Source organism: Myotis nattereri (genome assembly GCF_964212035.1).
Source record: "Myotis nattereri genome assembly, chromosome: 9".
In the NCBI taxonomy this organism is placed as follows: domain Eukaryota; kingdom Metazoa; phylum Chordata; class Mammalia; order Chiroptera; family Vespertilionidae; genus Myotis; species Myotis nattereri.
The window spans coordinates 40542404-40686582 of record NC_138084.1 but is presented as its reverse complement, the minus strand read 5'-3'; the positions used below and the strand labels follow the sequence as shown (position 1 = coordinate 40686582).

Genomic DNA, 144179 nt, shown 5'->3' with positions numbered 1-144179 from the left:
CTTTAGAAAAATAAAATAAAATGGTATATAGAGAACAACAACCAAAATAACCATGAATAGAACCCTCAGGTCCAACTTTCCAAGAAGGATCACTAACCATTTGCACAATGACTGAATCCTTTAGAACAATTTTATTAGTTTTGAGCTGTCCTGTATCCATATACTAGCATTCCTCCTATTTTGAAGGAATTCATTACTTAGCACTTAGCTTTTTATTAGTTCTGTCCCACCACAAAAGTTAAAAGATGAGAGTTTTTGCTCTCTCCAGACCCCAAATCCAGAGCACAGTCTTATCCAGACTCTGACATTTAGAGTGTATAACTTGGTTCAAGAATGCTAAAAAAGTAAATTGAAACCTGTAACTTGGTTCAAAAGTGATATTAAAAAATAAGGAATAAGCCCTAGCCAGTTTAGCTCAATGGATAGAGTGTTGGCCTGTGGACTGAAGGGTCCTGGGTTTGATTTCAGTCAAGGGCACATGCACAGGTTGTGGGCTCGATCCCCAGTAGGGGGCATGCAGGAGGCAGTGGATCAATGATTCTCTCTCATCATTGATGTTTCTATCTCTCTCTCCCTCTCCCTTACTCTCTGAATGATTTTTTAAATAAATAAAAAATAAAGAATAAAATGTAAAGTCTGGACGTTGTAACCATGGTGTCCTCAGCTCTAGGTTTTATACCTGTGGTAGAAAATCCCATGTCTTATTTCTGCTAAAAAGAAATTGATGGAAACCTACTATTTGTTCCACGGGAAATGCTTTATTTCCTGACCTTTTGCAAATAATGTTGAATGTCACCCAATTATTCTGACAATAAGTGTCATTTATTAGTCTAAGAGAGTCAGAGTCTCTAACTTGAAAATTCTATTGCTTACAAATATTTCCAATAATACAGCAAATCTTATAAATGATATTTTTCACATTGGTTATTATCTGGATTTTCATTGCTAATGAAAATATATATTAGAATGTACACATAGTATATTATATAGGTTATGATATATATTCTAATAAAACATCCTATAAATACTAGAAGCCTGGTGCACGGATTCATGCACATTGAAAGGAAATTAATTAGAAGAAATATTTTAGAGGCTGGGAAGGGACCATGGGAGATTGGCCAGCCAGGAGGTACTGCAGGAGGGTTCCAGGGTATGCCTAGCCCATCTCTTGCAGTCCTGATTGGCCGGACCCTAGCAGCAAGCTAACCTATGGGTCGGAATGCCTTCCCCCTGATGGTCCGTGCATGCCATAGTGACTGATCAAATGGTCGAATGAATGGTCGGACACTTAGCATATTAGGCTTTTATTATATAGGTTATATTCTATTTTAATACATATATTCTAATACAGGCTTAATATTATATATAATATATATAACATATATATTATATATAATATTAATATTATATATATACACACACATATATATTTAAGTAAACTTTTAGCTTTATGTAATAATTAAAATCTCATCAAACTCTGAAAAAAAAAAAAGAATGTAAAACCCTTCCAATAATGGAAAAGGGCAAAAAATCCTACAGAGCTCAAGATTCTGGAATGAAGGCTCAAACCCTACTGTGCCCAGAAAACAGACGAATGATGCTTCTCTGAATCTGCTTGGTCTTGACACTGTATATAATGGGGTTCATGAATGGAGGAAAGAGGAAGTAGACATAGCTCATAGTAACGTGGACCACATGTGGGGCATGTTTGCCAAACCTGTGGATGAAAGTCAGGCCAATCACAGTGATGTAAAAGACTAGGACACAGCTAATATGGGAGACACAGGTGTTGAGGGCCTTAGCCCGCTCTTCTATAGAAGCAATGCCCAGAACTGTTTTAAGGATTAGGACATAAGAGAAGAGGATAATCATAGCATCTAGGAAGAAAGTCAAAGCAACCAGAATAACTGGGTATATACGATTAAATGTAATATCAGCACAGGCGAGTTTCATAACATCTTGGTGGAGGCAAAAGGCATGGGAAAGAACATGGGAACGGCAATATGGGAACCAATAGAGTGGCAGAATTGGGGGTACAATGGACACAAAGCCCCTCATCAGTACCCCAAGTCCTATCTTCATCACCCGGGAATTGATGAGAATGGAGTTGTAACTCAGAGGATATCGGATAGCAATGAAACGATCATATGCCATAACAAGCAAGACACCTGATTCTACAATGGCCAGGGAATGAATGAAATAGGATTGTGTAAAACAGGAATGCTGAGCAATTTCCCTCCGGTCCAACAACAGGACACTCAGGACTGTGGGCATTGTAGTTAGTGTCATCCCAAGGTCTGTACTTGCCAGCATAGCCAGGAAGTAGTACATGGGCTCATGAAGATTGTGGTCACTCTGAATAAGGACAAGAAGTACGCCATTGCCAAAAAGAATGGAGAGGTAAATGATAAAGAAAGGGATAGAGATCCAGTGGTGAATTGCCTCTGAGCCCAGGAAGCCAGTCAGCAGGAAGGGAGCAGCACTGTTGTTGGACCACATGGTAGGTTTTACAAGTGGAGAAGAGCTTTTTCAGGGGATCTGACCTTTAAATACTTAGCATAACTTTTTACTCTCCATCTTCTTGTAGCACATTGTCAGGTGATATTTCCCTTCCAAATGTACAAGATTTTGTGAATTATTTCACTCTTAATTATGTCTGTATTCACGAAGTCTTTGCCTGGAATAAGGAACAACAGTAATATTAATCACAGGAATGAATGTTAACAACTTACTCTTCAGCATCCAACCTTTATTCTGTCATTCACATGATTTACATCTGTTTCTAGTCTCTACTTCTAGTCCCCAAAATAATTCCTTTGGCTCTATGTCACTGTCTTCAGTATCTTATTCCTTTTCTTATTATCTTTCCTATAGACAGTTGATGTATTTCTTTCCAATTTGAACCAATTTCTATTTTCTTTCTTGAAATCAATCAGATATTTGTTTCACTAAGGATAAGAATTAATCAACCGAAATGAGTCCATCTCTATAAAAATGTTTAAGAAATATTGTTATTGGTATGCCATCTCAAATGACTTTTGAGATTCCAGAGAAATCAGAACAAGTGGGCAGAGTTGATAAATTGATTTTAGAAGGGTGTGATTACTCAGTGGAATTGGGACTCAGGGTGTGAGACCTGCAGGACCAGAGGCAAAGTTTAAAACAGGAAAAGACAGGAGTTGAAAGCTCCTAAAACAAACAAACAAACAAAAAAGCCATTAAAATGAAGACAGACTCCTGAACAAAAGTCTCCTCAGATGCCAGAAGCTTGAGATTTTAAGAAAAATGTATGATATCTGAAAGGCTAAAGCAATATCAGAATTTAATGATTGAATGCATATACTTTACACAAGCAGCTCTGGCAAGAAGATTAAGACTCAGATGTAAAACTACATTGCTGATGGAGACAATCATATGGGTATTCTAATATTCATGAATCTAGAAAGTCTTATTTATTTATTTATTTATTGTTTTATTGCTTAAAGTATTACAAAGAGTATTACATATGCCTCCTTTTTTTCCCGACTTTGACATATATTTATAAACTTAAATTTGACTTTTATAGGGAACTTTAAAGTAGGACTTATTTGTAATTATGATCTTATCAAATCAAATGAGCATTATTTGCATATAACCAACAATTTTTGGCAAGTTGATTATGATAACAATTAAAAAGAAGCAGCCTGGTCCACCCACACGTGCCTTGCCGCACACGCAGCCCAGCCCACCTGAGTGCACCTTGCTGTGTACGCAGCCTCTGGTCGTTATGGGGTGATGGTGTTAGGGCCAAGGGGTTTTTATAATAGAGACTATTGACTATATTCCCTATGCTGTACTTTCCATTCCTGGGACTATAGGTCAGATAGAGAAAGACAAATGCCACATGATGTCACTTATATGTGGAATCTAAAAATCAAAATAAGTGAACAAACAAAATAGAAACAGACTCATAGATACAGAGATACAGAGTAGCCCTCTTCTACCTCTTTAGGAACACTGAAGATGGTCATGTCATTTCCCAACCCACTGTGTGCCCAGCAAGCCTATGAGTCGGTTTCTATTTTGTTTGTTCATTTCTTTTGATTTTTAGGTTCCACATATAAGTGAAATCATGTGGGTTGGGGAGTTAGGTGAAAAAGGTGAAGGGGCCGAAACCAGTTTGGCTCAGTGGATAGAGTGTCGGCCTGCGGACTGAGAGGTCCCAGGTTCGATTCCGGTCAAGGGCATGTACCTGGGTTGCGGGCATATCCCCAGTAGGAGATGTGCAGGAGGCAGCTGATCGATGATTCTCTCTCATCGATGTTTCTAACTCTCTATCTCTCTCCCTTCCTCTCTGTAAAGAATCAATAAAATATATTTTTAAAAAAAAAGAAAAAGGTGAAGGGATTAAGAACTACAAAGTGTTAGTCAAAATAGTTTTTACTTAAAGAGCTTTGACCAATTCATTGGGGTGTCTTCCATCAAATTTAATGTGGCAAAAGAGGCAGCCCACACCTAAAAGTTAACTATCAGAATGAGATACAGTATCACAGTAATGGGCGGCCACCGCAGGAGTGATAGGTTTCCCATAGCTTCTACGCTTCAAACGTGACCTGCAAAGTCAGTCGTTCCCAGCCCTAAGAATCTCTGCACCAAGCTTATCACATGAAATGGGAATAATCTGGGGTGAAATGTTCTGTTAAGATGCTTAGATGTGTTACAGGCCTCCTGGGCTAAGTATGAAAGGCAGAGGAAGATTTGGTAGGATACCAGATTTTAGGATTTGGGTTTACATTCTGTATCAATGGCTTTAGTATTTTACTCTGGGGTATATTTTCCCCCTTATTCCAGATGAATTTTTGGAGAGTTCGTTCTAGATCTCTGAAGTATGCCGTTGGTATTTTAATGGGAAGTGCGTTGAATTTATAGATTGCTTTGGGTAGTATGGACATTTTAATGATGTTGATTCTACCAATCCAAGAACATGGTATGTTCTTCCATCTCTTTATGTCTTCCTCTATCTCTTTTTTCAACGTCCTGTAGTTTTCTGAGTAGAGGTCTTTTACCTCTTTAGTTAAGTTTATTCCTAGGTAGCTTAATTTTTTTGGTGTGATGGTAAATGGGATTGCTATTTTAGTCTCTCTTTCTGCACATTCACTATTGGTGTATAGAAATGCCATAGATTTCTTGGCATTAATTTTGTATCCTGCTACATTGCCGAATTCTTTTATTAAGTCTAATAGTTTATTGATGGAGTCTTTAGAGTGTTTTAAGTATAATATCATGTCATCTGCAAATAAGGACAGTTTTACTTCTTCTTTTCCAATTTGGATGCCTTTTATTTCTTCTTCTTGTCTAATTGCAATGGCTAATACTTCCAGTACTATGTCGAACAGGAGTGGTGAGAGTGGGCACCCCTGTCTTGTTCCTGTTCTTAGGGCAAATGGTGTTAGTTTTTATCCATTGAGTATGATGTTGGCTGTGGGTTTGTCATATATGGCTTTTATTATATTGAGGTATGATCCTTCAATTCCCACCTTGCTGAGAGTTTTTATCAAAAATGGGTGTTGAATTTTGTCAAACGCTTTTTCTGCATATATAGCCTTTGTTTTAAACTTTATTTGGTCTGGTATAAGTATTGTTACCCTATCCTTTTTATTTATTTCTATTTTAATGAAATACATTTTGCTATCCTTTTACTTTCACATCTGTGTGTGTCTATGGATCTGCAGTGAGTCTCTTGTAGATAGCATATGTAAGGGTCTTGTTTTGTTATCCATTCAGCTTCCATATGTCATTTGATTGGATCATTTAATTTATTTACATTTAAAGCAATTGTTGATAGATATGTATTTATAGTCATTTATTATTCATATTTTATCTTTTTGTACATTATTATTAAAGATACCCTTTAGCATATCTTGTAATACAGGTCTGGTGATGATAAACTTCTTTTGCTTTTTCTTGTCTGAGAAGCTCTTATCTGTCCTTCAACTCTAAATGATAGCTTTGTTGGGTAGAGTAATCTTGGTTGTAGGTCCTTGCATTTTATCACTTTGAATATTTGGTGTCAATCCCTTTCTAGCCCTCAAAGTTTCTGTTGAGAAATCAGCTAATATTCTTATGGATGCTCTAAGTAACTAACTACTTTTCTCCTGCTGCTTTTAAAACTCTCTCTTTGTCTTTAACCATTGCTGTACTTTACATCCCCATGATGTGCCTTAGGTGGGCCTCTTGGGCTCATCTTGTTTGGAACTCTTGGACTTGTATGCTTATTTTCTTCACCAGATTAGGAAACTTTTCCATCATTATTTTTTTCAAATAGATTATCAATTCCTTGCTCTCTTTTTTTCTCCTTCCTGCACCCCTGTGATGCAAATATTGTATGTTTGCTTCATGTTGTCCCAGAGGCTCCTTATACTATCCTCATTTTTTAAAAAATCTTTTTTTGTTCTCACTCTTCTGATTGGATGTTTTCTGCTTTCTTATCTTCCAAATCTCTTATTCGATCCTCTGTTTCATCTACTCTAATGTTAATTCTTTATAATGTATTCTTCATTTTAGTTAATATATTCTTAATTTCTGATTGCTTTTTTGTTTTCTATAGTCATTTAAAAATAAATATATACATAATTGATTTCAGAGAGGAAAGGAGAGGGAGAGAGAGAGAGAAACATCTCAGTCCACAGGCCAATGCTCTATCTACCAAGCCAAACTGGCTAGCGCTCTATATTTCTTTTTATGTTTCCTTTGTTTTTGTTAAAGTTCTCAGTAAGTCATCTATTCTTCCCCTAAATTTTTTGACTATTCTTGTAACCAGTATTTTGAACTCTGCATCTGATAGATTTCTTGTCATGAGCCTCTGGGACAACATGAAACAAACATACCAATATTTGCATCACAGGGGTGCAGGAAGGAGAAAAAAGAGAGCAAGGAATTGATAATCTATTTGTCTGATAGATTTCACTTAGTTCTATTTCTGGAATTTTTTCTGTCCTTTCATTTGGGATGTTTTTATTTCCTCCTCATTTAGCAGCCTCCCTGGGTATGTTTTTATGTATTAGGCAGAGCTGCTATGTAACCTGGACTTGGTAGAGTAAACTTATGTAGTAGGTGTCCTGTAGGGTCAGGTGGTTATGAATGATGGTTATTCTATAGTTTAGTTATAATTTTGAGGTGTTTGTGGGAGAATTTGAGTGCCTTATTTACCTTTGCTGCCATCTTGATCAGAACCCTACATTTCATTAATTTTATTTTAAATATATCTCTTAAGTATTCACTAAATTCATTTTCACTTTAATAATTTTAGCTATGGGTATCTCTTTATGGAATTGCTACACTCTCTCTTTATTTTCTTGTTCTTTGCTTGTGTCACTTAAATCCACATGATATGTGAACTTATAATTGGCCAGTATCACTGAAATCATGTTACTCCTTTGCTTAGAACTATTCAATAGCTTCCCATGACTCTAGAATAGACATGTAGACTCCAGCAATGGCAAGTAGAAAGTTATTGATTTAAACACCCTTTTTCACCTCAACCTCTCCTTACAACTATCAGCCACATTTTAAAAAAGTTCGATGATTCAGTCCTCCTACAGCCTCCTCTCATATTACCTCTGCTATAACATCATTATGTCTATTTTCACCAATTAATTTCTAATCTACCCCCATATCTCAGTTCAAGGCACACTCTTCAGGGAACTTTTCTTTAATCAGTCTCAATGTGATTCTTTTTGAGACCCACATCCTCAAAGCAGTTTATTTTAATATTTTTATTGCTAGTCATGGGGATTATTTTAAATTTAGATTTATTTGAAATTTGATTCTCCAGTGGACTGTGATCTGCATAGACAATATTTTATATCTGTTTGCTTGCAGTTATAACATTTTTGTTTAGTGTTATTCCTGTCTCATACCTTAAAATAATGGCCAAATGAATAGTGATACTACCTTGAGGACTGATTTCCTTTCCTCCAAATATTAAGCTAACATAAAATAAAATATGTAAAATGTTGTTCAAAATATAAAACAATATGAAGTAAACATGAAATTAAGGAAGCCTTTATCAAATGGCCCCCAAATCTTAATAACACAAATATTGATAAAGTTATTTACACATAAAATTTAAAAATATATATATGTATAGTGGACATTTTTCAATATCAATGACTCATGGGGTTTATTTATCATAATACACTCCCACAAATAAATTAAGAAAGCATGAACACCCTAATAGGAAAATAAGCAAGAGATATGAGCAAAGAAGTTCAAAGACAGACATGTAAATTGATACATCAAACTGAAAAACTACTAAAATCTATGGTTTATAGCAATGATATTAATTAAATATTACAAAAACAGATTATACTTAATCTTCCAGATGTATCAGAAATATTTATTTTCTCTGCTTAACATTTAGAGACAAGAACACAGGATAATGACAAACAAATCAATCCTTGAACCTAACAAATGCCAAATCTGTGAAGTCAAGAGCAGACCCCTGATGAGCCTAATAGATGTCATTGTATCATTTAAAGAAGTGGAGGCTGCTACAGAAAGTTTTGAGACCTTGTGAATTTCTTTTCTCTCAATTCAGAGAAATCTCTGATCCCCACCTTCTTTCCTGGGCAGTCACCCACATCAGAGTTTAACTTTCAATTGTATGTTTAGTTAAAAGGCGGCGAATGCCATATTGAATTTGCTTGGTCTTGATGCTGTAAATGATAGGATTCATTAAAGGAGGAAAGAGAAAGTATACATAGCTCATTATAATGAGGACCACTTGTGGCACATTTTCCCCAAACCTATGAATAAATGACAGACCGATAACAGTGATATAGAAGATGAGGACACAACCGATGTGGGAGATACAGGTATTGAGGGCCTTGGCTCTCTCTTTACCAGAGGCTATGCCCATGACTGTCTTGAGAATTAGGATATAGGAGAAAAGGATGATCAAAGAGTCTAAGAAGATTGTTAAAGAAATCAGAATTACAGGGTACAGTCTATTGAAAGTTATGTCAGCACAGGCCAGTTTCATGATTTCTTGGTGAAGACAGAAAGCATGAGAGAGAACGTGAGAGTGACAATATGGAAATGAAAAAAGACGCACAATTACAGGCACAATGAATATAAAACCCCTCATAAAAGCTCCCATCCCTAACTTTACCACTCGAGTATTGGTGAGAATGGAAGTATATTTCAAGGGACTGCGAATGGCAATAAAACGGTCATAGGCCATGGCAAGCAAGATACCTGATTCTACAATGGAAAGAGAGTGAATACAGTAGGCCTGCAGGAAACAGGCTCCGTGGCTCATCTCCCGATGATTCAGCCATAATACACCCATTACAGTTGGCATCGTGGTCAATGTTACCATCAGATCTGTCCCCGCCAGCATGGCAAGGAAATAGTACATGGGTTCATGGAGAGTGTGGTCATTCTTGATTAGGTAGAGGAGAGTGCCATTGCCAAAAAGCACAGAGACATAGACTGCAAAGAAGGGGATGGAGATCCAGTGATGAGCTGTTTCCAGGCCTGGGAGGCCAGTCAGCAGAAAGGGGGCAGCACTAATATTGGGCCACATAATATGTCTACAAGTGAGGAGCAGCTTTCTAGAAATCTTTATTGCAGGAAACCAGATTTTTCAGTAGTAATGTATCATGGCAGTATCAGTCACTGTCTTTGAACTTTGGAATAATTAAAATAACTCTGCAACTATTTCCCTTCAGGAGAGTAGAGACTTGCAGGTGTTACTGGAGATGAGGAATGTTGGTCTTTCCCTAATTAGAACAAAATGTTAGGTTAATGGTTAACATATTCTCAAATTAAAAAAAAATTATTATTCTTAAAACATCAGTTCTTACTAGTATGTGTATCTTTAAATTTTTTTCAGCAACAGTGATAACAATAACAAACAAGATAAATAAATACAAATGAGTAATAATCAAACTTAGCTGCTTTCTTGCTCTGATTGCTAACTTTTAATACAACTTAATTATGATGTTGATTTTTTTCACAATCATGAAAAACACATACACATATTATTTTTTTCAAACACTTCTTTGTTTTTGAAATTGAATGTCAGTGTTTTGGGAACAAAACAAGCATCACTACCCCTTCCAATTGCTTTGTTGCTCCAACAATTACCCCTTTCTTGAGACTGGCTACCAGAACTATGGTCCACCAACCAGCGACAGCTAATGAGTGTGTGGATGTGTTAGACATGATGCCTTGACCTCCACTTCCAACTTCATGAATAAAAATTTGCATTTTATCACAATTCCCAGGTGATTTGAGTGCACAGTAATATCTGAGAAGCATTGCTCCAAACATATCCTATTTATTCCACCTTTGGAGATAGATGCTTTTTTATTTTTCTACCTGGTTGATTATCTCATTCCTTCTAAGTATTCTCATGCAATTGTTTTTATTGTTCCTTCACCATTCAATGGTTCTTGTTTCCAAAATCATTTCACATAATCATGTGTTCAGATTATTTCTCTATGTTTTCACTTAGCCCTATCTCCTTTTCCTCTAACACTTAACTCCTGAGGAGTTGTTGCTTATGTGACTGGTCACATTGTAATGCTCCCACACCTTAAATATATCAGTCATCTCCACTATGTCCATATTCTTGGTTGCCACAATCAAAAATTGAAGACATATTACCTTTTATGCTGCAGACTTATTTCATCAAACATTTGGAAGCTTCAAGGCATGTCTCCATACTCAGCAGGAAAATGCTTTCCTCCTTCATAAGATGTCCTTAACAGCAGAAGTAGGCCAGAATCAGGACAAATCAACTCTTGTGTTACAAAATACTCTGAAGTTACAGCTGCATTGACATGGTACTCACTGAGATAGAAATCACCAACACTGGGAGATTCCTAAAATCAAAGTACATTTAAGTCATCTAGAAATTTAAGTTATAATTGTGCAAATGTTGTTCTGTCCGTGAAAGATTCTTTAGGCTTAAAAAGATGGACCTTAAAATAAAATATTGAATTGTGCATCCATCTCAAATTCCAAATAAATAAGTGGCCAGAGAAGATAGTGTGATACCTCTCCCCTCCACCCTTGTCTGCTCTTTATATACACTCCACCCTTCCTGAGTGGAATAGAGGAATGGCTCCCATAGGCACCAGGGTGATGGGCCAGAGCCAGCATCTCAGGATTTATCCTTGAGCCTCACTGATCATTACCAATGTCCTTTATAAAAAAGCAGTTCCTTAAGTAAACACAGTTTTCTGTTAGGATCTAATAAAAACTATAATTCTCTAACCAGACAAATTAATAAGAGCACATAATGTCACATTTAATTTAGGGCATTCACAGTTATCCTACTGCCAATCTAAAGGTCCAGATTAGAAAGTACAAATCCAATACAGTTTCTTTAATACACTTATTGGAAAGAAAGAAAAAAATCTGGCTGTGGTGTTGTCCATATCAGCTGGGATCTTCGCTCTATGCAAACCTCTGGAAAAACTTTTAGAATTGTTTTCCTTGATTGCATCTAACTTTAGAGGGGAAAGGAGTGAATTCATATTTCTGTCCCTCACATTCATCAATTCAGGTTTTATTGTTGGAACAGGTTCCCATTGCTGAACTATTTGAAGATTCAGTCCAGATGATTTCTTTGTGTAGCCTCCTCAAGAGGTCTCATTAGCAAGCTATGTATGTAGAAATCACCTCTCCAGAGTTCCATCTTTATAGCCACTCAAGAGATTCTTTTATTTATCTTCCTTCTCTCTTCTCTCTAAACAAAGTGTTTCCCAAAAGATGTGTAAAGATAACTGAAAACTCAAAGGCCAGCAGACATAGAAATGTCAGGACTAGGTTATGTGACATCTTCCCTACACCAAGAATCCTAGGCATTGGGATTTAAGAAATCAATGAATGTCCTTTTTGTTGTGTCCTTCAAATGTCAAACATGACTTAGTTTATCCTAGGGATCACTTGTACCATCTTTGTTCCTAGAACTTATAATTTCAATTGCATTTTTGTTTTTTCTGCTTCTTTGGGGGAAAATAAGTTCTGATACAGAAGAACATCAATAAATTCCTTAGTAGCCATGTGCATGACAGTCAATTTTTTCTCTTAAAATTATTTAATTTTTACATAATTGATCAGTTTGTGCAAGGTTCACAATGAACAATGTGGTCTTTTTTTTTCCACAGAATATAACACAATAGTGAGTATTAGAAAGAAAATATCGTAAGTTTTCATAGCACTGTTACTGCACAGATGGTAGCATGCTAAGGAGAGCACATAAAAAATATTTTTTGGGATTGGGGAAAACTTCCCAGGGACATTCATCTTCTCAAATTAAAAATGTAAAAAGCCTTGGGCTAATTATTGATTGAATATATTGGCATTTCATTTGCCAACATATTTTCTATAATTTTGCTTAATGTGCAAAATTCTTTCTAACCCTTCTTATCTCTTGATGAAATAATAACACATAGCCTTTCTTCATATACTGACAGATGTTGATCATGTTGACTTCTATCCTATCTAATAATAGACAAAAAGGGTAATTGACCATACCTTCGCTACACCTCCCATTGGCGAATCAGCACAATATGCAAATTAACCACCAACAAAGATGGTGGCTAATTTGCATACTGAAGGCAGGGCCAGCAGCGCAGGACGCTGCCAGGGGGACCCGGGACCTGGACCCCTGACCCGGAGAGGCGGGGCCGGCAGCGCTCGAGGCTGCCCATGGGACCAGGGACCCAGATCCGTGACCCAGGGAGGCAGGCAGCAGCGCGCGAGGCTTCCCACGGGACCCGGGACCCAGATCTGTGACCCGGCAAGGCGGGACAGCAGTGCCCACAGGGGCAGAGCAGCCGGGTTTGGGCAGGACAGGATGCCTGGCTTCCACCCAGCCCCAGTCACTCCGGGCAGGTGAGCAGCTCGCAGAGAGCCTCTGGACAGGGGATGCAGGGCAGCCTGTACTCCCCACATGGCTGCGGTGGCAGCCTTGAGCGCGACAAGCGAAGCCTGCAGGCCGAGCTGAAGTAGTGCCTGCAGGCTATCAGCACCCAGGAGTGGCTGCGCAAGTCCCACCTCCTGGCCCAGAAGGTGCAGGATTGCAGGGACAGCCACTGTGGCGGGCCAGGTTGACGTCCTCCTGGCTGCACCATGGGGTTTTGCAGATCTGCAAAGCCACAGGCCTCCGGTGTGCACATCCTCTCCTCCCCCACTTGCCTGAGAACATCCCCCAGCACACTGTCACCCTTGCATGCCTGCAACAGTCGCAGATCAATGTGTGCACAAGTTCCCCCCCGCCTTTCCGCCACACTTCCATCAACCCCAGCATGCCTAACACCCCCACAGGATGTGCACATGTCCCCTTCTACATGCTTACTTCCTTTGGCGAGTGTCTGGGTGTTCTGGGTGCTGAGGGTGGGCGCCTGTGAGATGACAGTGAGAGGGCAGAGTGGTGACGCCCTGTTCCTGCAGGAGGCTAGATCACCTCTGTGGGGCTAATGCAGGTGCTGAGGCAGGAGCAGGTGCAGACAGACACACCTGGCAGGCGCAGGCGGCCCTCGCTGAGGTGCCTTCGGTCAGCGTTCAAGATCAAGAACCCAGAGGGGGAGAGGAATTCCGTCCTCTCAGTGAAACAGTGGGATAGTTGGGGCGACTGCAGAGAAGGAATGTGCACTTTGGGTGCCAGCACCTATGAGCGAAGGCTGCCCTAACTGTGCCTCGCTTGCTTGGGGCCTACTGCACTCCTACCAGGCAGCTGGTGACAGGACATGCTTTTCTGAATTAATGAGGGAAAAGCTGCCCATGAAGGTGGAAAGTGAAGTGGGGAGTCATGTGGGGAGTGAGCGAGGTTCCCTGTCTATGGGTTCCAAATCTGCTGTTGGTTTCTTTCACCGCTGACTAGAGATATACAGGGTGTCTCTCCAAAGACAAAGGTATTCACACACTTTGAATACCTACTAATTCCAATGGTTTTAAGCATGAGAAGAAAGAAACAACAATGGAGCTGTTATCTGTTAAAAGTGTGGGCACAAACAGGACATTCCCTGAGGGGTCTCAGATTGGAGACGGTACAGGCCAGACTGAGGGGCCCCTTTCCCCACCCCTACCCCAGTGCATGAATTTCGTGCTCCAGGCTACTAGTAAGGAATAAAATGCATGGAAGGCCCTACATTAACTTTGTGTTTCAAAACTATAAAATTATAATATTTCTTGAAGGCAGTTTATTACCAACCTCTCATTCCAGAAAAAAAAAAGATGCTATTATTAGAATGTTTCCATTATTTGTATCTCTTTTTCATATGTAGAAATTATGAATTGCAGAACACAAAACAAAACCTTAGGTGTTCAGGAAATGGAATTTTATTTTATTATACTAGTAGGTAATTTGCAGTCCTCAGCTCATTAGTTGGAAGACATCAGATATTATCAACTAAAGGTCTTCTCACAATTCTTTGTGGGCTGCTAACCACATTGGCATCTGCTGAAATCCTTCTTGTTTGGCTTCTGATTGTTATAACATCAAGACCTCTCTTGGTCTGAATACCTTACCCTCATCTATTTCTGATCTACTCTAATGCCATGCAATACCGGTGGGGTGTGGGTGGGGGTGTGGGTTCTAAAACCAAAGGCACAGAGGAAATATCTGAACTGTTTTTTCCACACAGTGCTGGAAACTCTATCAAGTTATCTCATCCTCCTTTCTTTGTGTAGGCCCTGCAATCATTTCAAGTGTCATTGACCTCAAAACCATTAAGACTAATGATTCTTCCAGCATAGAAAATTAAAGAAAATAGCAAACCAATCTACCAAGCAGTGCAACAGAACTAAAGCCAATGTCATTAGTGATGTGATGGGGCAAGGAGCTGATAATAAGAGCAATGGGTCTATGTCTTTTAAATGACAGGAATTCCAATGCTTTTAATTCTAAGGCACATTGGCATCATATAGTTCATTCTGCCGAGAAACTCATCTTTCAATGGGGAGCATCCCCTAAGTAAGTAAATCAAGCTCAATTTCCATGGAAAGAGAGAAGGCGATTGATACCATTCTGAATCTGCTTGGTCTTAATACTATAGATTATTGGATTCATAAATGGGGGGAAGAGAAAGTAGATATAACTCATGATGATATGAACAACATGTGGCACATATTTCCCAAATCGATGAATGAGGGTCAGCCCAGTCACAGTGACATAGAAAACCAGGACACAGCTAATATGGGAAACACAGGTGTTTAGAGCTTTCGTCTGCTCCTTACCTGAAGCAATGCCCATAACAGTCTTAAGGATGAGGATATAAGAGATAAGGATAAGCATAGAGTCCAAGAAGCCAGTTAATGAGACCAGGGCTATAGGATAGAGTCTATTGAAAGTGATGTCAGCACAGGCCAGTTTGATCACATCTTGGTGCAAGCAGAAGGCATGGGAGAGGACATGGGACCTGCAGTAGGGGAATTCAGAGAGGGTGATGATTATGGGCATAATAAGTATAAATCCTCTCATTAGAACCCCTAGACCTATCTTCACCACCTTAGCATTGGTGAGAATGGAGGTGTATCTCAAGGGGTTGCAGATGGCAATAAAACGATCATAGGCCATAACAAGCAAGACTCCAGACTCCACAATTGAGAGTGAATGGATTAGATAGGCCTGGAAGTAGCAAGCTCCGTGGCTAATCTCCCTGTGATCCAGCCACAGAACACCAAGCACAGTGGGCATGGTTGTAAAAGTCACTCCTAGATCTGTGGCTGACAAGATAGCCAGAAAGTAGTACATAGGCTCATGAAGAGTGTGGTCTTCTCTGATAAGGAAGAGGAGAGTGCCATTGCCGAGGAGGATGGAGATATAGATGACAAAGAAGGCGATGGAAATCCAAGGATGAAATGTCTCCAGACCTGGGAAGCCAGTCAGTAGGAAAGGGGCAGCACTAGTGTTGGACCACATGGTGGACCCCTGCATTGAAACAAACAAATAAAAATAAAGTCTCTCTAAATTAGTCTTGTCCAGTAGAAATGTAATTTAAGTTACATATGTGATTTTAAATTTTCTAATAGGCATATTAAAAAGATTTCAAAAAGGGAAGACTGACAAATAGTTTCAATAATGTATTTTACTTAATTTGCTATATTCCAAATATTATCATTTCAAATATAAGCAGTATAAAATTCATGGATGAAATATTTTATATTTTATTGTACTAATGCTTCAAAATCCAATATTTAGTTTACACTTCCAGGAAATACTAACTCAAGCTAAGCACAGCCTACAGTATTGGATAGTACACCTTTAGACTATAAAATTAAATTTGTCCTATCATTAAAATAAGAAATCACAGTCTTTGTATAGAATTCTGCTAACCTTGTATCCCACCTTTATAAATTTCTCATTCCAGTTCTCTAATTCCAATATTTTCTAACCTTTTATTATCTAGGTCAGAATCCTCAGCTAATGCTTATCCAAATGTCTACTTGATCTCAACTGAAACCCAAGGTCCTTTGTCCAATCCTAGAAGACAGAAGTTTTCTAGTTTATTCTCATCTCTATTGTAAGCATATTTTACATTACAGGAAAGAATTTGATAGTTTCATTTTGGATTCACCATTCATTCATGTTATGTGTTCATTGATTTAATAAATAGGAATTGATGGTAACTACAAAAATGAACATTAAGGGCAAAAACTTCATGATTTTGTGAGAAAAAAAAAGCTTTCTCTTGCGATCTTTACTTGAATTGACTCACAATTTTTTGTGGCTAATTTATTATGCAAATCTACAGGACCACTGCATTTAGGGAGCCCCAAAGAAGGGTTCCTGAAGTCTTTTCAGGTATTATCTGAGTTCATGGGATTTTTATATTACTAAATTTTATAGAGTTTTACAATTTTCTGCTTCAAGGAAGTATTGTATTTGGCTTCAGAAGATAGAATGTGGAAACTGCCCCCCCCCCCAGCCCCCCAATTCCTAATGTTTAATTAAAGGCAAAATTAAAGGCAATCAGATTTGTCTATATTATTCAGTCATCTGATATTTCTTGCTTCTTTAAATCTCATAGTTTTGTGCTCAATGCAGGGCATATAGTGGTTAAAAAAAAAAAAAAGCAGATGTTTATACATTTAATAAAGTGGCCATAATCTGTATATTGACAACTACCAAATACTGGCAAGGATATGAAACAACAAGAATTCTGATCCATTGCAGATGGGAATACAAAATAATACAATCATTTGGAAATCAGTTTGGCAGCTACATACAAAACAAAACCTACTTTTACATAAAAGGTAATCATTGCACATCTTGGTATTTACCCAAAGGAGTTAAAAATTTATGTCTACACATATTCTAAGAGGGAAGGTTGGGCTGAGTGGGTGGGAAGAAATCAACCAAAGAAATTGACCATATATGCATAACTCATGGACACAGATAATAGGGTGGTGAAGGCCTGAGATGGGGGTTGGGGTGGGCTGGAAGGGGTTAATGGAGGAAAAAGGGGACATATATATTACTTTCAACAACAAATATTTTTTTAAAAGCAACAACAACAAAACAAACAAACAAACAAAAACTTGGAAGCAAACAAGATGTCCTTCATTAGATCAGTGGATAAATTAACTGTGGTACATCCAAACAATGGAACATTATTCAGCACTGAAAGGAAATAAATCAACGGTTCTCAACCTGTGGGTCGTGACCCCTTTGGGGGCCAAACGACTTTTTCACAGGGGTCGCCTAAGACCATCGGAAAACACATATATAATTACATATTGTTTTTGTGATTAATCACTATGCTTTAATTATATTCAATTTGTAAAAATGAAATTGGGGGTCACCACAACATGAGGAATTGTATTAAAGGGTCGCGGCATTAGGAAGGTTGAGAACCACTGAAATAAATTATCACACTATAAAAAAGCATGAAGTAAACTTTTGTGCATCTTACTAAGTAAAAAAAGCCAATGTGAAAACACTCCATATTGTATGATTTTATGACATTCTAGAAAAGGCAGGCACCTGAGACTTTTAGTACCACAAGAAACTGAATTCTGCCAACCATATGAATGAATTAGGAAATGGAATCTTCTCTAGACCCTTCAAGTAAGTGTCTGACACACTTGAATTTTGTCCTTAAGTTTCCTTAACGAGAGAACCCAGTCAAGCCTGCTAAACTTCTGACCTACAGAACTGTGCTATAATAAATGAGTGTTGATTTAAACAGCACAGTTCGGGGCAATTTATTCCAAGCAATAGAAAACTAAGGCAGTAGGGATTGCTATTATTTGTATCTTATCTATTAGTAAAAAGCAATATTTAGTTTAAGTTAATTATTATGTCAATTAGCTATTGACACATGGAAATGCCCTATACAACATTCACATTTGTTTTTCATTTATATGCATAGTTCATCTAATTTTGGGTGACCCTGGCAGGTGCCTGATGGTTTCTGTCTGTTTTGATCATGCACCTAAGTTTTAACTGGATGTCATCTCCATCCTGTCATTCTCCTGCTTCTTCCTTTTTATATCCATTACACTCTTTTTGGTTTTATTACAATCTTATCCTTCCCTTTGCCCCTCTTCCTCTAAGTTCCAGATGTCTTTCTTGTATCACCCAGGCTTCAGCACAAAACTTAACACAACATGTTTTGTCTTTCACATTTCTACTACCAGCCCCTCAGACCTAGTGTCCCTAATTAAATCATTCTAATTAAAACATGGATGTACTTCCTTGGCCAGTGTGACTCAGTTGGCTATGTGTTGTCTTGTGCACTGAAAGGTGGCCAGTTCGATTCCAGGATAGGACACAGGGCACATATCTAGGTTTTGGGTGCAATCCCCAGTTGGGCACATATGGGAAGCAACTGATGTTTCTTTCTCACATTCTCTCACAAATGTTTCTCTCTCTCTCTCTCTCTCTCTCAAAACATCAATAAAAACATATTTAAAACATGGGTGCACTCCCAATCCAATACTAGCATTGTTTAATATTACTAACTGCTATATTAAACATCAATTCTCCTGGAAGAAATGACAGACTTTGGTCTGCTGATCATGAAATGATTTCTAAAATTTTAATTATATTATTATTAACATTATGCACTGCCTAGCTGGTATGCTGATGGTTAAAATGATTTATGTAATGGCACTGACTTTCAAATAATACTGATACCATAATTGGCTAATGTGTAAGTTGTCTAATCCATACATTGTCTTTTCACAAATGTCCAAATAAGAGATACCAATAACTCACCAACTACTTATATATGTGATACCATCAGGCCCTCCAGACTTTAATTTTCCCCCATTTGTTGGCATGATTGATTGATCAGTTCTGACTTGGTCTCAACCACTAGAGTTCTTATGCAATATTTATTTCTAATCCTTAATGGGACAGCAACTCTTTTTTTTTTTAAATATATTTTATTGATTTTTTACAGAGAGGAAGGGAGAGAGAGATAGAGAGTTAGAAACATCGATGGGAGAGAAACATCGATCAGCCGCCTCCTGCACATCTCCTACTGGGGATGTGCCCGCAACCCAGGTACATGCCCTTGACCGGAATCGAACCTGGGACCCTTCAGTCCGCAGACCGACGCTCTATCCACTGAGCCAAAACGGTTTTGGCAGGGACAGCAACTCTTAAAGACAGGAATTGTTTTGTTCTATAACTGAGAATTAGTCAAATCACTGAAGGCAAAAGGCACAAAGTAGAGGAAAGAGATAGCAGAAATGTCACAGAGAAAGATATGAGAGAAAGAATACTGAACACAGAGAACAGAACCTAGAGGAAGAGAAGATGCAGCATAGTCCTACATGTGTCATGATGATCCCGCTCTGCACATTCACTCTCAATATCAGTCTCTCTTCCCCTTCTTGCCTCTAAAAAAATACTGTCTTCTGTAGGAAAAATATTCTTGATAGCTCTAGGCTAATAATCCATTTCACTGGACAGGTCAATAGAGACAAATAATAGCTTTCCTCGGTTTTCTATTTACCTTCTTGCAACACCTACATGAAGGAAGGGTGGTCCAAGAAGAGCAGTTATCTTTATTTCCCTTTCTGTTATCTCCATTCTGTTCTTCCATGACAATCAGAGCCTTACCCGGGGCACCAGGAATTAATGGGAGAAGGAATTGCTGGATCTTGACATAGAACGTGGTACACATGTTACTTTGAAGACTGCTAACATTAATTGGTGAAGTTATCTGTACAGAAAAATGGTCCCCCAGGGTCCCTGCAGCTGTAGATAATTAGGCTTCTAGGATATCTTTTCCTGGCCTCTTTGGGAGAAAGAGTTAGGCCCCCAGAGCTGTGTCCTGCATTCTCACATTTTCATTGCAGAAAGTAAACAAAATTGTAGCTTCATCTAAGAGATGAAAGTCTTGCTGTCAGATCATTGTGGTCCCTTCATATTCTCACCTCAAAAAAGAGTAGATGCCATCAAAACTCCATTGGACTTTGTTATTTCTAAATCCTGGAGCAAGTAAACTCACTAAATTAAGATGAAGCTTGATCATTTCTTGACACATTTCCTTGGTTTAAAATGAGATTACTTATTATAGTACTGGACATATGCACTCCTGAAGTTATATTTCCTCATATATGAGTGCAATTGCTAATAAATTCAAACAGTGAGCTTTTTATTTATCTTTTAGTCTTACCCAGAGGTCATAGTTCTTGTTGCTAGATCAATGCAAGTCAAGTAAAAAATCTTTCACTTTAAGTATCTTGTAGTAAGGTGATGCCATGGACATTGATGAAGGTGTTCTTACCATCTTTGAGTTTCTGTAATACTTTGTAATTGAGTAGAAAGGGCATATTCATATTCTGGCAGAGATACAGATCTGAGGAACTCTATTGTCTTGTCTGAGCCTTGTCTTCTAAATTTATCCTGAATTCTCGCCCAACTGTGAGACTTTAAAATGAGGGTGTATGCAAGGTATTCAACCAAGGAGGTCACATTTTGGCATTTGACATTTCAGATTCAGTTAAATTCTTCCTGAACGCTCCTGTGCTCATAAGCCTTTGTGAAACTTGGTTGGATTTGGAAAGTTATGATTAAGAGACAGTCTCTGGAAATGTCTAAAATGTCCCTATGCCTGAAAACTATTTGTATCGAGTACAAATTTAGGGGTGATGATATAGGATAGCCATAATTTGAACTCAAAATGAGATGAAAGTAGTGAGCACCCGAGGTAATCCACATAATGTCCAAGCTGTCCTCTCACATATCGAAGATACATTTACCCTCTCATCTATATAACTCTCCTACCCCTATGTACACCATTCCTGGCAACACACTTTCTCTAGAACAAATGGAAAGTCATTTGAGGCAAGATGCTGCAAGTTTAGGATAACTTTCTAGTGAGGCAGAGGACAAATCTCTGGAGAACAGAAACACCTCAAAACCACCAGGTTAAGGGGCCTGGGAGGAAGTGAGCAAAGCACCAGTGTCTATCTTTTTGTTAAGCAGCTATTCCTGAACAGCTCTGTTATGCATGTTCCCCAAACCATTTTCATTTCCTACATATTCCCTGCTGTACTGCCTGTAAAATACAGAATCACTGCAGCATAACCTCTCAGATTTGGAAGGACTTCTCATCTCATGAAATGAAAGCCTTTGATGTAGTGTTTCCTGATCAGAGTCATCAGTTAATGCCCATCTCTTTTTGGGCCACAGAGCTCAATTTTAATAAGACAATATGTCTTAAATATCCAGGTAGTCACATTATTTAAAATATCCTACCTTTTTGAGTTTAAATATTTTCCCCAGGACTTACCATTCCTTAGCTCTGAATCTGGCTGTGGGGCCACACAGCTTAGGTCCCATTCCTGTTTCATATCACTTATGACATAGATGAAGGTTACAAAAAGGCATCTAAATACCTTCACTAATGACTCAGGGAAGTCTTTACCTTAGACAGTTTGCAATTTGTGGAGCAAGCCAGTGTTGACATTTAACAGCCTCCTTTTTTTTTTTTTTTTTTTTAGGGAGTTTGATTTTATTATGTCAGCCTTCAGCATTTCACATTAGTCTGTGCAGATGCAATCATTTAATTTATTCCCCTGGACGGATTCTTCACTATTCACTGCCACTACTACCTATCAGCTTGGTGACACACATTAGTGTCTAAGGACATAAACTCCTAAATAGCCTATAAAAATTTTATGAGCTTATTCATAATAATGATCCTGTCTGAGGATTTAGGCTACAAAATAAAAATTGATTTACATTCTATAATTGCATAGAGAGATCCCTGGCCCTTTAAATATTCTTAATCTAATACTCATAATGTTTAATAAGTATCATTAAGATATCACCTTTAATTTACTCTATAAAAGTTTGTACTCCTAAGAAGGAACCCAACAATTATTTATTAACTAGCTGAATAAAACTCATCTGCCCTTCACTTAGCGTGATTTCATTTTGTATTTGAAGGAGAAATAACCTGCTGACTTGTTAGGTGATATATGGATTTTCAGTGTATCTCTAATATTTCTCACTCTCTGATCTTTTTTATAGTTTTTTTTTTTTAATTCACAGAAATGCACACTCAGTATTTTATTTCCTAACTCAAACTTAATATCCTTATGGAAATTATATTTTTAAATCCATGCTATATAATTATAATATTCTTTAGAAGAGAGAGGCTGATACTGAAAAACATTTTTCTAGTATAAATTCTTATATACAATAGATCTCCTGTACTAAATGCTGTTTATTACCTCAATAGGCCACCAGTGAATTTATTAATCACTTCTCCATACAAGTGTTTGTTTGGGCTTCTGTTTTTGTCTTCAATGATTATAAGCTAAACTAGAGGCCTGGTGTACAAAACTTGTACACTGATGGCGGGGAGGGAATGTCCCTCAGTCCAGCCTGCACGCTCACCAATCTGAGACTCCTCGGGGGATGTCTGACTACTGGTTTAGGCCCGATCCCACCAACAGTTGGACATTCCTCTAACAATCTGGTACTGCTGGTTCCCAATTGCTCGCCTGCCTGCCTGCCTGATTACCCCTAACTGCTTCTGCCTGCCAGCCTGATCACCCCCTAACCACTCCCCTACCAGCCTGATCGATGCCTAACTGCTCCCCTGCCATCCCAATTGCCCCCAACTGCCCTCCCCTGCTGGCCCAGTCCCCCCAACTGCCCTCCCCTGCTGGCCCAGTCCCCCCCAACTGCCCTCTCCTGCTGACCTGGTCACCCCTAACTACCCTCCCCTGTCAGCCTGGTTGCCGCTAACTTCCCTCCCCTGCAGGCCTGGTCCCCACCAACTGCCCTCCCCTGCTGGCCTGATTGCCCACAACTGCCCTCCCCTGCCGGTCATCTTGTGGCTTTGGGTGCCACCATCTTTGATGGCAAAGCAGCCAATTAGCATATTCCCTCCTTATTGGCTGTGGGCACCACTATCTTTTGTGATGGTGTGAGGGTCAATTAGCATATTCTCTCTTTATTAGATAGGATTATTAGATAAGATTAATAGATTGCTCTGCATGAGGGAGATTCACTGATGTGTTGGTATGTTGGTCTAGTGCAGTGGTCGGCAAACTGCAGCTCGCAAGCCACATGCAGGTCTTTGGACCCTTGAGTGTGGCTCTTCCACAAAATACCATGTGAGGGCACACATGTACAGTGTGATTGAAATTTCATGGCCCATGTGCAGAAGTTGGTTTTCGGCCTGGGCGAGTCTATTTTGAAGAAGTGGCGTTAGAAGAAGTGGGGGGTGTTGGTCGGTCGAGCGACGGGAGACGAGGCACAGGCGGGCCACGGGACACTCAGCGAGGGGTAGGTACATTGTTTTGAGGTACATTTGCTGAGGTTGACCCCTCCCAACTCTCCCATCCACACTCGTCTACCTGAAACAAGTATACAAGACGAGTGTGGATGGGAGAGTTGGAAGAGGTCAACCTCAGCGAATGTACATCAATCAGATTGAGGACGTTTTTAGCAAAGGCAAGCTTAGGAGTACCCTAATTAAGTTAATAACAATGAACCTACCTATATAGTTTAAGTTTAAAAAATTTGGCTCTCAAAAGAAATTTCAATTGTTGTACTGTTGATATTTGGCTCTGTTGACTAATGAGTTTACCGACCACTGGTCTAGTGGACCACTCTGAAATCTATCCTGCTTACATATATAAAACCTATTTGTAGTTTTTCTTGGGAGACACTTTTGCAAAATGATTGTTAATAATATCTAGCATTTTACCACAGTAAGACTTATAGATAATTGAAAACAGGACATAATTTACCATCATACTCACACTCACATTTGATATGTGGTATTCAGACAGTGTTACTTGGATGTCATAGAGGATAAATGGATTAAAATGAGTAAAATAATAGTTATTCTCTTTTTATAACCTTAGCCTTTTCACAATTACATTTATTGATGAAATGGCAAAAGAAATGAGAGTTGTAGGTTTCTTATATTGCAATCCCTATAAGCAAAGCCTGAGACAGGAATTTGGATGCATGCAATTAATTAATGAATGCCCTCAGGAGACAGGAAATGTTGAAAAGCAGAGGATACAGGGAAGGAGATAAATAAGAACATACAAACTCCAATCTGGAGTTGAACTTCAGAAGGCAAGATGGTCAGTATATGTCCACAGCCTTCTTCCTTGGCACCAGGGGCCATAATCTTGGTGAGGCAATTTTAATTGGGTTGAGAGTAAATAACTTGAAGAAAGCTGTAATGTAGACAATGAGAAGCCAACAATCACAGGAGTAAGGAGTAGGTGTACAGTTTTGCAAAGCGATCTGGACAAAGGACCAATGATGTCAATAATATCTTCTATCTAATTCCATTTCCTGGCTCACTCGGTTCTCTTCCTGCTCTGATTTAGATGTAATGAAGACATAAACTACACTTTTTGAGGATATTTTAACTTGGGTCGCAGGTCCTTTACTAACTCTTCTAAATTTTTGATCAAATAAAAATAATATTTTAGCCCTGACTAGTTTGGCTCAGTGGATAAAGCGTCGGCCTACAGACTGAGGGGTCCCAGGTTTGATTCCAGTTGAGGGCAAGTACCTTGGTTGGGGGCACATCCCCAGTGAGGGGTGTGCAGGAGGTAGCTGATCAATGTTTCTCTGTCATTGATGCTTCTAACTCTATCCCTCTCCCTTCTTCTCTGTAAAAAAATCAATGAAATATATTTAAATAATAATAATAATATTTTATTTCTTGGGACATTCACACTTGATAAAATAAAGTCAGGATACATCTAGAAAGTGACTATTTTTCCCCAAAGATATGAAAACCTATTCCCTCAGTCCCTTAGGCCTTATTCATAGCAAAAGGAGAAATAAGGGAATTGCCTCTTCTACTCAGACTAGTTAGTCTCTGGTAAGTGTTCTGGAGATGGTACCAACATCAGAGCTAAAGATTGACATAGTAGGATAGTAATGAGGACAAAGATAGAAAGTACAAGGACTAGGTCTATTTCTTCCCATTTATTCATGGTTTCTTTTGTCATTTGATGGAGGGGGAAGGAACCAATCAGGTAGTTGATATGACAATTATAACACTATTTAAGAAAGAATTCATACTTTTTTCTCAGGGAAATTCTGGGCTTCAGTGACCAAGCATATAGGTCCCTATAGTTTGTATGGATATCTGTGGGGGAATTTGTGGGAGTTTGAGGTTGAATTGGGTATTAATATACAAAACTTTACTTTATTTCACCCAAACCAACTCATAATTTTATAACTCTGTTCCTACTGGCCACCATTGTAACTCCAAAGAAATACATGATAGTTACATTATAGACACAACTATAAACACCTAAATTAGTATTATTACAAGAATTGAGTGTCAAACAGAGATATTTAGTATACAGTTCTTTTATTATTATTATTGCACAGACTACATTAGGTCTAAGACCTGAGCTTAAAGAGTTATCTTAGAATAATTTGTAGCTCTACTTTGATAATTATTTTACCAAGAAATATGATCATGGGTGGTTGATATGAAACTTCTTTGTTCCCATGTCACAAATCAGAGTTCTCAAATGAAGGGCTGTAATGGTCAGAGATCAGGGTCTAACTTTATGGGTAGTAAAAAGATGAAGAATACCACTCTGGATCTGCTTGGTCTTGACACTATAGATTACAGGATTCACTAGTGGAGGAAACAGAAAATAGACATAGCTCATAATGAGGTGGACAATATGTGGAACCTCCTTCCCAAACCGATGAATTAGAGACAATCCAATCACTGTGATGTAGAAAACCAGGACACAGCAGATATGGGAGACACAGGTGTTGAGGGCCTTGGCCCGCTCATCTCTGGAGGCAATGCTCAGGACACTCTTGAGTATCAACACATAGGAGATGAGGATAATCAGAGAATCCAGTACAAATATAAGGACTACAAGCACAACTGGATACAGCCGATTGAAGGTGGTATCAGCACAGGCCAGTTTAATGACATCCTGATGAAGGCAGAATGCATGGGAAAGGACATGGGAATGGCAATATGGGAAAAAGTAGAGGGGTGAAATTGGAGGAACAACAGATACAAAGCCCCTCATCAGTACTACCAGCCCAATTTTCACTACTCGAGTATTAGTGAGTATAGAGGTATATCTAAGGGGGTTGCAGATGGCAATAAACCGATCATAGGCCATAGCCAGCAAAACACCAGACTCTACAAAAGAAAGTGAATGTATAAAGTAGGCTTGAGAAAAACAGGCTACATTTCCAATCTCCCTATGGTCCAACCAGAGGACACCCAGCACCGTGGGCATTGTGGTTAAGGTCAGCCCCAGGTCTGTGGCTGCCAGCATGGCCAGGAAATAGTACATAGGCTCATGAAGATTGTGATCTTCCTTAATGAGAAGGATGAGGGTGCCATTGCCAAAAAGGACTGAGATGTAGACAAAAAAGAAGGGTATAGAAATCCAGTGGTGAGCTGCCTCCAAGCCTGGAAAACCAGTCAACAGGAAGGAACTGAAGCTGCTGTTGGGCCACATGTTGGGTTTATCCAGAAGAAATGTTCTTTTTTTTCCTCAGTTATTCAGCTACCACAGAAATGTAGCTCTATGTTCAAGGTAGTACTCCAGATACGTCGTCCCAGAATTCTTACTTAAAGGTAATAATAACATCAGTATAATCCATTGTTTCTCAAAACATATTCTTAGAACAATCTTGTGTTCTTAACTCATATTCCAGGGACCATAATATTCTTGGAGTTTTATAGGATTATCTGCATTTTAACAAGCTCCCCAGGAAAGTTTGATGTTACAACTTATAAACCATTCCCATCAACTACGCAGACTTCACAGAAGAATCTATACATGAGGGATTTCAAGGAACCGAACCCTTACCTTACTCCATTCTACTACCCGAAGCTATGACTGACTTCACAGTAGTGATTCCTAACCCACATTATCCTGCATATGCATGATTCCTTTGGATTCTCAACAAAAGATCCAGAAGTCTATGAGAAAAGTGGGGGAAGAGAAGCTGTGTCACTAGCCCTTTTGTTAAGGAGAAGATAGATATGAAAAAGAAATATTTTGCTTCCCAATTCCATAGATTAGTGATGGAAAGACAAAACAAAAATGTTTCCATTGTGTTTGTTAGCTTATTCCTGGACATGGCAGAACTACTTAGTCCTTACTACAATAGCCCAGAGTAATTGGAAGTTAGATGGTCATAGCCACTTGAGCTGAAATAAATGATTAGGTCAGACAAGGATAGCACTCATAATAGTTTCTCCTTCAATTTGAAAAAATTATCTTTTTTCTGTAGAGCTTCTTTCTCTCCCCCCATTATTTTTCTGTGGTCCACTACAGTATATTCCCAGAACCTGATTTCTTCCTTTATAATTCTCCATTTGTATTTAAGCAACCACTGTCCTGATGTCCTTCCTTTTATATCCAGCCATAGCTTTCTGAACCTGTCATATCCAATACTAAATGAGATCTCTGTTGCTACTAACAGAAAGTTGTTAGTAGAGGAAAGAATTTAAGAAGGTTTAACACCTCTTTTGCCACTAGGTTATGAGTTTCTTTCATATAGAAACCACATTTTATTTGCCTTGTTCAATGCCTAGCAAAGTATCTAACATATGATACTATATATATATATATATATACATATTACATATACATATCTATTATGCATATATACATGTGCATATATACCTAGATAAACACATGCAGACACACACACACACACACACACACACACATGTGTATATATAAGTACACATATATACATTACTTTACCCAATATTTTTTGAGCACCCACTGTGTAGGCATGACATTTTAAGCAGTGGAATTAAATTATAAGACAAAGTTTCTGATTTTGTCAAGCATAAATTAAATTAGAAAATAAATTTTAAAAATTTAGATAAATATAAGTGCGATTATAAAATAGCACTATTTAATGGAGATTGATTGGGGTGGTATTGCATATGCTTAGTATAATAATTTGGATGATCTGGGACTGCATCTCTGAGGATTTGACTTTTGACTTGAAACCTGAATAACAAAGAAGGGCTGGCCATATGAAGACCTAGAGAAGAGTATTTCATTGAGAGGGGGAAATAAGCATGTTTGGAGCTGGTGAGCAGACTGTAGAAGGGCAATAGGTAATGTCAGAGAACCGGGCAGTGCTCTCATAGGCCTAATAGATAACACCAGGAACTTTGTTTTTCCTATAAATGTGATGAGAAGATATTAAAAAGTTTAAAATCACAATGGAGGAGAGAATGATGACATTCCGATTTGCATTTTTAAGTTGTCACTTGGACTGCTATGTAGAGTAGATAATTAAACAAGATAAAAGCAAGGGAAGTAGTTGGAAAGTTATTGCAATACTTCACCTGAGGAATGGTCCTGATTTGACTAGGAGAGAAGCAGTGGAGATGAAGACAATGTAAACAGAAAATAATGCATTTGTGGTAGTTCCAAGGCTTGCTGATACATTGGAAGTAGGAATGAGAGAATTACTAAATGAGATTGAGTCTAGATTTCTGGTTTGAGCAAATTAGAGAATGGTTAAGTCGTTTACTCAATAGGGGAAGTCTGAGAGAAATATATTTACTTGGGAGAAAATTGTCATCAGTCAATACTGCTGAATTAGAGCAAATGCATGTCCTATTATTTTTTTTTTGGTCACATACCAGAAGAGTCTCCTAAGCTGTCCCCCCCCCCAAATTAAAGACTTTCAAATATTCAAATATAATTTTTGAAGTTATCTGTACCTGTAGAGATGGGATCCAGCTGCAAGTTTTCAACAGTGCTGAGGTGCCAGACATCTGGGCATGGGGCAATGATTCAGCACTTTTAGACTGACCCTAAGGGATAAAAAAATTGACAGAATCACTTCTAATTTTTCATATTCTATTCCTAGGAGTGAGAGACATAAACCAAAGTTTAGTGCTTATTGAAAATATGAATGAAGTTTGTTCTTTAATCACTAGATGCAAAGATAATCCCAGATAGCTGCTCCTCTTCCTATGTTCATCAAGTACTACTTCACTCTCCTTACTACTCTGACATGTCAGCAATGATCTTTAATCTAAACTCTTACTGCAATTTTGTGAACATTTTTCTCTAGTAAAAGAATGTGTAGCACAAGCAGTAAATTACTGCAGAAAAAGCTACCCAAAGTGGAAGGGACCAATTCCGTTTTGCCAATAACCTTCAACTCAGAATTCTCTTTACTATTCCCAAGAATTCCATGCAAATTTACCTGTCTTTCATGCTCTGGGAAATTCACATGTCTTCAACTAGCAGCTTCTCTTGGTTTTTAAGAAGAAGCTTTACAGAGGAGAAAATAATCTGAGAAAATACCGTAAGAAAAGAAAGAGGTTATTGTGAATATATAGTTGAATATGTAAAAATTCAAGTAACTTTCTAACATTTACAGTTATAACCTCTCTCTGCCTCATTTAAATGTTTTATAGAATAGGAGCTGCCTCTGTATTTATCCTCTAAAAAGCATAGGAGGCATATGGGAGGACCAACCATATTCATACCACAAGGCATGGCAGATCTTCTGTATTCATGCCCAAATCTCTTCCCAAGTGTTCCTAACTTCAGACTGAGATCTGTTCACTCATTGAGAGCTATAAACTATAGAGATCCTTCCCTTTTTCTTCTCCTATCTTCTCTCTCTAGACAGTTTGTATAAAAGTCTCCTAATCATACTTTCTGTATTTCTGGATGTTTTCTCATACTCACATGCGACAGAGCTTGGTTTTTAGGCATGAGGAGCAAAGATCTTGGCTCTGAAAAATCAGATCATATGGCTTTTTCTCAAAGTCAGTGAGGTTATTAAATGAAGAAAGCCAATTGAAGTCTTGAGTATTTTCTCCATCTGAAGCCCTCCTGTGAAGAAAATGGAACACTAAATTAATCTTCCCCAAGGTATTAAAGCATCTTCTCCAAGTAAGGTATGGAGCTAATAGAGCCTCAGATGGCAGCTTTGTGTGTGAGGACTCAGAGCTCTTGTCTTTATGGCCCCAGGAGACCCTGGTGAACCTATGGGAGGCCATTTATTCTCCACATTTCCTTCAAAGGTCAATGATTTCCAGTTGCTCTCATGAGGATATTTAAACATCTTTTTGTAAGAAGTCATTTGAATTCTATTTTCTCCCAGGCTTATCTCAAAGTTAGTTGATGAGTGGGAAGTGAAATGACCTAGAGTCGATATAGTAAATGCATGTCCTCCTCCCCCAAGTACCACACATGAACCCACAATCTGCAGCCCACACTATTTCTTTTTGAGTTCATCTCACCAGGATCTTTCCTTTTTTTCTTGAAGTGCAATCAACATACTGATAGCACAGTGCTTGAGGTAATCACACCACATCTCTTTAGTGCCAGGCATGATAATATCTATAGTTTTCTCTCCACTCCTGATAGGAACTACACTGCCTTTAACCAGTTTTAGGTGACTGAGGAGAGGTTTCAATATTCTGGCCATTTCAATCTCAACATGGAGTAAGACTTTTGAGTATACTTTCTGCACAGCTCTGGTAACTTAGATGAGGCTTTGTCAGCCTGTATCTCAGTCTGATTTCTTCCTCCGCCAAATTATGCTTTCTTCTTTTTTTTCAAAGGTTTTAACCTCAAATAAAAACCTTTCACCCTAAATTCGGTCTCAGCACCTGATTCTGGAGAACCAGCCTATGACAAGAGCATAGTCATTAGGTAGCTTGAAAACATATATAAAAGCTTAAATTGCCTTGCTTGTCATTCCACTGGTGATATTATGACTGTTTCTGATAACAAGATGATGTTGGAACTATATGAAAGGGTGCAAGAGGGTGCATCTGACCATGGTTATAATCTCCAGGGTCCTTACTCAATCAGAATATAATGTAGGCTAATCAAAGACACAAAGTTAATCTGGACACAAAAATGATTCTTGATATCAACATCATACCATGGACGAAATTAAATTTGTGGTAGTTATTAAAAGCATAAAGTTATTGTAATATAACACAGGGATTTTTATTCATTGTTTTTATATTTAATATCTCTTAAATATTTTACAAAAACCAAAACCATAAATAAGTTTGCATTAAACATAACTTATTGCCATGAAAAAATAATTAAGAAAATAAGGAAGACAACTATAGAGTAATAAAGATATTTTTCTTATATATATATCTGACCCAAGACTCAAATAAGTAACTTATAAATAATATCTAAAAATCAATAAGAAAATATCAGACAACCTACTTTTTTAATGGGCAAAAGACAAGAAAAGGTTCTTCCAGAGAAGAGGTAAGTAACTAAATCTTATATAATAAAAGGCTAATATGCAAATCGACTGCAAGGCAGAATGACCAGTCACTATCAGACTTAAGCCAGCAGTTGGATATCCCCTGAGGGGTCCCGGACTGTGAGAGGGTACAGACTGAGCTGAGGGATTCCCCCTCCCAAGTGCATGAATGTCTTGCACCAGCCCTCTAGTAAATATATAAAAATATATACAACAACATTATTACTCATAAGGGAAATGCAATTCAAAATGACAAGATACTACTACATACTCAGCTTTTTTTAAAAAAAGCTGCAAATACCTAGTGTTGTCAAGGATGTGAACCAACTGAGCTTTATGAATTACTAGAGGTCCGGTGCACGAATTTGTGCACTGGTGGGGTCCCTTGGCCTGGCTGGCAGAGATCGGGCCAAAACCAGCTCTCTGACATCCCCCAAGGGATCCCGGATTGTGAGAGGGCACAGGCCAGGCCAAGTGACCCCACCAATGCATGGTCAGGGCCAAGGAGGGACTGTGGGAAGGTTCCAGTGCATGTCCGTCCTTTCTCACCCAGTCCCAATTGGCCGGAACCCAGCAGCAAGCTAACCTACCAGTCGGAGCGTCTGCTCCCTGGTGGTCAGTGCATGTCATAGCAACTGGTCAAAAGATCGAACAAATGGTTGGACACTTAGCATATTAAGCTTTTATTATATAGGATTATTAAAGTATAAAATTGTGTAATCACTTTAGAAAATATTTGTCAGTATCTACTATAAATAAATATGTACCTATCCAAGGAATTATATTCCTATGCTTAGGCCCAACAGAAATTCATAATTACATATACAAAACAAACAGTAAAATAAATATGTACCTTAATGATGAGCAGCACTTTTGCAATAGTTGCAACTATTACTATCAAGAATCAAAAAAATAAATATAGGGTATACTTATACAATGGGATACTGTACAGAAATGAAAATGAACAAACTACTGCTACATGCAAACACATGGATATTTCTCACAAACTTAATGATGAATATTGATGCCAGACAAAAAAGAACACATAAAGTATGATTCTACTTTATAAAGGTTACAACTATGTAAAACCCATCTTGGAGGTAGACTGGATAGTGCCACAAAGGGGATTTTGCTGAGCTGATAAAATTCTATTTCTTGTTTATAGTGGTTGGTACAATAGAGAACTTATTTTTGCAACAAATTCATTGAGCTAAACCTTTATAATTCGTTCACATGTCCTTATGTAAATTTATAAATTTTTTACTAAAGAAATGCTCACTTGCAGCCATTTCTGATTGTCAGTTCAGGTTTACTTAAATACATTTTCTGAATATTGTTTTCATCCTCATTTTGTCAATAATTAATTAATTTAATTTAATTTAATTTAATTCATAGTTAAGTTGAATCTCATCATTTCCTTCATGAATAAAGAAATATATCTGAGTGTTTATCTGTTATTCTCTATACATATTTCTATGACTAATATCTAATGTAGTAGACTTTTAAAAAATTTTTGCTAAGTAGAATGGTGCTCATGAGTTTGTGACTTTAATACAACAATGAAAATTGCTCTCCATCAATCAGAGACATATCATTAATTGCCTGTGAAATCATCTACCTCCAGTAGTAGAAGTTAGAGACCCTTACATTGATTCTATAGTTTAATCATTTAGATATCTACGTGCCATAAAATTGTAAAAAATGGAGTCTATTTCTCAAATAGTTGAATGTTGAATGGGGAAAGACACTCCAAAATACAAAATACAAATACAAATCATTAAAAAAGTGTCATTCATATGCCGAAGCAATTTCTTCACTGATACAGCTCCTAGGGCACTTCAAACTAAAGAGAAAATGAACAAATGGGACTACATCAAAATTAAAAGCTTCTGCACAGCAAAAGAAACCATCAACAAAACAACGAGAAAACCCACTGTGTGGGAAACCATATTTGCCAATGTCATATCTGATAAGGGCCTAATCTCCAAAATTTATAGGGAACTCATACAACTTAACAAAAGGAAGATAAACAATCCAATCAAAAAATGGGCAAAGGACCTAAATAGACACCTTTCAAAAGAGGACATTCAGAAAGCCAAGAGACATATGAAAACATGCTCAAAGTCACTAATCATCCGAGAGATGCAAATCAAAACAACAATGAGGTACCATCTCACACCTGTCAGACTGGCTATCATCAACAAATCAACAAACGACAAGTGCTGGAGAGGATGTGGAGAAAAAGGAACACTTGTACACTGCTGGTGGGAATGCAGACTGGTGCAGCCACTATGGAAGACAGTATGGAATTTCCTCAAAAAAACTGAAAATGGAACTCCCATTTGACCCTGTGGTCCCACTTCTAGGAATATATCCCAAGAAACCAGAAACACCAATCAGAAAGGATATATGCACCCCTATGTTCATAGCAGCACAATTCACCATAGCTAAGATCTGGAAACAGCCTAAGTGCCCATCAGTAGATGAATGGATTAGAAAACTGTGGTACATCTACACGATGGAATACTATGCTGCTCTAAAAAGGAAGGAACTCTTACCATTTGCAACGTCATGGATGGAACTGGAGAACATTATGCTAAGTGAAATAAGCCAGTCAATGAAGGAAAAATACCACATGATCTCACTCATTCATGGATAATAGAGACCATTATAAACTTTTGAACAATAATAGATACAGAGGCAGAGCTGCCTCAAACAGATTGTCAAACTGCAGTGGGAAGGCCGGGGAGGGTTGGGGGGCAGGAGGTAGGGGGGGTAAGAGATCAACCAAAGGACTTGTATGCATGCATATAAGCATAACCAATGGACATAAGACACTGGGGGTTAGGGGTGGCTAGGGGACTGTCTAGGGCCGGGGGGGGGGGGGAATGGACACATATGTAATACCCTTTTTATTACTTTAAACAATAAAAAAAAATTGCAAAAAAAAAGTGTCATTGATTGTAACAGAATAATAGCTAACGTTAACTAACTGCTTATTACATGCCACCAAGGAGGGAGAAAAACCTCCATCTTGTTCTGTCTTTTTAGGAAATGGAGGATGTAGAGAGACAAATCAGGGGAAATCAGCCACTGGAAAGGTATTCTCTCTTTTTCATGAAGCAAGGCTCTCAGCTCCAGTGGCTGCAGCCAGAAATCAAAACTATGGGAAAAAAAGGTGGATGGGAAGAAATTTTTTAATCCCCACCAGAGGATATGTTTTTATTGATTTGTTTAGAGAGAGAGGAAGAGAGAGAAAGAAAAACAACAACAACATCAACATGAGAGAGAACATCCACCAATTATTTCCTGTATGGACCACAACATGGGATCGAACCCACAACCTAGGTATGTTCCCTAAACACTTTTGGTGTACTGGGATGATGCTCCAACCAGCTGAGCCACCTAGCCAAGGTAGAGGAATTCTTTTACTTCACCAAAACGAATGCCTTGCTCTACATTTCCTTCCATATACTGATGGATATAATTTATCACTCTCTTAATAATAGGGCTTAAGGAAAAGCTGGGACACAGATGGAGACCTTGGGGACTGCTGTTCAAAGCCCCAGATCTCCAAAGCCAAAGCTGTAAATAAGAATGAAAAAGATTGCAAGGCAGGAGGCATCAAGGGAGGGAGGACAGAGGGAGGGGCAATGAGTGGCCTAAATTAGGAATGGACCCTGGAGAGGTGATCCTAAAATAAATGTTCCTACCAGCCAGAAATTTGTGCAGGTTATGAAAAAGATGGTATTATGACTAGATCTTTGATAAGGCTAAGGAGTCCAGACTCAAGATGATGGAACTGAAGAAGGAAAAGAACCAAAATTCAGGTCAGTGGGGGTATCTAATGAATCTTCTCTCTCAGATCTCACTGAAGGCACCAGGATAGAGAGGGCAAGATAGGGAACTGGCTTCTCAACAAAAGAAAAACGATAGTATTATCTGTCAAGAGCATGTGCAGAAAAGGCACAGGTCCTTAAGATTCTCCAGCACCTCTAAAATTGGTTGTATTTAAAGATTACATATTAAGATGTAGAAAATAAGGTCACAGATAAATTCTGGAACCTTGAAGCAAAGAAGAGTTGTGGGAGTAAACCAGATGATGGGTATAGACTCAGTGATAAAATATGTTTCTACTTCTTGTTCTCTTTGTGTCCAAACTTTCCACCTCTCTGGCCTCCTTCTAACCTTGTGATTTTCTGTGACTTCCCCTAGAAGTCCAGATGAGCACTAAGGATAGAGTCTCTTCTAAAACTATAAGAAGAGGCAGCTCTGTAATCATCAGAGGTTCAGACAGTTTCTGGGGAGAAGTCACTATCTGACCATCATCCAAGATAATAAGTCAAGTCAAAATTAACCTTGGATGGAGCCTGGGCTGCAGGGGCCTTTAGATCAGGAATGGAGATTTGCATAGCTGTGCATCTTTACCACTTGGAAAAACACACAGAACACAATGGGCATTCAATAATACTCCCTGTAACTGCTCAAAATCAGGCCCTTAAGAGGCTCAAGAGTCAATTTGTTTGTGTAGGTGAAACAACCATTCAGTGGCTAAAAATGAACACAAATATGGAGCTAGGCATTGTGTGAAGAGTTAAATATTGAGAATGAAGCCATGGAAAGCCCTGCAGATAGAATAAACACCAGAATGAATTATAAATGTGAACTATACAAAAAGGAATGATAGGGATAAAAGTTAGAAGATAAAACAAAGGAATAGACCAGGGATAGAAGAAGCAAGTATTTGAGATAGGAAAAGAAGTGTCAGAAAAAATGAAGGAAAGAGCCCAAGGGGAAACGGAGGGAACATGAGAAAGGAAAGTCTAAGCAGCTGTATTTGCATGGGCCCACAGTTTATGTTTGAGAGTTTGATTAGCTTCTCATCAATGAAAAACCAAGTCCACCCTAAGAAAGAGACTGGGAATGACGAATGGCTTCAGGGAAAAGGAAAAGCCTAGGATTTTTAACCACTCCAAAACTCACAAATAACCTCATGTACCACAAAGACAATTCCCAGTAAATCAAATACAAATGTTCAGTTTTAACATTAAGTCTAATGCTCTTATTGATTTTTCACATATGATTTTATTATGTGTGAGTAGTTTCCTTTATTTTTATTTTGTTGAGTGTTTTTATTATGAAAGGCTTTGAACTTTGTCAAAGCTCTTTCTGCATCCATTGAGATGATCATGTGGCTATTTTTCAACTCATTTTGCTGAGGTGGTGTATTATGTTGATCAGTTTTGCATTGATGTTGATAAAAAATGTAGTCTATAGTTTTCTTTATTTTTTATTTAAAATTTTTATTAAAGTATAATTGGAATACAATATTATATTCATTTCAAGAGTAAAACAAAGTGGTTTGACATTTATATACCTTATAATATGACCACCTTGATAATCTAGTTAACTATCAGAGGTGTAAACTCCCAGTTATAAAATACTTAATGGGAAAAGACTGGTAGCTTTTCCAGTGTAATAACTGATCTCTCTATAGGACAACAGCTGAATATAATGGGTGAGATTTATAAAGTCTAGCAAGTCTTTAAAAAAAAGGAACATGTGCAAAAGACAAGAGCAATGGTAGGAAAAATCTGTTAACTCATGAAGAATTGAGGGAGTTTATGAATGTCTTACCAAGCTGCTAAGCTAGCAACTTCTAAAAGTTATATGTAAAATAAATAACAGCATGTAAGCTAGATTGATTTTTAATAATAAATATCAAGAATGCCAAGATACATCAATTCTATTATTGTAACATAACAATGATGATCAAATCACTTTTATCTTTAAAAAAAAGTTGTTTTTCAATATGGAAACAGAAAAGAGAAAAATCAAGTTTGGTTGTCCTTTTTTTTTTTTTTAATATATTTTATTGATTTTTTACAGAGAAGAAAGGAGAGGGATAGAGAGCCAGAAACATCAATGAGAGAGAAACATTGATCAGCTGCCTCCTGCACACCTCCTGCTGGGGATGTGCCTGCAACCAAAGTACATGCCCTTGACCGGAATCGAACCTGGAACCTTTCAGTCTGCAGGCCAACGCTCTATCCACTGAGCCAAACCAGTTAGGGTGTTCCTTCTTAACATTACAAAGATTTCACCCTTTCCTGAAGTTTTTCTAAGCCACAGTGCATAAAAAGGACTCTGTCATTTGATTAATGTATCTAAGACCCTGGATGAGTAAGTAGTATGATTCTATGGAATGGAGGAAATAGGCTATTGTAACATTTCTACAAAAATAATGAGCCACAGGTAATGTTCTAGTGTCATGACATATAATGGAACTGAACAATCATTTGTTTCTCACATTTGTTTTTTAAAAAATATATTTTTATTGATTTCAGAGAGGAAAGGAGAGGGAGAGATAGAAATGATGAGAGAATAACTGATTGGCTACCTCCTGCGTGCCCCGCACTGGAGATTGAGCCTGCAACTGGACATGTGCCCTGACCAAGAATTGAACCTCAACCTCCTGGGTCATAGGTTGAGGCTCAACCACTAGCCATTTGCTTTTCAGTTCTATCTGTCTCACTGGTGCCCCCCACTCCTGCTTCTTTATCCTGAATAAGCTGAGTATTTTCTTAGCCTTTTACTTTCAGGAGGACTCAGTTATTCCTCCTCTTTTTACCTCTCTTAACAGAGAGTGGTTTTCCCCTCAATCTGCTCCAGGCCCAGTACTCCGCTCTTGATGACATCAGTAGCTACCATCAGAAGTTCCTACACTCACCATTCCCCTTCTCCGCTTTCCATTTCTGCTCAAACATATCATCTTTTATCCAGTGTTCAGATGGTTTCTAGTTTAATTCTTTTATTTACAGTCAAATCTAGCCTCCTCAAAACTCCATTATCTTATATCTGTTCCCCAGGCTTCTTAATAAATTTGACACATCTCAGGATCAATGACTAATCCTGCTACATACCCACTAGATAGGGAATGGGGAGGCTCTTCTAAGAAATAACAACCAAATTTCAAAAGTGAAGAATAGTTTTCTTCCCAAAGCACTTCCCCATTTGCAATTCTATTCCATCCTTATACCCTGGGTCAAGAGCATGACTGGGCAAAAATTGCTAGTACCATTTCCAGATAATGAAACCAAAGCTTAAGTTTGAGTGACTTTCTCAATATCATTATTGTTACACGGTAGCAGAACTAGAACTTCAGCCAGAGTATTCTGAAGTAAAAGCCCGTTAATCTTGCAGACATTTTTCCATGGACAAAAAGGGGTTCGGGAGTCATGCATTCAATGTACACCAAGATGTTTCTTTTCAGTCCATACTAACCATAATAGAAGGTGGCTCCGTTTTTCTACAGCTGATGCCAGAGGCACCAATTCATGTTCTTTTTACTCTCAGAGATTGGCTGTCTGCCCCAGAGGATACCTTAAAATTTGAATGTCACAGAGCCTTCTCACTTTTGTTAAATCTCACCATACTCCATAATTTAAAAGAAAGAATTTCCCTCAAACCTGCTTAAATAACGAATTTCTATCTTAGTATCTGCAAATAGGTGACATGCCATGAGTAATTTGCCTTGTACTGTTAATAAATAGTGCTCTCAAATGCTTATCATAAAATCCGCCTTGTATTGCTTACTTTTGTATCTATGTTACAGAATTTTGAATTCTTTGAAACACAGTACAATAACAACTGAAGTATTTTACTGCTAGGCAACATGGATTTTGAGGTCTATGTATTTTGAAAATACACACATATAATTAAATTGTATCATTTCTACTGTCTCCCAAAGTCTCTAGAACTTCATCAACTGAATTTTGCCCACAGATATATTTAGCCTTAGCCATTCCCTCAAAACAACGAGCCTATTACATTTACTTGCTTATTTATTGTTTATTAGTTTTGGCCTAGGATGTATGTACTTGCGCTTTCAACACTTCTCAGGACCAACTTTCTACTGATCTTTTAGGTTTCATGCATTCTGGAAAACCTTCATATCCTCCCTGATACCACCAGTCAAGATGCGGGGCACCATAAAAAACACCCTGTAAGTTGCAACATGATTATGGCACTCTTCAAATATAGTGATTTCTTCTTTCATTTTGTCTTTATTTTCTAGGTTATGTAATTTGTAAAGATATCAACCCAGTCTGTTTTGCATACATTGCCATATCCTTGGCATATTGTTCAATAACCTTACATATAAGCAATCCTCAATAGTTTGTAGAATTGTTTTTTATACATTCTATTTTCCAGTGCCTAAAAACCTCTAGGGGATGACTAAATTGTCTACCTTGCTATCCCTGGAAGTCAAGACTAATAAATATGTTATAAACAGGTAGCACATTCAAGGGGCAAACTTCTAAAGAACTGGAGCTTCTATTGCATTATCTAAAGGACTTATTTTCGTCTTTCAAGGCCTGCAATGTGGCTTAATACCACTACTTCCTCATTTCTGCTTACTGGCTTCCCAGGCATGGAGAAGGCACATCACTGGATCTCCATTCCATTATTGGTGGTTTACATCTCCATACTTCTTGGTAATGGCACCCTTCTCTTTCTCATCAGGGATGATCATAACCTCCATGAGCCCATGTACTATTTCTTAGCTATGCTGGCAGCTACAGACCTCGGAGTGACATTGACCACAATGCCCACAGTTCTGGGAGTCCTGTGGTTGAATCACAGAAAGATTGGCCATGGGGCCTGCTTCTCTCAGGCCTACCTTATCCATACACTTTCTATTGTGGAGTCTGGTGTTTTGCTTGCCATGGCCTATGACCGTTTCATTGCCATCCGCAACCCCTTGAGATATACTTCCATCCTTACAAACACTAGAGTAATGAAGATTGGGGTGGGGGTATTAACAAGGGCCAGTCTGTCAATTATGCCAATAATTATTCGTCTTCACTGGTTTCCCTATTGTCGATCCCATGTACTCTCCCATGCTTTCTGTCTACACCAAGATGTCATCAAGTTAGCCTGTGCTGACATCACCTTCAATCGTCTCTATCCAGTCGTGGTTGTATTTGCAATGGTCTTGTTGGACTTTTTCATTATCTCTTTTTCTTACGTTTTTATCCTCAAGACTGTCACGGGCATTGCTTCTGGAGAAGAAAGGGCCAAGGCCCTCAACACATGTGTCTCCCACATCTGCTGTATCCTGGTCTTCTATGTCACTGTAGTTGGTCTAACATTTATCCACAGGTTTGGAAAACATGCTCCTCACGTGGTCCACATCACAATGAGCTACATTTACTTTCTTTTCCCCCCTTTTATGAACCCTGTCATCTATAGCATTAAGACTAAGCAGATCCAGAGGGGAATAATTCGCTTATTCTCTCAGCCTCACACGAGAGCATAACTTTAACTCATCGTTCTGCTTACATAGAAACATAGAAAAGCTAACAGCTTGTTCGTAGGAGCAATTAGGGAAAGGCATGTCAATGGAAACCAACCTCTGCTATTTAGAACATAATCTTGCCCTGACTATTTATTGCTGAGTTGTATACAATATAACATATGTACAGTGCTAAGCATATATGTCAAGTTCCCAACTAATTTACTGTTTTCCCAGGTAACTCACCCTGTTTGGTGAGCCTATGTTTGGATCTATGGTGCCCATCACCAGCATGTGAGTCAAATTCCATTGTTATCCCATATGTTCTTCATGTATTGGCTCTGATATACCTAGTAATTATATTCTTCACCTCAAATATTCATCTGGTTTTTTCACTTGAATAGAGCTGGTTGCTATCTACAGAAATGCACTAAGTAAAGCAATGAGCCTTACCTTGTCCTCAATTTAATATGCCAACTCTAAGGCAAGTATATCCAAGTCTATTGAGTTAAATTTTTGCTGAACACTTTTAAATATTATTTGTGTTAATAATATGTGTAAATAATATAACAGAGATATAACTATATAAAAACAAAAAGAGATGTGTTCTGGCTGGTATAGCTCAGTTGGTTGAGCATTTCCCCATGCACTGAGAGTTCACTGGTTCAATTCCAGGTCAGGGCACATGCTTGATCCCCAGTAGGGGTTGTGCTGCAGGCAGCTGATCAATGTTTCTCTCTCTCATCGGTGCTTCTCTTTTTCTCTCCCTCTCCCTTCCTCTCTCTAAAATTAATTTAAAAATCATATATTGATTTTTTTAAGTTATAATTTCTAATTTAGATGGCCATTGTCTTGATGAGTCAGTCCCAGATACTAAGAACAAATATATGTATTTTCAGATAGTAAAGTGGCATGAAAGTCCAGTTTGGAAACATGTCATAGGTAAAGCTAAATGAGTGTTTCTAAAATGTGCAAAATACCAGAGATGAGAATGATTTGGTCATATTTGTGAGTGGGGAGAAATGGAGAGGATGGAGTCAGTGCTTGTGACTAGAAGAAACAAATGATCTTTTCTGGCTCCAAATATCTATTAAGGTTGATTTTGTTTACAGTCTATTCAGGGTTGGAGGGGTTTGCAATTCTACGGCCCACTGAAGAGCCAGTGCCCATGAGTCAAGTGACAGGTTTTAAAGTGAATCAAAGAGATATTCTTATAAAGATAAGATAGAGTATAAAATGTTAGGATTACACAAGGGACCATGAGTGACTAGTAACTTCCCTTCATATAGTAGACCTTGTCTCTGGGACCTGTCAACAGGCATTGAAAGAGATCTCTGACTCCTATACCTACTCTTAGTCACAGAAAAGTGAAAAATTTCCAGAAAGGTGAGATTTATGAGTAACATGAGAAAACAAACATGAAACTAGATCTTTAGAGAAGCTTCCAGCCTGGTAGATGATTTTGTCACATCAGTTGAAGGAACTGTTTGTTTATATATTAATTTATTTGTTTTTACTCAACTTGGCTTTGTATCTGTTTGTAATTATGTGTGAAATTTGTGTTTCTCCTTTTGTAGCTTCTAGACTGTGTGCTCCAGGAGTATAATGATATCATATGTCTTTTGATATACTGTATTATAGTAACATAAAAAATCTTTAATAAAATATAAGTATTTTATTAAAATGAATGAAACTTGAATATTTCTCTGTGTGTCTATTGGTTCTTCTATTTATGTCTCTGTTATTATGCCCTATAATATTTGGGAACCATAAATTATATTCTCATATAATACCCTAAAATATCCAAGGTCACAACTCTTTGTCAGAGTTCACTTTGTCCTTATGATTTTGGGAATGACTTAAGGGTTATTTAAGTCACATCAAAGGAAGTCTCTTTTTCTTTTTCTCTTTCATTTTTTTCTTTTTATTTTTCTTTTCTTTTTTCTTTTTTTCCCTTTACTTTCTCTCTAGGTTCAATGATCCTGGGGCATGCCATAGAAGACTAAAATAAAGGGTGTTAGGATAAGAATATGTTTTGTGAAGGCTTCATATGGGCACATTTGATTGACACCCTCAAAAGTTTTTCTCTTCCCTTTTTGTTCTTCCTTATTTTGCAGAGATGTGATAAAGAGATAAAAGAAAGAACTTACAAGAAATGAAAGATTTGGATTAACCAAAGAATTTATATGCATATATGCATAACCCATGGATATAGACAATAGTGTGGTAAAGGCCTGGGGAAGAGCGAGGGGGCATTTTGGATGGGGTCATGGGGCAGGGGGGAGGGATGTCTGTAATACTTTCAACAATAATAAAGGATAAATTTAAAAAATAAAGGACTGGGAACTTCAGTTTCTCTTGGATGGAGTGTGTCCTATGAAATATAGCAGAGCTCTGAGATCATGATGGCCTCTACTGAACATCTCAAGTGTAGGATCAAGGGAGGCAGGGGGAGGAATCTTCTCTGATAGATAAATTTAATACCCTGCCCTGAATCTTATACTCTCATATGCTTCAGTATAAACAATGTTCTGGGAGTTTAAAAAAAAAAAAGCTGGAGCAAAAAAAAGGCAAATGTGAAGTTGTTTAAGTAAATATCAGGGTAGGCTTGCTCCATGAAAAGATACCTAAGAGAAGAGAGATCCGGAGTATCTTCTTGAAGCCTCCAAGTTTCTGGAACAGAATGATTAGTTTAGGGAAATTGTTTTTCTCCAATAGGAGATCTCAAGGGCTCCCTAGGGATGGACCCCTACCTTATGCATTGATGGATCTACTTTTCAAGGTCATGAGGCAACAGTCTTAGAATTATGGGTCTTTGCAAAGTTAAAAAATGATTTATGGAGACAATTTAGGTGACATAAACATTATTAAACACTTCATTACATGGACACTCTCCACTTGCAGAACTGCTAAGTGGAGCAGAAGGCAGAAAGCTTTCATAGGATAAAGAATAAAGAACAAGGAAGAGTCCTAGCTGGTTTGGCTCAGTGGATAGAGTGTCGACCTGTGGACTGAAAGATCCTGGGTTGGATTCCAGTCAAAGGTATATACCCAGGTTGCGGGCTTGATCCCCAGTAGGGGGAATGCAGGAGGCAGTCAATCAATGCTTTTCTCTCATCATTGATGTTTCTATCTCTCTCTCCCTATTCCTTCCTCTCTGAAATCAATAAAAATATTTTTAAAAAAAAGAACAAGGAAGAGAAAAATTGAAAATATGATAGGCTGGGGCCACATTGTCAACCTTATTTGTGATGAACACACTCACAGTTGTCCACACTGTTGACCTTATTTGTGATGAGAACACCCGATTGGCTTAGCAGATATACTGTGTTTCTGGTTGAGCAGAGCTTTTACCAGGACACCAAAATTGTCTAAGTTTTGGGTTGCTGATATGGCATCCCAGTATCAGTTATTAATATGGAGAAAGTATGATTTTTTTGGGCATTCTATTAAAAAGTAGGGCACATATGCAACATACCCAGACCATGCTTGTTGCATAATATGAAACAATTTTGCTCTCTAGCTCTGCCTTCCTGCCTTCCTCAGCATGGCATAAAAAATAGTACTGACTGGAGTTGTGAAAATAGCAACTCAGACTTATCCTTGTCAAAAAAGTTTCCTTTTTTTTCTTATTTTATTTTGCTGTTTTTTTACATTCTGCTGCTCCTTTTCTGAACTCTACAAAAGCAAAGTCTGTCCCTCCCTCACTCCCATAAGAAGTCCAATGCTTCAGGATTCAATTGGTCTAGTCTGTACTTACCAACATACTCCTCCCATTTTATCATCCCTTCCCCAATCCACTCATAACACCAGTAACCTTTCACTAGATTCAAGCCCTTTTTAAAACATCCTCACCAGAGGATTAAATATATTTTTATTGATTTTAGAGAAAGAAAAAGAGAGAAACATCAAGAGGTTACCTCTTGTACACATCTCAACAGGTGCTTGAACCGCAACACAGGTATGTGCTCTGACTGGGAATCGAATCTGCAATGTTTTGGTGTACAAGAGGATGCTCCAACCAACTGAGCTACTTGGCCAGGCACTCCAAGACTTCTTAAAAGAAGATCTTCTACATCTTCTCCAAACATTTTGAGCAATTTGGAATGATTCAACATATTTGAGTGTGAATGGTACTGGTCTGCTTCTGCCAAACAGAATTAAAATGGCCCTTTATGAGAAATGTAATAACAATAACAACAAAACCTCACTATGCATAGTATCTCACCATTTACAATCCACTCCCAAGTGATATTGCAGTCCTCACAGGTCATGACAAAGCTACCTAGTGTCAATTACTTTCAAATGAGTCTCAGAGACTGAAAGAGTCCAAGGGGTTTGACCAAAATTAAATGGTTATAAATTAGAGAAGCTGGAACTCCAATTAAGGAGTTGTTTAAAGTGAAAGTCTAGAGGTTTTGGAGGTTTGGTAGATATGTTATGAACTCTAGAATATCCTTCTTAATGCCCGGGGTAATATATTGTTATTTCTCCATGTCCTAGAATCTCCATGTCCTTTCCAACACAGACGTTGTTTTCACACCTTCCCTGTGGTATGGGGGCTACCATGCTACACCTCTTGCATGTTTTTTTTTGAAGCAATAAAACCTCTGCATCAAACCATTTGTTACTGTCATCTTGATTTCTCTAACTGTATTGAGTATCAATTATTTCTTCAAACCTATTCTTGCCTTAGAAATTTCTATTCTCTTCCTCAGAACAAAATTTTTCCTCCTTTATATTTGACTGATTTTCACACATCTGTCAGATATTACATACTCTGGCAAATTTTCCATGGACATGTATATATCTTGCCAGATTTAATAAAGTAAATCGCCTACATGCTCCCAGAATCCTGTAAATTCTCTATCACATTTTTAAAATATTACTGTTATTCCTTCCTCTTCCATTCTTTAAATCTATTTGATGCCTTAAAGTCCACAAGAACAAGAATTAACTTTATTTTGCACACTTACTACTATATGCTCCTTGCTCAGTACATTGTCTGGCACATGTGTTAGACACTGAAGTTTTACTTGTTATTCATACTTTTTTCCTATCTATAAAGTTCTCCAAAGAATGAATGCTTTATTTCTTTGGTGGTAGTTAGAGGGAGACAAAATCAACCACCTATTGAGAAGTCTATTTGTGGTTTACTTGGTAACACAAGAGCTCATACGGACCATGCATTGTTTGTCAAGCTTCCTGCTAAAGATTAGGTGACTTAGAGGTAAGTTCAAGTGTCAAGATAAGAAACAGTGAGTGAGGAGGAGAGAACAAGACTTAAGTGGGAAGTTAAAATTCAGTGAAATAGAGGGAATGAAAATGAGAGGAAGGAAGTATAGAAGAAAAGCAGAGAGAGTCAGGGAGGCAGGAGTGATGATCAGAAAAAGAGCCCAAGGGATACTCTTTCTGTGGGTAGAATGTTAAAGGAAGACGAGAAATCAAGGTGTTCCCCTGGGATCCAATGGCTCTGGGATAACATTTTAAATTCAGAAAAATAATTATTCATCAGTGATTAACCCATGGGAGTTTCTGTGCATGCAGGGTTGGGAGGGCAATGGTGAGGTGCTATCTGAGTCATGAGACAGCAGGCCCAAACTTTCAGCCCCTCCCAGGACCTGAAGTCTTATCTCTTGGGCACAGCTTTATGGTCTCCAGCCATTTCCCTCCCAAGTTTTGCAAATACTGCCACCTCCCTTTGCAGTGAATGGTCCAGGATAAAGCGCACTTGGCACTGGGCCTAGACAGTCTCTCAGTGTGGTTCAGGTGGAAGAGAAGCTCTGCCACACATGGGCATATGACCTTGCAAAGTCACTTAACCGCGGAGCTTTAGTTATTTCACCGTTAACTAAAAGAAAATCATTCTTAACTGCGGTTTTTGAAGTTAAACTAAAAATGATGCTTCTGATGTGCTGGTGCATTAGAAGAGAGACATGAGCTCAATATATGCATTCAAATGTACACTTTCACTTTATGCATTCTTCCTAAATCTAGTTTTGTGATCAGTGCCTCATGACAAAATTGCAACCAAGACTAAGCATTTCCTGGGCCTTGCTCACCAGTTAGTAAGGAGTCAACTGTTCCTCAAGTTTTACTTCTACCAAGGCAGAGCTACACCTCTTCCAATTACACCTCACAAGTAACCCAAGCTTCACTTGGCTTTTTGCTCCTATGGGGCCCCCAACTTACTAAAATTTGTTGTAACTTCAATCAATTACTTAACTGGCCCACCACAGGTAATCCAGCTATGACCTCTATAGCTTTCTAAACACCCATTGTGACAGGCTTCTCAATACACAATCTACCGCAGTACTTTAGGAATCAAACCGTCTGATTTAAGATGCCAGCTGCCACTTACGAGCTGTGTACTCTTTGGCAAATGGTGCCATCTTTCTGTGTTTTGATCTGTTCAACTATAAATGGGGATACTAACAGTACTCACATTATTAGATTATTTTAATGATTAAATGTATTAATACATGTCATGCACTTAATCGTTCCTGGGCCATAGTAAATACTGTAGGATTTTTAGTTGTTGTTGTTATTGTTGTTAGACATTTTGTGAAAATGGGATCATTTGGCATTCAGGGCGGGAAGGGTTTGGCCTGCTAAAGAAAGTGAGGACTCTGTGAAATCTTCCATATAAGCACAACACTTGATAGTGGAAAGACTTGCATTCCATTCTCACATAGACCCTGTGAGAAAGCAGAAAATGGTGGAGGTTTTAGTTCAACTTTTCAAAGAAGATTATGAGATTCTCAGAGACAGTGACTTAAGGTGCTATGTTTAGCAACTGGAGGAGCCGAATATATAGAGCTGGTGGAGGCTTTCCTCTGTAGGCCAAAGTGTTCCTGGGAGTAGAACACGGGACTTACTCATTCTCATGAGCATTCAGAGGCACTTTCTTTTGAAGATGTTTGAAGCTTCTACTCAGAAACTGTTCCCTTCCTCATGACCCTCTCAAATCTGGCCTAGACTACAAAGAAGCCTAAATTGTGTCAGTCGTGTGGACCAGATGTGTTTTTTTAATCCTTCCAAAAATAGACACTGATACACTAACGGTTCCTGTGAAGCAGAATCTGTTCTAGAGTGTTTGCGATATCAAAAAATTTATGGCCATATGACTAGGATCTAAGATTAGACATATGGAGAGGACGAAGTCTTTTAAAGTAAGCATTCATTGATTCACAAACATAATCTGAGTGCCTACTGGTTCCTAGAACTGCATGGGGCCAACGTGATAGATTAGAAGATGTGTATGTGCTTGTGTGCAGGGAGGTAGGCACTAAATGATGGTCTAACAAATATTAAATGAAATTATTATTAATAGTAGAAATCAATTAGCAGTAGTATTTTAACAGCCACTATCTGCCAAATGCAGCACTATTAGATTTATATTCATTATCACTCAGTAAAACTCCATGAAACAGATTTTTATCTAATTTTTACTAATAAAATAAAATACAATAATTTGAGAAAATTTTCAAAATCATGTAACTAGTAAAGAGTTACATTTATATTTTGTTTGTGAAATATCTTAAACGTGTCTATGAAATAAATATAAAATATTAACTATATTTAAATTTTAAGTATAAAGTGGAAAGACTACTCACCTCTACCTTCCTATCTTCCTTAGAGAGATAATGCCTTTTTATAATATAGTGTGCATCCCACCGTGCCTTTTTCTACACATTTACATATATACATATGAAAATGTTTAAATACATTCTTATTGTATGATGGCAGGGACTGTTTGTGGCATTGCTATTTCATACTACATTAAAAACAGTGCTGCCTTGTGCACATTCTTGGTTTAGAGTGACTATAGACTAAGACTCCGTGTAAACCAATGGTTTTTAAAACTGATGATCTTGTTTGTCTTTACTGTTGACAATAGAGAGGAAAAGGAAAGACATTTTTTTTCTCAGCATTTCCACTTGGGAAAAGGAAGTGGGGATGAGATCTTGTTTTCCTACCTCCAACCCCGCTTCTATGGAATCAAGTTCTTTAGACAAGCTTCCTCTTGGTGGAGGCCAATGAGTCAGTTGTTCTAGAAACCTCTCCTGCCATCTTGTGGCTTGTACAGCACCTACAGGTTGCTTCTGGAGAAAGAAAATGAGGATTAAAAAAAATAAATGCTAGGGTCTACCAAATAGTGAATGAAAGAGTACTAGTGATAAGAGTGATTATTCATATAGTTATTAGTTATTATCCCTATTATTGACAATTTCAGTCTTTTACAGTGGATACTGAAGTTCAGAGTTTGGATTACTAATGCTAGGATAGGTGAAAGAGATATATATCTTATGCTGACTAGCCCAGACTGGAGCCACTACAATAAAGTAAGTCAAACATTTACAAATAGTATCTGCATAGAGAAAACTAAAGTGGCAATATTTTCAGGTCACAGTCATTTGTAGAGAAAATTAAATTCACCCCCAGACAAGCAAACATGTCTGGGCATTGAGATTTAACAACAGAAAATACCTATTCTACTTTATTTTATTTAGTTAGTTAATGATAAATTATATTAAGTTAGTTAATTATTTAATAAAAGCCCTTATATTTTGATAATTACTAGGTATCAAGGATATATTGGTGTGTCTATTTCCTGCCTCTATGATGCTTATATTTTAATAAGGAAGAAAAATAATAGTAAAAATACAATGACAAACAGTTACAGCTTTATAGAACTGCTGTGAAGGAAACAAAAAGGTTGATGCAATCGAAGGAGAATAACTAAAAAAACTTGCATAAGCTGGTGTGACAAATGAGGGCTCTCAACGGAGGTAATAATTAAAGTGGGACCTGAGGGATGGGGAAGTAGAAAAAGCTTTACGGTACTCTTGGTTCTGGAGCTCTAGTTCAATGAGCAGAGAGGGAAAGAGTCATAGAATAATATTTCAGAAAGGAAGCTACTCGGGGGGGCTCCCTCTTCCTGAGGGCTCAGTCTCTGTGTGATCAGAATAGGGATTGAGCCCTTGCTTCTGTTGGCCCAGCTATGGACCATCATGAAGAGTGAAGTTAGAACCTTGTTCTGGACTCACTCCCCACATTTCTAGTGCATACAGGGGCACTAGAACATGACTATAAAATTCACACCACATTCTGATGTTTATATTCCAGTCCTCATAGATCTCTCTCAGCAAACAAGGTCTTTCACATTTAACTTTTTTAAAAATCAAATACATACATTTAAAAAATGTTAGAACAAACAATGTTCACTCTCTGTGGCCCATAATTTTTCAGTAGAGAAATTGACCAAATCGTAAAGACCTGAGTTGTAGCCTAGACATATAAAATTCCATCATAAAGAATTACCAGAGTGACTAGAGGTGGAGGTATTTTAGGAGATGGTGGTAATAGGATCTAAAGAGTGCTGAGATCCTAATTAAATAAAAAAGTATATCTAATTATATCCAAGGGGGATATTAGTGTTAAGAGTAGAAGTACAATGGCAGGTAATAAACAACTAGGGAATCCAAATTTGATTTGTTTTAGATAAAAGCCTTAAAGAGCTAGAAACAAAGTCTCCTCTTTCTCTCTCTCTCTCTCTCTCTCTCTCTCTCTCTCTCTCTCTCTCTCTCTCTCGCCACAGGCATACACACACACTTACACAGATGTACATATGCAAATAGTATTATATGCACTAAAAACCACTAGCACATAGACAAATAGGTACGCTCTTTCACTGATGCTTTTAGTAATAGATTTAGAGATTTAATAATAGATTCTAATACATTCAAAGTTAAGGCCTGAATGACTCACACCAACATATTGATGCCCCACCTCCCTAACCATCACATACCCACATTCATTTCACTTTATATCCACAAGATTTCAACATTACCCTCTGGCACAGAGATGGGGCCAAAGACTGTCCCTTCATTGTTCCTTGCTGCCAGCCTTCAGAAACCAATTCTACCTCTCTAGCCTGGGATAGTCACACTGTTTGGTGAGCTCTGTTTAGCAATATATTTTCTTTACTAAATGTGAACTTCATAAAGGCAACTCTATTTCATGTTTATCTGGGTACCAGCAAGTTGCTGCTCGGAGTTTTTCAGAACAGGCCCATGATAGATGCACAGTGAATGAAAATTGATAAAATGTATTTCATGCAATCCCAGTCTTCTTTCAAAGAAGACTATTTTGTAAAATGATAAAAATAATTGTAAAGATCATGTGGGGGAATGAAAAAGCAAAAACAGCTAAGAGTGTTTTGCATTGCTAATAAATGACTATTTCTTGGACACTAGTACTTAAATTATATATAATTCAGAGAAGCAGAGTAGAAAGATGTTATATAGATGCAAATATATGCAATAAAGCAGATATCACAAGTATCTTGATATGTGGTAGTTTATCCATTACATAATATTGTTTAACTATGGGAAAAGCTATTAGTTAAATATCTTCACTTCACTCTATGAACCAAAAAACATATGTCTCCAATACAGACTTAAATTCTTCCTGCAGATTGCCAACAATGTACTCTACAAAAAAATACGAGGTCCTTGCTTGCTTTCTTTAACCCAATCATCAATATGTGTTCAGTCTTTGACATACATATAAACCCTTGTAGAGTCCGTCCCTATCTACGACTGCTATTGTCTCATACCTCTCTTGAATTTCATATTTGAGTATTGGAAAATGTTTTAGTTCTCAGTAAACTTTTCCTCACCTTGATGCCCTAGCTTATGCTATTCCCTCTTCCTGGAAATCCTTTCTATAAAATTCCATCTCGTGGTTAATTCTTAGTCTTCATAGCACAGTTTTTTAAAAATATATTTTTATTAATTTCAGAGAAGAAGGGGAGGGGGAGAGATATAGAAATATCAATGATGAGAGAGAATTATTGATCGACCTCCCCCTGCATTGCCCCACACTGGGGATTGAGCCTGATCAGGAATCGAACATTGACCTCCTGGTTCATATGTTGATGCTCAACTACTGAGCCATACCAGCCCGGCTATAGTTCAGTTTGAGTGTCTCCCCTGGGTCTCCAAGTTGGACTTCTTACCACCCACCAAAACTCACATAATAGCTACTATGTGCATTTATTTGGTCGCACTTAGGATAATTATTGTACCATCTTATATGACAGATGCTCCCAAATAATAGCAGTCGTTGTTGATGCCAATAAAAACAGTGTTGTTGCTGCCTTCCTACCCCTGTACTGTCTTTAACTAGACTTTCTCTAGGACATGGCCAAAATTATGATCTCAATAAAAGCAGGATTTTCTCAAAAGTTTTTGGTAAAAGTTTTCTCTTTTATAAGCCTAAATGAGGATGTTCCATTTTTTCCTCTTGTACCCAAGCCAGACCAGTTCTCAATTTATGCTTCTTGTCCAACATCACTCAGTTTAGCCCCATGTTCTGCCTCATCAGCTTTCCTGGATTGGAAGCCATTGAACATTGGATTTTCATACCCTTTTTTCTTATGTACCTGGTGGCCATCCCAGGAAATTCTTTCATTCTGATAATTAGTAAGATCAACCCTCATCTGCACACACCCATGTACTATTTACTATCCTTTGTGGCTGTCATAGACTGGGACTGTCATTATTCACCTTGCCTAGTGGTGTGGGAATCTTTTGGTTCAACTCCCATGGTATCTACTTTGAAGCCTGCCAAATCCAGATGTTCTGCATCCACTCATGCTTTGTTATGGAGTCCTCAGTGCTCCTTGTCATGTTCATTGACTGCTTTGTTTCCAACTGTCACCCCCTGAGGTACTCGGTCATTGTCAGTGGCCAGTGAGTAGTCAGAGCAGACCTGGTTGTCATCCTCAAGGGACCTGCAGCCCTTGCTCCCATTCTCTTACTTTTGAAGGCTTTTCCCTATTGTGGGCCCTAAGTCCTCTCTCATTCTTTCTGTTTACATCAGGAGGCCATATACTTGGCCTTCATAGACAACACTTTCAACACTGGGCTGACACTGGTGGTGTTCACTGTGATGCTGGACCTAGTACTCACTGCACTGTCCTGTGGAGTCATCCTACACTCAGTGCAAGACTAGCCTCCCCAGGGGAATGTCACTGAGCCTTGCAAACATGTACCTCACACCTCTGTGCTGGTCTTCTTTGTGCCCATGGTGTGGGTGTCCCTGGTGCACTGCATTGGGAAGGATGCCCCATCTTCTGTCCACCATTTTTATAGCCAATATCTACCCCTTTGTGCCTCCCATGCTTCTCCCACTTGCATACAGTATTAAGACCAAGGAGATACACCATGCTATCAACAATTCCTGGGTCTCAGAAGGGTCAGTGTGAGTTCTGGGGCTAAAAATGCCCCTGAGTGCCCAAAAGAAGGGCCTCAATTAGACCAAAGATTGACAGCATTGAGTACTTGTTATTTCATTCCAACTTTCCCAAGATCTTTGCCATTAAACTATGTAAAATATGTGTTAATTTCTTTCTTGAATATGGTTTAAGAATGCTGACCTGCTCTTGCTTAAATTATACTGCCTCTTCCCATATGAGACCTAGCATTTTGCGTAGTATCAAAAGCTGCCTAGGGTAAGACTTTGTAGAGGGTCATAATCAATATGCAAAAACTGAAACTAAAATGAAACTAAAAACAAACAAACAAACACACACACACACACAAAAAAAAAAAAAAAAAAAAAAAAACCTGAAAAAGGAACAATACCTTTAAAAGCACTCAGAACAGAACCTGGCAAAAAATTGATAAACCCTAGTTGTAATTAATTTTAGGAAATGTACCTCTTCCCATGGTTTCTTATTACTGCTTCCCTCATCTCTACCTGGTCAAGGTCATTCTCTTTGGTTTTCATTCTAGCTAACAGTATCCTTTGAACTTGACTCATATTAGAAGAATCAGAACTTCTACACTCTTCCCTAACGGCGGATTCAGGCAGAACTCCTCCAAATCTTTCTGAGGATGTGTTACTTTCTGGCCCTGTCATCTAGTAGAAAGCGTTGACCCCACCTCTAACTCTTCTCATTTCTGATTTTATTTTTCCTGTGAACTCCTGAATCCCATAGCCTAATGTATAACATTAAGCTGAAGTCAGTATTTGTTTCTCAGCACTTTTAGTTATGAGATCTTGCACATGACATGGAATGCAACAAAGCTTCAATGAAAAAAACTGCCACAAGCATGTCTAAGTCATAATTTAATTGCTCAGAATATTGTAAACCTAAATTACCAGAGCAAATTGCCCCTACCAATGACTAACTGGAATTCATGTGGAATCTCAGCATTGAGATTACTTCTTCAAGAACATTTTTTTTCCTGACAGGGCCCCTCTCCAATACCAGAGCAGATGCTTTATCAGTCGGCTCCTATGGAACCCTACATTTCCCATTGTTACATTTAGTGTACTATTAGTGTTAGTACATATTAGTGTATTATTTTGTCTTTCAGTTTAGTTTCTTTTTCCCCTCTCCAGAATATATTACTAAACTAAACTCTTTGGAGTTTAGAATTTCCTGGACTGTCCAGTAAGACTCCCTCCACGTTCTGCGTGGAGTAGGGCTCGGTATCTCAAAGAGGAGCTGCACAAAAAATGAGAGAAAAAGACAGGAGATAATTTTGCAATATTGGGGGACCAGGCGGCAAGTCCCGAAAGACTTCCTCCTCTGCTGAGGCTGCTCCAATCTTTTATTGATCTGGAGTAGCCCTCAGGGTAAGGAGGTTTCAATGACACACAGATCAGCAGACAATTTCCAGGAATAGACAAAGTATCTGATTAACTCATCAATAGATTTCCAAGTGTAGGCAGAGTATCTGATTAGCTCATCAATAGATTTCCGGGAGTATCTGATTAACAATAATCAACAAGGATCTACATATAAGTATCTAAGGAATTAAGGGAACTAAGGTGGGGATGCTTCAACTATTATTACCTAAATTAACTGAGTGGTTCCTAGATTAACTGGGTGGTGCACAGCCCTGACCTTTGCTAGGACTTTCAAGGGCTACTAGCTTTTGGGGGGTCTCTGTCTAAACTCAGCTAGTGAAGACAATGAATGGACTCCGGCACTGGACCCTAAAAAATACAATATTTTATCAAAGGCAGTGTGTTTTGTTAATCTTTACATCCAAGTATGTGGCCAAAAGCTTTTAGTGCCCACATATTTGCTGAATAATTGGGTGTGAATAACTACCTGGTAGTAAGAAGAATTGCAGAGAGAGACATAACTGGGAAAAAGAGAGGACCCCAGAAAGAAGGACTAAGGGCCAACCAATAAATTTCTCCTAATTACAGCAGCTAGTGGGAGAAGAAAATGAAACATAATCTGATCTGCTGAAAAATCTCATGGTGGTGTTTATGGGTCACTAACTTTCCTTGGAAGATAACTGGGGTTTGAAAAAAAAAACAAAAACAGCACAAAACTAAGTTCTGGAAGGAACTGATCCACCTTTGATGTTTGCCAAGTCTGCATCCTACATCCATCTAAGGAGTTTCCTCTAAGGGCCTAAGACACAAGGGAGAAGGACAGGACAGATAGCTTGATAATGGCCTGACGTGCAGCAGATCCTGAGTCAATCAGAAGAGGCTGGGAGAGGAGTGAAAAGTGCTGCAGAGGTCAGGAAAGACGATACCCAAAACAAGGGATCAGTAAGTCATTGAAGACCCTTTGGATTGTGGATAGAGGCAGCCAATCCAATCTCCTATCTTATACTTTATATCTAGCAGCTGTATAAGTAGGGTTATAAGGTAAAGCAGTTTCCAGGATGATGACTGGTTGGAGCTACTGTTCTATTAAATCTCACCATGATGTTTTTGGTTGGAAAGAGAGACCAGAGGTTGTTATTGGTCTGGGTTTTGGAGTGAAGTGATACAAGATTGTGTCAGGTAAAACATAATCTCAACAACTCCAACCTGACTGATATAGCTTCCAACACTTCAGAGCACATCTTTCCACAGTTCCATATTAAACCCAATCGTTTCCCTGGAAAAGAAGCAGGGAATGTGTGGAATAGTCCATCACAGACTAAAGCTAAGGTGTAGAGGGATTCAGTCACTTTACCAAAGTCATGTGGCTGGCTTGTCCAAAAACCACTTAAGAGCCAGAACTCCAAACCCTGAATTTCTTACTCTTTGTTGTTGCTAGGTCACTTGCTAACTTTCCCTTAGAGCCCATTGCATACACAAAGGGAAGAGTTGTAGCTGTCAGATGGTAGGTAACGATTGTGGAGACCTTTCAATAAGAAGGTAGTCTTGGAAACCACAAATAATAATAATCTATATCCATTGATTATATGGTTCTAATTGCACCACAGTAGATGAGCAGATAAGAAAGCTATGGCAAATTTACACAATGAAACACTGCTAGGCCATAAAAAAGGAGGAAATTTTGCCCTTTGTGACAGCATAGATGGACCTAGAGAACATTATGCTAAGTGAAATAAATCAGTCAGAGAAAAACAAGTACCATAGTATTTGACTCATATGTGGAATCTAATGAACAAAATTAACTAACAAGCAAAATAGAAACAGACTCATAGAGAGCAAAGCTGACAGCTATCAGGAGGTGAGGGTGGGGAGAGACAGGGACAGGCTGGGTGAAAAAGGTGAAGATATTAAGCAAAGTATTAAACAATAACTCATAGACACAGACAACAGTGTGGTGATTAAAATGGGGGGGCGGGGAAAGGTAGAAGAAGGTAAAAGAGGGATAAATGGTGATGGAAGCAGATTTGACTTGGAGTGATGAACACACAATTCAATATACAGATGATTTATTATAGAATTGTACACCTGAAACCTAGATAATTTTATTAATCAATGCCACTCCAATAAGTTCAATAGAATTAAAAAAAATTCCTGACAGAGCACAAAATAAGAAACTTCTCTGTTCCTCCAACTTTCTGATCTCTGCCAATGCTTCCCACTGATAAAACTTACTAGGAAGAGGATTATGAGAAATGCAGTTTGTAGCTTATCTTTGCTCACCAGTTCTAAGCAGACCATTGAAGGGCAGGATGGGCCTCAATGCCTACAAATAGAAAGCATATCATATTTTAGGCCTGGTTGATGAGTACACAATAAAGTATGCAGATAATGTTTTAGTGAGTTGTACACTTGAAATGTGTATGGTTTTATTAACCAGTGTTATTCCAATAAATTTAATTTAAAAATTTTAGCTAGCCCTGGCCTGGTAGCTCAGTTGGTTAGAATGTTGTCCGGATATGCCAAGGTTGTGGGTTTGATCTCTGGGCATATATAAAGAGCAACCAATGAATACATAAATAAACGGAACAACAAATTGATTTTTTTCTCTCTCTCTAAACAGTAAATTAAAAATCACTTTAAAAATTTAACGCTAAAATGGCTTATTGATTCCAAGATGATTTTAGATCTGCCTACTATAGTTCCTTGTGTGTGCTATTATTCTCCTACAAAAATCTTTAGCAAAATGGATCACAATTGCTTGATTTGTGCTTGTTGTGCTCACTGGACCATTAGCTTCATGAGGGCAGTAATCACTATCTTGCTTTCCATTGTGATTTGTTTGTGCTCAGCACAGGATCTAGTTTATAAAGTGGAATTAAAACTGCATTTCAAATGTTGGCCAGCAGATCCATAGAAAATAAGCCAAAATTTGGGGCCACATATGAAGGTGATCTTCAGTACACTGCCACCTGTCAGAATTTTACACTTCCCATGGATATTAGTTGAACTATGAAAAGTTGTCCTTGGAAATGGTGATTCAATATGGCTTGCTCTTGAAGGCAAAGTTCTCTAATGGTTAAGTTTTGAGCTTAGAAATGTAACTTTGTGAGTCAACAGCATATAGCTGGTATTTATGTTCATGAAAATGGAAATAGCATGTAGGGAAAGTAAGTAAAAAAAACGGTGAGATGCTCTCAAACAGAGTGCTAAAAGACCGTAGAATTTACAGTTCAGTTAGAAGAGGGAAATTTAGCCAAGAAGATTAGAGTAGAGGTAGATGAAATAAAAAGAATGGAATAAGAATATTAGGTCTTCAAACCCATGTGAGGACAGTATTTATAAAGGAAAAGAGGGTTTCTGGTTTTTATTTCACATGTAAAGAGCTTGAAAGTTGTCACTTCATTCTAACAAGTAAGTAACTGGACAGACTGAAGAAAATGAACAACTCTTCCAGTAACCATAAAAGAGGATCTAATGCTGCCCCCAAGATTAGAGAGCTAGACCGGTGAATGCAGGGCATCACAGCTTACGAAAATAGAGACTCTTGAGACCAGAATAACATAACCCAATATTGTTAATTGCTTCAATTTTTATTTCAACATGTAATTAATGCAATAGCAATACATTAATAGTTTAATTATAATTTTTATTACCATTGTCAGAATAAGATAGCATGGTTTTAAATTGGCTAATCCCAAGACCCAAGTTCTTTATCCACAAAATCAGGATATCTACAAAGCACAAAACACCTTAATAGCATTGGCAAATATTTTTAAGAACTTTCACTTAAATAAGCATTGTTAAGAATATGGAAATAACAGCTAAGCCCCTGAAATATGATGATTGGAAAGCAGCCAGAGAACTAAAATAAGTTCAAAGAACTTGCTATTATGAAATGTTTGCTTCAGCTCTTAACCTAGTCTTTCATCCATGACATTATTATCCTCTTTTGATTTCCATTTATAAAACATGTGTTCTAATTCTTGTTTACATAAAGTAGGAAGATGTACTCAGGACAGGACTCTAAGCTGCAGCTAAAGCATAAATGTTGCACGCATATAAGCTGTTATTAAACAGAGACCACTTAATCACTGTTTAATTTCAGGGAAAATAGAATAGAATCTTTCTCAGGGGAACAGGAAACCTTACCTCTAAACATGTGTTGGAAAACCTGAGTGCTGAGAGCACGTATTTAATTTTACCAAAAGACTTCCTCATTTGATGTAGTTGCTAAGTTATCACCTTTACATAAATGACACACAGAAATAAAGGCAATGAGAAGTATGATTCTTCCCTAACCTAAATGAATCTAGGTTGCTGAAATACAGGGACATTTCCCATGGCAACCAGACTAGGTTAGGGATCCTACTCATGAGCCTTTAGAATGCGACATGATCAAGGACATTGCCATGAGTGTCCTACAAAGTTACACTTTTAATTTTTTAGTGATAATTCAGAACACATGAGCAACTGAGAAGCTAAAAATTAGAGACTTGGTGTGGCAACTCTGGCTGCAAAAACCTGGCTGGTCTGGATATGGAGATACTACCTCAAGGGAGGCTGGGCAAGATCACCATCTATGGAGAATGCAGTTGGGACTAGACTGATGCAGTCAGTGCCACGTCCAAAAAAAAAAAAAAAAAAAAAAATCAAAGGTGGTTTCCAGGGACAAACAAGAGTTAAAGACCAAGGGTTAATATTAAAGGAAACTGGAAATGATTTATTTGGCAGTGGGATTCTGTTTGTGATGAAGAAGTACACCTGGATAATATTTTGAATGGCTACTATTTTAAAACTTTTGTCTAATTAAGTTCTCTTATTAAGTTATTTGCCCTTTGAAGCAAGTACAGTTATTCTGATTTTTAAGGAGAGAAAACAAGTTGAGAGGCCATTTACACATTCATGGTGAACAAGTAAAATTAAAGAGAAGAAAAGGCAGTGAAACCAGATGCCTTGACTTTAAGTTCTGTGGGTAATTAAGGAAAAGTCAATGCAGGGTGCAACATGACCCGCGCTCTGAACTGTGGTGACACAGCGAATGAGGTCCCTGCTTTCTCAGAGCCCAAACATCAGGAAAAACTTAGGAGAAACATAAATCTAGATTATAACCACAACAAGGAATATTGAGATTTCGAATGTGTCAAATTTCAAATATTGATATTGAGGTGATATGACAGAAATATGCCCTTGAGTCACTAACCGAAGAAAAGGACATTGAGATTTGAGTAAAAGGTCCAGATTCAAAGGGTCCCACTTTCTCAGTTACAGCACAAAGCAATTTCTGCCTGTGTCCATAGGACACACAAATGTCCCTGACCAATAAGTTTAGGAGATAACACTGTCATCAGAGTATTTTAGAAGGATCTTCAGACATATAATATTATACAAATACATATATGTATAGATAAAAATAGTATGAGCGTGAACATATACAGATATGGATTGCACCTTTTACTCAGATCCAGGAATTCTTTCCTTATGTTAGCAACTCAAGAACATTACCCCATCATATCACCATCTACATGAATATACATTCAATGGTAAATGTATTTGTGGGATATGCATGCTCATACATTCATGCAAACTTGCAAACAAAATTCTACTAAAGAAGCCTGGTTCTGCATTTACCTGCACACACATGTATGCGTATGCATGTGTTATGTGTACAACTGCATATATTTACATACTTGTATATGCACATAAAAAGATACATAGACATATCTTTACTAATGTACATGTGTCATCTTATTCTATATTTTCTCAGAACTTGACTTATGGTTTCACAAAGAGCATCTCCTGGGATCTGTTCTTGGTCCATTTATTCCTGCAGGCCCAGAGGCAGCATGTTTTTCTGGGGCTGGGTTTGCCTGTGTTTCTCAGGAGACTAATCATCAAAATTGGAGGGAGGAGGGGCTAGTTCTGGAGTCATGACAAATAACAAGACAAGTCAACTCCTACCTTCAGGTGGCAAGCTGGAGACCAGGACCAAATACTGGCAGGTGGGTTTTCATAGAGGAGAAGTGGAGCTTGCCCAGAGTTCAGTCTATGGGACCAGGAGGTTGGGAAATTGTTCAGGTGAGTGAACCAGGGGCTTTTGTTCTGAGATACAGCTCATTTCCAGCACACTTTTGATTTTCTCCTTCTCTTGTCATTAAAGACTCCTCCCTGAGGACATAGACTTCTGTCTAGAAAGGCTTACTGTGGCAGAGGAACACTTGGTCTGTTTTACTCATCCCCTCTGTTCTTTCAGGAAACCTGGGGCAGGGAAACCATCATTTTGTCCCCAAATCCAGTTCTTCTTAAACTGGATATTTAATTTAGTTTTAAAATTTATCTTCATTTCATAGGCCTATTTACCCTTCTCTCCTTTGCCTTCTATACCGGTAAGTCTTGTCCCCTCTATCCCATGATGGGGGCTATATTATCTCTAGGACCTCATCACTTTTAAACCCAACTCCTCGATGACCTATGCTCTTCACTTGTCCCTCATTTCTCTCTCTGGCTAGCCCAGCATGGCTTCTGTTCAGGCTTCCTTTCTCTCCTAACTTTGAGTTGCCACTGGACTTTGCATGTCATTTGGGGTGTCAATTTCTCACTCTCCCAAGTTGTCAAATGGGAATGATCAGGTCATTTTGAGTATTTTAAGGATACATAAGATGACGTGTACAATGATACATGCACATGGCACCCTTTCAGAATGCCTGATACATAGTACTAAATCAATGCATTTTCTTTTCTCATCAGAATTTAACTTCTTACATTTCCCACTTATCTCTCACATCTTATTCATTAGAAACAATCCCAGTTTCCTACAATAACAGCTCCTTGTGTAAATGAATAAAAAGGATTTACATTATTTTTCTGTCCTCAAAGAAGCTCTTGTTTGATTAAAGAAGACAGGTGCAGGTAAATTCTTCTTCAAATGCCCAGCGTATAACAATAACACTATATATTAGAGCCCACCTTCTTTCCTGTCACTCCTGACCCCTTTCTCCCTTCCTATTTATTAAGCCCTAGTGTTATGCTTAAAATATAGGATCCAGATCTTCTTTGGAGGAGCTTGCAGAGATCTGAGAAAAGTAACAAACAGCTGGAATGAAGGGAAGTACAGTGAGAGGCTATTAGAGAAAGTAACAATGAGTGAGCAAAGACATCACAGAGTTTACATCTGAACCAGATGTTATAAAACAATGGTGGACATTATATTTGTTTCAGAATGTAATTTCAAATGCCAACATTTTTATGAAAGAAAAGGAAAAAAAAATACCAAAGCAAACAATTATAAAAACAAAGCACAGGAATGACCTGGAGGAAAAAGGCAAGTTAGGGTGTGTCAGAAATTATAAAGGACTCAAGTTAAGGTACCAAACCTTCTTGGAGTTTAATAGACATTAAGAAGTGTGCCATTTAAAGAGGATACGGGTATGGATTATAAAGAAGATCTTTTCATCTTATCAGTAGTACAGGGAACAAAATTACTGCCCCTTATTAATTCAAATCAAAGGGTGATATTCACATACTACTACTTTCCTCTCCACCAGACCACTTTGCAGTGCCAAGAGATAGTATGTATTTTAGAATCAATTTTCTTCACTTTTTTCATGGTGTTTGCAAAATTTACACACTAATCAATAGATCATGAAGATGACAAATGCAAAGTTTAGGCTCGATCCTAGACCACTTTTCTCTCCCACAGCGTGCCTCATGGACAGACATGTTCTCTCTCAAACTTCACCAGCTTTCATTCACATGCCAGGTGATACTCAGTACTGAGAGCTTTACACAATGACTAATTTCCTGTGAAAATGATTTTTTTAATGATCAGAAGAACTTGTGGAAAACAGCAGACTTTTAAATATGTGTGAGATTCAGTGTCCCTCATGAATCAGAAATAGGGTCAAATGATTTCTTAGAAACATTCCAGATACTTGTAATGGCTCAATATTTTATAAAAAAATGTAAACTTGGTATCTTCAAATTACAAACTTTTAAGCAATTAAAAATGGCTTAATTGTAAAAAGATGAATATTATCTATAAGGATGGGGAGAGAAAAGTCTGAATGAAAAATAATTAGATAAAAATGAAATGCCTGACTTATATTGATGATTCATTTATTATCACTTTTATTATTTCACCAATATTATAATAAATTGAAAATATATTGTTTGCTACCTGCTCCATACACACATTAACTTGTTTAAAACTCAAAATAAAGCTATGGAGCTACATGTTAAGAGTCATCTCTGCTTTACAGATGGAAAAATGAAGAACAAGACTGAAAGTAACTGAGCCATGATTCCAACTGTGGCAATCCGACCCCAGAGTCTGCAGTCCTATCATTCATGCACAGTGATCTGAAATTCCAAAATTCATAATGAATTTTGAAATTCATTATTTCATATAAATTAGAAAGGATATAAGGCTCAGAATATCAGCATCACATATGGTTCCTTATCAAGGAGCCCTTCTGCTATCACTAATGTTCATCCCTCAGTGAGAAGTGGGTCTTCACTGAAGACCTAATATCTCCCACAAAGACCAATAATACTTTCTTATAGCTGGTGATTACTGCAGAGTTTATAAGACTATTTCTAGACATTATTATATTTATAATATATAATATAATTATATTATTAATATCATGATATTATATTATATTTATTTTACAAATATAAAAATCAAGCTCAAAGAATACCCAATAGAAATTAGCAATCAAGTGTTTAAAATCATGTTTTCAGATTCAGCTATAATCCCACCTTCCAGTACCTCCAGCTTCCTCATCTCTAATACATTTTCTCCTAGATTATGTGTTTTGTTTCAAATGTTGAGTAAAAGCTGTTCTCTTTACCTAATAAGTGGGAGATTTTTTTTTCCTCTCTCACATTTTTTCTAATGCAGAGAATTTGATTGACCTTCTATCCTGATGTATAGAGGTTCCTTCATAGATGCATCTTCTTGGTGTGCAGATGTCTCCTCTTCTCGATATATTTTTCTTAGATTATATAAAAAGATTAGGGTTGCCTTTCCAGGCAGGGTTTCAGAAGGCATCATTAATGCTGAGGTGGGGCATCCTAGATAAAAAATTTTGTCATTATTTCTGCAGTTTCAGAAATATGGTCTGAAGAACCATACCCTAGGACTCTTGCCCTTTGTACTCATGCCCTCAGTAAGCTTTGATTAACCACACTGAAACATGTGGATTGACAAGACAGACATTTTCAAATGGGAAGAATACGTCTTTCCATTAATAAAAATTCCAGTGGGCAAGATACTTATCTTCATTAACTTTTATAACAGTGGCATTGTTTTTACACTATGCTTCTGCACCTCCAACATATGTAAAAACCAAAGTGATCATCCAGAAGGTTGTGGAATGAACATAGATAATTAAGTCCATTTTAAGATGATTTATCCAGGTAAAGCTTTATAATTCAGTGTCTCCAATGGAGAGCAACCTTTGATCTTACTTGGAGTGGCAGGGATGGAGTTTAGAATCTTTATCTCCTGAGAAATTCTATGCTAACTTTGAATTTTATTCTTAACCTTTGTGCCCATCAGTTACTTAAAACCCAACATGCTTTACCAGGGGACTTATGGAGTGTCTGATAGATTACAGCTTTCTTTACATCAGTGTCTTCTGTAAACTAAAAAATACCATCTCTTCATAGAGACATGAGAAACATTCAGTTCCTACCAAATAGACACAGTGAAATCAGTACAGGGCTTAGTTTGAATTATAAAAGATGAACTATTCTGCCAGATTCCCTTATTCTGGAAATATACCTTTTTACAAGTCATGACTCCACATTTCTGTTTAATATTAAAGACAAAATGGAACAGGTCATGAATGGGAGGAAGGTTATAAGTTGTAGATAGTAGTAAACAGGGGAATTTGTGGGTCCTTCTCAGCCTCCAATAACCTTTGTGTGTCTCATTCTAGGTTGCATCCTTGGCACCTGCCTTGATCAACATCCCCAGACTCCAGACATAGGAAAATGTTCAACAGAAGTCAACTTACCCCAGAATATTTTCTGCTGACTGGCCTTCCTGGTTTGGAGGCCCTGTACCCTTGGTTTATCTTCCCATTCTGCTCCACATATGTTGTGGCCCTTGTGGGCAATAGTCTGATTCTGACAGTGATCCAGAAAAACACCTCTCTGCACCAGCCGATGTACCTATTCCTTGCTATGCTGGCCTTTGCAGAGCTTGGTGTCTCTGTTTCTACACTGCCCACTGTGCTGGGCATCTTCCTTTTTGGTGCCAGTGAGATCTACTTTGAAGCCTGCCTTTTACAGATGTTCTCCATACATTCGTTTTCCATCATGGAATCCGGAGTTCTGCTGCTCATGTCTGTGGACCGCTTCGTGGCCATCTACAACCCATTGCGGTACACTGCTATCCTGACCCCACCCCGTATTGTTGGTACTGGTGTTGCACTTGGACTGAAGAGTCTCATGCTCATGTTCCCACTACCCTTTCTCCTGAAGCGTCTGCCCTTCTGTGGCCACAATGTCCTCTCCCACTCCTATTGTCTTCACTCAGATCTAATCCAGCTGCCCTGTGGGAACACTCGGCCCAATAGCATTCTGGGGCTCTGCATCGTTACTTCCACTTTTGGTCTCGACTCACTGCTCATCGTCATCTCTTATGTGCTGATCCTCCACACAGTGCTGGGCATTACCTCTGGGGAGGGACGGCGGAAGGCCCTGAACACATGTGTATCGCATATCTGTGCAGTCCTTGTGTACTATGTGCCCATGATCAGCGTGGCTCTGGTGCACCGCTTCATGAAGCACGCTGCGCCTGCTGTCCGTCTATTCCTGGCCAATGTCTATCTTCTGGTACCCCCTGTGCTCAATCCCATCATCTATAGTGTTAAAACCAAGCAGATTCGCCAGGGACTAATTCAACTCTTTCTCCAAAGAAAATAATAAGGCGGTCAGTGGCGATGAGATGATTACCCTAAAACCAGTTATTGTCCTCACCAGAGAAGGTCTAGAGAAGGAGAGAGTGCACGTCACCTTGTCCAAGTTAGAAAGCTTGATAAGTGTGTAGAGAATGCACATTTTTATACCCTTTGTGTTGTAACCTAAATTAGAATTGTATAGTATTTTGTCAGCTATTTTGTTGTATGTGTCAACTCAAAATACACATGCTTTTTAATGCAGAAATTCTAATTTTTATCACTTCCCTAGATTCATGCTCTGAATGTTCGTGAATATAGAGACTTGAATAAGAATTTTTATAACAGTGATGTTTGAAATGAAATTTTAAAAAGGAAGTGGCCATTGAAAGGTAAATAGTTAAATGAGTTAGGATTTGTTCATATTATGGAATATTTTGCAGTTAAAAAAAAAGTCCCAGATGATAGGTGCTCAAGGCTTAAGCAAGAAATAGCAAATTTTATATGTAACACACACACACACACACACACACACACATGTATATTTAATAAAACTATTTGTAAAATAATTTAATCACAAAAAATTCAATTAGTTTATGTGTATAGAAACACATGGCAAATTGATAACAATAATAGCTCTTTTGGAGGAGTCTGTGCTAGTGAACAAAGGAAGCAAAATAATTCTCACTTTATTCATATTGTTTAAGAATAATACATTCACTGAGATAAAGACAATTTTCCCAAATTACTCACTGTGCCAGATAACTTTCTCTTTAGCATACTAAGATCAGTAGATGTATATGTATTTCTTCTAGGAGTTCTTTAGATACTCTTGACCCACATCTGAGCGTGTGCTCTAACGGGGAGCAGAATGAGCTACTCTAACCTTCTTTTATAATTCTGCTGATGCAGAGATAATTGACAGTGATGACATCTATATAACTTCATCATTTTATTGATTTAAGTTGAAATGGCAGATTTCTCTGTCCTCCAAGAACGAACCTAAATTTGTGGGCTTTTAAAGACATATTTTACATTATAAGAAACAATCATGCAAAATGTTAATGACTTGCCAAAATAGGTTTAAAGTGTTTTAAGAAATTGGAGGTGGGGGGATTTATACTAACACAAATTTCTGAAATACAATAAAAAATTCATAAGTTTTTCATGTGCAGGTATAATCTACTAAACAAAAAATGTCACATGGCTAGAAATTAATTTTTTGGGGGAGGTTGCTTTTTTAGTTTTAGGTGTTTTTTTCTTTGACCTATCTCACATTAAGTCCACAGGCCCAATGTTATGAAAGACCCAGTTTCGCTTTTAAGAGAGTGAGATATCTCACTGTAGTCCTACTGCTGACATTTTCATTGTGTCAAAAAGTAAAACAACTAAGACTTAAAAAAAAACACACAAGAAAAATAAAACAACATTTTATCCTAAAGAACCTTCTATCTTGAAACAGGATAGATATTATCTTTACTAAACTAGGGGAAAAAAGCATGACTGCATGATTATTTTAAAATGCATAAAATTTATGTAAAATTAAATTTTATATTCATAGTGCACATGCATTTATGATAGAATAAAATGTGTGTTGTCCGTGTTTACATATGTGGGGTATTGAGATTTTGTAGTTTTCCATTTATTATGGAAGCACTTCGTGTGAAATGCCAAATATATATTATGTTTGATACTCCAAAATTCCCAGTGTTTCTTAAAATATAAATTATATAATCCCTATATTTTGTTGCAGAAAAAGTAAAGCCTCCATTTAAAAAAAAAATAGTTGATAAAACACAATTACAATAAGCACAATTATAATAAATACAATAGCAATAAATTACAAATACATTATAATAAACAAAAACTCTAATTTTCATATATTTGTCAAGATAGAGATATGATTAAAAAAATGTAGAATGAGTGCTAAAAATGCTGAAAACTTATAAAGGAAAATTTGACCAACAATACCCCAGAACACAATCCTAGATTATAATGGAAAGTGACAATCTCCTGTTTGTGTCTATATTTGCTGAATGTTTAAAATAGGAACTGACATCTGGGGGAAAATATGTCAACATTGCAAATTCAGCTCAGTGTCCATGTACATCATTCATTTGATGGTCTTACATCACAGCTTCTGTTCCAAGGAAGTTTAATTCAATTCTGCTTCGTCCTCTCTCACTTTGTGACCATATCCTGGATCTAGTTATGAGTCAGAGTTTTTCTCTTCCATTATTAATGTCCATAGACAGTTTTATGTTCACAGATATTTATCTCCTAAATCCCCTCATTGTCTTGTTCAACTAGTATTGTTTGACTTTATTATGATCATGTCTCACTAAACCCTCCATTTTTCCAAGTCTCTCAGCTACCCTCAACTTTACGTACATCTGAATCTATTCTATCCACATAACCTTCTTTAAAAGCATCTCCTCACAGATTACACAGAGCCCTCTTTCTCTTGTTAAACCAGCAGCATAAAAAATATATTTTTAGAAAAACTTTAAAAGTCCTATAAATGTGTCATGGTGGATTTTTTTTCCCCCTTGTCAATCAGAAAATTGGCCAAAAAAAAAAAAAGGACAAAGCAAAACACAACAACAACACAATACAGCCATCTACAAATAATCAAAATTCATTAGTTCAGCAATTTCAAATTCTCTTTAACATTGGGTTCTGCAAGTGTTCACTTTATGCTCTCTCTAGTCACCTTATACTAGGAAGCCTATTTATCATGCTTTTAAGAACAATCTGCCCCCAATCCAATCTGGAACTTTTACTCACAATTGTTTTACCCTTGGATTCTGTCACCTCCTGATATTAAACACCCTTGATGTGCTCTAGATACCAACAATGTTGTGCCCTGCTCATTACTTGTTAAATGCATGTTTATAAAAGGCATAAAATTCAAAGTTGAGACTATAGTAGATCAATCCTATATAATAAAAGCCTGATATGCTAAGTGTCTGGTCATCCATTCAACCAATCAAAGCATAATATATTAATGATATGCTAAGGCTGCTCAACCACTCGCTATGACATGCAATGACCACCAGAGGGCAGACAGTCAACCAGTCGACCAGTCTCTATGATATGCACTGACCACCAGGGGGCAGATGCTCTGACCAGTAGGTTAGCTTGCTGCTTGAGTCCGGCCAATCAGGACTGAGTGAGACAGGCTGGACATGCCCTAGAGCCCTCCCATGGTCCCTCCCCAGCTGGCCAATATCCCACGTCCCTCCCGAGCCCCGTTTGTGCATTGGTGGGGTCCTTTGGCCTGGCCTCTGCCCTCTTGCAATCCAGGACCCCTCAGGGGATGTCAGAGAGGCAGTTTCGGCCTGATCCCGCAAGCCAGGCCAAGAGACCCCACTGGCGTATGAATTTGTGCACTGGGCCTCTAGTATATAATATAATTGATCTACTATAATAATAATTATAGTATTAGCTAACACTTATGGTGAACTTTATACAAGCTAAACACTTTTTAAAGCAATTTACATATATCAATTCTTTGATTCTCGTAGTAGATGAAGATCGTTACTATAAATCATTTCACAGAGGTAATGACTTTATACCCTTGCTGTTTTCCTTAGGCCCCCTGGACATTGAGAAGAGGTGATATAGTTAACTGGATAATTGCTCCTCAGGAGACTGAAGGACCTTTCCATTCCTTCACTCCCATAGCTAATCAGTTTGCAAGGAAGGGAGAAGCACTCCAGCCCCAGGACCAGAGAGATGTTAATGCCATTGTGGCAGAGACTTGCTGAAGTGAGCTTCCCCCTTCCCACTTGATGCTCAGAGGTCAGCTCTGCTTATGGTGAGTGTCTGAGGCCATAATTTCCCAGCCCTGCCAGTAGCTTCCAGGAGTCCCAACTCTACTCCATAATTAGCTCTCTAGGCTTTTCTATAATCAGTAGCCAGCTTCCTAGCTTCCTGAATCTGTGTGATAGAGCAAGAGGAAGCTTTCCTCAAACTTGATTGCAGGTAAAGAACAAAAGGAACAAACCAGAGAATACCATGGATTCTAGAAATAGTTTCGCCATCATAATATCTTAGGTGAGTTAAGCAATGCATCCATCTTCTTTATATGATCATCCGTAAGTTGTGTCCTTGTTTTTCCCTCAGAAAGATGGTCTGAGTGTCAGTGAGGCAATGATAAGGAAAGATCATTATTAGCAGAAATTTGGGGGTAGTTGGTCTTTGATTGATTCCTTCTGAGAATTCCTGAGAGAGACAGGAAGAGTGGGGGTTACTAATATTAAATGGTTACTAAAAGCTCACATTAAGGTGATAAATTGAGAGTGAAGGAACATTATCCTAGAGCAGGATGAACTAGTCTACAATGCTGTCTAATTTGGCCTGAGAAAGAAATGTTGGGTTTAGTGTAGCATATGGGAAGGTACATTTGATATTATGGAAATGGGAGGTTTTATTTCAGCACTATTATTACCTGAGTTTGGACAAGTTTTTCAATTTGAAGAGGCTAGGTTATTCCATCTTTACAATAAGATAATAGAATAGATGACAGTTGCTTGGAGAGATTTTATGTAGCTCAAACATTTAAAAACTATTTCTTTAGTGCTTGTCGAATAGAGTCAACCATAAACATTATATTTTTTACATGATTAGGACATAATAAGAAAACCCTATAACTATAATTGATGATTTCTCTTTCCTTGACAACTCATAGGCATTTTAGCTTCCAAGGAATATTTTATTAGAGTTATCTGTATAGGTACAATCACCCACCTAAACTGAATTAAAAAGTGGTGCTGGGGGAGAAAAAGTTTCCTACGGAAAAGATGCTGAGTGAATCAGTTTTTAATGTGAGTGGGAAGAAATCTTTTAATGTAATTAAGAAGACAGTACTTTGTGTGGAACATTCTGCTACAGCTTTATTTGGCCCATTTTCTAATTTTAAAATGGAAAACATATTAAAAATGAAATGAATGCACCATAGTACATGCCCTATGACAGTTAGAATGATGGATGGACTCTAAGAAGGAATAACCAATAAAAAATAAATATATATATTTAAGTTGCAGGGAACTTTTCTGAGTAGGGCCAGAATTCTGTGTTGCCAGGACCCTGTATGGTACATGGCATAAAGGAGTGCTGATTGGTTACAGATGTGCAGAGCGAAGAACTGAATAACTGGCATGTGATAGTGACATCCCTATAAGTGCAGCAGCAGCTGGGCTGAACGAAGAATTCACATCAGAGAAAATGCACACAGGATTTTAGCAAATGTGGAAAATGTGCATGTGCAAATATGTGAGCAGATGTGTGTGGTGTGTGTGTGTGGCGGGGGGGCGGGCGCGGGGTGCAGGGGGTCAGTGGGTCATTGAATGAGTTGAAAAATGCCTTCTTGTGCTCGCCCAGACAGTACTCAGTTTAAAACACACCCAATTTGGGGAGTTGTGGTTTTATTTTCTCCCCTCTGCTGCCTTCTCCTGCCCAGCAGAACATTTCTTGACAGTCCATTCCCAGTGTTACTGCAGTGTGCTCAGAGGTGTGTCTAAGCCAGAAAGAAGTCCCAATGGATGAGGTAGATTATCATTGAGAACTGAGTCAAGAAACTGGATATTATCATAACATAAATTTTTCATTAACATTAAGTCTGCATACAAATCTACCAAACTTGATTCCTGCCTTCTCCATTCTTTTCTAGTTTAATTTTGTAGTCGCTTGCTCCAGGCTCTAGCCACTGCCACTTCTCAGCCTAGATATATATATTCATTTATCAAGTACATTTAGCTGTTTTATATGCACTGTGCTCTTTGCCTTATATCTATGTATTTACCAGTAATATCTCTGTTCACCTATTTCTGATATTAGTCTATACTTATGCTGAGATTGAGTTTTCGTCAGGCATGTTCACACCAAGACAAGGCAGCCACTTCTTTCTTAGCAGATCCAAGGAGAACTACAATTTAGAGGAATAATTCTCTATCAGCTTTGAATTTCTCTGTGATGGAGACTGCAACCCCTTTACTGGTAGGAAGTTCCTGATGGTGTGCACCTGTCAGTTATCAAGTGTGAGATATTTGTCCACCTGTATCTATGAGCTTTGTTTTCTTCTTCCCTTTCCCCAGTGTCCAAGGTTCTTTCTCCGTAATAATGTTATCTCACTACTTTGTTTCTGATTTTCAAGGTAGCATCGATTTCATGGAATGAGATTTCAACATGAAGAACTCCAATAACTCTCTGGAATTCTTACCTACAACATTCATTCTGGTTGGCATCCCAGGGCTGGAAGAAGAGCACATCTGGATGTCCATTCCCTTCAGCCTGGTGTACATTATTATCTTCCTTGGGAATGGCACCATTATTCATGTCATCAGAACAGACGCTGCCCTACACCAGCCCATGTACCTCTTTCTTGCCATGTTGGCTCTGGCTGAAGTTGGTGTCTCTGCATCCACTCTGCCTACAGTGCTAGGCATCTTCCTCTTTGGAACCACTGAGATTAGTTTTGATGCATGTCTCCTCCAGATGTTCTCCATCCATTCTTTCTCCATTATGGAGTCAGCTGTGTTGCTGGCCATGTCTGTCGACCGATTTGTGGCCATCTACAGCCCACTGCGCTATACAGCCATCCTAACCCTGCCCCGCATCTTTGGCACAGGAGCTGTCATTGGGCTGAAAAGCATTATGCTCATGGCCCCATTGCCCATGCTCTTACGGCGCCTGCCCTTCTGTGGTCACAATGCCCTCTCCCATTCCTATTGCCTTCACCCAAACCTCATCCATCTACCTTGTGGGGACATTTCTATCAATAATATCTATGGGCTTTTCATTGTTACCTCCACTTTTGGGCTGGATTCACTACTCATTGTGGTCTCCTATGGGCTTATACTCCACACTGTACTGAATATTGCCACTAAGGAAGGGCGTAAGAAGGCACTGAACACATGTGGTTCACATGTCTGTGCTGTGCTTGCTTATTATGTGCCTATGATTGGCTTGTCAATGGTGCACCGTTTTGGTCACCATGTGTCCCCTTTGCTGCATGCTATGATGGCTAATGCTTATCTATTCTTCCCACCCGTTGTCAACCCCATTGTGTACAGCATTAAGACCAAGGAAATCCGCCGTGGCATTGTCCGAATGCTATCAGAGAGGAGATCCAGAGTTTAGACAAAGGACAAAGTAGGGAGAAACATTTTTCTATAACCATAAGTGATCCTAGATTGCACATTATGCAAATGGTGTTACCTCAAAATAGGGTGTCTAATAGGAGGTTCTCCATAAGTTGGCTGAACTGGAGTGGGGGTGAAAATGAATTTGGATTATGTGTAAAAGAACAGTATAAAGAATTTGTTATTTTAAAAACATTTTTTTTTGTGTGTGTGACAAGAGGTTTTCTAGTACCTTGCATAGCTGGAGCAGAAAGCAAGAAAGGTTGTTTATGAAAACATAGCACTCCCCTTAAAGAAAGGTAGTTAGGAGCTGGAAGGTGTCTGACAAATCTCTTGATCCCTGTTTTCTGGCAAAAGAGGAATTAAAATGAATTATATTCTCTTGAATTGTTGGTATGAGCTCAATAGCAATAGGACACACTAGTTAGCTCAAAGGAGGCTTCCCATACTGGCTCTGATGTGACATTCAGTCAACCCCAACAAGGTTCCAAATTGAAAATCCCAAAGATTACACATCTGTTCACAATGCAAAATTCTGAAGGTATCCCACCAGATTGCAAAATATTTAAAAGAGGCAAGTATTCATTTATGGACATTTACATTTTATATCTGATTAGATATTCTTTTATAAATGTTAGAAATAATGTAAAAAATTACATTTATATTTCTAGGGAAAGGAACTAAGACTTTTGAGATGCAAATATATACTAGGTGCTTTAATATTTCAGTCAATCTCCACAACAACCCTATGAGGTAGAATTAATGCAATTATGATTATTTTTTCAGATGAAAAGCTGATGTTTAGGTATAGTAATCAACTTGATCAAACCTATACATCTAAGAGCTGGCAGTGGAATCTAGCTGTGTCAAACTCCAGTGTCTAAGCTAAGCTATTAATCTCTAAACTATACTGTCAACTGAGCAAGAACTACAGTTCCATGGATCCTTTTTACTAGTGAGTCAAGTAACATTAATTGAGTATGCTCAGTGGGCCAGGTACAAATCTAGGCCCTAGAGATAAAATGGTAATCAAAAAGACAAGGTCCCTTTCTTTCCACATGAAGCTTAGAATATATATTATTTTCTAGTTCCATTCTTTTTCATCTTTATCACTCTATTTTCCTGAGGTCCAGTCTCAGAGACAACCTCAGAATCTGGCAAAATCCCAGAAATCACACAAGGAATTGTCTATAACTCTCTGGATGTCTATGAAATTCAATAATGAGTATAATCCAATATGACTTTATGGAACAATATCAAGTTTGATTCCATATTTTTCTGCCATTACATTTATTATCCTAACTTAAAATTTAGATGTTTTGAAACTACCTTGATCCTTTATTTCCTCAACAGGACAAAATGATAAGCCATTCTATTCAGAGAGTTATGAAGTTAAATTATGAATTAGAACATGAGAAAATGCATGAAATATTATAGGCATTTCCATATACAAGTGTATGTGACTTTATTTCAGAACAATCCTCCTACCAAGAACAATTAGAAAAGTTAGAGAAGTATGTTGTAAATGACTTCAGAGAGCATTCAGTGAAACAAAGATATAAGATTCTAAAGATAAGGAAAAGAGAAAAGTGAGCCTGATATTTAATATTACTTTCCCACTTTAGGAACTTGTTGATTTAAAAGTAATAGCTGGGCCTTAGCTGGTTTGGCTCAGTGGGTAGAGTGCTGGCCTGTTGACCAAAGGATCCTGAGTTCGATTCTGGTCAAGGGCACATTCACTGGTTGCAGGTCTTTCATCATTGATGTTTCTATCTAACTCTCTTTCTCCCTTATTCTCTGAAGTCAATAAAAATATTTTTTAAAATTAAACAAATTAAAGTAATAGCTGGTAAAATGAAAAGAGCTTACAGCAAAAGACTGGAGTGAAGAGAAACAAAAATTGGAACACAAAGATCCTCCTAGATGGGGAAACTGGTAAATTCCAAGGCATTTACTTGGACTCCAGAGAAGTTACACCTTGAAATAAGGGAAAATTAGAAATAGACTAGCCTAATATAGTTTTGTGTATTTTTTTTAAATCAACTCACTATCTAATTTTACTACTCTGTAAGAATTAAGGTGAACAGCCATTTCAGTTTTTTTCCCAGGATTTTCTCACTTTATCTCAGGAAGTACCATATCCTAGAAAATTCCTCAGCCATAAGGTGAGATTGTTGGTCACTTTAATCAGAAATAAAGTTAAATACTCTCAGTAGAAAGATATTAATCAGCATCTCAGATTATCCTTATAATTTTTCATGACAGTCATTGAAATAAAACCAGAAATGCAAAATACAAGAACTGAAAAAAATTAGGAGGAAAAAAAAGAGGTGAAAGGATTAGATCCACAAAAGATCCAGCTATTAGAGTTAACATACCCAGACATTAAAATAATTTTGATTAATATTGCCTAGAACATAAATTGCAAGGTGTAGATTTTAAACAATAAGTGAAAACTAATTAAAAATAAAATAAAAATGCCAGAATGAAAAAAAAATAAAATAACTGAAATTAAAAGTCCAATGGATGGGTTTAATCATATTATACACAATTGAAAAAAAGAATCAAAGTATTGGAAAATAATTTAGAGTATACCCACTATATAAATGTGTAAAGATAAAACATAATGAAAATAATAAAAATAAAATATCCTTAAAGGATATATGGCATTTGCTGGAAAGGTCAAATACATGTCTAATTGGAGCCCCAAAAGAAAAACATCCTGGGGCAAAAGTTATATTTGAATATAATAACATAAACATTTTCAAAACTGATATAAAACATAAACCAAAGATTTAAGAAGCTTTTTACAGTTTAAATTTTATTAAATTTACAATTTAGTGTAAATGTTATTGACAATATTAGACATTCACAGAGTTGAATTTTTCTATTTGAAAATATTCACTGTTAATAATTCTGGTCCTTCCCCAAAGTCAACAAACACATTTTGTTTATTGTATTTCTTTTTATGAAAGCATTTATACAGAAACAAGAAATTATCTACATTTATACTTGTCCTAGTGAAAAATATGCACTGTTCTTTGTTTGATTTTTAATATACACATATATCTTTGAGATAATTCATAACCAGTACATGAAGACATCATCATTTATTTTTACATCTACATAATATTTCCTTTGAGTATCCTGGTACATTGTATCTTGCCAGAATTTGCTTACCAGTTTCCAGTTGATGAATATTTAATTTGCTTTAATTTTAAATAATATTATAGTAAATAATTTTGTATATATATACACCAATTTGTACACATGTAAATGCATTTCTAAACTAAATTTTTAAAAGTGGAATTCCTGAGTAAATAATTTTGTAGTTATAATTTTTATAGGTAAAGTATTGTCATGTAGGTCAGACTTATTAATATTAACTGTTCCTCAGCAATTGTGAAAGTACTTCTTTCATCATACCCTTGCCAACCAGTCTGTTTCAACATTTTTTTAAAATTTGGGTAATATCCTATCTAATAATAGACAAACATGGTAATTGACCATACCTTCTCTACACCTCCCATTGGCTAATCAGCATGATATGCAAATTAACAACAAAGATGGCAGCTAATTTGCATACTGCAGGCAGGGCAGGTCAGCACCATCCCACCTACCCCGCCGCCATCCAGACCTGCTATCTGAGACCCAGGGTGGCGGGCGTCCCGACCCAGGGCGGCCGGGTGGGACAGCATGGCTCCTCTGTCACCCCAGCTTCCTCATCACAACTCCCTTGGGGGCCTAAGCCTTTAGTCGGACATCCCCCAAGGGCTCCCTGGCTGCCAGAAGGATGTCTGACTGCAAGCTTAGGCCTGATCCCTCAGGGAGGGGGCCTAAGTCAACAGGTGGACATCCCTCAAGGGGTCCTGGACTGCAAATGGTTGCAGGCCAGGCTGAGGGACCCCCCCCCCCCCGCCCCAAGTGCACAAATTTTTGTGCACCGGGCCTCTAGTAATGAATAAAGAACTATCTCAATTTTACTTCAATTACTTCCTACTTTAAGTGAGAGTGAACAGCATTTCATAAGATCAAGAAATATTTGTATCTCCATTTATTATATCAGAACCCAGAATTTTTCTTTTTGCAAAGGGCCAGGCAGCGAATATTTTAGGTTTTGTGGGCCATACAGCTTCATTCATAGCTATTTAATTATGCCCTTGTAGTGTGGGGGCAGCCATAGACAACACATAAATAAAGGAATATGAGTGTATTCAAATAAAACTTTTTATATGGACAGTAAATTTTGAATTTAACATAATTATCATATGTCAGAAAATATTGCTTTTTAAAAATATATTTTTTACTGATTTCAAAGAGGAAGGGAGAGGGAGAGAGAAACATCAATAATGAGAGAGAATCATTGATCAGCTGCCTCCTACACACACCCCGACTGGGGTTCCACCTGCAACCCAGCCATGTGCCCTAACCAGGAACCTTCTGGTTAACAGGTCAATGCTCAACCACTGAGCTACACTGGTCAGGCTGCACTTTGTTTTTATTCAATCATTTAAAAATGTAAAAACAATTCTTATCTTGTAAGGCATTCAAAAATACATGCATTTAATATTCCATTTCCTTAGAGAGGGTCTACACTCTTACTAAAGACAATAATAAAATTAATGGACTTCCCAATCCACCACCATCTTCTCTCCACTACCTTATTTTTAAAACATTTTATTAGGAAGATGTTCGAATATGAGTAGAATAGAGAATATTATGAAGAACTTTCATGTACTCTTTCTTCAACCTTAACTTGAAGAATTATCAATATTTTATTAACTTTGACACTTTACTTTTCTACTAGTGAACATAGTGTTTAGCTCAATGCTTTATTTTTCTATTTTAAATCATGTCTTTTAAACCTTAACTACAAAAAATGGAGTAATCATATACTTAATGCTATACCCCAAATGCAATATAATACTACATTTCCAACCAGATTGTGTTCTTTACCTAACTTCTACATTTTCAAGGTTTATAACTTCATAATCAAAAGCTCCCTTTGAAGCAGTGGGAATTACATAGTGACGGGTACTTCTTGGAGCCAAACTAGGTGTTAAAAGACAGGTAAACCAGATATGGGATGAAGACAAGCCATGTTTGTGGAAACACTGTGCCTTCAGTGGTAGAAACCAAAAGAAACGTTCGCGGTGAACACTCAAGCAGCTTCTGATTTCCACTGTCCAGAGAGAAGTTTAATCAAAATAAAGTCCCATATAACAATCCTACCCTATTTGCCTCTTGATGGCACTCATCACAGCTCCTTCTTTCCTGAGTAGAGATCCAGCCTTCCGGGGAATAAGTAAAGGACAATGCACCCTAATAATGAGGCTAATAATGTAAGACACTAGGAGAGGAAATCCCATTTTCCTTAAAGAGGGAATCTCACTTTGACTTTTGAATCTATCCAGAGATCTGAAATAGCTTCCCCCAAATCTTCAAGCCATATCAAATCTGAGTTTGGCCATATTTAAGATGACATCAAAGGGTAACTGTTCCAACATAATATTCTTTCTCAAAACCACAGAAGCCACTGTAGAAGCAGAAGGGAACTAATAATTACTGAGAAAAATATCTATCAGAATACAGCTGTCTTTCCCATGTCATCTAACAAAAGTGTCACATCCCCACAAGTCAGCTACCTCAATTATTGGTAATGCTTAGCACTCAGTAGATGTTAGAAGTGCTGTTATTTTTCCTGGTTCTGTCCCTTGGGGCCTCCGGTCTCAGAGCACAATCTCTATATTGCTGCAAGGTTCCTATAAGAGCCAAAGGCTTCCCCACCCACCTCCTGCATTCCATCCTGGGATATCCTGGACCATATGCAGCATTCAGCTGCAGAGAATAGAATACAAGACAGAGCGAGCATTGAAAGAATAAGAAAACACACAGGTAAGGCTGAACTGCTCCATGGATGATGAGTAATTAGGGGAGGGGTCACCTGGGAAATGAGAACAGGATATGCTCCATAGAGATAGGAAGAGAATGCAGCCAACCAATGTCAAGGATATTTTGATAAGAGATGGGATGGGGATGTGACAGGTAGGGAACATGAAATGAATCAATTCATCAAGAGATACATCACTGTCCTCCAACTGAGTTCAAAAAGTAGCCCTGATGCCATTGCCCTCAAAGATGAAGAGTTTTCAGTATGTGTTGGTAAGCATCAGCAGATCATCTATCAACAAACCCTGCCCTGAAAATTGGCCTTTTCTGGCTAGTATCCCCTCTGTTCTTATTTTCACTTGTCCTTCTCTCTGCCCTGAAAATGGCTCAACAAATCTCAGAAAAACATAAGTTCAAGGAAAGCATGAAAGCATCTAATAAGGAATGAACGAGAGAGAGAGAGAGAGAGAGAGAGAGAGAGAGAGAGAGAGAGAGAGGGAGAGAGATATCTCACATTCATATAACTTTCATTATAGTACATTGTAGAAATTGTCCTATTTTATTATTAGTTATTGTCATTAATCTCTTACTTAGCCTAATTTATAAATTAACCTTTATCATAAAAGTGTATATATAAAAATTAGTATAAAAAGATTTGATACTATCTGTGGTTTCAGACATCCATTGGGGGTCTTAAGTATCCTTCAAGGATAAGTGAGGATCACTATACCACATGCATGGAAAAAAAATTGTGCCTATTATCAAAACAAAAAATAATACAGGGACCCAAATTATGGTAAAAAAAATTCTGGATCAGAGCAAGAATGCAATGGACAATGAAATGCTAAATAGTCCCAAGCTAGATGGCCTCTTGTAGCTATCATGTAGAAGTCATTTCCTAGAGACATGAACAAGATCTGCCCTACACAGTGCTTGGATGGGCACCACCACCATTTGTCTCTAGCATGTTCTTTCTTTTATGCTTTTACAAATGACAAAACATCTCTGTGATTAGCATGTTCTTTATTTCAGAAGTCTTAATTGCTCCACTACCTTAATCAAGGCCACTAAGACTCAGTGCTAAGAAGTTTTCAAAACCTTTGCTCTGGCCTCTCATCTTTTGACTTATAGTTTAAGTATTAAAAGATACACACATTCCTATTGTTTACTAATTTACTGGTAACTACTCAATGGCCTCTGCAATTTCTCTACAGTTTTGGCAGTCCCGTTATGTTTAACTTCTAAATGTTTGCCCATGTTTCCTTTCCTTGATCAGATTTTCTAGGGGATTTCAAATTACATTTATTCTTTCAAAGAAATAATTTTTGTATGTTTTTACCCTTTTTGTCTAATTCAAATTAATTCCATGTTTATTTTATCCTTTTTCATTTTTAAAAAAACTTCATCTTATATATTTCCTAAATTCTTGAGTTTAATGATTTTCCAGCAATTCTTAGTTTGGCATTTATGAACATTTTAGGGGGAATATGCTTAGATTTAGTAAATAATAGTCCATTAATAAATTTGTACATTTTCTGATAAAGAAGTCCAGAGCTTTTCTTATCAGAACATTCTAAAAATTAATAATCATTTCTTTAATAAAGCTCTATTTATTATTTTACTTAAAGAATAAAAACCTGCATTTCTTGCCTGTGGGGCAGTATAGCCCTCTTCTTTAGAACATATAATCTACAGAAATTGTTTGCAAATCTTCAAATTAATTCACTACTCAGACCACTTTAGTTTAGCTTATTTTCCTATGATTCTACTGACATTTCTTCCCAAAAGGTTACTACCTACATCAAAGCCCTAAATTGAATAGACTCTTTTCAGTATTTATATTATTGAGTATCTGAGAAGCACTAAACTCTGGTGACCATATCTTTTATCTTTTTTGCTTCTGTGACTCCTATTTTTTTTTTTTTTGTTTTTCACCCACGTCTCTGAATTTTTCATTGCTTCTTCTCCTGCATCTACCAAATTGCTAAATTTTACATTTTTTTAATAAAGCTGAGCTCAGTTTCTTTCTATTCTCACCCTAAATTCTTGCCTATGTTAGCATATCATCCCCTAGCTTCTCAGCTACCATCAGTATGCCATGGTCTCCCCTATGTCCAGCAGGCTCTTCTCTGTCTTGGATGTCATACCTATTTGCTTAGCTTTCATTTCTCTAGGATAGCTGCTATGACCATCGAATTCAATTGTACAATCTGAACCTGGGATCTTTTTCCCAAAATCGGCTTCTATTCCAATACTCCAGGAAAAAGTAAGTGTTACTATTTTCCATGTAGTTGCAGAGTCCTCAGTCCTGTGTGTGAGTGCTCTGGCTAACTGGATCCTGGATTGAACAGATAAAGAATCTATGGCAGTATCACACTGATGGAATTCTTATTACAGAACACAGATTCTGGTTTTGCATTCATCCATCATGTCCGAGGTAACTAACACCACCAAAGGCCCCTTTTACTTCATACTCACGGGCATTCCTGGATTTGAAGATTCCCACATCTGGATCTCCATCCCCTTCTGCTGTCTCTACACCATCTCCATCTTGGGCAACACCACCATTCTCAATGTCATACGCACAGAGCCATCCCTCCACCAGCCCATGTACCTATTTCTCTCCATGCTGGCCCTGACTGACCTGGGTCTCACCCTCACCACTCTGCCCACTGTTATGCAGCTCCTCTGGTTCAATATTCGTAAGATCAGTTTTGAATCTTGTTTTGCCCAGTTTTTCTTCCTCCATGGATTCTCCTTTATGGAATCTTCTGTGTTGTTGGCCATGTCCTTTGACCGCTATGTGGCCATCTGCCGCCCCCTCCATTATGCCACCATCCTCACCAGTGAAGTCATTGGCAAGATCGGGTTAGCCATCATTTGCCGCTGTGTTCTGGCGGTTCTTCCCTCCCTTTTCCTGCTCAAGCGCCTGCCCTTCTGCCGCTCGCACCTTCTCTCTCACTCCTACTGCCTCCACCAGGACATGATTCGCCTGGTCTGTGGTGACATCCGGTTCAACAGCTGGTATGGATTTGCTCTGGTTTTGCTCATTATTGTGATGGACCCTCTGCTCATTGTGCTCTCCTACTCACTCATCCTGCTAAGTATCTTGGGCACAGCCACATGGACAGAGAGGCTCCGGGCCCTCAATAACTGTCTATCTCACATTCTGGCTGTTCTGGTTCTCTATGTTCCCATGGTTGGCTTATCTATGACCCACCGCTTTGCCAAGCATGCCTCTCCACTGGTCCATGTTATCATGGCCAATATCTACCTGTTGGCACCTCCTGTGATGAACCCCATTATTTATAGTGTAAAAACTAAGCAGATCCGCCAGGGAATGTTCCGATTACTCTTCCAGAGGAAAGTGCACTGACTATGCAAATTTAAGTTTACAGAAGTAGTTGTATATAAATGCATGGAGTCAAGAGCAGGAATACTACCATCAAAACTGTAAGCAGCATTCATTGGATAAGGAATAGCTTCTGTATAAGAAGGTCCTAATGAAAAACAAAATAAATCATTTTTCTTTGACTAGAAATTAAAAGACCTAAAGTTTCTTATATTCTATTTATTCTTCAATAGTCACCCGACTTTGAGAAAAATTTAAAAATATACACAATCTCTGTTCTGCTTTCTTTGCAGAGATGTTGTTATTAAGATGTGGTAAAGTATAAAATTCTACTTTATAAATTTAAAGTTCCGGTTACTGTATAAAGATATATTTGGAAGCTGTAACATGTTCACACCTTGTAAAATTCCTGAAGCAAATGTCAGTTTTTAATTAAAAACAGATGCTCTTGTAACCTCAATCTGCAATAATAAAAGAGAACCTTCCTAAAGTAGGAGGTCAAATTGAAAAAAGAAATACCATTGTGAACATCAGTCCTACTTGGGGAAAAAAATAAACACCAAACATAAAAGACAAAGTGCAAATAGCTTGGGGGTTTTGAGAAACTGTTGAACTAATATTCACTGCAAAGTTCAATTAAACTCCAGGGTAGAATTATGATTCACAGAAATGGTAACTACTGCTGAAAGAAGATAGTAGATGGAGTTATTAGACAGACAATATCTGGAAGATAAACATCAAATGAGCTTGAATGTTGAATGTGAATGTGTAGAAACAACTATGATTTGATTATGATTAGACTTGCTTTCTGAACTGGCTCAGGTTGTACTCCTATCTTGTTGTGAGCCTTTGATTAGTCATCATGACTTGTTAATAAATGAGCTGGGAGAGTTGTTTAACTTTTCGGAGTCACAGCTTCTTCTATCATGAAATGTACACAATTATGCCTTCATAACTGGTATTAATGAATATTAGATAGAAAACACGGGTAAACTGCCTTAAATGTGCAGGAATACTTTTGCTAAAGGAACATGAAGTGATGAGGAGGAAGCTTTCTCAGTAAAAGTGTAAATAGTATCAGACAGGGGTAAGGAATGAAGGTTGTGGAAAGAAGTTTTTAATGTAAATAAAGAAATACTACTGTTTGGAATATAGAGAGTTCTAAATAAAAGTTGTTTTCTTTCATTCACTAATCTCATTCAGTGATATTTTCAATTGTTATCTGCAGGTATATATATATATATATGTCTAGGGATTCCCACTAAACCACCTGATAGATCGAGGATATCTCGATATGTGTTACAATTCTCACCTCTCACCTCTCACTTCTCAGACACCCTAAACAAGATTATACACATTGATCTCAATAACAGAAACAATCCAGAAATTAAAGAGAATTAAGTCTCGGAACTACATGTAGATTAATAATCTATATAGAAAAACATTAATATTTTAAAAGTTTATAATAAATTTTTAAATAAGTGTCTCACCACATATTTAGGTGTGCCTCAGAATATGTTCCTATGTTTAATGAAATTTCATCAATAGTCAGGGCCACAATCTTAGCACCATTTCAAAGGGGATGGTCAGGACTTGAATTGACTTTAGAGAACAGCTCACTTAGGATGTGGCCCACATCAGTTGTCCAGGGCTAATGGCCCATCTCCCAAGTTATGAAATCAGATCATCTTAAATTATGTATTTTTAAAACTAAGTTTATTAAAAAGGTGTCTTTTCCTCACTGTATAATTTAATTTTATTGTGGATCAAAGAGCAGATACAGTAAAGTAACAACAATAATCTGCTGCTGAATAAAATATGCTGTTGTCACAAAAATAAAGCATTCAAAAATACATAATTATTACATTTATCATGGCCCTGACTTTCTCTTTATTCAAAGGGAGATTAATCATAATAGATTTAGCCCAGCCAGTGTGGCTCAGCATTTGAGCATCAACCCAGGCACCAAGAGGTCACCTGGTCAGGGAACATGGCCAGGTTGTGGGCTTGAGCTCCAGTAGCGGGCATGCAGGACGTAGCTGATCAATGATGATTCTCTATCATCAATGTTTCTATCACGATATCCCTCTCCCTTCCTCTCTCTCTAAAATCAATAAAAACATGTTATAAAAAATCATAATAAACTTAGAAAACAACAAACTCTCAAACAATATGGGATGTCTTTGTCCCTCCTCATTATTTAGATACTGCTAGTGGAGCTGTGTTCTTGTTGTTGAGTAGGTAAGCAACCACTGATAACTGGTATGACACAAATTAAATCATGACAATAGCCATAGGAGAGAGAAACATGTAAAATGTAAAAACGAGGAGTATCAGTCTCAGGAAAGTAAGTGGGCTTTCCATCATCACACAGCTAGCAAGTGGCGTCATTTTCAGGAACCATCCTGGGCGTTTGTTTGCTTCCTCTACCTTTCCTTGCTAGCAGCCTCCTTGACTCCCACAGCATCAGTTACCTTATATGTATATATAACTGCCAAATCTTCATCCAAAGATTAAAATGTTTTATTGATCTCCAGAATTATATACCCAATTTTCATCTCTATTAGGATGACTTACTGTCATCTCAAACCCAGTATGTCTGAAACTGTACCAATTACCTACTACCCTTAGTCCTAGCAACACCCTCTCTCTATCACACCACACACACACACACACACACACACACACACACACACACACACACTATACACATCATACATACTATAATACATCATCTGCATTCATTTTCTGACATTATTTCATATCTTGGTAAATGCCAAATCCCCACCTACTATAGAAGTGAAAGAAACCCAATGATGATGTAAATATACACATTTATAACTATTATATATAACTATTAGTGTCCTGGTGCACGGATCTGTGCAAATTGAAAGGAAATTAATTAGAAGAAATATTTTAATATAGCTATTTGAGTCTTACTAATGAAAAGAAAATAGGATTCTACTGAGTCTCCTACAGGACTTCTGTGAGGATCAAATGAGATCAGGCACTTGAAAATGCTTCACAAACATTTGGTTAAAATGTAAAATGTTTGCACCTGGCTATAAAGCAAGTTGTGTTCCTGGGCTGAAGAAACTCCAAGGATGCTAGTCTCTAGGGAGAGGAAGCCAGGCATTGATACTTGACGTCATTACTCAGCGCTCACAGCCACCATTTCTGAGCTGGGCTAGGCTGTAGGATGCATTTTATGCCATAGGGTCTTGGCAGTGCTGGCTGCTATTTGGTGGGCTGTTGCTCCGGGGTGGTGGCAGGGCCTGTGTCCCACTTGGGGGAAGCCAAGTGTTGGTTTGTTGGTGCCAGGTCCATGGTGCCATTTCTTTGTAAATGGCAAGTGCACATCATGGCAGCTCCTTTATTGAGCTTCTGCCCAGTGGTGGTCATTGTGCGTCATACCTACCGGTCGGATGGTCAGACAGTCGAACGGACACTTAGGCTATATATATATATATATATATATATATATATATATCACAAATATATATACCAATATATGTATGTGCCAATATATATGTATATTACATGCATAGTAAATATTATATGCATATAAATATATAAATAATATTGACCACTTAGTCTCTTTCTACTTTTTTATTATTTTGTTATATAAGGCAAATTAACTATTTTTAGGATAAAGTTTTAGTCTCATTTAAAATCATTTCCTCATCATTTCATTCCAGAGTTTAATTTTATGACACAAAATGTGGGAATGATTTCATGTGGTAATTGTGCTAAAATTGTTTTCTAGAAATTATTATGCACATTTTACTTCCTTAGGAAAGTACAAATACTCCTCATTATTATGGCCTTATCTGTACAGCATGATGTTCTAAAAAAAGCCTCTGCTATTTTGAAAAGTTTAAAACATTGTTTATAGTATTTGATTTTTTATTATTGCATTCTTGGCTAAGGTGGTTTTGTAATACATATTATATTGTGAAGCCATTGAAATATGCTTGCTTATAATTGTATTTCTGTATTTGTTGTGAACTTTGTTATAGTCCTGTTAATTTATTGTGCTACTAGCAATGATAAATATTAATACATTTACTTTTTTATATATAGGACTAGAGGCCTGGTGCACAAAAATTTGTGCACTCAGGGGGAGGGGAGGTCCCTCAGCCCGGCCTGTGCCCTCTCGCAGTCTGGGACCCCTCGGGAGATAACGACCTGCTGGCTTAGGCCTGCTCCTGGGTGGCAGAGGGCAGGCCCAATCCCTACATGCAGCCCCTGGTCGCGCTCAGAGCAGGGCCGATTGGGGAGTTGGGGAGCCTTCCCCTGTAATGCACAGAGCAGGGCAGATTGGGAAGTTGCGATGCCACCCTCAGTGACGCTCAGGGTAGGGCTAATTGGGGGGTTTGGGCACTGCCCCCTGTCACACTCAAGGCAGGGTCGATGGGGAGGTTGCGGCACCACCCCCTGTCATGCACAGAGCAGGGCCCATCAGGGGGGTTGGTGCTCCGTACCCTGTCATGCACAGAGCAGGGTCAATCAGGGGGTTGGGGCGCTGCCCCCTGTCACGCACAGAGCAGGGTCCATCAGGGGGTTGAGGCTCTGTACCCTGTCATGCACAGAGCAGGGTCAATCAGTGGGTTGGGGAGCTCCCCCCTGTCATGCACAGAGCAGGGCCAATCAGGGGGTTGAGGAGCTCCCCCCTGTCACTCACAGAGTAGGGCCTATAGGGGAGTTGGGGCACCGCCCCCTGTCACACACAGAGCAGGGCGGATCAGGGGGTTGGGGCGCTGCCACTGTCACACTCAGGGCAGGGCAGATGGGAAGGTTATAACTCTACCCCATCACACACAGAGCAGGGCCCGTGGGGGGGGGGGTGTTGGGCACCACCCTCTATCACCCACAGAGCAGGGCCGATCAGGTGGTTGGGGCACCGCTACTCTCATACTCAGGGCAGGGCAGATGGGGAGGTTATGGCTCTACCCCATCACACACAGAGCAGGGCCAATGGGGGGGGGGGGGTTGGGGCGCCGCCCTCTAACACCTACAGAGCAGGGCCGATCAGGTGGTTGGGGTGCCGCCACTCTCACACTCAGGGCAGGGCCAATGGGGAGGTTATGGCTCTACCCCGTCACACACAGAGCAGGGCCGGTGGGGGGTGGGAGGGTTGTGGCCCTGCCCCCTGTCACACATAGAGCTGCAGGGTGATCAGGGGGTTTGGGCGCTGCCCCCTGTCATGCTGATCCCGGTGCCGGAAGGCCTCGCGGCTCCGCTGATCCCGGTGCTGGGAGGCATATTACCCTTTTACTATATAGGGTAGAGGCCTGGTGCATGGGTGGGGCTGGCTGGTTTGCCCTGAAGGGTGTCCTGGATCAGGGTGGGGGTCCCCACTGGGGTGCCTGGCCAGCCTGGGTGAGGGGATGATGGCTGTTTGCAGCTGGTCACACACTCTTCAGGGTGGGGGTCCCCACTGGGGTGCCTGGCTAGTCTGGGTGAGGGGCTGAAGGCTGTTTTCAGGCTGGGACTGAAGCTCCCAACTGCTCCTTTTTTTCTTTTTTTTTTCTTTTTTATTCTGGGCCAGCTTTAGCTCTGAGGCCTCAGCTGCTGAAAACAGGTTTCTGGCCTTTGTTTACCGTCTGTATTTGATACAATGTTGCGGTCAGGCTGGCTGAAGCCCCGCTGAGTAAAGCAGGTTTCTGGGTTTTTTTTAGCTTCTATATTTGCAACATAGTTACTTAGAGTTGCAGCTGAGAGGCCAGCAAGTCAGGCGGGGAACGTTGGAGTCCTCCGTCACTGAAGCAAGCAAGCCTCCCTGTTCGCATCAGCTGCCTGGCTTACGGCCGCCATCTTGGCTGACAGTTAATTAGCATATCTCCCTGATTAGCCAATGGGAAGGGTAGCGGTCGTATGCCAATTACCATGTTTCTCTTTTATTAGTGTAGATATCAATTCGTTCTATAGCATGTTTTCATAAATGGTTTTGAAAGTTTATTTCAAATTTCTCCATTTTTTATTACAGAGAAAAATTTAATTTTTTGTGATTCCATCTACTCATCTTTTCATCTGTGATTTGTTTTTACTGCTACTATGTTTAGATAGTCCTCCTCAATGAACAATTAAAATGCTTATATTGTTTTCTCTAATTTTTGTTAGTGATTTACATTAAATTACTATATCCACTTGGAATATAATTTTGTGCAAATCATTAAGCGTGCCACCAAATAGCTAACTAATAAACAGTTTTTCTTTCTAGTTCAGTGTTGATATGGCTATCAGTATTTACTTATTGTATAAATATATTAGAAAAGTTGATCTTTGCGGTTTCCAGAGGTTGACTGCAAGGTGATTGCTTCTTGAAAGTGGTGCATGACATTCTTTTTACCTGTAGCTATCCTGTCCCTTGTAGTCCTGCCCCAACTTCAGACTGCTTACAGAAGAAAGTTTCTTGGAACCTATTTTTTAAGAGATTGTATATTTCAAACATCAGCATGTATTTTCAAATCATATTCAAGAAATTATAAAAAACGGGGCTTCCATGTGGGTTTCTACTTGCTACTCAATGAGGATACTGGGGGCAGAAAAGCCTCTCAGGGGCAGAGATGACACCCTGGCTTCCCAGTGGACCCCAGGTCTCAAGATGCCTCTTCATTATAATCCTGAAGGGACCTGCCACACTCCCCCATCTTCCAGACTAGAGATTTGCAAAAGCTTATAAGTTAGCTATCCTGTGGGTCAAGCACAGAAGACAAAATCTAAATATAAAGAAGAGGGTACCAACCACAGGCAGGAGAAATCACAGGTAAGACTCCTCTGTGGATGTTCAGGATAAAGAAGGAGAGGGTGATGACTACTGTTAGAAAATGCAGAGTTAATACCAGTAATGCACTTAGGACATTAACTAAACATAGAAAGCAATCAATAAGTGTGATAGTCATCATCTGGGCTCGACTCTCACTTCCCTCCTACACACTCTGCCCTTTGCTTCCAGTTACATTTTGATATTGCATAAATGCAATCCACAGCATCAGATGACATTAACTCATAAGAATAAGAAGACAGATCAGAAATAAGCACTAACCGAGAGTAAATCTGACCTGAGTGTATGATGAAATAAACAGGAGGTAAAGAAAAAAATGGTGATGACTTCAGAACAAGGGAAACAGGAGAGAATGCTGTTATCCAAGCAAATTTAAAAGGAGACTCTGGATTAAAAACATATATTGGCCATTACATTTTCATTTTGGAGTTAATTTTAAGTCTTTATGAGAATGGAATTGGTAGCAGAATTTGGGTGAAAGGCAGATTCCAGGGTTCTAAGAACTTAACGGGAGTGGTAAAACAGAAACAGGAGAATTAAAAATGTGTTTCTCATGAATTAATATGTTGAGTTTTCAGGGAATAAGGTTTGTATGAAAGCAATCTCTGCAGAGATGGGATAAAGACAAGCAATCATTGTGTTCTTCTATCTTTCCTTAGCTGCCCAACAATTCTAAACCTTTATTTGGGTAAAGTTAGGTCAAAATAGGGCAAAAACAGAAATCATATTTGTGTTCTTTCTGAGCAAAGACTCTGAACATGAAGCCACATTCCTCAGTCATGTTCGAAATGACTAACACCACCAAAGAATCTGTCTACTTCATCCTCACGGGCATCCCTGGATTTGAAGATTCCCACATCTGGATCTCCATCCCCTTCTGCTGTCTCTACACCATCTCCATCTTGGGCAACACTACTATTCTCATTGTCATCCGCATAGAGCCATCCCTCCGCCAGCCCATGTACCTATTTCTCTCCATGCTGGCCCTAACTGACCTGGGTCTCACCCTCACCACCCTGCCTACTGTTATGCAGCTCCTCTGGTTCAACATTTGTGAGATCAGCTTTGAAGCTTGCTTTGCACAGGTATTTTTCATTCATACATTCTCCTTTATGGAATCTTCTGTGTTGTTGGCCATGTCCTTTGACCGCTATGTGGCCATCTGCCGCCCCCTCCATTATGCCACCATCCTCACCAGTGAAGTCATTGGCAAGATTGGGTTAGCCATCATTTGCCGCTGTGTTCTGGCTGTTCTTCCCTCCCTTTTCCTGCTCAAGCGCCTGCCCTTCTGCCGCTCGCACCTTCTCTCTCACTCCTACTGCCTCCACCAGGACATGATTCGCCTGGTCTGTGGTGACATCCGGTTCAACAGCTGGTATGGATTTGCTCTGGTTTTGCTCATTATTGTGATGGACCCTCTGCTCATTGTGCTCTCCTATGCAATGATTCTAAAAAGTGTCCTGAGAGTAGCCTCCTTGGTTGAGAGACTTCGAGCCCTAAACAACTGTCTGTCCCACATTTTGGCTGTTCTGGTTCTCTATGTTCCCATGGTTGGTGTATCCATGACCCACCGCTTTTCCAAGCATGCCTCTCCACTGGTCCATGTTATCATGGCCAATATGTACCTGTTGGCACCTCCTGTGATGAACCCCATCATCTACAGTGTAAAGACTAAGCAGATCCGCCAGGGAATTATGCGCCTTCTTTCCCAAAGAAACATACATTAAAGATGAAAGAATGATTGCGTTAAATTACTAAGGACTTTGATTCATAGGCTTATGGGGAAAGTACAGTAAGAATTGCTAAATGGAGACTGAGAGTGTGAAATAAAATGCCACTCTATTTTTAAGGCAGTATGACATAATTTTAGCTTTTAATGGATGTTTGGCTTGGAAGAGCTGGAAGTAAGTGTTCTATCTAAAAGAGATGCAGATATGAGTTGATTGCTATCTAGCACACTTTATCAGCTATGCCAGTGGGATGAGCTTCATCAATTGAGTATATATATCTGTTTAAGTTGTGTGTGTTTTTCCTTCTGGATATTCTTTTTTTTTCCCCCAAGGGGTTGGTTAAATAAGTAAGAAGGAAACACTTCGTTGTTGCTCCCACTACCTGTTCTCTTAACTCACTTAGGTGGTCAGGTTAACACTAGCTCCATGGCCCTGAGGGGACTTACTGGCTGTGTGCTTTGACTTTCTCTTGTGAAAGACTGGAAAATCTTTGAAGGAGAATGGATACACAGCAAGTTTCTTAGCTATTCAGGTTTGCCTAATCAACAACACGCATCATGATTTCTGCAGACCTAATGACCACATGCAGAGTCTAAATCAGGGCAGGGTATTTAGATCTCCCACAGCTAGAACAAGATTCCTGCTTTGCTAGAAGTCTTTAGTATTTAGAATTTTAAATAGGTGTACAGTCATATTTGTAGGAATAGAAACTAAATTTTCAGACCAAAACAGACTTACAAATATATATCTCAATGTCCTTAATGAAACTTAATTTCTAGGGGCAGGTTCCCCTTAGCACCATGGATTTTGTATTAGAAAATACTCTTGTAAAGGGAAACGACCTTATTGACTATAAAGATTATTTTGTTTAAACCAGGTAAGCTCTCTCAGAAGTATCAGTTTGAAAGGCAGCCATAATATTGGTCACAGCTCCTCATTACTTAATTCATGGGGTCTAGGTGGCCAATATTAGGGCTAACTTAGATTTGAATAAAAATACGAAGGGTTTCCATTGAAGCATAGAGGGAGGGAAGATTAAGAGGTAAAAGCAGAGAATAAGTGAAGAATGGATCCCTTCCTTTTCTAATACCCTTCCTCCCCCACTTTCCATGTCTTTATCCAGAGCCTAGAAGTTAGCATGTTTCTTTAGACAACCATGAATCAGCTGGTGTAGCTAAATAAATTGTAGAATCAAAAGCATATGCAATGTCAGAATATGGGAAATTAGGACCAAGAAATCTAATGTCAAAAAAGTCAAGAAAATGTATCAAAGGAGACTTTTTTTATTTTTCAGTGGATGATACAGGCTTGATAATGTCCCAAAAAACATAAAGGAAAAAAAACACATCTTGAGATTATGCCAGATTTTTTTAGAAGGAGCATATGATATCAATAATAATGTCTTCTTCAGAGCTATCTATCAATTGAATTTTATTGTCACAAATCATTACCTGCAGACAATGCCCACATTTTTTTAAATATTTCTTATTAATTTCAGAGAGTTAATGTTGGTAGCCTTTGGTCTCCATGGACCCAAGAAACCAAGGTGAAAATATTTTAAAAATATTTTTATTGATTTCACAGAGGAAGGGAGATGGAGAGAAAGATAGAAACATCAATGATGATAGAGAATCATTGATTGGCTGCCTCCTGCATGCCCCCTATTAGAGGTTGAGCCCACAACCTGGGCATATGCCCTCACCTGGAATCCAACTGTGACCTCTAGGTTCATAGGTTGACACTCAACCATGGAGCCACCCGGCTGGACCAATGGCCAAATAAAGACTCAATCCGGAAATCTGTCCTTATCCTTTGTTCTTCTACCTTTTCTATTGTTTTCTTTCCCTAGAAAAAAATGTTTATTTTCTTTTTGTGAACTTAGGTTCACATAAATGAAGCTAGGTTCTAGTCATTATAATGTCATAGTTTGTGTCTCTTTCTTATATACTAAATATATATCTATATATAGCTATATGTGTGTGTGTGTGTGTGTGTGTGTCAGAGATAGATAATTTCAAATTCATTACTCTATTTCACTATAATTTTTGTTAGTTTTCATATTTTAACTTCTAACCTAGTGTTATACAATAGATATATAATACAAGCACACATTAGTTATAATTTCCTAGTAGCAACATTAAAAAAACAAAAGAGAAACAGGTTAAAATAACTTCAAGGTATATGTTTTTTAACCCAATATAACTATAATGTCATCATTTCAATGTGTAACCTTTTAGAAATAACATATTCCACATTAATTTTTTTCATGTTAGGTCTTCAAAATCTGGTCAGATGTTATTTCTGTACATATCAATTAAAACTAGCCACATTTCAAGGGCTCAATAGCCATATATTGCTGGTGGTCACCATGTTAGACAGTGTAGGTTTAAACTTAACCTTAAAGGCTGCAACATCTAGATTTTTTCATTTGGAAATTATTCCTCAAAGTCATTGTCTTTGAGAGGGTCAGAATACAGCCATAATGATTTGCTAGATAATGTTCTAACATAATATTTTTATAATCATGCAACTATTATTTTTTCATTTTTCTAAGTCTTGAATCCTTGAACAACTATTAAATAAATCTATCAAAAACTATCTTCACTCTTAGTATTGCTGCTAGGCAACCATGTTCCCAGAACAAGTGATTGTGAATGTAATCTTATTAAAAATGAGATTTGATTGTATATTCATTTTATTCATGTATGTTCATGCTTTTGATTTCTGAGTTAGATGGTCTATCCATCCGCTCATGACAGTTAAAACCTAGAAGGGAATATTAGACAAGGCCCAAGAAATTACTGGAACGTTTATTGTTAAGTTTTTAGATTTATTCTACATGTTATGTTTAAGTATAAAATATTAGTATATATCTATGCTGTAGATGTAATAGATGCTCAAAATATTATTTGAATAAGTGAAGAAAATTAATTATTCACTCTTTGGTGAAAGACATCCCTAGCTACGCACAAGTCTTCAGGTTCCACCCCAGAATAAATTATTTCCCTGATATTGACAATGAGATTTTATCAGAATTTTTCCAGAACAGTCACATTGGTTTTATCGAAGTTGCCACTAGTGGGTATCTAATCTAGTGGTCTTCAAATTAATTATGTGTCCCCTGGGGAAATTAGAACATACCTGGAAGTGCCTGAGCACAAAGTTTTAGGGGGATTAATATTTAGATATTAAATGACCATAAATTTTCTTTGCTTAAATTGCTTTTTCAAGACTGTATGTACCTTTTTTCAATGTGTTTCTGTTACATTATTTGTTTCTTCATTTACACAATCTTATTTACTCATTTTACCCCCCACTAAATTAAATTTCATTTGTAAGAAAGGAATAAAAAAAGGCTAGGCATAGTTTTTAAAGGCATCTGAAATATTTCTATGATATACCACGATGGGTAAAACTTTCTGAGAAACCAAACAAAGGGACTCCTGAAAATATTGACAAGAATTTGATAAAGTGAATGATACCTATGACTCGTTAATATTCTTACTTTATGTAAGAAATGGTATCAATTTTATTGTTTTCAACAAAAATAAAGAGGAATCCAATGGAGTTACCATTTATTAGGTCATTAAAATAATTTTTCCTAAGAGATCATTATATGGTTCTTTTCATTCCAAAAGTATTTAAAAATGGCACTGGACTATGATAAAATGATTCCAATAACATCTTATTTATGTTATCAAATTTATTTATGTTAATACATTGATGTAAAAGAAAGAAAATAAATCGGTAAAAATTGTTGCTGACTGTTTCCCATTCATTTAGTAATTAATACTCATTTTTTTAGATTAAAAAACAGGCATTCCATTAAGATATGGGTTTCCAATTAAATTGTACTTTTAGTATATCAAAAGCTATATTATGCTTATGTTATATTTGTTATGTACTAATCAGTATTTGGAAAGTAACTCAATACAGAATATACTTTTTAAACAATGTGTTATAGGCTACCAATTTTTAAACATAAAATTGAAATATAAATACATATTTTTGCAAATAATTATGATACATTATTGAAATAGTTTCAACATAAAAATACATTATATGGTGTAAACTATACAGTGGAAGTAAAATAAAAATTTAATTTTAAGGAACAAAAGGACAAATGTAAAATATGTGAATGTTAAAGAATGTGTTTTTGTATTTTATAATTTATGCTGTGAGGTATCAAAACGTAATGTATTTATATTCCATTGAATATTTAAATATGTGATATAACAATTTATTTTAAATTAACTATATTTACAATATATCCCAAAATGCATTCTCAACCACTATGTAACTTTATGATAAAAACCGTAGATGTCAGCCTGAAAATGCATGAGAAGATACATAGGGTTTTTTCCCCCATTAATTATTTTTGAGAGTACATACAAATTTGACAACCACTGTTGTCAAAAAACAAACAACAATAACAACAAAAACCCACCACCACCAACAACAAAAATATGCTACTATTTAAAGCCGACCCTGATGAGCTGGATGAGGTTGGGAAGAATATAATATGGTGAGAAAAAATGTGTACAATGTCATTAGAAGACCTGAAGTGAGAGAAGCTGAAAACCTGAATCTAGTTACTGACCAACCAACAAAATCCTATCAGTCCACTTTACATAGACCTGTGTTGTTTAGGAGGTGTGAAGAAGGTATTTCCTATTTGACCAAAGGTCTTCAAAAAACCATAGATAGCCATGAACAGAAACAAGCAATGTCAACTAGACCTATGTTGACAGAGCTAGGGGAGGAGTGGAGTAAAGGAACAGGTGAAAATATACCGGCCACATGGCATGATGGGATTAATGAAGTCTGGAGGGACAGGGGGGAAGAGAAACAGGAATATCCAGACACAGAGAAATCAGAGCTATTTGGCCCTAAAAATAGGGCCTGAGATTCTACTAAAGCACAATTTGGTGCTTTTGCTGATATACCTAGGATCTGAAACCTGGGCCTTGTGAGGCCATCCATATTTTATCTTGTGCCTAAATTGAGGCCACCTGTTCTTCATTCTCAGAGTCTCCTGATACATAAATTCTGGAGATGGAGACCATTGTATGGTGGATCATAGGGATAGTCTAGTTCCTGTCATAAAAAGGAAAGCAGTTGTCTCATAGGTAGTTTTCTAATATAATTTATTATTTAAACAAGGACAATTTGAGAGGGAAAGGGATTGTTATTAATAATGATGCTGAGGAAAATAAGTGTAAACCATGACTATCTGGAGCAAACCAAAAATATGCTCACCTTAATCAAAGGCATGTTCTTAGAATGATCTTCTTTTATTGGGAGAGATGTTCCCTGCCTAATCCACCAAAACAGAGCTTTGTATTATTTCATTTCAAACATCATTAAATGTCAACCTTTACTGTTAACTATTTGCTAGGCTTTTTGCCAGGACTTTTAAGAGGAAAAAGAATTGTATGATCTCTGTTCTCAAGCTTATTATATCTGTTAGAGATGACATACATTTGTGCACTTACAGAGACACATGTGCATTGATAAGATGTGAGATGGGAAGAGTTAGGGATATCTCATGTGATTCAGATTCAACCTATGTCAACACTTTGAATACCTTGTTTCTATTCTTCCTCAAAATGCCTGGTGTAGAGCTTTGTCTATAGTAGAACCATCATCAGAGTTTATGAACTGGTTCAAAGTCCCTGCCTCCTTGGAGTGATTCAGAGCAATTCTCTCTTGCAGGAAAACAGGGTGGCAATTCCCTGTCGGATTGACTTGGTCTTGACACTATAGATGATGGGGTTGAGCACAGGAGGCACAAACAGGTAGATGCTAGACATGAGTGTGTGGACCAGGGGTGAGGCATGTTTAGCAGCGCGATGCATCACAGACACACCAATCATCGGCACATAGTACACAAGCACTGCACAGATGTGTGACACACATGTGTTGAGAGCCTTCCGACGTCCCTCCCCAGAAGCAATGCCCAGCACTGTATAAAGAATCAGTATGTAAGAGACCACAATGAGCAGTGAGTCCAGCCCAAAAGTGGCCAGGACAATGGCCAAGCCCAGGATGCTATTGAACTTCGTATCAGCACATGGCAGCTGGATCAGGTCTGAGTGGAGGCAGTAGGAGTGGGAGAGGATGTTAGTGTGGCAATAGGGCAGTTGCTTCAAAAGGATTGGAAGGGGAGCCATGAGTGTCACACTCTTCAGTGTAATGCCCAGACCCATGCAGATGATGCGGGGCTGGGTCAGTATGGCTGTATAACGCAGTGGGTTGTAGATGGCTACAAAGCGGTCATAACTCATGGCCAAAAGGACCCCTGACTCCATGCAGGAGAAAGTGTGAATGAAGAACATCTGAGACAGGCAGCCATCAAAGTCAACCTGGCGGGCGTCAAACCAAAGAATGCCCATGACAGTGGGCAGTGTAGACACAGAAACACCCACCTCAGTCACAGCCAACATGGAGAGAAACAGGTACATGGGCTCATGTAGGGCAGAATCTACCTGCACTGCTGCCATGATTAGGCTGTTACCCACAATGGCCACAATATACATGATGAAGAAGGGGATGGAAAGCCAGCCATGGTGGGGCTCTAATCCTGGGATTCCAGTCAGAAAGACGGACAGGAGATCAAGACTTTCATTGTTCTTGGCTCCCATACCACCAATAGCAGAGATCAGTCTTCAGCTGTCATTTGAAAAACAGAACAAAGTTAGTTCCCACCTATAGGGTCTTCTGCCTCAGCAGTCCACCTCTAAGTGTGAAGGAGGGAGGTGCAAAGAGGTGGGGGAAAGCTGAAGTCATTTACATCATTCTAAGTAAAAATATAACAGACATTTTCTTCCCACCTCCTCTTTCCCCTAACAGCAAGAATCCTAGAAAATGTTTGAGACTGAAAAATCTTATGATAGCCTAACTTAAAAATTAAGAGCAGAAACACAGGAATAAATCAGAACTGGGTCAAAATCCACACTCAGCCAGTTACTAAATATGTAATGTGGACATCGCATTTATACTCTAACCCAAGCTTGTGGTTTTTTTTTAACTTGTAAAGTGGAAATAATAATAACACTATTCTCTTGTTTTGATATAAGATGAAAGTGAGAAAATTAACATCATATGTTCAGTGTTTTAGAGTTCCACAATGGACTTTGGCAAATCTTAGTTTGAAGCCCAATTTACAGTTTATTCTCAGTGTGACCTTGACCAGCTAACTTAACCTTCGCATGGCTCAGTGTGTCCATTTGTAAACTAAGGGAAACATTAAGACAAAAAGAGTAATAGTAAGTAATGTACCAAAAAACTAAGCATCAATTTCTACAGAGCCTAGGTTATAGTTTAGATCCACAAATTCTTCTTGTACTGATGTTTCTGTTTCACTATGGGGAAGAGAGTAAAACCAAGGCAGATCTAGGGGGAGTCATAAAAAAGATTGAGTTGCAGCTCTGCCAATGTGAGTCTGAGAAAACAGGAACCTCTGGAGAAATGGCAGTCTCTGTGTGTCCGACTTCACTCTGGGTTCACTCTGGAGTTGGGGGGTGTGGGTGGGCACATGTTTTGAATGAAAGTGAGACATTGGTTTTAGAAAGTTGAAAAATAGAAAAATATGAATAAGGATGATAAAGGATATGGACATTTCTTGAAAATTATACTAATACACAAGTGAGCTCTGTGTTTAAAAACAGAATTCAGAGAGGCTGTTAAATAAAGAGGCAGTGGCTTTAAAATAGCAGATTTGATCTAGAGTCCATGAAGAGAGCAAAGACACAGAGATAAAGGTCTCAATTAGTGGCCAAGAGATCAGAATAAAATAGTTAAACCCCAACCAGAAGGTGAAAATAATATATAATATAATACAATACAGTAAAATGTGGTATCATGTGACATCATGTAGTGAAATATAATAAATTAAATTTATAAACTAAATTTTAAAAATATGAAATAGAAAGGTAAAGTCATAATTAGTATAAAATTTGAATTATGTCCAATCATCAAATTGTTCTTTAGCCCAACTTACTTGGACATAGGATTCACTGATTTGTTATCAATTCTTTATCCTGCAGTTAAACAATTTTGATGTGAAATGGTCCATATAGCTAAAGAATTTAACAGAACTGCTCTCCTAGAATGGAGAAACAGGAGAATATACAGCTAAGGGAATACAAAGAGCTATGACTATACAACACATGTACAACATAATAGTGAGATGGTCCCAGAACCTGCATTCTCTTACTATTCACTTTCCAGCCCTTTCTTTATGCACCTTTCTTCAATTTCCCTACAGAAATTCCAAGATTAACAACTTCCTGAAAAGTGAAATATACTTGCTTGTGCCTTTTATTTATTAGTGTCCCTTGCTTCTGCCATGTAGATCAGTAGTTCTCAATCTTGGCAACACATAGTAATCACCTATCAAGTTAAAATCCCACTGCCCAGGTTACACTCCACACCAATTAAATTACAATCTTTGGATTTGGTATCTAATTATCAATATGTTTTAAAGTTCCCAATGTGAACCCAAAGTTGAGAACCAGTCATTTGGCTCATTTGGTGACATTTCAGTCACTCTCCAGTGACAGTATCTATCTATCTAGCTATATATATATATATATATATATCCAGCAACCGGCGGTATGGCAGAATGACCAGAACGACCAGAACTACCAGTGGCTCTGATGTGCACTGCAGCAGCCAACCAGCCTGATCTGGGCCCTGATTACCCCTCTCCGAGCTGGCCCGGCCTCCGATTGGACCCTAACACCTTTGTTGTGAGCCAAATTAATAAATGCCCACTGATTTGATTAGTGAGTAACATTCAGGCTGAGTCACCTACTGACTCAGTAAACCTGGTTGGAGGAAGGGGGAGAAGGAAGAAGGGGCAGGGGAAGGAGGCAGTAACAGACACAGCAGCTCAAAGACAGAAGCCCTAAACGTCTGAGTGAGCTTACCATGCCCAAATCAAAAGCTCATGAATGAAGTTAAGGAGTGACAGGAAAACCCAGGTTCAGTCTCAGAATGTAAAGGTCAAATTAATAGAATCATACCAACCACAGAGGGAGCTGCACTTCCGGCAGCCTGCCTGCCCCCAATTGGCCCCCAACACCCTGATAGGGGGTGGGCCGACCAGCCAACCTCCCAAGGTCCCTCCCCACTACTGGCCCAGCCTGATGGGCTCCCATTGGGATGGCCAGACCCCACCCATGCACCAATTCGTGCACTGGGCCTGTACTTTTAGATAAAAAAGTAACTTGCAAGTACTCCCTAAGTCTTTTTTTCTTGTTTTGCAGATAGCCTACCTACTCTACTCCTGACCTGCAGTTTAAACATTCTTCTGTGTTTCATTAATTGCTAGATTCTCAGCATCTATGACTTCATACTATTTTATACAGATGTTTTCTATTTTGTTAGAGTTATATTTATATCTCTTTTCTCATAGCCATAGTTTGGGCTTGTTTAGGGTTAGACTTGTCCTTGGTTCATTCTTGTCTCCCCAATATTTCATCATTCTAACACAAAGACATGCTCAAGAGATCAGAAATTAATAAAAGCATGAACATACTGCTCATAGCCATAAATATGCAGTTCTGGATTCCATACTCCAGATCAGAGTTAAACCAACTGAGAAACACTCAAAGGCAAAGGGTATCAAGTCACTTAAAGAGAGAAGTTAAGGCTCTTTCTTCCCTCACGTTCCCTGTACAAAATGCCCAGTGATGCCTTAGAAACTGTGTCTGGTACAGAGCAGGAATTGCCACAGCCTCAGGCTGGGACATGGTCAAGAACAGAATCTGACAATCATGCACCAGTACCAGAGCTCAAGGAACAAGATTCCACACAGGCAACCACACAACAAGCCCAGCTGCTAGCAACAGCCGAAATCAATGAAGAACCAGTCAGTAAAGCAATATGGAGCTGAGTAAAAAGAAGGTTCAAAAGGCTGTGTCCAAACTAGATCTTCTACAGGTTACAGAGGTTACTAGGTCACTATCCAGATATCTAAGAACGTCCACTTTGTCCTCACAAAACCAGAGGTATACAAGAGCCCAGCTGCAGTTACCTACATAGTGTTGGGGGAAGCCAAGTTCGAGAATTTATTTCAGCAAGCACAGGTAGCAGCTGATGATACAGTCAAAGTTCAACACTCCAGAAAACACACAGACTCCAACTATACATGAGGAGAGTAAAGAAGAGGCTGATGAAACAGGTGTGGAAGTTAAAGGCATAGAACTGGTCATGTCACAGGCAAATGTGTTGAGAGCAGAGGCAGTCTGTACCCTGAAGAACAGCAGTAACAATGTTTGTCGTAAATACCATTATGGGATTTACAGTGTAACCATCTAAAAAATGAGAACCTTTTTTTCTTTTTTGGGGTGTTTCTAAAGAGTAATGGCAGCTTGGTTTGAAATTTGTACTGTTTCTATCATTAATAAAATTATGGCTTCTTGTGTGATGAGATAAAAAAGAGCGCTCAAGGAACCAATGATACCTTGCTTTGAGAAAAGGATACCATAGAAGAGATGGAGATGGGGTAGGTGCAAAACGTAGTGGGTGATAGGTAGAAATCACAGGGTGATAGTCTGGGGCTGAGGTAAGGAAGATTTTTCTGAGTCAAACCTGCACAGGAGATAATATGTTCTGGTCAGTGGAGTTTTTCAAACAAAGACTAAAAACTCCTGGACAGCAATGTTTAATTGAGATTAAAGGCCCTTTCAACTCTGCTTCTGCCCTCAGGCCTGATGTTTCAGACTGTGAAGGTCTCTCTTATTCTGTGACACTGAGAATATCATGGCTAGGAATCTGTGTGGCCAAAACAGAGGCAAGTGCCTTCCACCATTAAAACAGTCCCTGGAAGCCCTGTCTGAAAGTGTTTTGGAGGTTACAAGGGCATTTTCATGAATAGTATTCTTTTCATAGAAAACCTGCATGAAAATAAAATTTGGGGATTTTTCTATCTCCATCATGGGTTAAATAAATCATAGCTAAGATACAAACACTCACATATACATCAATAGAAATTCACTCAAAGGTACTGAGACATGAATGAGAACAAAAAAACCACACAGAGGCACAAGCAGAATTGTAGACATTAGCACACTTTTGTGCATATACTTAGAAGACACAAATTGGTTTAAATTCACCTGAGAAAGCTTTGAGAAGTGTCAGTTGGATTGGAAGAGCTCACAGGGGCTCCAGAATGGGCCTCTGGCAGGCACTAGCCAAACGAAGAGGCAAACTTTATATTTTTGAATGAGAGCTCCCAGAGGTCAGTGCCTCCAGGGTCCTGTTTTGCCGGAATGTGATGCTGTGCTGGTGATGGGAAAAGGAGGATTAGATCTCACCTTGGGAGCAGGAAGGAAAGAAAAAAAGCATGTCCCCTGGAGATAATTCTCTCTCTACACAGAGAAAATCAAATTCCAACTCCTTCCTTATGATGAAGAATAGGATGGAGACAAATTCCTCCAAACTCCATAGCAACATCCTCTTCTAATTGGAATTATCCAGTCTCAAAACTGGAACTCTGAGCACAGAACCCAGAGTTTATTTTTCTGAATTCTGGGTTTAAAATCTATATTCTATGAAGAACCTAAAGCTTATAGCCTGGTGGGAAAATTGCAAGACTCAGAGACCAGAGAGTAAAGTTTAAAGCCCAGATCCAGGACTAGGATTTAATCAAGAGAGGACATAACGGTGGCTGCCTTTACTCAATATCATTACTGTTCCCTATTTGATTCCCACTCAACCTTCCACCAAATTGCACAAGATTTAAGTGTCCTCCAGAAGAAATATCCCAGGGTAGTGAAAGACCATGGGGATCAAAGTCACATAGAGGTAGATTTGAGTTCTAGCTTTGCCATCTACCAACTTTATGATTACAGATTAGCATTTTTTCAAACTGGAATCTGATCTGTAGAGAGGATTGTATTTATATACAGAGGACAGAGATTCAAATGGGGGGTAAAAAGCAATATTTTCAATGTAATTGTACCATACATAAGTTTTTCTAGAGGCCCCAATTTCAGATCCCCCAAATAATTACTTTCCCAAGTACCTGTCTTCGCATTTCATTTTACCTCTTCCTTATTTTCAGCTTTAAATATAGTAAGGGTGTATTGAGAGAAGGAATGGCAGTAGAACGAGAGTTCTTTTGCTTTTATATTAGGTTGTGGAATGTATCCAGGGAAGCAAACAGAAGATGGGCATGAGTAATATTTTTCCTTCCTTTTATGGAACTTTGAAATATCTCAAAGAGGCAGTTTGAGAACTCTCTCTATTTTTCATTATTATAGAGTGGCTGTGGAGTAGCTAGATGACTCATCAAATTTTCTGGGTTAGCTATTTCTGTGCTATATCTGCACCAACTGGAGGAGATAATAGGCTATGAGTTTGCGTTTTCCTTCACCACCAACAGCAAATACCTAGAAGTCAGTTTCTCCAAGCTTTACAAACCATTCACAGTCTGACTTAGAAACTCTCTCAAGATCTCATTTCCCAAGCTTTGCCATGGAAATCTCTCTGTATAAACAAAGCTGCTTGAAATTGTCCTAAATATTCTAGCCTGATATTGTAGGTTAAAGGTTCTCAACCTTTAATGAATATCTAAGTTACTAGGAGAAGTTCTTAAGCAAATTGCTGGACTTCGCTCCCTAGAATTTATAGTTCAGGATATATGAGGAAGGGCCTGAGAATGTGATACATAACAATTTCCCAAGTGATGCTGATATTCCTAGTCTGGGAATCACACTTTGAGAACCACTTTTTCAAACTCTTGTTACTCATGAGTCTTGTTATTATTGTTATGCATCAGATCAGCATTACCTGAGTCATGTTAGAAAAGAGAATCACTGTGCCTCTCAAGTTTTAATCATCCAGGAGTCTTATTCAATGCCACTTGAAATCAGTAGATCTTGTATGAGGTCTAATATTCTGCTTCTCTAACAGGCTGCCAGATACACGAAGGCTATTGTTTATCGGGTCACACTTGGACTAGCAAGGTTCTATAATTTCTTCCTTAAGTATTTTTTCCTGTATTTATGTCAAACATTATTACCTTCCCTTCCTCCTTCTACCCTGTACAAAGTACTCTAACCACTCTCATCCTTTACAAGCTCCTTCACAGAAACAGAACAAAATTTATCCTGCTCTCTACAAACCAAATGGGCTCTCTCTGTCACATGAAGCACCGAGCTTACATAATTTTTGTTTGTCTCCAGTGTTTATCATTTCCCTCATTCTGGGTGAAAACAGAGTTATTTGTGTTCAAGCTTATTTGGACTGTACAACTTTCATTATTTTCACACATCAAACATTTTTTCAGGGCATCTTTACTCTTTCTTTATGTTTTTCCCTTAATATGTCTATCTCTTACTTAGCAATATGTCCTATTCACCATTCTAAATTCTTTAACAACTAGCACAGAGTTTTTCACATAGTAAATATTCAATACACATGTATGTCATTTTATTGAGTCAAATGTTCCTTTATTGGTTCTATAGTCACAACTGTCAAGATTCTGGTTCTTCTCCTTGCTTTAAGCATTTCTTAACTTGGCAAACAAGTCCCAGTTCTTTCTGCAAAGGAGCTCTCTCAGGGTCCGCAGCCTTCCTCAGCTCTACGATTTATAACAGGCTTTGAGGATCCCTCTGCGTATCTCCTTTGTCTTCACACTGTAGATGATGGGGTTGAGCATGGGGGGTACAAATAGGTAGACATTGGACATCATGACATGAACAACTGGTGGGGCACTTTTCCAGAAGCGGTGGATCATGGAGACAGCAATTATGGGCACATAGAAAGCCAGCACTGCACAGATGTGTGATATGCAGGTGTTGAGTGCCTTGAGCCGCTGCTCCCGGGATGCAATGGCCAGCACAGCTCTCAGAATCAATGCATAGGACAGCAGGATGAAAGTTGAGTCTATGCCATAGGTGAAAATGACCACAAAGAGCCCATAGATGTTGTTAACATGGACATCTCCACATGCCACTTTCATGAGATCTGGATGGAGGCAGTATGAGTGATGTAAAACATTGCCCTTGCAGAAGGTAAGTCGTTTCACCAGGAAGGGGAAAGGCAAGAGAGTAATGAAGCTCTTGGCAAGGATGCCCAGGCCCATAGCCAAGATGCAGCTGTTGGTGAGTACAGTGGCATAATGTAGTGGGTCACAAATAGCCACAAAACGATCAAAGCTCATTGCCAGCAGTATGCCTGATTCCATAAAAGAGAAAGTGTGGATGAAGAACATCTGAACCAAGCAGGCATCAAAACCAACATGGCGGTAGTTGAAGCAGAAGGTAGCAAGCACAGTTGGGAGTGTAGAGAAAGACACCCCCAGATCATTGAGAGAGAGCATAGAGAGGAAATAGTACATGGGCTGGTGCAGAGAAGGCTCCCGAACCACCAGAGCAAGGATGCTGAGGTTGCCTGCAATGGAGATCAGGTACAGGATGCAGAAAACCAGGGCAACCCATGCTTGGTCTGTCTGCATCCCAGGAATACCTGTCAGCTGGAGTGTATCTGGCTGGAATGGGGTGTCATTGAGACCCAACATGGCAGGCAGTTGTGAGAATATAGATAGGAATGAGCCCAAGAGGGTGTTTTGAGGAGTTCTTCACTTTCTTTCAGACATCCTGTCTCCAACACAAAAGGTCAGAAATTAAAAGTGTTTGTTGCTGTTCCTGCTTCCCTATTAGCTATGAGCTCTTTAAGGATAGCAACTGGGTTCTACTCATTTCTATATCACCAGTGCCAGTACCCTGTCTAGGCCATAATAGAAACTCTATGAAGGTGTGATGATCAAATGAGTGCCCATATCATGGTAAGGCAACAAGGTAGGAGATATGATGAAAAAGCTCCTAATTCTCACCTTTACTTCCCCCATTTTACCCCAGAAGCCACATTTGGGAGTTTGGGGCAGGGCGGGGGGGGGGGGGGGGGGTGATTAGAGGTTAACATAGACAGGGAAAGAGAAATATTACTCACACCTTTGGAAGTCCTTTGGTGGATGCTGTAGATGAAGTTTCTACAGTTGTACAATTGCAATTTTAATAACCTTTACTCAGATTTCACCTCAGCCTCCCAATCCTTCCCCATCAGCCTACCCCTGAATAGGTTGACACCAAAAACTTCTCCCCATTCGAGAATCTTAAATTCCATTTTTTTAAACATTCTGACCACATCCTTCTATCTTCCAGCCCTCTTACCTTCTTGTGCCCATGCAGTTGATCTCAAGGTCTTGATAATTCTTCCTTTTTTTTTTTTTCCTGGTCTGTTTGTCTTTTAGCACTTTTTTCCTCATTTTTTTTCCTGACCTACTCTCCCACTAGTGCTGGTATCTTCATCTCCTCTTTGCTTCTCTTTCACATTCACACAGCAAACCCCAACTTTAATAAATTCTATAATCAAACTGGATGTGCAGCTGGATAAAACCAACAAAGCAAGAGTTTTGTTGGGGTAGGGGGGCCCTGATTATTTACCACTGCCTAAATTTTAAACTTATTTACATCTTTATCCATTCTTTTCCCTTGGTTCCTGAGAAAGAGATGCCCCTCCTTCTCCAAGGTTAGCACTCCACCTTCAGGATTCCATTTCCTGCATTCTTCTTCAAAGACCTTTTCCATTAGTCCATTGTATGCATCGGCCTTTCCCTTTAGGTCCCTTTCCCTTAAGGCAAAAATCATGTGCAAGACCATCCCATCATAAAAACAAAAGCTTCCCTTTCTGGCTGCCATTCTATTACCCTTACTCAATTCTTAGCCAAGCTTCTTGAAACACTGTCTCTCCAGACCCGAAGGAAGGGAAGCTTGTTTATGTTTCCATTTCTCCAATTTTATTTTGAAATCCTCACTGCTCAGTGTGTTATAGTGAGGCTTCCATGTTGCATCTTCCCAACTGAAACCAATTTCTCTATGGTCACCACTGATCACCTTGTTACTAAATCTAATAATAAACATTCTCAATACTCATCCATTTGGCCTTTCTACCCAGCTTAACTCTGTTGATAACTCACCTTTTTAGAACTGCCTTCTTACTTTGGAGGCACCATTTCTTCCCATTTTTCTCCTACATTGACATCTCCTTCTCTACCTTCTTTACTGAATCCTATTTCTCTGTTGTTGTTCTTCAACAGTATCAGATTAACTCCAGGAAAAGTGAGCAATACTTAGAACTGTGCAAACTGAGAAACCATATCATAAAGAACTTTTTCTCAGCCTTTGTCCAAAATATCTCTGTAACTGTATTTCCATGGTACTAGGTATCTCATAGCTAAAGCTCTATTCTGGAAGTTAGCATAATGGTTCTCTTATTCCTTTAACTTTTCCTGGAATTTTCATTCTCTCTTAGTAAGTACAGTGAAAGTAGATGGCTACAAAAGCTTGGATAATGCCCAGATATCATTCATAATCCTGAAAGTATGAGCCATGGAAAGGAATTTGTCTATTTGTTTTTTCTCCTTTCCAAATGAAAATTCAAACAAACTCATTAATCGGTAGGATTTATTTTCTGTACTCCACCTCTAAACCTCTCTCTTCCTCCCAAGCCAGTTTTAAAGGCAATTTTCCAAGAATCTTCTTACAGCCAGCCTATCCAGATCTACTTTTTTTTTAATTATCTTCACTCTAAGATTATCTTTAGGTTCTGAAGAAATGTAAGGCACTCAGAGCATCAGCAGATACTAAGGACTCTCCTACAAGATAAATTTACCCCCACTAGCCTTAATCCCTGATGTGCAAATTTAAGTATTCCAGAAGGTTATACTTCATCCATGCTCCAGATTTCCCTCAGTATGGAAAGCAACTTTGAAAACTTCTTCCCCAAAGAGAACATCCTTCACCATTTTTTATTTGCTTTGACTGTGGGGGTGTCAGTTAAGGTTTCCTAAATGTAACTAATTCTAGGATGAAACATCAAGATGATGGAGACAAACACAAACAATGCCCTTCTTTTATACAGCATGTACATGAGCATGCACACACACAAATGGTCACACAAAGGTACTAGCAAATATACACACTCAGGTTTTTACAGGTATTATCTCACATCAAACAGAGAGAAATTATTGTGCTCTTCCTTGGTCACACATAATACTAGCACAACCACAGAACTTAAGAAGAGTAATACTTACTCATCAGTGTTATACACTGTGTTTCAGTTATCTTTGTTTATAGCAATCTGAACTCATACTTATAAACATACACACAAACATACACACACACTGCCAAAAATGCACAGTATTAACAGACCCACAGTAATACTCCACCAATTATATTCCCATGATCTACTCACTACTGAAAATGCAGTTCAGATTGAAGATCACATTTTTGAATGACTTCAGTTCATTTGGTTCTGTGATTTTTTTCTCTAGCTGCACACCCAAGACTTAGATAAGTGAGGGTATTTTTTAGGGGGAAATCTAAAATACCCTCAAAACAAAATCTAGATCTAATGAATCAGCCCTTTCATAAGGTTATGTGATTTAGTATTAGAATTTTGATTCAGATGGTTACCTGGCATCAGTGTCTGTAATCACCTTTGAAAGAAACAGATTTGTCTCATGTTTGGAGGAGAAATTTGAGGGTCAGACTGCAAAATAAGAGTTTTCAAGTTTGGGATAGTGTTAGGTAAGAGGCCCAAGAGGGCAATCTGAGGGAAGGGCACTCACTGGATGGCAGAAGTTTCTTTTCTCTGTAGTTGGATGTACTGCACTGTGGGCCCACCAGGTAGAGTGGCATCAGCTTACTCACTGAAGGACTCATAAATTTATGAATACCCCAAGAGTCCCTAGGATTTGTTTGTGATTGGAGGAGGAGAGTGGAAACTATGGAGAGGGTGGGATCAATCAGTACTGTTGGGCCATAGGAGAATTGGTCCTAGAAGAATACCTTTCTTGGCTCCATTAATCCCTGATGTCATCATCTATATTCATTACTGTGTTAAGCCTCCCTTGATCAGGGAATGCAAACTCTTCTATGCACATAAACATATCTCCTAATTGACATTCTGACAACCCCAAAGATACTCCTTTAGACATATTCAGCTATTTATTTTTTTGCTAAAATTGACTCTTTCAGATCCATATACATACAATCAGATAAATGTAAATAAGCCCATACAACTGCCCAATAGCTAAGTCATAATCACATATCTTGATACATCAAACACATACTATAATTTGTACATTCTTATATTGATGAAAGACACTGATATACGTTATAGAGATAATTTTAGAAATGGTTAGAGATTCATCCACATATCTAAAAAAAGAATCAGGTATGTTTCAAATATACAACCATGCTCACATATCCAAAAGTATATTTTTTAAACACATGTCCATATTCTCATTAATAAATCAACAAAATGTCCACAAATTCATATCCCTACATCTCCTCATAGATTCATATATGGAATTTAAATCCATTGTATTTTTTTGTAAAAATGCATGTTAGCATCTATATAACATGTTTCTTCTGCAAGCATTCTTTTTACTCCTCCACTCATAAATTTTACAAACTTAGTTCATTTCAACTAAGACCAAACAAAAGAATAGAAGAAAAACACATTTTTGAGCATGATTTTACTTCAAGTATTACTCTCAGCACTGATGTTACACAGAGGAATAACGACCCAGCATCTAGTCCTAGCCGGTTTGGCTCAGTGGATAGAGTTCGGCCTGCGGACTGAAGGGTCCTGGGTTTGATTCCAGTCAAGGACACATGCCCGGGTTGCAGGCTCAACGTGCAGTAGGGAGCATGCAGGAGGCAGGCAATCAATGATTCTCTCTCATCATTGATGTTTCTATCTCTTTCTCCCTCTCCTGTCCTCTCGCTGAAATCAATTAAAATACATACATACATACATACATACATACATACATATATACATATATACATAAAGAAGTAAACCCAGCACCTATTCTTTTTTTAAATATATTTTTATTGATTTCAGAGAGTAAGGGAGAGGGAGAGGGAAATAGAAACATTAATGATAAAAGAGAATCATTGATCCACTGCCTAGGGCAGTGATGGCGAACCTTTTGAGCTCGGCATGTCAGCATTTTGAAAAACCCTAACTTAAATCTGGTGCCATGTCACATATAGAAATTTTCTGATATTTGCAACCATAATAAAACAAAGATTTATATTTTTGATATTTATTTTATATATTTAAATGCCATTTAACAAAGAAAAGTCAACCCAAAAAATGAGTTCACATGTCACCTCTGACACGCGTGTCATAGGTTCGCCATAACTGGCCTAGGGTCAAGCCCGCAACCCAGGCATGTGCCCTAACCAGGAATGGAGCCCCCACCGCGAGGTTCATAGATGGACATTCAACCACTGAGACACACCAGTCTGGCCCAGCACTTATACTTGTAAGGAAGATAAATATTAAAAAACAGAGCCACTCAACAATCCAGACACCCTCTAGAGCAGCCGTGGGCAAACTATGGTCCGCGGGCCAGATCCGGCCCGTTTGAAATGAATAAAACTAAAAAAAAAAAGACCGTACCCTTTTATGTAATGATGTTTACTTTGAATTTATATTAGTTCACACAAACACTGCATCCATGCTTTTGTTCCAGCCCACAGGTCCAGTTTAAGAACCCATTGTGGCCCTCGAGTCAAAAAGTTTGCCCACCCCTGCCTAGAGGCAAATATGCCTCCAGATGCTACTCAGAAATACGGCATAAACTTATTTCACAACAAAGCCAATGCTTTAGTATGAACTTACCTAATGTGCATGAACACTCTGTACATTATATGTTTGAAATAAATAAAATAACAATATGGAAAATTAAATTTCAATTAATTATATAAATGCTGAAATATTTAATAGAAAGTGTATTGATGTTGTAACTTAATTTTGAAACACATTGATAAAGTAAATGGATTGATGGATGAATAGAGGGATGGACACATGGGTAGATATATGATAAAGATAGCATAATAAGAATCATTAATAGCATGTAAGTTGTGGGTTTATTGGTGTTTATTGTAAAATTCTCATCAATTTTCTGTGTGTTTAAAAATGTTCATGATGGCCGAAACCGGTTTGGCTCAGTGGATAGAGTGTCGGCCTGCGGACTGAAAGGTCCTAGGTTCGATTCTGGTCAAGGGCATGTACCTGGGTTGCGGGCACATCCCCAGTGGGAGATGTGCAGGAGGCGGCTGATCGATGTTTCTCTCTCATCATGTTTCTAACTCTCTATCTCTCTCCCTTCCTCTCTGTAAAAAATCAATAAAATATATTTAAAAAAAATGTTCATGATGAAATGTTGGAATATTTTAAAACTTTGTTATAAAAATATAGTTGGCATAAAATATTACCTTACTTTCAGGTGTAAAAGATAGTGATTCAACATTTATATACTTTATAATGTGATCACCACACTAAATTTAGTTAATTTTTGTGAAGAAAAGAAAAACACAAACAAACAGATGGAGCAGGACATAAACCATTCTTCTAAAAGCACAAAGCATGTTCAAAACTGCAATGAAATTCAACCAAATGCAAATTATCTCAGGGCCTAGTTTAAAACAACCCTGAACATCTTTTGTATGAACTCAGTACAAGTTATGATATGCATTTCATGTATTTGTCATAATTGATCTTATTCTATGGTTAAAGACAAGATCCAAACTTCTCAGCTGCATCTTTTTGTATGTTTTTTTCCCCAAAGCTAACTGCTTATGATTAAGAAAAAGGCACTCATGTCAATACCTGTGCCCCATCCTAGGGCAATGTGGTTCTTTCCCCAGACTATTCTCTCTCCATTGGAAGCTACAGAACCACACAGAGTTAACTATAATAGAGTGTGATCAATGCTTTCATGGCAGAAACGGACAATGTTACTAAAAGAGAGTCATCAATTCTATTTGAGTGGCTAAGATTTTAGGAATAAAGGTAGTTTTTGATGGTGTGACAATCTTGAAGAAGTTCCCCCCAAAATCCAGCTATCTCGTTGTGTGAGAGATCATTTTACACAACGGGATTTCTACTCCTCAGAAGTCAAGTTCAATGACTCTCATTCTCATCTTTCATAGACTACAGTGAGTTACACCTTACGTGGTGCTGGCTACGAAGATCAAAGCCCATGGGAGATTACTTATTTTACAATGCTAGTGATGCATGAAGGCCAAGGTGAGTGGATAAATTATGCTTCCATTCTGTACCAAGAATATGTCTGAATAAGATCCACTCCTACTCTTCTGCAACTATTCTGCATATCACAGGAGCCAAAGTAGTTCTTGAAGGATATCCCAATCTCTAGTCAGTGGACTTCCAGACAGGTTCAGCTGTTGGGAAGCATTGCCAGACAGAGGGTATGTCACTCTCTCCACTTTCCCACCTAAAGCAGGTGCCGGAAGCCGGTCCATCCTTGCTGCTTGACACAGTCGCTGCAGGAAAGAAACATCTGCATAGCATATGTTTCAAGGGACCTGGCGTATATAGCATACTGTTCTTAATATGTTTGCTCCCCTTAGCGCTGTATGTTTTAACCAAGGTCACCTCCCCGAGAAAGGTTGTTTCCCCAGGTAGGAATTTTTCCCTGAAGTCAGGGAGGGGATGAAACTCCTTAACTAAGTGCCAGGCGGGTAGTTAATCACTACAAACAATCATGCTTAAGCTACATAATCTTTACTCCCTGGAATGGAGATAAGAAACGCCCTAACCTTTGGAATAGAGATTGATAGGATTGGAATCAACTGGTATAAATACAGATGCAACAAGACAGCAGAACACAGAACTTAGGAGACAGAAGAGAGACAGAACCTAGGCACAGAACCTACACAGAATGTTCTCTAGAGACAGAAGAACTTCGCTGGAGAGAACATGGCAAAAGATCCTGGACAGAAACTGGCCTCAGAACCTAGAGACAGAATCTAGCGAGAGAACATGGCAAAAGATCCTGGACTGAACCTGACTACAGAAATTGGCAAGAGAACCTGACTAGAACCTGGTAACTGAACCTGGCTGGAGAACCTGGACAGAACCTGGCTGGAGAACCTAGCGAGGGAACATGGCTGGCAAGCAAGGTCTCTGGCATGGTTTGCAGCTCATCCATGGTCCCAGCTTCTACTGGTTGAGATCACCTTGGATCCAGCTCTAGCAACACAACCTTTGGCTCTCCAGCCTAGAGGTGGTGGTGGCTTTCTGCTGTTGCAAATCTCTATTAGCATCTGATAATCAGTTTTTTAGCTCTTTTGATATCCTATAAAGAATTCCCAGGATTAAGTTCATTGTTTCATTGTGTTGGTTATTATATTATCTTCTCTGGGTCTCAATCCCACCTTTTATATTATTAATTGTGATACTGAGGCTGGGCCTCTGAAAACTGTATTTCTCCGTTGCCAAAGACCTCCAACAATCTGCAAAGAGGGCAGAGTGGCAGGAGGCTCTAGGAAGCTAAGGCAGGAAGGAGGACTTGCTTTCTGTTGCTGTCAATGTTACCCAGTAAAACTTCTTCACCCAACAACCAGTGGTTAATTCCAGTGGTATCAGTTGGGTCCAGCTTTTCAACACTCCAGGAAACAGTCTTCCCATTATCTCCTGAAGACCGTAGGACAAGCCAGAGAAATCCTCAAGTCCTCCCATCTCAGAGGTGTATATCTCACTCATTCACAACCTACTGTATTTTATAAGGTCCGTAATGGGGAAAATATCAAGGACCCAGAGTCTTACCACAAAGCTCAAGTGATTAGGGAAGGATTACATAGCAAAGGAAGCTCATAATGAATATTAAACCAGGATTCACCAGAAAGAGTGTGTTTTTTAAATCATTTTCTTCGATTATAGTTTACATGTAATACTATTTTGTATTAATTTTATATGTACAACTTAGTGGTTAGACAATCATATACTTTACACAATGTTTTCATCATTTCAAGTACCTACCTGTTACCATATATAGTTATTACAATATTATTGACTATATTCCCTATGCTATACTTTACATCCCCCTCCCCCCCAGTGACTAGTATTTTGTTACTTCCCATTCTTAATTCTTTCACCTTTTTCACCTAGTCCCCACCACTTTCCCTTCTGGCAACCATCAGTCTGTTCTCTCTCTATATCAATGAGTTTGTTTCTATTTTGTTTGTCTATTCTGTCCTTTAGATTCTACATACAAGTGAAATCATAAGAAAGAGTTTTAAAATGCATAATTCTCCACACATGAAAATGATGTAGACAAAATCACAGAAGCACAAAGTCATGAAATAGAGTGTTTGTTTGAGAATCTGCAGGAGGTCCAGAAAGACAGGAATAAATATTGTGAGGCTTGGAGCAAAGAGGGACCATTGGAAAGGAAAAACAAAGGTTTTATACATATTCAGCAGCTGCAAATCTTGCAAAAGGAATGGTTTGAGAACAGAGAACAGGCAAATCCCAAACTACATAATTGCCCCTCAGGAAAAAATGGCCTCTTGAGAAGAGAAATGCCAATCTGCTAGGAGTTTGGGTTATACTTGTACATGGAACACAACTTTAAAGTCGATTCTTCGTATTTCACAATGGCTAATACATGAAGACAATGGATGCTGTAGCCTTAATGGGCAACCACTAGGAAATTTTCAATAAGATTTTAGAGAACCATATGGCTGACTTGTAAACTCCTCCTCCGAATTCAGTAGTTCTCAACTGGGAGTGCTTTTGTCCCTCAGGGGACATTTGGTAATGTCTGGAGGCATTTTTGGTTTTTGGTTGTCATAACTGGGGTGGAGCACCTACTAGGTAAAGACCAGGGGTGTTGGTAAATATCCTATAATGCACAGAACATCACATCACAACTAAAGATCATTTAGCCCAAAATGTTAATTGTGCTGAGATTGTGAAATTCTGCCTTTTTAAATGTTCAACTGAATTATGAATTAGAGAATTTAAATAAAGATCTCTAAAGAGAGCCCTTTGAAAGAACTAAGTCGCCCACCCCACACTCAAGAGAAAGGGAAGGGTGGTACATTTCACTTTACCTTGAGTCAGGAGAGAGGGACCTTAAGAATTCTACTCAGGAAACATATGTCCCTGAAATTTGGGGAGAGAGAGTCACAACAGACTCTTGCCTGGAAATCTAAATGGAGAGATAAAAGTTTTCTTGCTGTTCTGATGGCAGGAGTGGATGGGAGACTGTTGCTGCTTTGGTTAGGACATTGATTGCAGTAGAGGAAGGCTGACCATTTTTGGATGGGTTACATGCTAGAAAGACATGACATGGTGTTGTCTCCGAGCCTGGTCTGAAGAATGCATGAATCGATAAGGGGGATCTGGGTTTTGGATGGAGTCATAAGCAACCATTCAGATTCAAGATTTTTTAAAAGTTTAAATCATGTGGAGAAGTAAACTATGGGGAGATGTTTCTTTGAATGATCTCTGAAAGTTCTCAATGCAAGAGTCGGCTTTAAACAGTTAACATACCTGGTAAACATGATAGCAGTTAACTGAAGCACTAATGAATTATGAAGCTTTAACTTCCCTTTTCCTTCCTCCCCGGAGAGGTCAGAAACCGTGGTTAGCAAGTGAAGGATAGGAGAACAGCAAAGGCTATAAATATGGACACTGGAAAGTTTAACTTACAGCCTGAGTTTGGGTATTCTAATTGCTTACCAGAGGATGTTTTATTATCTGAATGTGATTAGAAATCTCAGGGAGCTCAATTTTCAAACAGGAGTAAATAAATAACTAGCCTTATTCAAAACATGTAAAAGGAAAAGAAAAGTAAAAATATTTATTTTATGATTATATCTTATTTGTGAGCTTGGTCAAAATATTAAGTAACCCTGGAATCTCTCATTATAGTGTCTGGACATCCATCACCAGATGGTGTCTTGCATTGGGTATTGAAGTGGCCTGGCAAATTGTTGAGTTATTTGTCAGCTAAAAGAGCGCATGCTTTATTCTCATAAGTCATTAAGGGCCTCAAGAGGCTAAAACCTTCCTGATGCATTTTCAGACACAACGTCAGCATCAGTCCTCTCTCTCCAGAGGCTTACAGTACGATATAAAAGTGGCAGGCATTGACTCATCTAGAGACAGAGAGAAGGATGGGCTGTTCTGTGGTATCTCTCATCTGACTTTCTCTTGGTGAGTCCTGAAACCCTGCCACAGTGAGCTAGCTGACTCTCCTGAAGTCTGGTCCAAGAAAGGGTTAAATTGGGACAAGGGTAGGAAGGATGAGGGAGAGACTTGGTGGGGGTTATTTTATAGCAGCATCTTAGAGTGATCAGAGCAGGTGGAAAGGTCCTTTGTCTTGGGGTTCTTGTTTGCAAATTGCCACTAACTGATTTTGTAACTATTTACCTGGCTAGCTCACTTTCCAGAGTCAATTACTTGGGATCAGAGTTTCTATGATTTATTAACATTGTTGCAAGATCAGGGAGGTTCAGAAATCCAGGAGCAAAGTGGTCACAATCTATTATTCTATGACTCAAACTAACAGCTTAGCCAGGACATGAGGTCAAACTGCTCTTGCCTTATAAATTTTGAGACAAAATATGCACAAGTCCCCCAGGAAATTAAAAGAGTAGAATATATCAGCTAGTCATAAACTTTACATGAACCATAAGAACCTAAGCGTTTCTTTTACTGTGGTCTTTAGAGGAGCCTCTCTCTATACCCCTCCAATCCCATGACTACCTTATTTTGCCTTCTTTCAGCATCTTTGCAAATCTTCTTAGGCATTCTTTGCTTGACCAAATATTAAAAACTGAAATAAAACACCAGATACATAAAGGTTCTTAGAATATGTTCGTAAAGAAAAACAATTACATATAAACAAGAGGCCTCTGAAAGGAGAATCAATTTTCCCAAGCTCATCCACCAGAGCCTGTCGGAGCCAGGGTTAAATCTCAGGCCTCTGGATCCCCAGTCCGGGGCTCGTGCCCCTAAATCACTCTGGTTCCCATGTGACTTCAGTTAAAGGAAAGGTTATGGATTCCAATATATATATATATCAGTATATTCCAGCTTTGGAAACAATTACTTTTTGTGTCATTTTATCCACATTTATCTGACTTTAGCATTCCCTTTGTTCAAGGGCACCTAAGATATCTCCATTCAAAAATGTGTACTTGTATTTTCTTTTTCAACTTCTCCAACACCTTAATGATGTCTCAAAGATCTCAGCAAGATATCAGAAAATCTTACAGTTCTTTTTTAAATTGAGATTTTTATCACCGACTTGCCATATACCAAGAGGCAAGCTCACTTCAGTGTCTACACCTAGCAAGGATTAAATGAGTGACTGGCTGCAAAGGTCCTTGCAGAGCGTCTAGGAAATAGCATGTTCTCAGTATGTATTTTTTTATCTCACTGTGTTTTTTTCTTCATATGAATCCAAACAAACAAGAAGGTTATTGGTCCAGGTAGCATTTTTGCCATAAATTCTAAAACTTAGGTTTTTATAGCCAGAATGACTCTGGCCTTGCTCTTCACAGAACCCTCCCTGCTTTTATTGAAGCTTACTTCCTTCTTCCTTCTCTTTATATTCCCTTTACATTAGCTCAGTTCTCTTCTGTTTTCTCTGACCACACTATGAGACTCTGTATTAAAAAAAATGGGAATTGTAGCCAGGTGGGAGAGACAAGAAACAAACAAGGTCAGTCAGTCCTAGATCCTAAGGAATCGATTCTGGACGGGAGAGAGGCATGCACAGACTGAGCTCCAGGACCAGAAGAGATGCACTCCATCACACAGAGAAGGGGCCACTGACTTTCTGGGACCCACAAGAAGACCTGAGTTCTGTACTGCCAGGGAAAATCCAGAAAGGTGTCCTGGAGTGCTAGCGCTGCATCACATGGCATCTCTGTGGCCTTCAGATGCCAAGGGCTCCCAGGTCCCTCTTCTCCTCCAGCTCCAACGAAAGGAATCTGAGATCATGCTGTGGCCTTGCATTGTTAGAGGTGGGAGAGGAAAGAGAAGGGGGAGATAGTGGTATGTATTTCTGGGACTCCTCTTCCAAAAGGGGGTGCCTCACAAGCCTGAAGCATGTCTGCCGGGTAAAAGCCTCTGGCCACTCTATTGTCATCTATAATGAGGAAATGAACATGAAAGGGGTTCAAAAACATTCGAGTGAGAGAAGAATAAAATATATAATCACTTCCAAAGGGAAACGGTTGTGAGTTAGCCTCTAGGAATTGAGTATGTAATATGTATAAGAAAAACTGTGAGTAAAGGCAATATACGATGGGGGAAAAGTGGCTAAATGTGGATGAGTGACTTCACAACAGTGGGCAAGTGAAGTCTACAAATACGCAGTTGGAAGTGTTGTGTGAGTGCATGAACCTATGTGTAACCTGAGTGTTATGCATACATAAATGCTACGTATATGTCAGTGTGGAATGAGCAGGGATAGGGCGTGTGCATGTCCAAGAGTATATAGGTCAGGAGGCAGTGTGTGTACATATTTGTATAATGAGAGTAAGATGGCAAGAGATAGAGAGCTGTCAGGAAATTTTGTAAGAGTATGAACGGGATCCTGTATAAGGCTGGTATGGAGGGTCATGAGTGTGTCTATGTGAATAATGAACATTTTGAGAGTATATGACTGTGAAAGTCTGTATCTGGAACAATGCCCTTCCATAGGCTGCATGCTAGTGTACCTATAGAATATTGAGGGAAGAATTCACATGTTTTAAAAAAGATGAACAGCTTTGTGCCTTTGCAGAAACATATGGTTTCTTGGTTGCTGTTTTTGCAGCAACTCTGACAATGAAAAGCTGATGTCCAAGAGCAATCATTTCCTCCACATCCCACTGCCCCTCCCCCTCCCTCTCTCACTCCCTTGGTGACACACATAACTCAAACTAACTCTGGGAGATGCTCTCATTAATCAGTGACACATCTGAATTAAACAACATTTTCAAGAATATATTTAAATAAATACTTCCAAGAGCTATTGATAATTCAAATTCCTGGTGTTCTTTTAACAACTCTCTGTGAATTATAGCTAAAACATTCCCATTCAATTATGCTTATAAGACGTTAAACTTGTGAAAAGTACAGTTGAAATATTTTCCTTGTAGCTAATTGGTATTTTTGAAGTATTTTTCAAATGTCTTTCTTCTTCCATTCAACAGAGGGAAATAGTAGCCCAGCCGGTGTGGCCAGATGAGCCTAAAACGTAAAGAAAGGATGTTTGCCTGCATTTTCCCCAAAACAGTGATTTCATGAATGTATCCATTTCCAACTGAGAAGACATCATCTGCTGTGTCTCTCACTCCTTGGTTTCCTCTCTTCCAGTAAGTGCAACTCTCAGAAATCTCCAGATCAGAAGGTCTCACCTGAAAAGTGTCCTGTTTCCTCTTGCATGGGCTTATTCAATGTCACTCGCCCTGCTTCCTTCCTCCTGACTGGTATCCCTGGTCTGGAGAGCTCTCACTCCTGGCTAGCTGGGCCCCTCTGTGTGATGTATGCTGTGGCCCTTGGGGGCAACACAGTGATCCTGCAGGCTGTGCGAGGGGAGCCCAGCCTCCACAAGCCCATGTACTACCTCCTGTCCATGCTGTCCTTCAGTGATGTGGCCATGTCCATGGCCACACTGCCTACTGTGCTCAGAACCTTCTGCCTCAATGCCCGAAACATTGCTTTTGATGCCTGCCTAATCCAGATGTTTCTCATTCATTCCTTCTCCATGATGGAGTCAGGTATTCTCCTGGCCATGAGCTTTGACCGCTATGTGGCCATTTGTGATCCCTTGCATTATGCCACTGTGCTCACCAATGGAGTCATTGTTGGAATGGGTGTAGCTGTAACTGCTCGGAGCTTCATTACCCTCTTCCCTCTTCCCTTCCTTATCATGAGGCTGCCTATTTGCAGGTCCAATGTTCTTTCCCACTCCTACTGCCTGCACCCAGACATGATGAAGCTGGCCTGTGCTGATATCACTATCAACAGCATCTATGGACTCTTTGTTCTTGTATCTACCTTTGGCATGGATCTGTTTTCCATATTCCTCTCCTATGTGCTCATTCTGCGCTCTGTCATGGCCATTGCTTCCCACGAGGAACGCCTCAAAGCTCTCAACACATGTGTGTCCCATATCCTGGCTGTACTTGCATTTTATGTGCCAATGATTGGTGTCTCCACAGTACACCGCTTTGGGAAGCATGTCCCACGCTACATACATGTCCTCATGTCCAATGTCTACCTTTTCGTACCTCCTGTGCTCAATCCTCTCATTTATAGCGCCAAGACAAAGGAGATCCGCAGAGCCATTGTCCGCATGTTTCGCCGCATCAAAATGTGACTTTCACAGATGGCTTTCAAATATGATGCTTATTGTATCATAATGATCATTGGTATCATCATGATCATTGTCATCATCATTGTGTCATCATCAAGAATAAATAGTTATGTGTCCTGGAGAAAAAGTAAAAGATCAGAAAATAGAATTTTAAAACTTGTAGCACATGACAAATAATAGTACTTCAGCAAGCATGGATGGCATTATTAGAAAGATAAATATTAGAAGCAATTGAGAGATTTGACAAAGTTTTATCGAGGAAAATTAATCCAAACTAAGAATAATTTTCTACATAATAAATAATACTAATTTATACATTAAGCCTTTAAAATGCCAGGTTCTGTTCCAAATTATTTTTTGTGCATTAATTCACTTATTCTTTATAATAGTCCTATGAGGTACAGAGAATTAAGTAAACTGTTCAGAGAAACACAGATAATATGCCATTCAGAGGAGATTCAATGCTAGTCTGGCTCCAGTATTTGTAAGCATTACAAATACTGCCTCTCTAATGGCATCACTATTAACATTACCATTGCTCTCCTTGCTTTCACCACCATTTTCACTCTCCAAAATTCATGAACTTTTTTAACTTCGCAATGTGAAATTTGATGTACTGTCAGAACTTGCTATAAGATATATGAACAAATGTGATCCAGGAAAACTGATAGAGTTAGCATCTAGAAAAAAATTCTATCTGTCCACCATGTGATCTTCCTCCAAGAGAAGCAATGTTGAATATCTGAACCATAAACTTCTTTTTTGACATTGTACTAGACACATGACTTACCTTTCTCTTCCTTTTCTGGGATTAAAATTTGCTTCCATACAACGACATGATAACACATGTTAGAAATTATGCATTTCTAGAATTTCTAGCTACAAAAAGGCCTGGGATAGACTGAATAGGGCATTGATGATTTGGACATTAGAAAATAATTCTATAAGACTTTCTCTTGGATTGATTTTCCTTCCATACTCTTTCCTTGATATCAGAGAAGTAGGATTCAATAAAAATCCCTTGGTAATTTTAGTGGTCTCAAACTAAATTTGGGCTTAATTCTAGACTAAAATAAATGAGATGCCCTACAGCAGTGATGGCGAACCTTTTGAGCTCAGCGTGTCAGCATTTTGAAAAACCCTAACTTAACTCTGGTGCCGTGTCACATATAGAATTTTGTTGATATTTGCAACCATAGTAAAACAAAGACTTATATCTTTGATATTTATTCTATATACTTAAATGCCATTTAACAAAGAAAAATCAACCAAAAAAATGAGTTCGCATGTCACCTCTGACACGCGCGTCATAGGTTCGCCATCACTGCTCTAGGCCCATGCTGGGTAGGTTGATGGAGAGAGAAGAACCTAGAATAATACTTTTGGTAAGATAGAATACATGATCTCTGTGCCTCACTGTAAAACTCATAGAAAAGTTAATATAAACAAAATGGGATAAAGACTTGAAAAAACACAAATCCATATTACGTGGACTTATATGAAATTAATTTCTGTGCGAGCTCAGGAAGTGGGAGAAACTTCACAAAAGAGAGCATGGTAGAAGAGAGGAACACACAGGCCCTGGGCGTGGCTGACCCCCAGTCTTACATTCTGAGCACCAGTCCTGCCTCACGAGGCCATCTCCAGACCTGATCAGATCTGCTCCGACAAGGCCACTATGCTGCTGCAGTTACAGTTCAGTGGGACAAGATGTGCACTTCACCCAGAAACTAGTTTTGAAAAAATAAATAGGAGCAGGGCACAGAGGGTCTATCTTCTGAGTTAGGGTGTTCATGGATTTGTCAAAGTAGGAGTGGGTGCATGTGATTTGTGTTCATATTTATAAATTGTTTCTTTCTTCTATTATCCATGAAAAACCTGTTTATCAACTATATTAAATAAATACAAGATATAAATTATCCATTAATTATTTTATTAGGTTTTTTGCACATGTGTAACTCAGAGGTCAGTTGGTACCAGGGAAATATTTGATATTTCACTGAAAATTGCATGAACTTCCAATACTCTTCAAATGGAAAACATAATCCCCTTTCAAAACTTTTATAAATTTCTGGTTATGTTTCACTTGCCTAAAGCACTGGTGTGTGACAGGCTTTATTAAACATTTAGATGACAAAGAGATCTCAGCTAATATAAATGCAAAAAAACACCAGAATTAGTTATTGGGCAATCTTGATGTTACATCATTTCCTGCCAGACATTTAGCTTAAAACATTTGTCTCCAAACGGTTTTTCAGCCTTCATCCCTCCTAGCAGAGATATGTAGTTACTGTCCTTTACTCAACCCCAGGTCTAAAAAAAATGTGGAGAATTTTGGAGAGGAAAAGATACAATTTTGGTGGAAAACTATTTTTCTTACAAGCTTCTTTGTTTGCTTATAATAAACATAACAGCTCATTTATTTACTTATTTATTTATTTATTCACTCAATATTTATTGAAACCTAAAATGTGTCAAGCATGGTATTAGGTCTGAGGGCTCGGTGGTTATGGAGTATAGTCACAAGTTTTATGAGAGCAACCTACCTGAAGACAGATGGAAGGGGTATATCAAAGGCTCCTGAGATGTGTTCAATAGGTACATATTTATTTTCAGTACCTCTTGCAAAGCTGTACTGTGTTTTGAGTGGGTGATCTGTATGGAGGAGTGTTACTGCTGGAAATGGAGTACCCATCCCTGTGAACTATTTAAAGGCTACAGATTTAAGGTAAACCTCCCATATTACTGGGCTAGGAGAAATGAGCTTCCTGCATGGCAATCTGCATTTTTACAATGAAAGACAAACTCTAAACAACCATGGATCAGAGTCAACTTTAATTATTAGTTTCAGTAGTGACAGAGACAAATTATTCTATAAATCTTAAACAGTTTAGAACTGATAGATGATAAGTGACTTTTTCTGTATTTGACACGACATTATGAAAACAAATCTTTTGTATAACATTAATACAAAAAATCTGAGTCACCAATTTAATAAACAAATCCTTGTCTAAGTGTAAAAGAGGCAAGTAAAATAAACATGAAATTCAAATAAAGAAACTCTTTAAACAGATCCAAACCTTATATAATTAGAAACACTAGATTGGAAATATTTCCCATGTAAATTACTCAGCTTAGGAATGGAGACTGATGGTACATTCAATAGGAAATATCACTCAACATTTAGAATCCAAATATCTACAAGAACATTTTTACAAATGAAGTAGAAAAGTAAGTTCAGGGTTATTAGGGGAAAGGAGATTTATAAGACACAAGTCAGGTATAAATTGCACAATCGGGTACTATTTTTAAACCCATCTGATTTATATTCAATGTAATTTCTTAAAGAGCCCCCTTTGCCTTCAGTTCACACAAAAATATTATAAACATGTTTATAATTTATCATTTACTTAAATTTCAGTATACTACTTGAATACTATTTGACCAGTTTGAACAAATACAATTTATCTAAAAAAAAAACAACTTTATTTCTGTCTGTCAATTTTCTTTAAATTGTCAATATTTATTAGGCAATAATAAAATGTACTTGTATATATACATACACATGTATAATGGATTTTTTTTCATATTAAGAAAATAACAGCTTATAATTTTCTGTCTGATCAACATACTAGTATATCTCTATAATATATATTCCATATAAACAGGTTATACGTACTGGGTCGGGGGGGGGGGGGCACACACACACACCCAGTAGTCTTTTTCCAACGACCAATTGGAGGATGGCTCCTCTGTAACACTGAAATAAATTTTTATCACAGTTTTGTGCAGTGATTCCTTATTTATTCAGAGCTAAGCTCACACATTTGTATTCAACTGGTGAGACACACAAAGAAACTTCTCCCAAAGTCACATGCCCTTTGTTATCGGGAGCCAGGCTCAATCTATCCCCACATCCCCAGTGCTCAGCACAGAGCTGGGCCCATGTTCGTCATCCCATGTATGTTTGCTACATGAATCAATAAGGGATCACTGCACAAAATGCTGACAGAAGTGCTTACTGTGTCACTCTGTTACTCACTCTTCCCATCCTCATGCCTTATTCTGTGACTCCTCAATTCTGTGATTGAGATTGAGATGTATTTTTTAAAAATAAACCTAAAAATACTGAAGTCAGCTATGTGGTTTCTAATATTCAGGTATAGAAACTGAAGCATGAGGATATAAAAAGATTTTTTCTTAAAGAAGGAAGATTCACATAGTAAGCACGACTCTAAGGGCTGTGGGTCCATTTTTGTCCTTGATTTTTTTCATTTATGTTTGTTCAGAACTGTGTACAGAGTTAGTTTACATCTGATTTTTGTCCCCATATTTAAGCAAGGATCATTTTCCAAGGTGCCTGGGGAGAGGATTCTCTGGACTGAGAGGGGCGGCAGGGTAACTTTTCCAGCTCCTCGGCTTTAGGGCTCCCTCAGCTGTTGTGCGAATACTCAAAGTAGCCCTTCTCCTCGAGGCCACTTCTGTGTCTCAGAGCTAAGTCTGTTTGTAGAGGATGCTTGGCTCCTCCTTCTGTTCTAGCCCTAGAGCTCTACAGGCCTTTCTTCCAAGCAATACAGCAGCTTGAGAAGTTTATGTAGCTGAAGCCGCATTTTCTTGCATCTTCTTCCTCTATAGGCTTTCCACCTGTCAACAGAACCTTCTTTCCATCTTACTCAAGAGGTATTTTTGTTTCATGTGATTTCCTTCAGGCTGAGGTGACAGCTTTTCAGAAAAGCTTCTGTGCTGAACATTTATGAGGTTGTCAAGTGCTTATGACCACAGCTGCATTGCTTGATTCACTCAAGTGCAACAGGACTTGGACCTGGTAAATACTGTTCCCTGTTTCACTAGTCAATTTCAAAGCCAACTGCCCAGGTTTCTGTTTAGTCCTTTCCTATTGGAGGTGAGGGTTGTGATTTGTTGTTGTTTTAGTTTAAATTTGCTGTAGAAGTAAGTTTTGTTATTACCTTAACTACACTGCATCCCACAACATAATTTCTAATCTTGACTACACCTACCTTCTTCAAGAATACTTAAGGTGTCCCTATTTTGTGATACTAGAGACCTGGTGCATGAATTCATGCATGTGTGGGGTCTGGCCAGCCTGCCCTGATGGGGGCCAATCTGGGCTGGGCAGGCATGGGGGAGGGGCCAAGGGAGGTTGGCTGGCTGTCCCCACCCCCGATCAGGGTGGGAAGCCAATTGGAAGCAGGGCCGGTGGGTAGGAGGGGCTGTGGGAGGTTGGGGAGGTTGGGGCCCTGATCAGGCTGGTTGGCCACTGCAGTGCATGTCATAGCCACTGGTCATTCCAGTCATTCTGGTCACTTGGCTTTTATATATATAGATTGTTGGATATGTTATCTCTAGGTTTCTAGTCTGGTTATTTTTGTGTGTGTTTTGTTGTTGTTGTGGTTAATTTGGCATTCATAAGGTATTTAGAGGAAATTCATAGTTATATTTCTGCTATGCTTAGGGCATCGTCATGTCACTCAATTCCTATGTCTTTATTTTAGAAAAGTTATTTTATGATACTATGAAGGAAAAAAAGCATGGAAAGAAATGTTTATTAAAAAAAAAAAAAAAAAAAAAAAGAAGGTAACTTTTGTCCCAGTGTCTTCTTTCCCCAATCATCCAATGAAGTTGAATCATGCCATGGCCTGTCACTGCCCAGGGAAAGTCCTCACATCATGTGCTTAACCTTTCAAGTGTCTACAAGCCTGAATGGTCTGTGTTGTGTGTGCTTTGCATGAATTATCAGAGGATTCCTCTTTCTTTATGACTTGCGCTCCAGAGATTTTATTTTGTGAATTTCCTGATATCCTCCAGCCACCTCTCCTCTGCTCTAGTTTAAGCTGAAGACTCTGGGCTTAGGTTCACTAAAGGCCATGAAAGTCTATATTCCAGCAAATCATGGGTCAAACCCCAAATGCCTCTTGAGCAGACACACCTTGTCATCAATAAGTAGTATTTATTAACCTTCCATTTGGAGTGTCTACTAGCTCCCTAGAAGAAATTTAATCTTCCCCCTAGTCATGCCTGAGGGATGGCAACATATGATTTTTTTTCACAAAACTTTTCTTCCAGTTTTAAGCTTATTAATTTCAGGTAGTTCATAATCAATATGACAAAGGCATAAGTTTCATTTTATAGGACTCGAATGCTCTTATTTAAAAAGTGTAAAGTTAGTCATAGCTATCATATGTATTTAATTTTTAAAGTTTAAAGGTTACTAAAACATTATTACTTTAAAAAGTATTAGGAATACTTATGATCTCAAATAACATAATAATACCCAGCCATTCTATGGTTGATATGTATGCATTAGTTTTTAAAATGTATTTGACTAAGAAAATTGGCAACCTGAGACATTTCATTACAATGTAAGACAGCTGATATTTTGAGTTATGGGTTTTAGCCAGGCTATACCATACAACTAATGGCTGGTACCCAATCACAGGTCCATGCATAGCAGGAGATTGAAATCCTCCAAAAGAATAGCAGAGTACACACACACACACACACACACACACACACACACAGAACAATCACAACAACAAAAAACACATAGGGTACATGAATTTCCAGAAGCTTTCTTCCTGATCACAGCTTAGATCCCAATAACATTTTATGTAGCCTCTTACGAATCTCCTTAGTCTTAATGGAATAAATAATTGGGTTCAGCATTGGAGGAACAAAGAGATAAACCAGGGACATGAACCTGTGCACATGCTCAGAGGAGTGTTTCCCAAATCGGTGAATCATGGACACACTAACCATGGGCACGTAAAAGATAAGCACAGCACAGATGTGTGACACACAAGTGTTGAGTGTCTTAAGCCTTTCTTCCTGGGAGGCAATGGCCAACACAGAGTGCAGTATGAGAACGTAGGAGAGAACGATGAGCACTGAGTCTACACCAAACGCAGAGATGACAATGAACAGGCCATACATGCTATTGATGGTGGTATCTCCACAAGGCAAGCGGATGAGATCTGGGTGCAAGCAGTAGGAATGGGTCAGCATGTTGGCCTCACAGAACGGCAGCCTCCTCAGAAGAAAAGGCAGTGGGAAGACCATGCAGAAGCTGCGGATGATGATGGATAGGCCCATGTGAGCCACACGGATATCAGTGAGCACAGATGAGTAACGCAAGGGGTTACAGATGGCCACATACCGGTCAAAACTCATAGCCAACAGGATCCCAGACTCTGTCCAGGAAAAAAAGTGGATGAAGAACATCTGGGTCAGGCAGGCATCAAAGGCAATCTCTGGGGCATGGAAGCACAAGACAGCCAGTACAGTGGGCAATGTAGAAAAGGACACACCCAAGTCATTGACAGATAACAGAGACAGGAAGTAATACATTGGCTGGTGCAAGCTCTGCTCCTCCTTTATGATGAAGAGAATTAGAATGTTGCCCAGGACGGAGATAGCATAAAGCAGCAAGATGCAGGCAGTTAACCAGTGCTCCAGGCCCTCCATCTCTGGGAAGGCTGTTAGTGTGAAGCTGGTAATGCTTGAGATGTTAGTCCCAAAACTTTTCCTGAGTTCCATGAGTAGCTTTTAAAGAAATACAACCAGAGTGAAGTGAGGTCAGACAGTGGAGGATGTAAAGACCAAAAGTGGTCACTGTTCTCAAGATGGAAGGGACAATGACATTTATATTTGATACCAAAGATCATGAAAGGGTAAGGAAGAATTAGATCAGGGTTCAATGGCTCTAGCTCAGACAGTCTGCAGTCTGATCATATCCACAAATGGGTCATGGACTCCAACTCCTTCCTCACAAAAATCCTTTGACTTTTTAAATTTTTTTTGGATATTATCCTTTAATCTTCTTTCTCTGCCTTTTGTACAGAAAGATTCAAATCTTTTCCAATGGTGGAAATTGTTTTTGTCCTTTTTATCCACCAAGTGTTATCCACCATATTCTTTAAGAAGCAAGATACAGCCCTAACTGGTTGCTCAGTGGTTAGATTATTGGCCCTCAGACTTAAGGGTCGTGGGTTTGATTCCAGTCAAGGGCATGTACCTCAGTTGCAGACTCCAGTCAGGGTGTGTGGGGGTGGCAACCAATTAAGGTGCCTCTCTCACATTGATGCTTCTCTCCGTCCCTCCCTTCCATTCTCTTTAAAAAAAAAAATCAATGGAAAAAATAGGCTTAGGTGAGGATTAACAAAACAAACAAAAATGAAGCAAGATATGATGAGTCCTCCATGAAGTTCTTTAATACTCTCTACTTACTAATGCATTTCCTCTGGAACAGGTGAGAACATTTTTGTCTATATTCTGAGCTGAGTCTCCTCTCTTGCTTGCACTGAAGCATCACTCCTCATCCTCTCTTTGTTGCCTGAGACCTTCACTTATTCACCAAGGGTCCAGAACCTCATGCTCCTTCACTTCTGATTGCTCATGGTTATTCTCTCTGACATGTTTACATCTATTTGCTCTGTTTAGATTAAATATTCTCAAATTGTGCTGCATGTTGGAATCACTTGAGGGAGTTTAAAATATATATAGTCATGTTTTGTTTTGTTTGTTTTTTTGCTGGAGCCTTGCTCATACCAGTTAAATCAGAAACTCTAGCAGTGGAACTCAAGAATCAGTATTTTTTAAAAACTTCTCAAGTGATTCCAATAGGCAGGCAAGTTTGAAAACTAGAGGTTTAGATAATTTCTAAGAGCTTCACATATGTCCTACCTCACAGCAATTTCTTTATTGAGGTTTAATTTCAGGATTTACTATCATAGAAAACAAGGAATAACAAAAAGCCTCTTATTGCCCTCACATGTTCTTCTAGTAATCACTCATTTCTCTGCTCTCTTTATAACTAATATCTTCAAAAATACTTTCCACTCATAATGTCCTTCTAATCTCTTCTCTGTGTGGCAATGATCCCAAATGTATGTCTCTAGTTCAGACTTCTCTTCTAGCTCTAGACTCAGCATCCAACTCCATATCGACTTAAATAGCTCATCAGCATCTCAACACAACAAATTCAAAGTTGAACTTTTCAGTTATCACCATACTTAATCCTCTCAAATATATATCACCTTATAAAAATCCATCACCAAGCCAGAAAAACCTCATTTTCTCTCATTCCCAGATATAATTACTCTATTACCACCTCTTGAAAATATACTTACCACTGCTTTCCTCTCTATTTCACTTCCAACTATAATTTATCACTAAGCATCTTTTACCAGGATTTCTTCAAGACCTTCCTTGGTGATTGACCAACTTAATGCCATGCCCCTCTCTAATGCATTATTCACAAAACAGTCAAATTATTTGTTTATAATATAAACAAAAAGATGTTATACTCCTACTGGAAAATCTTCCAATGGCTTCTCTTCCCTTTTGAAATAAAATTCAAATAGAATTCAAGCATCTTTACTATGGCATACAGTAGCATTAACACTACCTAAAAGCTTACCTTCCAATTATTCTAATCATCCATTGCACCTCTGCTCATGGTCGTATGTCCCTATTGTATGTTCTCATACATATTTTTATTCATGACTTTTATCACACTTTAGAATTACAATGGATTATTATATATGTTTGGTTATTTAATTAGTATCTTTCTCCCACAATAAATTATAAATTCCCATAATTGTCTGTGTTCCGTCTTATTTTATCATCAATGCTTAGCCATGTCACTGTGCATAGAGCCCTGGATTAGGTCTCAAGAATTACCATTTCTAGTTCTAATCAATAAATACTGATTACACAAATAAATTATTTTAGAAAGGAGGTATTATGAGCTTCTTCAAATATTTGTACCTTAATCACTCAGAACTTTGAAGCTATGAATGAGATTTCTACAGACCTCTGTGACGGAAGAGCTGAAATCCCCATTTACCTCTGCAGGGCAGCTCTGGTAGATGGGAGGAGAGAGGCAGGTGAAGTGTCTACTAGAAAAGAAACACTAAGAGCTCTGACACTGCACCCAACCTTCCTGCCAGCCTCTACCCCCTCCATGCCCTGAGCTGTAAAACTGCCTCTTAAGAGTCCCCCTGAGCCCAGTATATCCCATGGCTCAGAGATGGCTGGGGCAAGAGGGAATACAAAAATTGGGGGTGGATGGCTCCTCTGTGACCTGACATTTCTTTGAAACTGTGAGGTTTCAAAGAAACTAAGAGTTAGAACTGGATTGTTCTTCATTTTACAGAGGAGGATATGATGCCCAGAAATAATCCACTCAGTAGGTAAAAACCAGAGCTGGATTGAATCCCAGGTCCTCTGACTCTCACAGCAAGTTTGAAAGAAAAGCAGTTTCTGTCATATCTTTCAATTCACTTTCCAAATTACAAAAATACTCGAAATTACATCATATTATTTCCATTACCAGTATGGTAAAGTTCAAACATTTATCTGGGCCTGTGCTATGACACTGCCTTCCTTTCAAATTTTATCTTGAGCCATTTCCCCTTTGTTTTTTTGTTTTTCTATTGCAACCATAATCATCTTTCAGTTCCTTGACTATGCAAGGCTTACTCCTTCCTCATGGCCTTGGCAAATCTACTTCCCATGTCTTGGAAGCTTTTCCCCATTTATCTTCCCTTCTCCTGGTTAGCATCTTATCCATTAGCTAGCTCTTAGCTTAAACTGCCCTATGGAAGATTCCCCTAACCCCTTAGCCTAATAAATGTTTACACTATATTCTCCATTGGTCTTTTCTAGCACCTGCAGAGTTGTGATTATTGATTTAATGCAAACAATAAATTATGTATCCAATGCCTCTCTCCTACATTACTATGTAAATTCCATGAAAGATGAGACTATGTCTTTCTTATTCTTTAATAGACTCAAAGCACTCAGCATAGGGTTTAGCAAATAGTAAGCATTCAAATAATATTTTTGCCATAATTAACACTATCAGTATAATAGCATCAACCTTCTTTCCATCTGGAAAATGAATTGGAGGGCAGGTATTTGGTGAATCATGTTTTAGGGTACAAAGGACATGAATACATCTGTTTAATTTATGCCGTTTTGTCAGTGTATCTAGATTCCTATCAACTCCACAGTGCAGAATGACCTGCACTTGGTTGTTTACTTTTTAAAAAAATTATGTATTTTTGCCCAATCTAAACCATCTATTCATTTCTAGAGAGAATCTTTATAAAGTAATGGTATCACTTCCTACCTTAATTAATCTAAGCCAGTGTGCACCAGAGAAACCTTTGACCCTACAGGCTGTGTGAACATGTCCCTTCTCTGGCCTACCACATATAGTAATCATGGCATCTTACCTCACTAGGTGATAACTATTTGCATCCATGTATACTAATTGAGCAGTTTATGTGTTGGCCAGCCCCTGTGCCTTTGAAATGGATACCACTGTTTTGCCTATAAGAAAACTGAGACACACTAACTTAAAAAACTTTTCCAAAAAGTATAAGAGGCAGAACTGGCATTTAAATCTAGGCACTCTTTCTATTTTGTTTGTTAGTTTAATTTGTTCATTTGATTCCACTTAACAAGTAAAATCACTTATGCTTATTTCACTTAGCATAATACTCCACAGGTCCATCCGTGCTGTTGCAAAAAGTAAGATTCCTTTCTTTTTCATAGCTGCGTAGTACTCCATTATGTAAGTATACCATGGCTTTTTTGTCCACTCATCTACTGATGGGCACTTAGGTTGCTTCCAAATCTTGGCTATTGTAAATAATGCTGTAATCAACATAGGGGTGCAAATATTCTTTCAAAATAGTATAACAGTTTTCTTTGAAGTATAAATGCTGGGTCATAAGGTAGTTCCATTTTTAATTTTGTGAGGGAACTCCATACTATTTTCCACAGTGGCAGTACCAATCTGCATTTTCACCAACAGTGCTTGAGTGTACCCCTTTTCTCCAAATCACCAGCACTTGTGTGTTGATTTATTGATGGTAGCCATTCTGCCAAGTGTGAGGTGATATCTCGTTGGAATTTTAATTTGCATTTCTCTGATGATTAGTGACTTTGAGCACCTTTCCTTATGTCTATTGGTCATCTGTAAGTCCTCTTTGGAGACGTACCTATTCACGTCCTTTGCCCATTTATTAATTGGATTTTTTTGTTTTTTTATAAGTATTTTCCTCATTGAGAACTTATATCTCAAGCAATGTACTAATCATCTTACTTACATAATTTCTAAACTATAAAAAACACAACAAGCTGGTTATTTTTGTAGTAAGTTTACAAATGAGTAAAGTAAGGCTCAGAGAGATTGGGATTTTTTCCAAGGTTTTCATTGATCTTGGACAAAATTCACACTCTTTTTAATGTAAACAAACAATCCATTTGTTCAAGAAGCTTATGATTCAAATAGGGAATTACATACAGAGAAGGACAGAATCATATCTAGGTGCTGTGGTCTAATGCTACACAAATACATTAGAAGTGAATAAAAATAACGAAACATCTGTTTTTCCACTGTTGGAGGTGAGGGACAGGTAGATGGAGGGCAGGTAGTAAAGAAAGTGCTGGAAATGCTGAGTCAGTGTCTGTTTTGATAAATATTTAGAATGATCTGTAGTTTCAAGCATATAAAAATTGACAAGATATTTCAAGTAAAGGCTACCAAAACAAAAATACAGAGGCATAAAGCAACTTGTTGGCCTAACAATCACATGTAGCTCCATATAGTTGGAGCAAATTTTTTGTTTTGGGGGCATAGGGAGATAGTTAGGAAGAATGAGACATAAGAAATGGACACAGTGTTCATATTTTAAAGTACATTTTAAAGGACTTTGGACTTTATCCTTAATCAAAAAAAGCCATTTAAGGCTATGAATGATTTAAGGCTAAGAATTTATAATCAGATAAATTCTTTAGGGAGATCATTCTGGCTGAAGCTTGGAAAAGTGAGAGAAAAGAATGGTGAACATGTGGGAGATATTGCCAGAGTGAAGTGAGGGGTAATATTGAAGGCCCAGAATAAGCTAACAACAATGTTGAAGTAGCAGCAAAGATTGGATAAGCCAAAGTATAATTAGAATTTTCAGGACTTGGGACCCAATTACAAATAAAGGGATAAAGTAAAATAACTCATTTCGCTCTCAAGGTTTGTCACATTACTAAAAGATTCCTCAAAAAAAGTAGTAAATAGCAAAGTCCCAAAATGGCAAAATTGTTTCCCCTCATTTTAACCAGAAGACAATTTAACACATTAAGTAAATATACAGATATTATTTTTTTTATAGAGGACAGACTTTTTGTTTCATTAGATACCTTTTCTGAAATCTATTGTTTACATATTTTTTCATTATCTTACTCATTAACATAATGAACTATATTGAGGGATTTTTGAAAATGTGTCCCTTTTTTAATCCTAGGATGTGTCAACTATTCTTTGTCTATATTGCTTAATTGCATTTACAACTTGTAGTATTTATACATATGTTTTCATTATATGCTTAATCTATAGAAATTTTGCTGACATATTTTTTCTGTATCTCTTTATCAAAACTATATTTGAGCTTTTACATAGGTTTCAAATTTTATTTTTGATTTAAAATGTATAAAAAGAATAATCTATTTCTTAAAATTTGGGGGGAAAGTAAAGAAAAAGATATTGTACTATAGTATGTTGGAGATGGTGGGAGTATAGCTGTCAACTTTCATTCTTTTTTCTCAATTACCACTTAATTATTTATTTATATTTTATAATTGTCCTCAAAATACCAATTTGTTCAAGATTTTGAATTGCTTACAGAATTTATTACTTAAAATAATAAATCTAATTTACTAATATATATTATTATTAAGTTTTATTTTCCATTTAATTTGAATTTCCAGAGGTTGGTGTATTCCATCAGCTTGTTAAAGAATTAGTCATTGGGTTACTTTCACTCTTGCCCATTCACATTTATTCACTTCTTTTATTTTAATTATTTTTAATTACTTTATAAAGTATTTTATTCTTTTATAATGTTCTTAATTAAATGCTTCATTTCTTAACTTTTATTCTTTTGTTTTTTATAAAAATACTACCCAAATTTAATTATTATTGAAATTTATAATATTTAACACAATTTATATGTGATTACATTTATTTCATCCTAAAAGCTGGGTGGACAGTGTGTGTCATTGAAATATTGACATGCATAGCTATAGCTATTATAGCATATGTATAGTATTATTTTAACCAATATTATTTTGACATATTTATTTTATTTTATTGTGATAAAGACATAAGAGCTATTCTCTTAACAAATTTTAACTGTGAAACACATTATTGTTAACTATAGGTACAATGTTCCACAGTAGATCTCTACAGCTTATTCACCTTGCTTAACTAAATCTTTATGTCCATTGATTAGCAATTAAATCCTATTTCCCGCTTCCCAAGCCCCCAATAACCATTATTTCACTCTTTGATTCTATCAATTGGACCATTTTCTTTACTTCATACAAGTGAAATCATTCAGTATTTATCTTTCTGTGACTGGGTTATTTCACTTAGAATTATATCCTCAAAGTCACCCATCTTGTTGCATATTGTAGAATTTTATTTTTAAAGGCTGGACTAGTATTCTATTGTATACATATAGCACATTTTCTTTATGTGTTTATTGGTTGATGGATATTTAGGTTGTTGAATTGAATTTTGCGAATAGTGCCACATTGAACATGGAAATGCTAGTAGTTCTTTGAGATCCTATTTTAATTATTTTGGATAAATATATCATATGGTTATGACATCAAAAGTACATCAACAAAAACAAAAATAAACAAGTGGCCTAGATCAAACTAAAAAGCTTACATACAATAAATAGAAAAATCAAATAGTATAAAGGTAACCTATGAAATGGAAGAAAATATTTAACAACCATATATCTGACAAGGGGTTAATCTCCTAAATATATAAGAAATTTACAATTCAATAATAAAAGAACAAATGGGCTAAGGAGTTGAATAGTCATTTTTCAAAGAAGAGATACAAATGCCCAAAAGGAATATGAAAAATGTCCAATGTCCCTAATTATAAAGAAAATGAATATTGAAACCACAAAAAAAAATCATTTTACACTGGTCAAGATGGCTTTTAGCAAAAAACAAAAGATAGCAAGTCTTGGCAGGGTTGTGGAGGGGTCTGGACCTTACACACTGATGAGAATGTAAAATAGTGCATCTGCTATAGAAATATGATGAAATTCCCTCAAAGAATTAAAACTAGAACTATCTTTGCCATCATACTAGGGAAATGAATCCTTCACCCATTGTGGCACTATTTCCACAATAATAAGTAGTTTTCTTTGTGATGATTCACTTTAAACAATTATAATAAAATATATATTGTGACATATTTGGGGACTGATTATGAGAATGTACATTTTTTAATTAAAAAAGAAAAACTGAGCAACATTTTTTGCTAAATGATAACCCAGTTTACCTTGCCAAAACATGTTAATTAGTATCTTAACTAGTGCCAGGATATCATTAAGCATCTGGTGGCAAAAATCCTAATAGGTTAGTGCCCAAAAGCAAATTTTAAAAGTCTTGTCAAAATAAATCTGGAAAACCCAAATTTGTTGAGTAACAGTAAATTATCTTCTGAGTCTTGGCCTTTCACCATGATTCCTGCTTAAAACTTGGTTCCCAGTAGTATTCTGAAAAGCCTCTGACGAATCTCCTTGGTTTTGATGGAATAGATGACAGGGTTGAGCACTGGAGGAACAAAAAGATAAATGAGGGACATCAATGTGTGCACATACTGTGGAGCATGCCTTCCGTAGCGAGCTGCCATGGACACCCCAACCATGGGCACACAGAAGATGAGCACAGCACACATGTGTGATACGCACGTGTTGAGTGTCTTTAACCGTTCCTCCCAAGAGGCAATGGCAAGGACAGAGTATAGTATAAGCACATAGGAGATGAGAATTAGTGCAGAGTCCAGACCAAAGGTGGAGATGACAATGAATAGGCCAAAAATATTATTGATGGTGATGTCGCCACATGGCAGGCGGATAAGATCTGGATGCAGGCAGTAGGCATGAGAGAGTACATTGGCCTTGCAGAAAGGCAACCTCTTCAGAAGGAAGGGCAATGGGAAAACCGTACAGAAACTGCGAATGATAACAGACATGCCCATGCATGCTACACGGGCATCCGTGAGCACTGTGGCATTGCGCAGTGGGTTACAGATGGCCACATAGCGGTCAAAGCTCATAACCAGCAGGATTCCAGACTCTGTGAAGGAGAAGAAATGGATAAAGAACATTTGAGCCATGCAAGAATCAAAGCTGATCTTCCTTAAGTGAAAGCAAAACGTGGCCAGTATTGTGGGCAGCGTGGAAAATGACACACCCAGGTCATTCACTGACAGCAGGGACAGGAAATAGTACATAGGCTGATGCAAGCTCTGCTTCTCCTTGATAATAAAAAGGATAAAGGCATTACCCACAATGGAGACAATATAGAGGGTGCCAAGGAGCAGAAACACCCAGTGTTGGGAGGTCTCCAGCCCTGGAAGACCAGTCAGGGTGAAAGGAGGAAACTCTGAGCTGTTGTGGGGGTGACCTCCCATGCTGGAGCTATTTCTTAGATTCTATGACCACTCTCCTGTAAAAAAAAGAGAAAAATATACAATTTTATCAATGGCCTAAGCCTCATATTTTAAGACTCTTATATACCATCTCTGCTCACTTAATGACATTAGTCAGTTTTGTTCACCAAATCACTCATTCTTATCTCTCATTGTCACCAACATTTCTGAAATTGTCTGAGTTTTCTCATTTTTTCTAGCTGGCTAAACAGATTATGTTGCCTTTTCTTTACAGCTGTACCTATCGCCACTTTGCTCTTTTTCACATTTAAAGCTATGAACTCTTTATGGGCATAACTCTGTTCAAGATCTAAGGCGAAACTGTTCTGCCTTCTTCCTGAGCATTCCATGTATTCATCAAACTATTACATTTTCTTCTTTCCACTCTCTTAGGTTACTGAGCATTTACTACCTTATTATGACTCCTCAGATTTTTTACTCCTTTTCAGTCTCTCACTTCTTCCACATATTTGTTCAGAGAGGAGGTGGGTGGAGAAAAAAATATCCATGCATAAAGATAACCTTCCAGACATTCATCAAATGCACTTGACTCCCATATATCCACTCATCTTTTCATTCTTCTATCGTTCATCTTACAATATTACTTTTCTCCCTGAATAACTTAATTTGTTGAAAATCTTTTAAAAATATTTTAGGACTGAATAATCATTCAATCATAGTTCATAACCATTCAGTATTAATACTTCTTAATAAATAATTAATAATAATTTTTTCTATACCATGGAAATACTTCTCATCTGTGTTCTCCATCTCTTTAAATAATAACATCATTGTGACTAAGATTAAAACTCAAAACCCAAACATCACTGATTCCTTTATGTTCTACATTAAACTGGGTAAAAACTGATGAAAATACTGACCCCCAAACTGCCTCTGCCAGTACCTTTTTTCATTTCCTTTGACCTTCACTTTATAATTCAGACCCAAGAAAATTCATTGTTTTACCATAATAACAGCCTCCTAATAAACCTCATGCCTCTCTTTATTTCATTCTCTAATCTGGAAGACTAATATTAAATATATATACCATTGTTTTGATTAGAAACCTTGCATGCCCCCTCATTGCCAAGGGATCAAATCCAAACTCATTAGCCTAGAATTAAAGTTCCTCTATGATCAGTACTAAGTTAATATTTCTGATCTCAAATCTCAGAATTTCTTTCCTTGTTCCTCAAGATACCCAGATTGGTCTATTTGCTGTTATACAAATGTGAACCACAGCTCCTCAACTCCCAGAGGTTGCCCAGAACGTGCTTACGCATTCAAACCATCATCCAGGCCACAGGATCAATGATGCCCTTCTTCATGAACACGTGGCTGGTCATTGTCAGTGGAGGTAACTTCTCCTATCATTTTCACAATTCTAATTTACATCTCCTTCTCCACTTTTTTCTCTCTTTGTCTTGCATTATAGCTGTGTAAGTCCTATCTTTTCTACTGACTCACCAGCTTCAAGAACTCAGGCCTAAGTCTTGTTTGGTGTTTCAGTCCCGGCCATGTTGAGTGCAAGGTCTTGACAAGGAGATGTACTAAAGTCTCTGATCCCTTCTTGGTTTTGGCTGTCTTTGTTGTAAATCACAGATGCCAAGAAATTTACCTAAAGAGGTTGAATAGGTTCAAGGGGTGGATGGTTGTGAAAACTCTTAGGAACCAGGAGTTGCATCTCTGAGTTCTAAAGCCTGACCTGCACCCTCACCTCCAGATTTCACCTGCCTTTGTTCCTTCATATACATCAGGATTTCTCTGTCCTTTCTTGTCAGGATGCAATTTTTTCTTCATTCCATATTCTTAAGATCCCTTTGCTTTCCCTACCTGATAACAATTCCTAAGCATTTTTGGTTGCCTCTGTGTATAATATGCAGACACCCTCAATTTGGAGTCTTTTAGGACTAAGTAAAGTCCTTCCAAGGGTCTTCCAAAGCAGCCACTATCTTTTTATATACCTCCCACACCAGATTATTCTGAAAAAAGTGTGGGGGTGCTTATTCACTCCAGGGCATCTATATCCAAAGTACAGCCTAATAGAGTGTCTCTGCTGAGAAAATGGCTTGAAGCAGAAAGCATGGCAGGATTTCAGAGAACAAGAGCAACAGATAGAAAATATAGAACTGGGAAGGTGATGAAAGTGAAAACATGCAGGAAAAGAAACCAAAACTAAGACCTGACTCAGATTAGGGCCAGCCTTTCCTCCTTTATACTGTCATATTCTAACACTCAGTATTTCTAAACTGGAGGCAGAGTGCCTTAGGCTTGAGTCTAGAGGGTCTGGTGCCCCAATTTACCTACCTGAGATAGCTCCATGCATGGAAGGCTCAGAGGAAGGGAGACCAGTAGTGGGGGTCCTGCATGCCCTGCCCATAGCTTCCAGTTACCCCTGCCACCTGCCTGGCCTGAGCAATATAAGTCTGCCTCCAGGAAATCTCTTGAGCTTATAGCAGCTGAGGAGCTCATGGACCACTGGGAATATGGAACATCCGCAGTGCTCCACAACTCTCTGGCTTAGCATTTCATTGCTCATAGAGAGGAGTAAGAATGATCAGAACTAGAGGGACCTGCAAGAATATTTTATGTAGCCCCCCATTTTAGATAAGGGATCATAAAGCCTAGAAAGAAAAAGAGACATTTCCAATTTATGTAGCTTGTCAGTGGCAGAATATTTAAACCTGGGTCTTCTAACTTAGCATTTTTACTCTGTAACTCTGATCAATATCCATAAGAAATACTGAATCCTGTAAAGAGGTAAGCCACATATAAATTAATTTCAACATCTGAATGTAGGAGACGTGAAATTCTAACCTGGATCATCCATAAAATTGATCCCAAGCATGATAAGAAGCACTGGTACACTGTGGCTGGCCACACACACAGTATAATTACAAGTCAAATTATAGAAAGAGTTTGCCCAGGTAAGAAGGTGTTGAAAGCACCGCAGTATGCCGCCTTCTTCATTTTTCATTAATTGGACACTATGTTTTTTTATTTAAATGTAAGACTTTTTCCTCTCCTTTTCCAACTGTTTGTAGAGAAACTTCCCTGTGTCATACACTTGGCTAAGCACCCTAAAGATCTGGTACCAATTTCCCTGTATGTGTTTTGGAGGGATGGTGGTGAGTAGGGAGAGGGAGAGATAGTTTTCCCCTTCTCTGACACTAATTGGGTGTCCTCCAATTCAAATAAATTCTGACACTACCTACCCAGAGATAGCATACCTCATCTATTTGTTAATCATTATCACCTCTACCTTTTTTTCTGTTTATGCTATATTTACTATTTGATTGTCTCTCTGTCTTTACCTCTCTTTCTCCAAACTGCCTCAAAAATAAAGAGGCCCTGACTGAGTAGCTCAGTTTGTTAGAACACTGTCCCCGTAGGCCAAAGTTGCAGGTTCAATCCCAGGTGGTCAGGGCACATACAAGAATTAACCAATGAATGCATAAATACGTGGAACAACAAATCAAAGTTTCTCCCTTTCTCTTTTTTTTCTTTCTCTCCCTCCCCCTCTTTCTCTAAAAGCAATAAATTAAAAAATAAAGAAAGGAAGAAAAACAAGGAAAGAAAAGAAGCTAAAATCAGTCTCACTCATCTTCTGACCTTCCCCTGTGGCTACCTGTTAGATCTGAGAGACAAACCTGACCCCTTCACTCAGATCCAGTGCTTGTATCAGCTTCATCTGTAGTCTGCAGAGACATTTAAGTTTTAATGTTTACATAATTCTATTATTTGTTTACTTATTTACTTACTTATTTCAAAGAACAATCCATTGATTTTATAGAGGGAGAGGTCGGGAGAAGGAACATCCTTGTGAGACCTCAACACCTATCTGCCACCTCCTGCACACCACCTACTGGCAATCTAGCCTGAAACCTCTCCATGCACAGGATGACACCCAACCAAGGCACACAGGCCAGGGCCATAATTCTATCATTTTTTTAATTGGTCATTTATAATAATTTACATACCATAAAATTTAATTAACTGTACAATTCAGTGGTTTTTGAAAGGGCGAGGACTACGCCCTCCATCTTACCCTGGGTCCTCCATTTTTGGGCAGAGCCATGTGCTCGGCAAGGCTTCTTCCCGGAAGCCCAAGCCTCTGCTAGCCACACCCAGGATTTCTCTAAACTAACCAATGACAATCAAGGGAAGTGCACGCCATCGATATGACCACATCCTGTGTAACGAGACACCGACTTGCGCATGGCCAATTGGCAGGGCCCACAGTCCCCTCTCCTGCCCTTACTCCACTCCCCTATAAAACTCCTCTTCACACCGGGCTACGTCTTTCTCTGCCACCTGCTGCTGTGTCAGTAAGGAGGGTAGGGGAGCCAGACCCGGGTTTGAATAAAAGACTCTTTGCTTTTGCATCGGACTTGCTGGCTCCCTGGTGGGCTCTTGGGAATCTTGAAATCTGAGCATAACAGTTTTTAGTATATTTATAATGTTGTGCAACCATTATCAATATCTAATTTTAGAACATTTTCATCACTCTAAAAATAAGCTCCATAGAATACAATTAAAAAACTTAGGTGGCAGTTTTATTTTAAAATATCAATATTTAAAAAGACTAAACATAATATCCTTTTCTACTATTTAGATAGTAAATGACATTTTTAAGTGTCAACATTTTTGAGAGAGCATATGCTATTTCAAAATTATTTTAGAAAATACCTAAGCAAAAATTGTGAAGCCCATTTTTTTTTGGAAAAATAAGAGAGGATATAGGTATAGTAGTCTCCTTTTTACTTTCCATTGTTTCAGTTATCTCTGGTTAACTGTAGTCTGAAAATATTAAATGAAAAAATTCCAGAAATAAGCAATTTATAAGTTTAAAATTGCACCATTCTGAGTACTGTCACAAAACATTGCACCATCTTATGGGGGACCTGAATTAGACCTTTGTACAGCATGTCCACACTGTATACACTCCCTGCCCATTGATCACTTAGTATCCGTCTCAGTTATCAGACTGACTGTTGCATTATCACAGTGTTCAAGTCATCCTTATTTTACTTCGTAATGGCGCCAAAGCTCAAGAGTAGGTTAAACTTATCACAGGTACATATGTATAGAAAAACATATAGTATGTATAGAGTTTTGGTATTAGATGTGGTTTCAGGCATCCACTGAGGTCTTGGATCATATCACCCATGAATAAGGGAGGGAACTACCGTATGTACAAGGGAAAGTTATATAGCACTTTGAAGGCTCTGTTTAAGGAACCCTTGGCACAAAAACTTGATGTGTGGCTAATGTCAAAGGATATAAAGGGATCTCACTAGAGGACTGATGCTGTTCACTCCCAGGGCTAGCTTTGTGGACATGACACCTGGACAGTAGCATAAGGCCCATGCTCAGAAGGTTCCTGGGTTTCCTTCAATGCCCTGCTTCCATGCTCTTGAAATTCTTAATTTTGAACTTTTATTTTGTGAAATTAAGTCTAATGGGACAATGGAGCATAAAAAATGTCCACTGCCATTTCTTGTCACCCTATTTGCATATAACATTAGTAATGCCCTACATACACAGACTACCATGGACCTACAATGTATGAAAATGTAGTGAAATTTAGAAGAGAAGGAGAGGGGAGAGAAAGTAAGAGAACAGCAGGGAAGAAAAATAAAATTGCTAAATTTTATTTCCACCTTCCTTGAAATTTCTCTATGGATAACTTTCCTTCTTCATTTCTTTCTCCCCTTGTCAGCCTCCCCCTCCTTATTCTCTCTCTACAAATTAGCACCATGGCTTAAATCCCTAGAGTAGACCTATTAGAGTAGGTCCCCCTGGGTTTTCATACATGAGTGTCACAAAGTCAATAAATAACCTCACTTACTATGCCCCTTGACCAGAGGGGGCTGGAACTCAGAGCTAAACTGAAGCCACTCACTGGGCTCACAAAATCTAAGGACAGATTACACATTTCAACCCAGACATATCAACACTCAGACACCATTATCTTCAAATTACACTTGTAAAAACGGTTTTTACAACCTGCACAAAAATAGTTTTCACATCCCTAAATGAACCACTTCACTCAGGTATAGCATCTGTACAAGATGTTACTCCACCATATACCCTCCCACGCAGCCTCACACTCACACATGGCACGGGTCACAGCTCCAACCTCAGCATGCTCAACTTGTAAACACACATGACTCACACAGGATGTTCTTGAAATCAGATTCTTCGAAAATCTGTGTTGAAAGAAAGAACTCAAGAGTTCATCTATTGAAGTCTAGGTCTCAGAGGGAGCTCTGAGGAACTCCGCTATCATAGTAACCCAGAGACAAGGCTGAGTGAGACAAATTTGGGGAGATAGCCTATTCCACCCGGAGGGGTATTCTGGCTCTCCGTCTTTTCCACATGCATTTCCATGGGAAACAACCTTGCTTGTACCTAATCTTCCTGGTACTCCCATCCACATGGGCTCACGGAGTAGCAGCTTCCTCATAATAACTATTTGCAAACTTCCTTTGCAAGCAAGAATAGGCTAAGGAAAAAGGGAAAAAGCAGATACAGTGACTCTAACCCTCCACTCTCCACCACATAAGCTTCTTTCCTCTAGTGGCTGAAGCTATTTGTGAAGGTCTCCAGGCAAATCAGAGGGATGCTCCACTTTGTCTCTGGAATTCAGATGAGAAAAGTGATTGCAGCATTAGTTACTGATATTAGAGTGCCTTTGCAAAAAAATAAAATAAAAGTAGCAAATTAAGTGTTGGCCAAACAAATGGACAGTTAAGTGAGATGAAAACACCAAATGTTTAATCATGAGATCTAAGACCTAATTTTAGTTCTGACAGTAACAGGCTTTGTGATCTGGATTATATCAGTTCACTCATCTGAACTTGGACTTCTTCTTGGCAAGACAGAGGTGAGTATGATTATTATATTCTGTATTACTTCCAAGTGCAGCTATAAGACAAAGAGTTTGTAAAATGTGAAGGGAATTGTTTTTGGTATCCAAACTTTTAAATTTCACTTTCTTTACTCTTTCTCAAACACACAAGCTGTGTGAAATAAGTAAGCCAAGTGTTGTCATTCTCAATTTAGAAATGAGAAAATTGAGTTTCAAAAAGTTCATGAGACTTAACCAACGCTAAATACTGACTAGTAGAGAAGCTGAGACAAGAATTCCAACGTTCTTGGTTTTTTGGGGCTTTTTTTCAATTACAGTTTACATTCAATATTATTCTGTATTAGTTTCAGATGTAGAGCATAATGGTTAGATAATCATGAACGTTACAGAGTGACGTTCATGAACGTCCCTTTGATATTTCAAGTACCACCTGACCTCAAACAGAGTCTTTACAATATTACTGACTATATTCCCTATGCTGTAGTTTACATTTCTGTAACAATTCTGTAGCTACCAAGTTATTGCTTTTTATAAATCGAGATTTCCCAGAAAAGGGAAGGAGTTGTTCCAGTCACATACTAGTAACACTCACGTGATAGAATCAGGACTAAAATTCAGGATTCAGGCATCCTACGAAGGATTCTTTTAGGTATTACTGAGGGAGGATTATATAATACCAGTACATAATTAGTCTCTACAACAAAATTACTGAGGAAGGATTACATAATACCAGTACATAATTAGTCTCTACAACAAAAAATAATTCATTCTTCCAGGATGTCTACTGTTGGTAAATTCTAGGACATTCCACTCACTCCCTCAATCTGCTGTATCATCAATTGACATTTTGATCATGCCATTAATCCAACCATTGCATTGGTGAGTGTACAGTACAATGAACTGACTTTATCATAGTTAGCAGTTCTGTCTCCCTAGCTAGCATGTCTGATACACCTTTTACTTTCCTTCATGGTAACTTCATGCATGATCAAAACACTGTAGGTATTTAATCATGAGGCCTTTGAGTATATTCAGGTTGCCTAGCCCCTCTTTGTAGGCGCTATCA

The 144179-nt window shown here is 38.3% G+C and overlaps 12 protein-coding genes and 1 pseudogene across 13 annotated transcripts; 6 read left to right on the top strand and 7 right to left on the bottom strand.

Annotated features, from left to right (window-relative positions):
- Positions 1 to 1563: 1563 nt before the first annotated feature.
- On the bottom strand, positions 1564 to 2499 carry OR51B4 (olfactory receptor family 51 subfamily B member 4; the record flags this gene model as incomplete). The annotated part of the gene is made up of 1 exon (XM_081098278.1): positions 1564 to 2499. The coding sequence occupies one exon, from the start codon at positions 2497 to 2499 to the stop codon at positions 1564 to 1566; it is 936 nt and encodes a 311-aa protein (XP_080954404.1).
- Positions 2500 to 8629: 6130 nt separating this feature from the next.
- On the bottom strand, positions 8630 to 9568 carry LOC308524121 (olfactory receptor 51B2-like; the record flags this gene model as incomplete). Its single annotated transcript, XM_081098270.1, has 1 exon — positions 8630 to 9568. One exon carries the CDS (start codon positions 9566 to 9568, stop codon positions 8630 to 8632), a length of 939 nt encoding a protein of 312 aa, XP_080954396.1.
- Positions 9569 to 14986: 5418 nt separating this feature from the next.
- Positions 14987 to 15919, bottom strand: LOC308524133 (olfactory receptor 51B2-like; the record flags this gene model as incomplete). The annotated part of the gene is made up of 1 exon (XM_081098281.1): positions 14987 to 15919. One exon carries the CDS (start codon positions 15917 to 15919, stop codon positions 14987 to 14989), a length of 933 nt encoding a protein of 310 aa, XP_080954407.1.
- Positions 15920 to 26013: 10094 nt separating this feature from the next.
- On the bottom strand, positions 26014 to 26952 carry LOC308525467 (olfactory receptor 51B5; the record flags this gene model as incomplete). Its single annotated transcript, XM_081100284.1, has 1 exon — positions 26014 to 26952. One exon carries the CDS (start codon positions 26950 to 26952, stop codon positions 26014 to 26016), a length of 939 nt encoding a protein of 312 aa, XP_080956410.1.
- A 13154-nt stretch (positions 26953 to 40106) lies between these two features.
- LOC308525466 (uncharacterized protein) lies at positions 40107 to 72715 on the top strand (the record flags this gene model as incomplete). Its single annotated transcript, XM_081100283.1, has 3 exons — positions 40107 to 41039; positions 42599 to 42653; positions 71754 to 72715. 3 exons carry the CDS (start codon positions 40107 to 40109, stop codon positions 72713 to 72715), a joined length of 1950 nt encoding a protein of 649 aa, XP_080956409.1.
- On the top strand, positions 64665 to 65600 carry LOC308524127 (olfactory receptor 51I1-like; the record flags this gene model as incomplete). Its single annotated transcript, XM_081098275.1, has 1 exon — positions 64665 to 65600. One exon carries the CDS (start codon positions 64665 to 64667, stop codon positions 65598 to 65600), a length of 936 nt encoding a protein of 311 aa, XP_080954401.1.
- Positions 72716 to 81034: 8319 nt separating the features above from the next.
- Positions 81035 to 81982, top strand: LOC308524090 (olfactory receptor 51Q1-like; the record flags this gene model as incomplete). Its single annotated transcript, XM_081098242.1, has 1 exon — positions 81035 to 81982. The coding sequence occupies one exon, from the start codon at positions 81035 to 81037 to the stop codon at positions 81980 to 81982; it is 948 nt and encodes a 315-aa protein (XP_080954368.1).
- Positions 81983 to 89503: 7521 nt separating this feature from the next.
- On the top strand, positions 89504 to 90472 carry LOC308524059 (olfactory receptor 51Q1-like; the record flags this gene model as incomplete). The annotated part of the gene is made up of 1 exon (XM_081098212.1): positions 89504 to 90472. The coding sequence occupies one exon, from the start codon at positions 89504 to 89506 to the stop codon at positions 90470 to 90472; it is 969 nt and encodes a 322-aa protein (XP_080954338.1).
- Positions 90473 to 96168: 5696 nt separating this feature from the next.
- LOC308524082 (olfactory receptor 51I2-like) lies at positions 96169 to 97119 on the bottom strand (the record flags this gene model as incomplete). Its single annotated transcript, XM_081098234.1, has 1 exon — positions 96169 to 97119. The coding sequence occupies one exon, from the start codon at positions 97117 to 97119 to the stop codon at positions 96169 to 96171; it is 951 nt and encodes a 316-aa protein (XP_080954360.1).
- A 3044-nt stretch (positions 97120 to 100163) lies between these two features.
- On the top strand, positions 100164 to 100801 carry LOC308525465 (nascent polypeptide-associated complex subunit alpha-like; annotated as a pseudogene). The gene has a single exon. The product of its transcript is annotated as a nascent polypeptide-associated complex subunit alpha-like (transcript).
- A 3268-nt stretch (positions 100802 to 104069) lies between these two features.
- Positions 104070 to 105008, bottom strand: LOC308524120 (olfactory receptor 51I1; the record flags this gene model as incomplete). The annotated part of the gene is made up of 1 exon (XM_081098269.1): positions 104070 to 105008. One exon carries the CDS (start codon positions 105006 to 105008, stop codon positions 104070 to 104072), a length of 939 nt encoding a protein of 312 aa, XP_080954395.1.
- Positions 105009 to 118760: 13752 nt separating this feature from the next.
- On the top strand, positions 118761 to 119699 carry OR51I2 (olfactory receptor family 51 subfamily I member 2; the record flags this gene model as incomplete). The annotated part of the gene is made up of 1 exon (XM_081098272.1): positions 118761 to 119699. The coding sequence occupies one exon, from the start codon at positions 118761 to 118763 to the stop codon at positions 119697 to 119699; it is 939 nt and encodes a 312-aa protein (XP_080954398.1).
- Positions 119700 to 126296: 6597 nt separating this feature from the next.
- Positions 126297 to 136221, bottom strand: LOC308525464 (olfactory receptor 51I2-like; the record flags this gene model as incomplete). Its single annotated transcript, XM_081100282.1, has 2 exons — positions 126297 to 127118; positions 136099 to 136221. The coding sequence occupies 2 exons, from the start codon at positions 136219 to 136221 to the stop codon at positions 126297 to 126299; spliced, it is 945 nt and encodes a 314-aa protein (XP_080956408.1).
- Positions 136222 to 144179: the final 7958 nt, after the last annotated feature.